This window comes from Schistocerca americana, chromosome 6 (assembly GCF_021461395.2).
Source record: "Schistocerca americana isolate TAMUIC-IGC-003095 chromosome 6, iqSchAmer2.1, whole genome shotgun sequence".
NCBI classification, from domain to species: domain Eukaryota; kingdom Metazoa; phylum Arthropoda; class Insecta; order Orthoptera; family Acrididae; genus Schistocerca; species Schistocerca americana.
The window spans coordinates 452539506-452683684 of record NC_060124.1 but is presented as its reverse complement, the minus strand read 5'-3'; positions in this window follow the sequence as shown (position 1 = coordinate 452683684).

The following is a 144179-nucleotide window of genomic DNA, read 5'->3' as shown; positions in this document are numbered from 1 at the left end:
CAGAGATAGAAAGCTCCACACAAGATCATGCGAATTAAAAGAAAACAAGGCCGCACAACAGGTAACGGGTTACCTACTGAAATTAGTAGCGGTGGCCCCTGTTGAGCACGAAAGTGTGTATATGTCAACTACCAAGGGACTATTATTAATGAGATCCATCAAACTATAGAAGGAAACTAAGGGTCACTATAACAATCTAATTCACTGCTAATAGACATGAAAAATAGTTTATCCACTGAATCAATGATACACTACTCAACAAAAGTTTTGAATACTATTGTTATTTATCTACACTCGTGCTCATAAATTAAGGATAATTGCAGAATGTGGTGCAACACAACGTGGCACTACACAAAACTGGTGCTAATAGCATAGGCACATAGAGAACACACACGACACAGATCTGTAAGTTCACGGTATTGGTGAAGTTGAGAAAACAGTCCCAAAACACCTGTTCAACAAAACGCCACTGTTTCCTGCACATGTACCCCGACATCAATATGGGATATGATCACCATGCACATGTACACAGGCCGCACAACGGGTTGGCATACTCTGGATCAGGCGGTCAAACAGCTGCTGGGGTATAGCCTCCCATTCTTGCACCAATGCCTGTCGGAGCTCCTGAAGTGTCGTAGGGGTTTGAAGACGTGCAGCGATACGTCGACCAAGAGTATCCCAGACGTGCTCGATGGGGTTTAGGTCTGGAGAACAGGCAGGCCACTCCATTCGTCTTATATATTCTGTTTCAAGGTACTCCTCCATGATGGCAGCTCGATGGGGCAGTGCGTTATCATCCATCAGGAGAAAGGTGCTACCCGCTGCACCCCTGAAAAGGCGGACATACTGGTGCAAAATGACGTTCCGATACACCTGATCTGTTACAGTTTCTCTGTCAAAGACGTGCACGGGTGTACGTGCACCAATCATAATCCCACCCCACACCATCAAACCACGACCTCCATACAGGTCACTTTCAAGGATATTAGGGGGTTGGTATCAGTTCCTGGTTCATGCCAGATGAAAACCCGACGAGAATCACTGTTCTCACTGATCAGACTATACCTGGACTAGTCCGTGAACATAACCTGGGACCACTGTTCCAATGACCATGTACTGTCTTCTTGACAGCAAGCTTTACGGGCTCTCCTCGACCAGGGGTCAGTGGAATGCACCTTGCAGGTCTCCAGGCGAATAAACCATGTCTGCTCAGTCGTCTGTAGACTGTGTGTCTGGAGAAAACTGTTCCAGTGGCTGCAGTAAGGTCCCGAGCAAGGCTCCCTGCAGTACTCCGTGGCCGTCTGCAGGCATTGATGGTGAGATATCGATCCTCTTGTGGTGTACACAGAGTATGGTGCAGCGAGTAAGTGTGCGGACGTTTTCGACGTGCTAATGGTGACTGTGTGTTGAAAATGGCTCAAAGAACACATATCGATACATTATGAGGGGTAGAAAACTAGGACGACTGTAGGCTGCTCAAACACAGCAGGTCGTAGCATGGGCCCTCTGTGTGCCACAAAGTGTGATCTCAAGATTACAGCAACGATACCAGCAGACAGGAAACGTGTCCAGGCACTACAGTACGGAATGGCTGAGCGAAAACAATATCGTTCCGCTTTTACTCGGAAAGTTTGCACGTACATACAGTCTTTTTTTTCGTAGTCTGTTATCTATAGCAGTGGGGAATTGGTAACCTATAAAATTATATTTTTTATAAGTACTATTCATCTACGACCAGAGCTGTGGGACATCGAAAGCAGTGTCTACAAAGATCGCAATGTGGAAACGGACACTTGGGAAAGTGTGGGCGATCAGTTAGAAATCGCGGTTGACGAAACAGACAAAAAACGTTTCCAAGTCTTCGACCCCGGGCCAAATGCGGGGCAAAAAAGTTGCGTAAGACGAACGGAAGCGCAAGTACTTCTACAAGATTTGCACTTGATTCCATGAGTTTCGTACTGTCTCGAGAAGTATCTGAAGCAGGAACTGATAATGTAAACAGTGACTGTGCTGATGAACAAAAATAAATTAAAAATTGAATTCCTATTTCAAATAGGAAAAAAAAGTACATCAGACTTGTATCTAATCACCAGTAGCTAAACACCGAAGTGTGATCGCGCGTCGTGTTGTAACTCGTATACAGTCTCTTAGGTTTGTATTTATTGGTTTTAGTGATTCTCAGATCAATTCCTTCTGTCATTTGAAAGCAGTCGAATTCACTTCTGCTAGCTCGCTTTCGTCTATTTCGTGGCCCCGTTCAAACAATTCTGGCCTTGAAACGTACTGCCGCAAACATTGTTATGTGACAGTTGCTGTTGTGTTATCGTACATGTGCAATTCGTGTGGTCATAATGTTGTCCGGTATAAACTGACGGCAATGTGCAACTTTTATGGCTCATCTAAATGTTCCTTAAGATCAATCATATTGCCTCAATGATTTCCTTCCGGGAAGTGTGTTCCCGCTCTCTTCTATTAAATTTAGCTAGTTCTGCCTGCGTTGGAATCTCGACTGTCAGTTGCAACACACCTTGTGAGTTCTGACCGATAATTTAATACGCAGGTTAACAAATTTTCCTCTCTTTTGGATTTTGCGTTAGTCAACAAACGAAAAATATTTCTGCATTGGCATATGTAAGACGGCAGAAAATCTGCTTCCTTACGTAGCATATTTATAGTTAAGGCCAACAAAAAGACTTAAACATTCACACACACAGGAATTCCCCACTACCAAAATAATTAGTGTGAGCCAATCATAGAACTCTTTACTAAATTTTGAATAAACATTCCAGCTGGCCTCCTCTGGACCTAAAGGCTGTTTCCATGCTTGTGGGCCGCGAGGGATTAGACGGGCGGTCTAAGGCGCTGCAGTCATGGATTGTGCGGCTGGTCCCGGCGGAGGTTCGAGTCCTCCCTCGGGCATGGGTGTGTGTGTTCATACTTAGGATAATTTAGGTTAAGTGGTGTGTAAGCTTAGGGACTGGTTACCTCAGCAGTTAAGTCCCATAATATTTCACACACATTTGAACATTTGAACATGCTTGTGGCGACATGTTTTTTTTCTGTCCTTCACATTCGTATCTCTGTTAAATGAGATTCCTTTAGCGTCAGAATGAAGCGTTTATATGAGCTGCCCCGCCTCGCTGGGCACCCCTGCTGCGCTCTGTCGGCAGACCATTCTCCTCTGCATTTTACCTGCACACGACTCTGGCTTTCAGCAGGAACATCTTTACATCTCATGTAGTTCCCCCCCTAGTAACTCTTTCATTTTACTATCCAGCTAAAAGCTCCAAAAAACAGTCCATTCGAATTGTATTACTGACAGTAGTTATTATTGCTTGGAGTCTGTATGTACTTATAAGGAGTCCTACTGACTTGTGGAATCCTTGGTACTCTACATTAGCTGCATTTTCTTTGTTCAATTATGCTGCTACCATGGTCGCAAAATTTGTCTAGAAGGTCCTGTTCAAGACTGCGTTTAGGAGATCCAGCAAGGCCATGTTTGTGCATACCACATTAGCTTTTTAAACCTGTTGTATTTCAACCACTAAGCGCTGCTAACGGTTATTTATTCACAACCAGTTTAGACCATTAGATAAGATTCTTAAAGTCATCTATTACGTAGCAATATGAGAACTCAGGCATCAAATACCACAATTTCCAGCCTAAGACAATATTATTTTATTTGACATTATGGTTTTAATATTCGCACGTAAGCTATTAGAAATAATTATAAGTAGCTCTTGTCGTTGAAATATGACGTTTTTCATATTTTTACAAACTGTGGAGCACTATTTCCACAAAAAATGTTATATTATTTTCTTTTTGTTTCTACGCTTATTACAGCCAATTATGCAAGAGAACTTTCTTTTTAAAAATGATACTTAAAATATAATTTTTTTTTGAATTCTAGCTTCCAATGTCGTCTATGTTCGCAACCTTCCGACAGCAAGTTAGTCCCTGACATAGCTCTTCTGACTCTCTCCTCCCATGTTATTTTCGGGCGTCCTCTTCTTCTTTATTAGCTGAATCGATCCAATCACCTTCTTAGGCCATTTATTTTTAACCAAAACGGCATTCATTCCCATGCCTTCTCAATCGTTTTGCTTCGATTGTATATATTACAGTGGTGCTCAGGTTCATTCTCTTGCTTATGTCTTCAGTATTCAGAAACACCTCCACAATCCCTTCCCCACTAAGTTCCTGTTAATACACACATCAAAAAAAGGTTTGCATCACCCCGGTTCCCAGAACTCCTGAAGATAGACATTGACTGTGGATATTGTATCACAGACACAGTCCCTTTGACTGCTCAGACATGTCACTAAACCCGCCCAAAGATGTAAACAACCATGCATGAGCAGCGCCTATTAGAGCGATCGGGTCCGCCAGTGGATCAGTTCCAGTCATTCCACCAGGAAGGAGGTACACAGCTCGTGTTGCCCGTAGTTCAACCATGCCTAGACGGTCAATACCGCGGTTGGATGGCGTCCGCATAGTTACTTTGTGCCAGGAAGGGCTCTCAACAAAAGAAGTGCCCAGGCGTCTCGGAGTGAACCAAAGCGATGTTGTTCGGACATGGAGGAGATACAGAGAGATAGGCCTCCCAAGGGCTACTACTGAAGTGGATGACCGCTACCTACGGATTGTGGCTCGGAGGAACCCTGACAGCAACGCCACCAGGTTGAATAATGCTTTTCGTGCAGCCACAGGACGTCGTGTTACGACTCAAACTGTGCGCTATAGGCTGCATGACGCGTAACTTCACTCCCGACGGCCGTGGCGAGATCCATCTTTGCAACCACATCATGCAGCGCGGTACAGATGAGCCCAACAGCATGCCAAATGGAACGCTCAGGATTGGCATCACGTTCTCTTCTCCGATGAGTGTCGCAAATGCCTTCAACCAGACAATCGTCGGAGACGTGTTTGGAGTCAACCCGGTCAGGCTGAACGCCTTAGACACACTGTCCAGCGAGTACAGCAAAGTGGAGGTTCCCTGCTGTTTTCGGGGGCATTATGTGGGGCGGACGTACGCCGCTGGTGGTCATGGAAGGCGCCGTAACGGGTGTACGATATGTGAATGCCATCCTCCGACCGATAGTGCAACCATATCGACAGCATATTGGCGAAGCATTCGTCTTCATGGACGACAATTCGCGCCCCCATCGTGCGCATCTTGTGAATGACTTCTTTCCGGACATCGACATCGCTCGACTAGAGTGGCCAGCATGTTCTACAGACATGAACCCTATCGAACATGACTGGGAGAGATTGAAAAGGGCTGTTTATGGACGGCGTGACCCACCAACCAGTATGAGGGATCTACGCGGAATCGCCGTTGAGGAATGGGACCAACAGTGCCTTGATGAACTTGTGGATAGTATTCCACGACGAATACAGGCGTGCATAAATGCAAGAGGCCATGCTACTGGGTATCAGAGGGTCCGGTGTGTACAGAAATCTGGACCACCACATCTAATGGTCTCGCTGCATGGTGGTACAACATACAATGTGTGGTTTTCATGAGCAACAAAAAGAGTGGAAGTCATGTTTATGTCGATCTCTGCTCCAATCATCTGTACAGGTTCCGGAATTCTCGGAACCGACGTGATGCAAAACGTTTTTTGATGTGTGTACTTTTAGTTATTTTCCATGTGTCTGCTTTACAAGTTGCTGTACTTGCTACAATACTTTTAAACATCCAAATCTTCGTTTCTGCTCTAACATGTATGCTCCATTCAACTCCATTTGTTTGATTGCTTCTCTACCTTGGACAATGCGGATTTGAATTCAACTTTTACTGAAGCTGTCTTTGGTGACAACTCAGAAACATTTCTAAGAGCCTGCAAACCATACTACACCGAAATCTAGTCAGGTCTTCACCCACTCCTCCAGCAACCAAATTCTCCATTTTCTGTAAATTAGCAGTTAAGCCCCTTGTCGAAACTGGACAACGGTGCCGCGGTGGCAGGGGAGGGGAAGAGGATGCAGGTTGACAGGTGATGCAGGACAGTCTCCCCCTTCTCCCCTCCCCCCCCCAAACCCTCAACTCACGGCAAACGCCGCCTGGTGGCCTCAATTTATCTTTGCGATTAGGCCATGTCCATCCTGGACAATTCAAAGGCTATTGTTCGGTACATTACACCAACAACCGTGTAGCTTCGATCAGCCTTCTGAAGTGGTATTGCATAAAATATTACAACATGGAGTGATATGCAAATTTCACACAAATGTTATGAGTGGTATTTTTTTAGTACCAGTATCACGATATTATTTGAGTACTCAGCTGGACTAATGAACAGGCGTTACCAAAATATTGCTACTGGTGATGGGTTTGTTGAATTTTAATTGTTCACTCTGGAAGCTTGTCATCAGGAATTTTTAATGTTTACGGATGTTCATGTTTCTCTTTACTGATAGTTGATTTTGTTTTCTATAAATGTGTTTGGAAACCATATTTGGAAGATCTTATCTTTCTGTTACGCAAATTATGTAATTTGTTTAGTTATGGACTTGATTGTCTAATTGTGTATGTACCTGCATAACTAAATAAAAGAATCTGTGGTTTGGCTGTACATTACGAGCTGTGTAATAATGTAAATCAGAGCCCGCTCCAGTAGTAAGTACTTATAATACTATTAGAGTCTTGCAAATTGTTGTTTGGGAGTGTTCTGTGTGTTCTCATTTTTAATTTAATTTAATTCTTCAGGTTGCATAGCGTCGTAGGACCCAAAGCTGTGTGATTATAGAGCAAGCAACTGTGTATGTCACAGAACGGTAACGTAAGTAAATTTCAAATAAAGAACAGAGGACTATGAAAATAACAAAATAACCAAAGAAAAGATTTGCAACATTACAAACAATAAAGAATATGTTGGAGTGCATAGTAGGTCCCTGTAGACATGTGGCCCACCTGGTTGGTCAGCATGCAGTTGCGCTATGTGTGAGAGCGAGCCAGAATACACCTCACTCACCATTGTGGAAGTTGTCGAAGATGACCGATACTACCTCGCCTAATGATGCAACTGGAGCTCGATGAATGGATTCCTAACCGTTTCATTTTCATAGTTAAAAATAAATGAGGTATAAGTCACTTTCTGACTATATGTTTTACTAGAAGTAAAAGCACTGCCAAACGATCCCACTTATACACTTAAACCTATGATACTAAATCAGAAAGCAATTCAGTCGTAATTAAGTTGTAATACTACTCTATAGATAACTGCTTCTTCGCAGGCGTTTGCCCCTGTCGCGAATGTGAAATTTATATGTGTATTTTATTTATATCAGTTCCATGCAGATGAGAAAGTAACTCGGCTCCGTCCTGCTAGTACACGGCTAATATCGTTTGGTGTACGCTGCATTTGCCAGCAGTCATCACTGACACAGTGGCAGAATTCGCTCTCATCATTAAATACAGTTCTAGAGTATTAGTCTCTCAGCCTGCGTCTGAGCTGCACGTCGGTCAGTTGTGATAGGAAGCCCGATGTCGCCACCGTCCTGATCCTGATGATCCTAGATAAAACTCGGTATAATCTAATTACTAGAGTTACGCTCTACCTAAACTACCCTTCGGAAGTTTTGGTATAGTGCATAAATGGCGTAGTAAGTAGTAGGATTACTGTATTATTGGTAACATTGTTACAGAAGGAAACAAGAATTGAAGTGGACTGACAAGGCAGCCAGTCCACAGTGACGGGTAGCCGAAAGAAAGGAAGGCACGCGTACACACTCACGCCGACGGGCGTCAATTCTGGAACAGGATAACTATTGAATGGTAGCAAGAAAAGTACGTAGCTGCTTTATACTTAACTTTATTAGTTGATGACTACAGCATTCTTCTTGAGACATTTATACTATCTCTCAAAGTAGGTAAGGCTAATGGCGCCTTGCTAGGTCGTAGCCATGGACTTAGCAGAAGGCTATTCTAACTGGCTCTCGGCAAATGAGAGGAAGGCTTCGTCCGTATGGTCGCTAGCAATCTCCTCGTACAACTGGGGCGAGTGCTATATCGTCTCTCGAGACCTGCCTTGTGGTGGCGCTAGGTCTGCGATCACACAGTGGCGACACGCGGGTCCGACATGTACTAAATGGACCGCGGCCGATTTAAGCTACCACCTAGCAAGTGTGGTGTCTGGCGGTGACACCACATTCCTCCCCCGCAAATCGGCGAACGGTCGTGAGATAAGGCTTCCGCCCGCCGTGGGGAGGACCCCATGTTGACGTATGCGATGAGGTGGGGAGCCTAACAACAGGCGCGGCTGTGCCACCCGCACCCGGCCATTCGGTCCGAGGGGAGCTAGGAAACGCCTGAAAAGCTAGTCCAGGGTGCACGTCAACATGCGGTGTATGCGCCCGTAAAGAAACATGAGGGGCCGAAGTGTCGACCTCCATTGCGTCGGGGTAGCCGACGCGCGATGACGTCACGTGGTCCGGAGCGGTCGGGAGTTCCATGGCGGAGGACAGCTGGTCACGGGAAGCGATCGGCGGCGCGTGACCCTGGGAGGCGCTTGGCGGCTGCAGCGAAGCGTCGAATGCGGGCGGCGCCGGCGGAAGAACAGGCGGCGGCGGCGGCGGCGGCGGCGGCGGCTGCGGCTGCGGCTGCGGCGGCGCGTCGCCATGGGGCAAAATGGAAGGCATCGTCGGTAACACCTGGGGATGAGGCGAGCCAGTAGATGGGTCCCCAGGGCGCTGACCGGACGGCACCGTCGCTGAAAGCAGACGGGGAGCGGCAGAACCCGTGCGACGACAGAGGCGCAGCTGATTGAGATGCCGACGCACCTCACCAGAGGCCCCCAAAACCAAATACATCGCGCGGCCGAGGCAGCGAAGAATGCGCCCTGCGAGCCAACGCCGTGAACCGCGATAGTTGCGATAAAATACAACGTCGCCTGGAGCAAAAGCAGGAGTCTGCCGCTGCAAAGGAACCTGATGCGGCGGATGCAGCAAAGACATCAAGGTGCGATGAGGACGACCGTGGAGCAACTCAGCCGGCGAGCGACCATCTCGGGGCTGAGAGCGACAATGCGCCCTCCCGAGAATGCGACTCTTTCAATTTCAACATCTGTGACTTGAAAGTCCGGACCAATCGTTCAGCGGCACCGTTTGACTGAGGCGAAAACGGCGCGGATGTCAGATGTTGAATACCATTGGCCTGGCAGAATGACTGAAATTCTGCGGACATGAATTGTGGGCCATTGTCGGAAACAATAGTCTGCGGAAGACCTTCAATGCAAAAGATAGCAGACAACGCTTGGATGGTGGCGGAGGCCGTCGTGGAAGACATCCGGACAACAAAAGGAAAATTACTGAAGGCATCGACCAGAACCAACCATCGAGCATTCCAGAATGGACCAGCAAAATCAATGTGCAAGCGTTGCCAAGGGGAAGTGGCTTTTGGCCATGCAAAGACTTTCCGCGGCGGTGCGGATTGTTGTTCGGCACACGCCATGCAAGAAGAACACATATTCGTAATCGCAGCATCGATTCCGAACCAAGTACAGTGCTGACGAGCAAGTTGTTTCGTTCGCACTATACCCCAATGTCCTTGGTGAAGAAGCCGTAAAACAGAGGACTGTAACGAACCTGGGACCACGACCCTGGACTGATCATTATCAGAACGCAACAACAAAACACCACGTCGAACAAAAAGGCTCTCCTTGGGAGCAAAAAATCGGCGAACCAACGGATCCTCGATCCGAGACTTTGACAAAGGCCATTGCGTAGCAACAAAACGCAAAACAGTAGCAAGGACAGGATCAGCAGCTGTGGCTGTAGCTACACGACGAAAATCAATCGGAAACGATTCGACCACTTCATCGGTTTCCGAATCAATGAACATGCAAGCAAGTTCGGAAGAATCGAATGCTTTATCCTCAGCAAAAGGCAAACGGGACAACGCATCGGCGTTTCCGTGCTTAGCAGTGGACCGATACAATACATCGTAGCGGTACTGCGAGAGGAAAATAGACCAGCGAATAAATTTCTGCGCTGTACGTGGAGGTACAGGCTTGGTCGGATGAAAAAGCGATGTCAAAGGTTTGTGGTCTGTGATGATGGTAAAATGACGACCATACAAGAAATCATGGAACTTAGTAACACCAAACACGAGAGCCAAAGCTTCTTTCTCTATCTGCGAGTAATTTCTTTGTGCAGACGAGAGCAATTTGGACGCAAAGGCAATAGGGCGATCATGGGAGCCAACTTTGTGCGCAAGCACTGCACCGATCCCGAAATCCGATGCATCTACCATCAACAAAAGGGGTTTCTGGGGATCGAAAGGCGTGAGACAAGTATTAGAAAGCAACGCCGATTTCAACTGGCGAAAGGCGCGTTCGCATTCCGTCGTCCAGACGAACGGAACACCTTTACGGCGTAAGCGATGAAGCGGAGCTGAAATGGAAGAGGCATTGCGCACATATTTATTGTAATAGTTAATTTTACCCAACACACTCTGTAGCTGTTTCACATTGCAAGGGGAAGGTAAATCTTGTATGGCACGGAGGTGCTCTGGACTCGGATGTATGCCTTGGGCATTGATGACATGGCCCAGGTATGGTAAGTCACGAGCAAAAAACACACATTTGTCCTTCCTCAAGCGAAGACCATTTTGTCGCAAGACCTGAAATAATGTTCATAAGTTCGCAAGATGATCTTCTTCTGTCTGTCCGGAGATCACTATATCGTCCAGATAGTTTGCTGCAGTAGGGACCGACGCACAAATAGTTTGTAAATATTGCTGAAACAATGCAGGGGCGGATGCACACCCGAATGGCAGTCTTTTGAACCTGTACAATCCAAGATGCGTGTTAACCACCAATACGCGCTGGGATTCGTCGTCCACCGGTATTTGCAAGTACGCATCGGCTAGGTCCAACTTTGAAAAATATTTTCCCGGGCACAGTTTAGCAAAAAGATCTTCCGGGCGGGGCAAAGGAAAAGTAGCAGTCACTAGTTGTGGATTGACTGTGGCCTTGAAGTCCATGCAAAGTCTCAATGTGCCGGAAGGTTTTGGCAAAATTACTAAGGGTGAGGCCCAGAGAGAAGCTTGCACACGTTCAATTACACCCTGTGATTCTAGATCGTTTAATGTTCTTGCGACCTCATCACGCAAGGCGTGGGGAACATTGCGCGCTCTGAAAAATTTCGGTTGCGCGTTTACTTTCAGTTCCAAATGTGCTTCATAGTTTTTAGCGCAACCTAAGCCAGGTGCAAAAATGTCTGCAAATTCGTCACATAAGCGAGAAACACTGTCTGAAGGCATAGTCTGATTCACTGAGAGGACCTGATTTACAATAGACATGTTAAACAACTGAAATAAATCTAAGCCAAACAAGTTCACTGCCGTAGAAGAACGAAGAACGTAAAATGACACCAGTTTTGTTTGTCCCTTGTATGTGGCAAGAAGGCTGCACTGTCCTAACACAGGTATTGTCTGTCCTGAATATGTGGTTAGCTTAACATTTGCGGAACGCAACGGAGGTTTGCCCAGTTGTTTGTACGTGTCCTGATTGAGCAATGAAACTGCAGCTCCGGTATCGAGCTGGAATGGTATCACTTTGCCTTCAAAGTCTAAGTCCACAAAAAGTTTATTGTCCTGCTGACGACAAGAGCGACTGTTTTGTGCAATTGGAACAGACACATGTACAGAATCACTTGCTAATTGACGTGATTTCCGGCGACGTCGACGCACAGTTTTTGTGGGACGAACACAGTCACTGTTAGAGAAAGTGTCACTGGACGAAGTGGAATTAACGACATGAATGTCCATGGGCGAAGGTCCACAAGCCTGAGTGTCCTTGGTTCGATTCCGGCGCGAAGCAAAGGGCCTGGAATGGTTGTGATTGTCTGAACGGAGCTTTTTCTGGCAAACACTTTGAACATGTCCTTTCTTATTGCAGAAAAAGCAAATAGCTTGGCGTGACGGGCAATGTGCACGCGAATGTCTAGTAGCACACCGCGGGCATGATTTCACTGCATTTGTGTGCTGGCGCGGCACACCTGGCTTAGCGCGCGGCGGCAGCTGTGCGGACGTATGCGAGGGCAGTTGACTGGGCCGCGCAGCTCGAGAGCGCCCGGCGGGCCGGTTAATGTTACACACAGCTGGCGAAGTTTCAAAAGATTCCTGAGCACAGTCAAGTGTGTCCTGTCTATCCAATATGTCTATCACTTGTTGAAGGGAGGGATTAACTAGTTTCAAAATTTGCTCCCGTATGCGAACATCAGAAACGTTCTGTGCAATTGAATCACACACCATTGTATCTGAATAAGAAAGACCACAGTCACAGTCAAAGGCACAGTCCCTAGTAAGTCCTTGCAATGTTGCTACCCACTCCCTATTAGTTTGACCGGCCGTACGTTTTGTACGAAAAAACGTATACCGTTTTGCAACCACATTAACTGTTTCTTTGAAATAGACATCTAATGCAGACAAAATTTCCTCGTACGACAGAGTTGCTACGTCTCGTCGGGGAAACAATTTCACTATCACACGGTAGGTGGACACACCGACACAAGAAAGCAAAAACGGCTGCCGCTCATTACCTTGAATTCTGTAGGCGGCGAGGTGGAAGGCGAACTGTCGGGACCATTCCTGCCACGTCTCTTGGTGCGGGTCATAGTGCCTAAAAGGCGGTGCAACGGCAGGTTGTGGCTGCGGTAGCGGTGAAGCGGCGGCGGCCGCATCGGTGTGCAGCGCACGTTGACCCTGGACGAGCTGTCCAAGGGCATCCAATAACGCCTGCGTCTGCTGACTCTGCAAGCGATAAAATTCGGACAGTACATCTGGCGAAGCCATGACACAAATAAATTAGGGCAAAGCAAAACACAAGATCCTTTGTAGACTCGTCGCCAATGAAGTGGACTGACAAGGCAGCCAGTCCACAGTGATGGGTAGCCGATAGAAAGGCACGCGTACACACTCACGCCGACGGGCGTCAATTCTGGAAGAGGATAACTATTGAATGGTAGCAAGAAAAGTACGTAGCTGCTTTATACTTAACTTTATTAGTTGATGACTACAGCATTCTTCTTGAGACATTTATACTATCTCTCAAAGTAGGTAAGGCTAATGGCGCCTTGCTAGGTCGTAGCCATGGTCTTAGCAGAAGGCTATTCTAACTGGCTCTCGGCAAATGAGAGGAAGGCTTCGTCCGTATGGTCGCTAGCAATCTCCTCGTACAACTGGGGCGAGTGCTATATCGTCTCTCGAGACCTGCCTTGTGGTGGCGCTAGGTCTGCGATCACACAGTGGCGACACGCGGGTCTGACATGTACTAAATGGACCGCGGCCGATTTAAGCTACCACCTAGCAAGTGTGGTGTCTGGCGGTGACACCACAAGAATGAATGTCTGAGAGATAAACTGGGATCCGAAGATTTCTCTTTGTTTTTTGTTTCTTTGTTTGCTTGTTTCGCACGTAATTAGAAATGCAGACCGTTCAGTATTAGTCCACTGTGTGTTTCAGTGCTTTTATGCAATCAAAGCAGTTACTTTTGGCACGAGTACAGTTTACATGCACGATCATAAAGAAATCAATTTAATTATTTTTTTATTTTTGCTCAATAGAAAGTTGTTTATAGTGATCAGACGCAAGAGTGTCCTGTTTTTATTAATAAGTGCGAAAGATGTTTATGAATAACAGAAACATGTTTTATATATGTCTGATTTTTTTTCAATTTTTCTTTTTTTCGAGTAAATTGCGTTATCTAGGCTAGATGATAAATCTCTAAATTTATTTTTATTTATTTTTTTTATTTTCACTAAAAAATCCCTCCGTTTCACGTTACAAATTAACAATTTTCGAATAAAATTTGACTTAAATAGACGATTTCAGTCTTGCTATAAATATTGTACATTTTTAAGTGACTGACAAAAATATGCCGGCCGGGGTGACCGTGCGGTTCTAGGCGCTACAGTCTAGAACAGCAGGTTCGAATCCTGCCCCGGGACTGGATGTGTGTGATGTCCTTAGGTTAGTTAGGTTTAAGTAGTTCTAAGTCCTAGGTGACTGATGACCTTAGAAATGAAGTCCCATAGTGCTCAGAGCCATTTGAACCATTTTTTTTACAAAAATGTTACGTAGGTTACGCAGCCCTTTATATAACCTCACACAGTTTTCAGACGGATCACATAACATTTTGCGTTCAATGTGAAGTGTAATTCTCCAGTAGGAGCGTTCTACCACAGATATTTCCACGGTTTAATCTTCAGTAACTCAGTAAATTCCACAATTTATTCTTGCTGTTGACCTCCTGACCCGCATACAATCAGTAAAATCACAACACACGGACGGTGATCAAAACAACAGACCACCAAATTAGTACGTGAGATGCATTGGTTAAGCACTGGCTGTTTTTGACGTGAAAACTTCTATCCGCTCGTCCATCGAACCTTCTTACGTTAGAAAATAACAACAAATTTGAGCTCACGGATAGATCATATCTGTGCATGTTGATAACACATTATTCATTTTGGTTGTGACGTCATCGTACCAGCGTACGAGCATGCGCGAGTGTTACGTATTAGCTTTGTGTATAGTTGTTAAGTTGGTGTACCATGGCAAACCATTTAGCTGATTGGGGTGTTACTGTGAAGAGCTAGCGGAGCACTGCTAGGGCCCAAAATGGGACACAAAAATATTCGCCTGAATACATGCGAAAATCGTTGTTATACTGAAAATTACAAAACAATGAAGGACGTCGTCTCACACGACTAGTAAATATGCTCGGAATTATAAAGAGCGCAAGTCAGAGGAAAATTCCTGTCCAGAGGAATCCAAAGAGCCTGGAAGGTGAGTTTCCAAGAGTATGGCAGCTGCGGCAGCGTCGAAAAGGAAACGACGACACGGCGAAAAATGATTACACTGCTGCCCACAGGTTGTTCAAACATGGCTCTGAGTACTATGCGACTTAACTTCTGAGGTCAACAGTCACCTAGAACTTAGAACTACTTAAACCTAACTAACCTAAGGACATCACACACATCCATGCCCGAGCAGGATTCGAACCTGCGACCGTAGCAACAGCGCGTTTCCGGACTGAAGCGCCTAGAACCGCTCGGCCACAGCGGCCGGCTCTGTGTTAGGAGTAAAATTTTCTAACCGCCGACTGGTTCTTAGGGAAGTAACTTTATTTTACGAAATTTATAAATCAGCTTTACAGTAAGTTAAATGTACACTGGAGCTCCAAAATAACTGGTATAGCCATGAACATTCAAATACGGAGATAAGGAAACAGGCAGAATACGGCCCTGCGGTCGGCAACGCCTATATAAGACAAGTGTCTGGTGCGTTTGTTACAGCGCTTGCTGCTGCTGCAATGACAGGTTACCAAGATTTAAGTGAGTCTGAATGTGGTGTTATAGTCGGCGCAAGAGCGATGCGACACAGCATCTCCGAGGTAGCGATGAAGTGGGGATTTTCCCGTACGACCGTTTCACGAGTGTACCGTGAATATCAGGAATCCGGCAAAACATCAAATCTCCGACATCGCTGGGGGCGGAAAACGATCCTGCAAGAACGGGACCAACGATGCCTGAGGAGAATCGTTCAACGTGACAAAAGTGCAGCCCCTCAGCAAATTGCTGTAGATTTCAGTGCTGGGCCATCAACAAGAGTCAGCGTGCGAAATGTTTAACGAGACATCATCGACATGGGCTTTCGGAGCCCACTAGTGTAGTCTTGATGACTGCACGACACAAAGCCTTCCACCTCGCCTGGTCCAGTGAGTACCGACATTGGGCTGTTGATGACTGGAAATATGTTTGTCTGGTCGGACGAGTCTCGTTTCAGATTTTATCGAGCGGATGGACGTGTACGGGAATGGTGACAACCTCGTCAATCCATGGACGCTGCATGTCAGCAGGGTACTGTTCAAGCTGGTGGAGGCTCTGTAACGGGCGCGTGCCGTTGGAGTGAAATGTGACCCCTGATACGTCTAGATACGACTCTGTCAGGTGACTCGTACTTAAGCGTCTTGTCTGATCACCTGCATCCATTCATGTCCATTGCGCATTCCGACGAAATTGAGCAATTCCAGCAGGATAATGCGACACCCCACACGTCCAGAATTGTTATAGAACAGCTCCAGGAACGCTTTTCTGAGTTAAACACTTCCATTGGCCACCAAACTCCCCAGACATGAACGTTATTGAGCGTATCTGGGATGCCTTGCAACCTGCTGATCAAAAGAGACCTCCACCCCCTCATACTCTTCACGGATTTATGGACAGACCTACAGGATTCGTGGTGTCAGTTCCCTCCAGAACTGAGATTAATCGAGTCCATGGCACGTCGTGCTGCGGCACTTCTGAGTACTCGTGAGGACCCTACACGATATTAGACAGGTGTATCAATTTTTTTGGCTCTTTAGTGCATATTATAATAATTACCATACATTTTACGTCAAAATACTACGAAAAACTAATGAAAATGTTTTTAAGATTCCTATTGCCTTCCGCTCACCATGAAAGTTGGAACGCTTACTAGTGGGTAGTAGGGACAAGGCTGACTGCCACTGCCTTGTAGCATCACTTTGAGGCCTGCTTTCCCTTGAGAATGTGAAAAATTTAGGCTTATAAGTCAACGGAATCAAAAGATAACGGCCATTTACGTCACATATTTCGATACTTGGAAACTCACTCATCAAATTTCCTTCCCTTTGACATACAATCCTGAAATTTGACAAGAAGCAATGTTTCACCAGTAAAAGTAAAGTAAAAAATCTGAAAATTGTTAATTTGCCATTGTCTCACATAAAAAAATCCTTTTTTTTTTCAATTTGTTGTCTTGCTGTCTGTCCGTCTGTTGAGACACCCTTCTCTCAGAAACAAGTAGAAGTATCAAGATGAAATCTATGTCAAATACACTTGGCGGTGCAAATATTTACGCTTCTAAGTCAATGCAGGTAAAAGATACGACCATATATGTCACGTACCTTAATAGTTACACACTTATTCATCAAAACCTCACGTGTCGGTCTAGTGGACTTGCGATAAAACGCATGCTTTGCAATCGAGAGTGCTCTGGATCCAACACTGGGCAACCCAAGGACTTCGTTTTTAACCTAGCCTTCACCTGTCAACGATGTGAGTAGTCGTTAGAAAGAACTCGTAATACGGATTCGACGTTACACTGTATGTCCCCGGTTGGGTAACTGGAGCAGGTTAGGAACACAAAACTCGTCTAAAGTGCGTCCAATAGAAATTACTATCGTTATCTATATGTACATAATTAAGTTTGTAGGGAATCCTGAGGGCTAGCACTTGCACGATTTTTTAAAATTGTATACTATCTTGAAGGTATTCTCAAGTTTGACTGCCGGTGATGCAGCAGTTAAGTTCTGGTCCTGCTTTTTACTTCGTATATATTCGGTCCTTTATGGTAACTGGTCACCCAGTACATGTAGCGATGAGGTAAAAGGAAAGGACTGCTTGCAGACTACAGCTGCGGTTATTGCAACGTGTCCTTGGAAACGCCGCCCAAGTAATATACACCTCCACGCTGGAGTAGTAATTTCACGTGCTTCTTATAGACATTACATTACATCGACCGAAATAACAGACGACCTCTCCACGCAAGAGACTTCGAATTACGACTGCTGTTAATATTTCTTGCTCAGCCTGGAATCATTGTTGCACACACAGCCTTGTGACATATTCTACGCCTGTAAAGGTACAAATGCGTTTCAGTTCGTTAGAAAAAATTTAGTTTTATTTAGTTCTAAGGACCATCAGGACGGTTTTAACACACGTCTTAAAGGCAGATGCTGTGTTTAGTGGCAGAGTGGTTTAGAAATTGGACATTGACAATCGTTAGGTCACGATATCGTAGAGAAGCCGCCAAAAGTCATTGGAATGTGACGTTTTCCTGTTGGAGAAAAAAGGCACGTTCTACAGTCAAACTAAAATAGGGACATGGAGCGACCAGCTCTGAACAATATGAGAACTTAATAGACGCGACAAAATTCGGGAAAGTGTTTTTGAGTGGTTGTCTGTCGATGTTTTGATTCTGAACGATAAATATGTCATTTCACTGCGACATTAGTTTATGACAGTGGTAACTTATAGTTTTGTGAATAAAATGAACGGTGGCAACCCCATGTCTCTTGAACGTGATACTCATTATCCTCATCTGAGCTCCAGCACCGTAACCATGCAACGGAGTCTACCTACTACGGACACTTCACATGATCGCCACCTGAAGAGCCTGCTTTTTGTACGCGTTACTCCTGCGGCATTTCATAAACCAAAATCAAATTCAGTCCCCTCCCCTATTCTTCTCCATCGGAGCAACTGTTGAGCTTCTAGTGGCATCGACGTCGAACTATAACACTCAGACCTTTAAGAAGGTAAAAGCTTACCACTCCATCTACATCTACATCTACATGATAACTCTGCAATTCACATAAGTGCTCGGCAGAGGGTTCATCGAACCACAATCATACTATCTTCTACCATCCCACTCCCGAACAGCGGGCGGGAAAAACGAACACCTAAACCTTTCTGTTCGAGCTCGGATTCCTCTTATTTTATTTTGATGATCATTCCTACCTCTGTAGGTTGGGCTCAACAAAATGTTTTCGCATTCGGAAGAGAAAGTTGGTGACTGAAATTTCGTAAATAGATCTCGCCGCGACGAAAAACGTCTTTGCTTTAATGACTTCCATCCCAACTCGCGTATCATATCTGCCACACTCTCTCCCCTATTACGTGATAATACAAATTTCAATATAATTTATTCGCAATCCATAATAGAAAATCTGAATTTAATGCTGTGAGTCAAAACGACTTGCTTTTAACCAGCACAGCCACTCGTAAGTTCAGTTTTCAGTTACATTTCAGAGCTATGATCGAAGGTCTCGATGAAACTGAGTAGCATCGTCGAGCTCTGCATAAGGAAATGTGCTAATCCTTCATTTCTTACCCAAATCACTATGCAAATGTCAGTAAAGCACAAATAATCCTCAAAAGCAACTTGTGGATTTGACCAGCGTAACGAAATGGATTTAACGGCTGCAGTCGATTTTAGGTTTCGAAGCTCACTGTGCTGTCAGGTTCCGTAACTATGTGCAATGCAAATGTTGATCAATAACACGTCTTCATAGCGCAACATTTATTGTGTAAGTAACAGACAGAAGTCGCTCATGACTGACATCGGACACATTTATACACTGTTGCTAACTTATGTTTCGGTGGCGTTCATTAAAACTGAAAGTGATGGAGGTGTACATGACCTTCTCGACATCGTATCTCACTTTAAATTCAAGTTTGGTATCTACCCAAAGCGTAATTAAAGACGTCCTTCTACCCACAATTTAAAGGATGAATTGCCACTAGACCAATGCTTGCCAACCTTTCTTATCCCAGAGTGCAATCAGTTTGGCGTGTAACTATAGAATGAAGCACAATTCTTTTGAAGACTTTTATTTTTAAAATGAAGGAGGATAATTGATATTCAGCTTTTGTAGTGATCTATTAAGCCATGAACTGATAAGTCAACGAGACAAATGATTCTGCTAATGTCTAACAACCTTTATCAGATTTGAGTGGTTCTCAGTCAGAGCGTATCATAAATCATGCTCAAAATCTATTCAGTTCCTTGTTTTTTTTTATTTTCATTGCTATCATAGTCAAAGATCTACTTTCACATCTATAAATATTGAATGCCACACTTCTTTCCAGTTGTTGTATTCGGTTAGTGTGCGGGTGTGTGTGCGGCCACAGTGAGGGTAGCCACTTGCTACAAAACATGCTTCCGCTGTACTTCTCGTCTCCCTAGCGGCACCTGCTTCAACTGCATCCCATTTCAAGTGAACCTTGTTAAAATATGTGCCCTATACTTGCTGTCTGTAAGTTACTTGATTGCTGTATTCCTTATTTCTGAACTGAAAGAACTGAGAGACTTGAGGCTGCCCTTTATGCTTTTTGACTGACCACTCTAGTAGCAACAACAGCAATAGTGACAATACTGTGTGCAGCACAATACGAGCCCCTATGTAATTACTTTTGTGGTGTGCAGTCAATTAGTTCATTAATGTGTTTCGAAGTGAGTAGTGAACCAACTTGTCCCCTATTACCGAAACTACTTACAAACTGGAGAAGACATTTTCACGAGACATGTAGTGTTTGTTATGTATACAATGAGGTGACAGAAGTCATGGAATAATGATAAAGACGTACACAGATAGTGGTAGTAAAAATAAGGTGTAAAAGGGCAGTGCACTGACGGAGCAGTTATTTCTACTGGATGATTCATGTGAAAAGGTTTCCGACGTGATTATAGCCGCACAGTGGGAATTAACAGACTTTGTGCCTTGTGGTAGTTGCAGCTAGACGAATGGCACATTCAATTTCGGATATCGTTAGGGAACTCAATATTCCGAGTTCCACAGTGTCAAGAGTGTGCCGAGAATCCCAGATTGCAAGCATGACCTCTCACAACGGACAACACAGTGGCCGACATCATTCACTTAACGACCGAGAGGAGTGGCGTTTCTGTAGAGCAATCAGTGCTAACGGACAAGGAACACTGCGTGAAATAACCACAGAAATCAATGTGGGGTGCACGACAATCGTATCCGTTAGGACAGCGCTGCGAAATTCGGCGTCAATGGGCTACGGCAACAGAAGACCGAGCGAGTGTCTGCTAACAGCACAACCTCGTGTAATGACACATTACGACGCATAATAAAATGCTGCAACTAAGAATAAAGTAAGAGGAATGTAAAAATTAATCTCTGTAATGTTAATATCTGATTCACTTTTGTTTTCATACTCCAAGGAGTTAAGATAACCTCTCGCTTGTTACCTTGTATGGGATGGACGCAATTTTTGGTGCGTCCTGAAAGGCAGCCATCTTATGGCTTGTTAGTATTTATGATTTGTGCAACGACCATGGCAAGTCTTATTGTCTTGTGAATAAAAAATAGTGAAAAGTATCAAAGTTTTACGAGAATTATTTACATCGACGTAGCATTCTATTCCTTTGTTTCCACCTTCTTCGTGAAGGAAACCGGTGGCGACTTAGGAAGATACGCACAGTCAACAAATAGAAGAACATCGATGGTGACTAATGAATTAATATTGTGTCAGAAGGACTAATTCTACGTTTAAGGTGAGAACTCTGAATAAATCAACAATGACGTAAAATTCAAAAATTTATTAATCGGAATTGTAAATTATACTACAGGCAAATTTCACGCAGCAGCCGGCCGCGGTGGCCGTGCGGTTCTGGCGCTGCAGTCCGGAACCGCCGGACTGCTACGGTCGCAGGTTAGAATCCTGCCTCGGGCATGGGTGTGTGTGATGTCCTTAGGTTAGTTAGGTTTAAGTAGTTCTAAGTTCTAGGGGACTTATGACCTAAGATGTTGAGTCCCATAGTGCTCAGAGCCATTTGAACCATTTGAGCCATTTCACGCAGCACTGAATTTGTCCACATTCAAGCCGGTCAATACAGTCCGTAAAAAAGACTTTCAAAAAACCAGTTATTTTATCTCAACAACAAAAAGTCCCAAAATTAAAATATTATTATTAGGCTATTAATATTTTTTACTATTTTATTTCGCCACAATCGCCTGCAGCGCCTCTCCTGCCCTCATGACCATATCTGTTGGAAAACGGTGTCCTGGTCAGAAGAGTTCCGAGTTTAGTTAAGAAGAACTAATGGTAGGATTAGAGTTTGGCCCAGACCCCACGAAGCCTTGGATCCAGGTTGTCAACATCTGAGCAAGCTGTTGGTGGCTCGATAATTGTACGGGCTGCTTTTATATGGAATGGACTGTGTCCTCTGTCCAACTGCACCGATCATTGACTGGAAATGGTAGTGTTCGGCTTCTTGGAGATCATTTGCAACCATTCATGTAATTCATGTTCCCAAACAACGATGGAATACTTATGGATGACAATGCGCCATATCACCAGGCCACAAATGTTCGCGACTGGATTGAAGAACATTCTGGAAATTCGAGCTAACGATTTGGCCATCCTCATCACCCAACATGAATCACATCGGACATTTATGGGACGTGATCGAGAGTTCAGTTCATGAATGAAATCCAGCGTCGGCAACACTTTCGCAATTGTGGACGCTATAGAGGCAGCATGGCTCAATATTTCTGGAGGGGATTGCCATGTCTTGTTGAATCCATGCGAAGTCAAGCTGCTGCACTACACCGGGCAAAAGGCATCACGACTTTTGTTCAAAATGGTTCAAATGGCTCTGAGCACTATGGGATTTAACATCTGAGGTCAGCAGTACCCTAGACTTAGAACTGCTTAAACCCAACTAACCTATGGACATCACACACACCCATGCCCAAGGCAGGATTCGAACCTGCGACCATAGCAGCAGCAGCACGGTTCCAGACTGAAATGCCTAGAACTGCTCGGCCACAACGGCCGGCAAGACTTTTGTCACCCGGGTGTGTGTCTCACTTTCACCATTTATGTATGGCACAAAGCACAAAGTATTTGTGTAGTGGATGGACAATGTGAGAAACGTGTAACTTCCACTACATAGTGTCATTAATGCTAGTACTATGAGAAAAAAGTAAATATTGATAACTTATTTAGTCAATGTTACTAATAACATAAACGATCCTTTAAAAATAATTTAGTTTCAGAACTGTAGCACAGTCAAATCTTTTTAGCTGTTACTGTTCAGAAAATCTTATTTTATCCCTCAGGGGGTAATTACCGCCAGACTGGGAACCACTGTACTAGCCAAAAGATAAAATTGTGTTTAGTAATAAATTGAACTGTGCTGTGGCCTTCTCCACCAGACATCACGGCGCCTAGAGTATCAGCAACCAAACTGACAGCCTGCAGCCGCGGGTTGCCCGCCTCGCAGGCACACCGATGCACTACACAACCGACAGGCAATATTGATGAACGGCCACAACAACAACAACAACAACAACAACACAGCAAAGGCAGCAGCGGCCACCAGAGGCCACTACCGGCCCACATAAACATAAGGAAGAGGTCACTGCAGATCCCGGAACTATTTTCACAAGTCAAACCATGTGAAGGAAAATAATTCTTCTGTTTACGCAGACATAACAACTGCCTGACGGCTACCTCTACTTTCTTTTATTTGGCATTAATTTTAAAATGAACAAACTGGATATCAAGTTGGCCAGGTTGAGAACTTATTTTGCAAAAAATACGTAATTGCTTGAAAGGAAGCAGAATAACTGAGGAAAAAACTTAAGGATGAATATAATTTTGAAACAAATACGGTCAAATGGTTTGTTAAATGATTTGCCTAAAAGTAACAAAATAGAGATCAGATTACGTACCTCTCAGTGACGCTCGAAATTATGTGGAACAAAACGAGGTGGCGATTGCGAATGTAAAGACAATACGTCAGGGCCACGCAACAATAGACAACACGGTCTACATAATCCATCAGAAAAATATCCTCTAATACTCTTTAAAATTGTAAGTGAAACGTTGAATTTTGAAATCTCAATCGGCACCTTATTCGCCGTTCATAGTTTCCAGCATAATTGAAAGGCACGTAAAATGTTTCTTAACCTATTTTATTGCTTCATTTTAGTCAAATAATTTGAAAAATCATTTTACCGTTTTTTTCTCAAAAAACTGTCTTTATGCTTGATAGTGGGTTGTAACTTAGACATAAGCCGTATCTCTGGTGTTCATTAGGAGTTAGTTTCATTACGAGCAACGTCCACTGCCGTATATAGGGCTCCTAATTTTCAGCTACACGCATCCACGTTTTCTATTGTCATACGCCTCCTGTTATCGTCTCTGCCTTTCCTTCTTGATTCCTGCGAATGCGCGGCACAGATAGTATGTATCAGTCCGTCTGGCACATGACATCGATGGCTATGGAGGGTGATCACAGAAGAAAGTTATCCGTTGAGTTCTTTATGTTAAACTTGTTATCGTAGTTTGGATCTCTCTGAAAACTGGCGTTGATCGTTTACTTTTCTGCTTGCCATGGTTAATACCTTACCGGTCTGTATATGACTACCATTTAAATTTTATTGTTAGTGATAACATTTTACCGATATTTTCTGTATAACGCTTATTTTCCTCTGGTCGGTGCTAACAGTTGAGTACCTTGTTTACTGGTGTTAACTTACTATCTTAGGTTCTGCCTGTAATAACCACTGCCTTTTTTTTACCTTGCGTTATTGTGATAATTCAGAGGGTGCCAAAACTCGACATCGTTCTAGCGTCACTTAGCCACAACTACTTTTTATTCATAATCGGATATAACCTTTTAAATGTTTTCAACCTGTATCTGGCATGTTAAGCCCTATGTTGTTTAAGAAAATAGTTTTTGATGCTTCTGAGCAACGGTCATAGAATAATTTTTAAATGAACACGATGCCATTTGACTCTATTGTTATTTATTTAATTACGACCCTGATCCCGGGCCGGCCGGAGTGGCCAAGCGGTTCTAGGCGCTACAGTCTGGAATCGCGCGACCGCTACGGTCGCAGGTTCGAATCCTGCCTTGGGCATGGATGTGTGTGATGTCCTTAGGTTAGTTAGGTTTAAGTAGTTCTAAGTTCTAGGGGACTGATGACCACAGCAGTTAAGTCCCATAGTGATCAGAGCCATTTGATCCCGGCCTTTTATACGATTTTCAAGTGATGGAGTTGTGAGTGTGTGGGTGCTATCCTGTCATTCTGCGCAACGGATTAATCTGAGATGTGCCCTTTTCCCTGTGGCTCCTGCAACACGCAATTTCCACCCCCACACTACTACAGAAGTCAGACAGACGCTCCTAACGTTCTAAAGAGAAATGCCTGAGAAACTTTCAGCAATAAATATCTTCTTGAGTCGTCCGCTGTAAAGAAATGACACAAAAATTCACAAAATTTCTCACGTAGCTAGTGGGATACTTGGGTACTGGAGTAGTGCTAGTTAGTGTAAGAAAAACATGAAACTAACGAAAATTATTATTTATTTTTGCAAAAATTCTGAGAAATCACAATGGCACTTTTGGTTATGAACTGAGCATGTTATTTCCAGGTTCTTTTCGGAATGTGAAGTTACCACTTAAGGATAGGATTCGCTAATGAAATTTCTATACAAAGTTTAAGATTGTTATTGACTTAGCAGAATGGCTGAGAGCTGCGCCTACTCAACTTGAATAATTATCTGTTAAAATGTTGCTAGGTGCGGTCGAGGTTGTCGCGTGTGAAATGCAGTGATGTGTACTGTTGTGGAGGAAGTATGGGGCTCGCAAGAGCTGTAGCCCACAATACCATAAGCTGCGATGACTGCTGTCTGCGCCGCTCGCTGCTGACAAATAAGATAACTGGTTCAAATGGCTCTGAGCACTATGGGACTTAACATCTGAGGTCATCAGTCCCCTAGAACTTAGAACTACTTAAAGCTAACTAACCTAAGGACATCACACAACACCCAGAATAAGATAACTCTCGTTCTATCTGGATTGACCTTCGCCAATCAAACTCTCCATACACCTTGATGAAGTCAAGGACTCCTATTCGCCCCTAGTCTAACTATTGGCGTGGTACACCGGTCAGATAACCAGTCCACAGCGATGTCACTCAAAAATTCGCTTGCAAGCGTTTAACTATCACTCTGTCCGTTCACACCGCGCAATAATTGTCGCGGCCAACACAGTGAACAACGCTTAATCGCAAGAACTCAATATAGAGTCACACTCTGATTCGCTCTCGACAGAGGTGCTCTCCAGTGAAGTACTGAGGAGAGACTTGTTCCTTGCTCTTTGAGTACACGTACGAGCGCGCACGCTCTTGTTACGTATTCTCGCTCCAAGAGAGACAATGGAACGGCCCCTCTCCACGCCAGACGTGAAGGAGTATATCTTTCACTCTCTTCCATTACTCTTTCAGCTCAAGACGTCAGAAATATCGTCTGCCAATCAGCATTGCTCTTCTAAAATGAGAGGATGACATTTCGTTTAATGCGAGCAATCCAGAAATCTGCAGCATCGGCGTTTGGCGTTTGCTGTCTCCCTGTGAAAATCTCTGAAACTGCATGCTATGTTGTAAAGAGTGCGCAGGTTGGGCGCTCCCACAAAATGTAGCAGAATTTGCTTTTAAGCCGAACACGGGGTCATTCCCCCTTTCACTCGGGCACATGCTGTCCGCTCCACGGTCGGCCGCCGGCCGACGTAGATAGCTCCCTGTGAAAACCTCTGAAGGGACCGGCGTCCTGGCGTGAGGTGTTTGCCTCTCCCTAACTAAAAGCTCCTGTGATCGTCGTGTCTTGAATGTGTGTGTGTACGCCAGCCTCGAGTATTTCAACCATGGTGCGCACTTGCAATTTATTAGTTATTTGCATATCGTTTACATGAATTCATACAACATTGATTTTATCTTATCGAGTTTTGGTTCGAATGAAGTGTCTTGATGTGCGGAATATGATTGTGAGGGCAGAATATGTAAGCAATGAAGGTGAGGAGACCACGATGTCTTACAGGGTGTATGTCACTAATATATACTGCAGGACATTAAGCTCAAAACTGGCCATAAATTAAGAAAAATATTCGCTCCACACGAAATTCCAGATGTAAAATCATCATTTTGTAAATATATCAATAAATAGTAGTGGGAGCACGTCATATATGCCGGCCGAAGTGGCCGTGCGGTTAAAGGCGCTGCAGTCTGGAACCGCAAGACCGCTACGGTCGCAGGTTCGAATCCTGCCTCGGGCATGGATGTTTGTGATGTCCTTAGGTTAGTTAGGTTTAACTAGTTCTAAGTTCTCGGGGACTAATGACCTCAGCGGTTGAGTCCCATAGTGCTCAGAGCCATTTGAACGTCATATATGACAAATGACGTCATGTATGACAAATGACGTACAGACATGCTGAAAGGATTTGAAATGGTGTATTCCATTCTTCATATAAACAAATACTTATAATGTTCAAATGTATGTGAATTCCTAAGGGACGAAACTGCTGAGGTCATTGGTCCCTAGACTTACACACTACTTAAATTAACTTACGCTAAGAGCAACACACACACTCATGCCTGAGGGAGGACTCAAAACCTCTGGCGGGAGGGGCCGCGCAGTCCGTGACATAATGCCTCAAACCGCGCGGCCATTCCGTGTGGCACTTATAATGCTATTGTTATATTTCTTCAGCTAACAAATGACCCTTCAGAATAATAGAAGATTAATTCATACTTAAAATTATCACGTTACAAATATCTCATAAACCTGCTTCATCCAAACGAAGCACGTTGGTCGCAAGATGCATGACAAGTTACAGTAGTACCACTCGAAGGAGGATCGTACTCTTGGGTAACAACGTACTGGCTCTAAGCTTGGCTGGCACCGCTTCCTGTCAAATGCCGTAGGGCATGTGTGGCTTACTTCACACATTATGTATGACCTGCATGACATCAACACGAAACGTAAAGGCTGTCGGTCGACTGTTTCTGCCACAACTGATTTCTTGAGCGGACTGATGACCATAGATGTTAAGTCCCATAGTGCTCAGAGCCATTTTTTTGTAAACTATCTATCGTTAGGCATATAATACACAGACGTTGCTTACCTACTGAATAAACTTATTATTTATGGGCTACAAGACATATTCTTTCACAAAGTTAGCTGTATGATTTATCGTCATATGGCCAACGAAGTGAATACTCTATAACAGAATATGTGTACCTATACTCCGTCATACCTTCTTCTGTCGTAACGAATTGTCAGGGACGAATTTTGCCATTAGAGGGTTTTTTTTAGTGTAGTACTGATAACACCAAGTCTTGTCACCCGTGATGATATTTTCCGGAAATTGTCCGTGTTTTCCTTTTCTTGGCAGGCGTCCACGTGCCGGTGGTTTTCTTCGGGGGCAAGATGTGTAGGATATCTTTGCACACCTTTTTCTCTTCCTCAAAACATTCTGGCAAATTTCTTAAACTCTTGATTTAGAGATGTTCCGTTTCTTGCTCCACTGCGACTTGTGACACAACGACGTTGACACAAAGGTTGCACGTCCATGTGCTCACAACTGGCTGGTCGAATGTACATCTACAGGTGATTGTTGTTTGTTCAAGCTGCTGTTGTACTTGGCTCCCCGACTTTTTTTTGTATGCCAGGAAATAAATCAGTCTCCCTACTTTTATATCGGTGATGTATACCTTAGAATCAATTTGAGACAAAAAAAAAGGCCACTAGAAAAAATTTAGGTCACATAACTCAATCACTTTATGTGTTACTAATTGCATGGCCATTAGAATATATTTTTCTATATTACACAAATCATGCATAAAGGATTTTGTGGCAGAGCTAACTACTTAAATATTCTTACCCAAAATAGGAGCAGGATGCATGCTGGTACGATTCTGATACTGCACTAAAATATGTGTGACAGTTTGAATAAGGGCGTAATGGCCCGGAACGGGACACGGCAATAAAAGAAAAAAGACAAATCTTCTGAAAAATGTCTATTGTTAGCAGCGTTTCTCCTGCGACAATACTTAAATATATTTCACTGTTTACAATACCGTTTGCCGTGAATACATTAAGCATGCATATCTCATGCATATTGTTCACAGAGTCTCTTCGTGGAATTTATGAATCTCGTCAGATCACAGAGAATTAATGAAATAATCCAAACCAGATGTAAACAACATGTTTTATTTCCTGATACAGACCTAGCCTGAGCACTGGTAGGACAATGAAATTATTTTAATACAGCCAAGAGGTGTTTAGTAAGTCCTGAGATCTTCAGGTGATGGAGACAAACGATCTCATGTATTTCTAAAACTTTTTAAAAAATTTCGTATAAAATCTCGCAATTGTCTTGATCGCATTAATACGTTACTTCATAATGGATTGCTAGTTTTGCCTGCTAAACAGCCAGTTTTAGATCAGTAAAAGTAACAAGACACAATTTTCTTCAGATTAAAATGACATCTGAACACTTCAAGAACATATATTATTTCAAAATAATGACTTTTACGTAGCGAAAACATATCACTCAGGATAGAGACGGCGTCTATGTACACTGTAGGCCAGAATACTGTCATCTGGCAGTGTACGTCGGAACTATGTACACAAATGGAAAATATATATCATGTCAATGTCAACAGTTAACAACTTTTACGACATGCTTTATTTAAATAGGTGTCAGAACGCAAACAGAATTAATAAATAACATAACACGCACGTTAAGGGAGCAAGATTCCAATACACTTTTGGCTGCACCAAGGAAGTTAACAAGTGCAGTTCAGAAGCCTCATGACAAAAAAAAAAAAAAAAAATTCTGTCGACATATCCTCGTTACGAATTCTAATACGTCAATGACAAAAATTTAAAATAAAAAAAAATGTAAAACTAACACAGAGCATGTTGACAACCCATTGAAATCATCAGAACACGAACTGTCGAGTGTGCTTGCGGTGCATCCCAAAATTGGCCTGTGACTACTGACAGGTGGTACGGAAGTAAGTACAGTTACAGTTCCTAGAATAAGTAGAATAATTATTAATAATATGATAATAAATACAAATTCTGAAATAAGTACGAAAACGTACGCTACGTCATTAAAAGTATACGGACATCCCCAAAAAAAAACGTTTTTCATATTAGGTGCATCGTGTTGGCATCTACTCCATTTCAGCGATCTTAGTAGTCGATAGACATCATGAGGGAGCAGAATGGGGCGCTCCGCGGAACTCACATACTTCGAACGCGGTCAGGTGACTGGGTGTCACTTGTGTCACACGTCTGAAGGCGAGATTTCCACACTCCTAAACATCCCTAGGTCCACTGCTTCCGATGTGATAGTGAAGTGGAAACGTGAGGGGACACGTGGAGCACAAAACCGTACAGGCCGACCTCGCCTGTTGACTGCCAGAGACCGCAGACAGTTTAAGAGGGTCGTAATATGTAGATCTCTACACCCGTGGTCTAGGGGTAGCGTCTTTGATTCATAATCAAAACGTCTTCGGCCTTCTGGTTCGATTCCCGCCACTGCCTATATTTTGATAAATAATCAGCATTGGCGGCCGAAGACTTCCGGCATAAGAAGTCAGCCTCATTCTGCCAATGGCCTTGTCAAAGAGGGCGGAGGAGCGGATAGAGGTTCAGGGCACTCTCTTGTCCTAGGGGTGGGAAATTGCCCCTAAAGGCGGAAGAATCAGCAATGATCAACGACATGAGGATGCAGAAGGCAATGGAAACCATTGCATTAAACATACGTAACGTGTATCCACAGGACATGTGGCCTGTAATTAAAGAAGTGTCATGATGATCTCTCTATCGGCAAAAGATTCCGGAATAGTCCCCCATTCGGATCTCCGGTAGGGGACTGCCAAGGGGGAGGTTACCGTGAGAAAAATATTGAATAATCAACCAAAGGATAACGTTCTACAAGTCGGGGTGTGGAATGTCAGAAGCTTAACGTGGTAGGGAAACTAGAAAATCTGAAAAGGGAAATGCAAAGGCTCAATCTAGATATAGTAGGAGTCAGTGAAGTGCAGTGGAAGAAAGACAAGAATTTCTGGTCAGATGAGTATCGGGTAATATCAACAGCAGCAGAAAATGGTATAACAGTTGTAGGATTCGTTATGAATAGCAAGGTAGGGCAGAGGGTGTGTTACTGTGAACAGTTCAGTGACAGGGTTGTTTTAATCAGAATCGACAGCAGACCAACACCGACAACGATAGTTCAGGTATACATGCCGACGTCGCAAGCTGAAGATGAACAGATAGAGAAAGTGTATGAGGATATTGAAAGGGTAATGCAGTATGTAAAGGGGGACGAAAATCTCATAGTCATGGGCGACTGGAATGCAGTTGTAGGGGAAGGAGTAGAAGAAAAGGTTACAGGAGAATATGGGCTTGGGACGAGGAATGAAAGAGGAGAAAGATTAATTGAGTTCTGCAACAAGTTTCAGCTAGTATTAGCGAATACCCTGTTCAAGAATCACAAGAGGAGGAGGTATACATGGAAAAGGCCGGGAGATACGGGAAGATTTCAGTTAGATTACATCATGATCAGACAGAGATTCCGAAATCAGATACTGGATTGTAAGGCGTACCCAGGAGCAGATATAGACTCAGATCACAATATAGTAGTGATGAAGAGTAGGCTGAAGTTCAAGACATTAGTCAGGAAGAATCAATACGCAAAGAAGTGGGATACGGAAGTACTAAGGAATGACGAGATACGTTTGAAGTTCTCTAACGCTATAGATACAGCAATAAGGAATAGCGCAGTAGGCAGTACAGTTGAAGAGGAATGGACAACTCTAAAAAGGGCCATCACAGAAGTTGGGAAGGAAAACATAGGTACAAAGAAGGTAGCTGCGAAGATACCATGGGTAACAGAAGAAATACTTCAGTTGATTGATGAAAGGAGGAAGTACAAACATGTTCCGGGAAAATAAGGAATACAGAAATACAAGTCGCTGAGGAATGAAATAAATAGGAAGTGCAGGGAAGCTAAGACGAAATGGCTGCAGGAAAAATGTGAAGACATCGAAAAAGATATGATTGCCGGAAGGACAGACTCAGCATACAGGAAAGTCAAAACAGCCTTTGGTGACATTAAAAGCAACGGTGGTAACATTAAGAGTGCAACGGGAAATCCACTGTTAAACGCAGAGAAGAGAGCAGATAGGTGGAAAGAATACATTGAAAGCCTCTATGAGGGTGAAGATTTGTCTGATGTGATAGAAGAAGAAACAGGAGTCGATTTAGAAGAGATACGGGATCCAGTATTAGAATCGGAATTTAAAAGAGCTTTGGAGGACTTACGGTCAAATCAGGCAGAAGGGATACATAACATTCCATCAGAATTTCTAAAATCATTGGGGGGAAGTGGCAACAAAACGACTATTCACGTTGGTGTGTAGAATATATGAGTCTGGCGACATACCATCTGACCTTCGGAAAAGCATCATCCACACAATTCCGAAGACGGCAAGAGCTGACAAGTGCGAGAATTATCGCACAATCAGCTTAACAGCTGCTTACAAGAATAATATACAGAAGAATGGAAAAGAAAATTGAGAATGCGCTAGCTGACGATCAGTTTGGCTTTAGGAAAAGTAAAGCGACGAGAGAGGCAATTCTGACGTTACGGCTAATAATGGAAGCAAGGCTAAAGAAAATTCAAGACACTTTTATAGGATCTGTCGACCTGGAAAAAGCGTTCGAGAATATAAAATGGTGCAAGCTGTTCGAGATTCTGAAAAAAGTAGGGGTAAGCTATAGGGAGAGACGGGTCATATACAATACGTACAACAACCAAGAGGGAATAATAAGAGTGGACGATCAAGAACGAAGTGCTCGTATTAAGAAGGGTGCAAGACAAGGCTGTAGCCTTTTGCCCCTACTCTTCAACCTGTACATCGAGGAAGCAATGATGGAAATAAAAGAATGGTTCAGGAGTGGAATTAAAATACAAGGTGAAAGGATATCAATGATACGATTGGCTGATGACATTGCTATCCTGAGTGAAAGTGAAGAAGAATTAAATGATCTGCTGAACGGAATGGTCTAATGAGTACACAGTATGGTTTTAGAGTAAATCGGAGAAAGACGAAGGTAATGAGAAGTAGTAGAAATGAGAACAGCGAGAAACTTAACATCACGATTGATGGTCACGAAGTCAGTGAAGTTAAGAAATTCTGCTACCTAGGCAGTAAAATAACAAATGACGGACGGAGCAAGGAGGACATCAAAAGCAGACTCGCTATGGCAAAAAAAGCATTCCTGGCCAAGAGAAGTCTACTAATATCAAATACCGGCCTTAATTTGAGGAAGAAATTTCTGAGGATGTACGTCTGGAGTACAGCATTGTATGGTAGTGAAACATGGACTGTGGGAAAACCGGAACAGAAGAGAATCGAAGCATTTGAGACGTGGTGCTATAGACGAATGTTGAAAATTAGGTGGACTGATAAGGTGAGGAATGAGGAGGTTCTACGCAGAATCGGAGAGGAAAGGAATATGTGGAAAACACTGATAAGGAGAAGGGACAGGATGATAGGACATCTGCTAAGACATGAGGGAGTGACTTCCATGGTACTAGAGGGAGCTGTAGAGGGCAAAACCTGTAGAGGAAGACAGGTATTGGAATACGTCAAGCAAATAATTGAGGACGTAGGTTGCAAGTGCTACTCTGAGATGAAGAGGTTAGCACAGGAAAGGAATTCGTGGCGGGCCGCATCAAACCAGTCAGTAGACTGATGACAAAAAAAAAAAAATCTACCAGCATTTCACATTTGCAGTGGCTTCATTTCATGCTTGCATTACACTGTGATCTTGTAGTGGCTATCACTTACATATTATGTTATCTAGCCAAAAGCATTTCCGAAATTTCATTACTCTACATTACTTTTTTTTTGGTGTTGTGATTTCTTTCTGTCAGTGTAGATATTCTGCAAGTCTTCAGGCTCTCGTGAACGTCGTGATTGAAAGTAAAACCTCCTACATTGTTAGGCCGCATCATGTTCCTCTTCAATTTGTTCTACACGATCAATATTTCAACCCCTCTTCTGGAAACTTCTTCAGGATATAACGCTTTTGTCCTGGTTAACTGACCATGCCATGTGTAACACGCAACACATTCTTGCAGGCAAAATAATAAAAGACGTTTTTCCTACTGGTCGCCCTTCTAGAATCACTCAGTAACCGTTTAAACCTCATGATCTTCCGTTTTACGTATCAAATTAATACTTATGGTAGCAACAAAGTAAACATACAGAACAGCGTTGTTACATCACTGATATAACGTCATGCGCTATAAATGAATGTCCCGTCTTCTGCAGATTAATGAAAAATAAAAGCCGGCCGCGGTGGTCTCGCGGTTCTAGGCGCGCAGTCCGGAACCGTGCGACTGCTACGGTCACAGGCTCGAATCCTGCCTCGGGCATGGATGTGTGTGATGTCCTTAGGTTAGTTAGGTTTAAGTAGTTCTAAGTTCTAGGGGACTGATGACCACAGCAGTTTAGTCCCATAGTGCTCAGAGCCATTTTTGAAAAATAAAAATAGTGATTGTATTTAAATGGTTGGTACTATGTCATCAATAGCAACTAATCGCTTGTGACAGAAAATCGTTACAACTGAATTTAAATAATAGTGTTCGGGCAAATCGACTATAAATCATGACAGACGGCACTAGTTCAACCAGTGGCTTACAAACTGTAAAACTTCTATAAAAATTGAGGCAAAGGGTGATTCTTCTATATATCTCTGAGAATTTTTTATTGTCTAATTTTATTATCACGTTCTCTACTACAGCAAGACGTATGAGAGGCAGGAAAGGGGGACAGGGGGGGGGGGGGGTGATGAATATTTGTAGACTTGTAGATTCTACCCTGAAAGCTATCTCTTGGGAAATTATTGGTAGTTTTAGCCAGGTACACTTGTCGATCTTCGAGTGTCGTCTTGTTGGAACGCTTTGACATTTCAGTTGCAGTTCCTCGCGAATAAAAATAGCTTGTGAACATTTGCACCCCCGTTCTTTCTGCGTAAACGATGTCTCCTGTTACTTGAGATTAGTATGGATCCCACACGCATAGATATTTCTCCAATTGGACCATACAAGTCTAGTGTAAGCAATATCTACCGCAGACAAATTACGGTCTGCCAGTATCCTAGTATATATCAAAGGCTGCATTGCCTTCACCTACTACTGGGCCTATGTGATCGTTCCACTTCATATTTCTAAACATTTTCATTTTCAGTTATTTGACGCCATTTGATATTAATTAATTATTTAGTCAAACCGTATCACATTCAGTCTTTCCATATGAGATACTACTGCAAAAAGATAGCTGCAATCTATGAACACGGTCGATATTTTGTCCACGGTTCATTGATGTAATATCGGCGAGCACTTCCTCTAAAACTGGATCGAGTATTATTTGATGAATCAATAGTTTGGACCAAAACCATTTCCCTGGATATAGGTTGAACAACTATGTTATTGTTAGATAGAGATCCACGATAAACTGCTACGTTCTGTTTATCAAAAATTAAATAAAGTTTATACATCTAAGTGTCCAGATTCCATACTAACAAAATTTACCAGGAGCAGCCATTATTGAGATTCTTCTATAAGCTCCAGCACGCGTAAATAACGGCCCGCTAGTTTGCGTACCCTGTGATGGCATCCTATGGGTTCCATAGGATATACGTCAGGCGAATTTGGTCGTCGAGACGTCATCGTGAGTTTATTATTATTATTATTTACTTTTTATGGCCTTCATTGGACCACTCCAGCCAACTTTATACAAAGAATTATTCAATTTCCTGACAGCCAAATACTTCTTCATTCTCTCGGATCTCATCCTTCTTTCTTCATCGGAAATCACTCTTCCTATTGTCTGTTTGTTGATTCTCGTTTGCAGTCTGGTTTGTGTGTCTGTGAGTTTCCTGATTCTGTCAGTTTTGTTTCTTAGGTCTTCCAGTGTAATCTGAAGCTCATCCATATCTTCCTTGATTTCTGTAATCCACTTAATGTCGCACTTACTATTCCACAGTTTTTCTATTACTCTCCTGATAATTCTATTCTCCGGTGTTCTGATTAGAAGTCCGAAAAATGAAATGCGTTTCTTCCTGATTGTACTCATTACCGGTTCTATTTCCTTGTAGACTGTTTCATTAGTAGCTACTCTCCAGTGTGCCTCTTTCTGGTACGATTTGTTGATGCACGTTCTGATGATTCTTCTCTCTATTTTGGTTATTTTGTCTATTTGTGCACTTTTAGTTGTTTTGAAGAAGATTTCACTTGCGTGTGTTATTTCTGGTTGAGTAGCTGTGTCTTCATTTTGTTGCTATTGACAGGCCCTTTTTGTTGTTGGTGTTCTTGGTGATATATTGTGCTCTAGTCAGTTTGTTTATTCTGTTATGCTATGTTGGCTTTTCATTGAGGTTAAATGCTATGATTTCTCCCAGATATTTAAATTTATTTACAATTTTAATTTCTTGGTTTCCTATGGCAATTTTGTTTATGATTGGTGGGTCAGTTAACATGATGACTGTCTTTTTCAAAGAATATCCCAAGACCAATTTTCTGGGCCATATCCTGTAGTGAGATAAATTGTTGTTTGGTTTCCTGAATACTGTTGGACAAGAAAGCAAGGTCATGAGCAAATCCTAGACAATTTAAACTTATGTTGTCTTTGGGTCTTCCAATTTGGATGTTCTTTGGATTAGTCTTGTACCATTCCCTCATTATGTATTCTAAAGCACAGTTGACCAGCAGGGGTGTCAAGCAATCTCCTTGTCTTAAACCTGTTTTTATGATGAACGGCTCAGAGAGTTCCCCTCTGAACTTGACTTTTGATACAGTGTTGGTTAAGGTGAGTTCTATCAATTTGATTAATTTTGTTTGGAGCCCGAAATTTCTTAAGATTTTTTACGTTGAAGGCCTATGGATACAATCATACGCTTTTTTAAAGTTCACGAAGGTTATTACAAGAGGTTTATATCGTTTTTTGTAATATGCTGTTGAAGTGTTGGCAGAAGAGCCACCACTGTGTTGCTAGAGGAGGCCGAAATGCACGCGTTTAATTACACGCTGACTGGCGCGAGGCCTGGAACAGTTAAGGGAATTAATAGTAGCAAATAAAGTACGTAGTTGATATAATAGTTAACTTTAATCCACAATTGGTGTGTATCGCTCTTGTTTAGACATTAATATCAAATGCTATGGCGCCTTGCTAGGTCGTAGCAAATGACGTAGCTGAAGGCTATGCTAACTATCGTCTCGGCAAGTGAGAGCGTAATTGTCAGTGATCCATCTCTGGCAAAGTCAGCTGTACAACTGGGGCGAGTGCTAGGAAGGCTCTCTAGACCTGCCGTGTGGTGGCGCTCGGTCTGCAATCACTGACAGTGGCGACACGCGGGTCCGACGTATACTAGCGGACCGCGACCGATTTAAAGGCTACCACCTAGCAAGTGTGGTGTCTCGCGGTGACATCACAGCTGTGACTAATTTTAAAGTGATGATCTATTCTGCACAGCTCCTCCGAAGTCTGTAGCCTCCTTGGTATTCACCTAATTCTTCCTCTAGTTGTTCTGTGATCCTATTATAGCCAGCCGTTGTGATCGAGCGGTTCTAGACGCTTCAGTCTGGAACCGCGCGATCGCTACGGTCGCAGGTTAGAATCCTGACTCGGGCATGGATGTGTGTGATGTCCTTAGGTTAGTTAGGTTTAAGTAGTTCTAAGTTCTAGGAGACTGATGACCTCAGATGTTAAGTCCCATAGTGCTCACAGCCTTTGCTACTATTATATAAGATTCTGGAGAAAATCTTGTATGGGCAGTCTGAGAGAGAGATACCTCTGTTATTATCGCGGTTGCTTTTATCTCCTTTTTAGAGGAGTGGGTGGATTATGGCTGTGGTCCAATGTTCGGGGAACTTTTCTGTTATCCAGATTTTTGTTAGGGTTATGTGTAAAAATGTTCGAATTGTATCACTGGCATTTTTCCACATTCCTGCAAAAACTTGTTCTTCTCCACATACTTTATAAATTTTCATCCTTCTTAGTGCCGTTTCCACCCCTTGAATTGTTGGAGGATTTATGAGATCAGGTGGAGTCTTGATGGGTGTGACTGTATTAATTGCTAAAGTTTCCTGGGGTTCTTCACAAAAAAAATGGTTCAAATGGCTCTGAGCACTATGGGACTTAACTGCTGAGATCATCAGTCCCCTAGAACCTAGAGCTACTTAAACCTAACTAACATAAGGACATCACACACATCCATGCCCGAGGCATGATTCGAACCTGCGACCGTAGTGGTCGCGCGGATCCACACTGTAGCGCCTAGAACCGCTCGGCCACCCCGGCGGGTGGTTCTTCACAATTCAAAAGTTTACTAAACGCTTTCGCCACGATTTCGGCATTTTCCTTGTCATTATGTGCCATTTTTCCATCTTCCCCTTTCAGCATTAACGTAGGAGGGGCGAATTTTTGTCATGGTCTTCCAAATATTTTGTAAAAGTCTGCGGAATTGCTTTTGTGGTAATTTTCTTCTATTGAGTCGATTAGATCTTTATGTGATTGTCTCTTGATTTGCCTGATAATTTGTGTGAACTTTTTCCTGATATTTTTGAGGTTGGTTGCATTTTCTTCTGTTCTGTGTGTTTGAAATTTTAACCCAGCACGATGTCTTTCTTCATGAATTTCGTCACATTCTGAGTTCCACCAGACATGTCTGTAGCACAGTTCTGGCTGCGGGACACGAACAACTATACTACTGAAAGATGACATCACCGTCAGCAAGGACATCAAGCATGAAGGGATGCAGGGAGTTCGCAGCTGCTAGCGTGACTTCGATTACTGCCACAGGTCCCATGCAGGCGCAGGAGAACGTCTCCCATAGTATAATACTTCTCCCACTAGGTATCGTCCGTGGCGCACTGCACTTTTCGAGCCACCTTTCACATCGATGACGGTGTTTGTGTAGACGACCAGCGACCCAGTGTAGCAAAAATGTGGTTCACCTGAAGAGCCGACACTTTTCCATTGATTGACGGTGGAATCCCGATGATCCCCTTATAACGGTACTTTCCGGGCAGACGTGTCAATTAGCATCATATTAATTATAATCGGGGATAAATAGACTTTATTTTGGAAGAATTAAAAAGGGGAAAGTAATACGAAACTTTAATAACTGCACAGTATTACTAAGACGCACTATAATGAAAAGTAATAAAAAAGTAAGTAGCAAAGACCAAGCGGGGCAGAAAGATATACACGCGCGTTAGTTTTTTAATACATGTAAAAGTACATGTAAAACATTATTGAGCTCTCTACCTTCAGTTATCGCGATCGGGCTAGTCGATGAAAAAGTGGTACGCGACTGCGAAATTCGTTAAGGAGATTATTTGAAGACTTTTCAAGCACGTTTAAAATTCATTACGTGTGACTAAATGATCAGAGACGTTTATTGTCGGGTGAAGTGAAAATGATTCCGACAACATAATTCGAACTTCGTGTTAGCTGGGAAAAATATTCTTGGGAAACTATTATGGTTTTGGAACCCACGAAAGTTGTACGCAACGGAAAGCTATAGTTTACGTAATTCTGCATTTTATAAAATTGTGAAACGCGTATTCGCGGAACATTAAGAGAATCTTATCCTTGGACGGTTGCGGGGGTAACTGATACAAACAACGCGCCAGCATAAAAATAGTTCGCTTATTAACTACCACATATTAATTTACGGGGAACTAAAAACAGTGCATACAACGTTAAATTGAACCCTGCGTGTGAGAGACAAGCACACCGAACATTTCGAGAGCGAAGAATAGACATTTAAGGGCAGAATTGAGAGCCTGGGTCGTGTCGATATTTGGACATTATATGACACGCGTTATTCAGAACACGATATCGACCATTCTAATACTGAAAAGAAGGATAGGATCATAACCTCCAATCCCGATTCATATTTCATATTTAGTTAGTGAAAAGAAAAGTGATAATAAACAAACTACATTTCAATTTTATCCACGATTTTGGCTTCATTATGTAGTCTTGACTACATGATAAAGAATATCTGCGGAAGCTGTATACAACGTATCGTCATAATATTTAGCCAACCAATATTACGGGAAACCAAAAAATATAAATGCATGAAATTGTTCTTACAGCGGATGTATAATGTGTGAGTGCGACGAACTATATTGAGATACTGAACATCCATTACGTACTTGCATGTTTATCTGCGAAAATGGTCCTTATCGATACATCAGCATAGAGTTCGAATAGAATCGCTGGAATATTGCAAACCATTCAGATTAGTCGAATCTAAATACGCATAATGCTGGTATCACTAGGATGTGTTCTTTCTCCTCACCCCCGTGCCAGTAATTGAATTAAGAGTCAGCCGGGAATAACATTTAAATCAATTGACGACCATTGAGCTAGAGTCACGAATTTTCGAACATCCACTGCCATGTATGAAGGCGAGTGACACCACGAGTGCTAACGTCGATCGAGGGGTGTCGTCGTGGTCGTATTGAATGACATTGAGCGCTCACACCTTGCAGTGGCAACCGTATTGATGATGTCGTTGGGTCAACATGTGAACACGTAGCAGTGGTCTGCTGCAGAGCTCCGTGTTCGACAGTATTTGATGAATGGTGCGCTCCGAAAAACGTGTACCAGCATTGCGCTCTTTCGGCAGAGATGCCACAAATCGCCATCTATCCTACTATATAGCGCCACATTATATGGAGAGTGCATATAAGTTATCTTAGCTAATGGGCCTAATAAGGACAATATTCCATGGCTCGGAAGGTCATGCCTAAGGATGGAATGCCTTGCCCTTTAAGCCTACTAGATTTAGCGACACATGGAAGGAGACTAATTGGCATGCCAAGACAGAGACAGATCGAAGGAATGCAGGGTTTTGACTGACGACACCTGAGCCTAGTCACGGAATACTGATGACGGTGATGCAGAGCTATTGTACACATTAGGTCGATTCTTCATCGTCAAGTAACGTATAATTAATTTTTACTTACAAAAGCGTGGTTCTTTTCACAAAAAGCGGCGGTTTTTTATTTATTCAATTCGACGGACAAACACTGCAACAAATATTACGCAGCACAACATAGCAGAGCTCTAACCACGCTCCTGACCTTCGTTTCTTGTGGAAATTTTTTTGAAACGAAACTAGATTCTAAGAGAAGGTGCCCTTGGAAGAGACGGACTCTCTTAAACTTGCCCTCCCAGTCGGGTGGTTAAAACGTAGCTCTAGGAAGTGGAACCGGTCTGTAGCAAAGACTAGCGCAAAGATTAGAGACTGTCACCTGACTGCTTCCTTCTCTTCTTTCCCAAGAGGTCAGCGGCAGAACAACACTCCTGGCAAATGAAACTGACCTCAGAGAAAATCGACGAAGCGCCATTATTGTTATATTGGATCGAGAACAGCCAAACTGTCTAGTTGTTACATAACCAAACAACCAAAATGTTAAAAGTATTTTTGATACTGAAATGTAGAACAAGGCTCTCTAACCAACCAACAGTATTTTGTTTAATAACAGTTCTAACAATTATGTACATTTTTCCTTCGGATGCTCTTCTAGCTGTCATAAGAATATTTGATTTGATGCTAGTGCTATAATAATTGCGTTTGTCTGGTGGACTACGGCAAAATTCCGCAACTTGTAGCAGTGAAAAAAAAAACACTAATGAAGCTGCAATTATCTGCTTTGAGAATAGTATATAACTGCAACTCCTATGAACTTTTCACTGTATGAAATTATAAATGATTACTACCAATGTCACTGATATAAAATATCAGTATCTCCTTCCAAGAATTAGGTGTTACAGTATCAATTCCTATCTCTATCATTCACCCACCGCTTATGAGGTCCACCTGGTTCCCGTTTCCAGTCGACAGAATGAGTAACACGTTTTCCATCAACATGGTCCTTTAGTTTAATTCTGTTCTCTTCTACTTCTCATTAACTGAAAATATTTTTATATCTGATCTCACTGTTGTCTTTCTTATTTTACTAAATCAATTACAGCGCTTGAATAGTAAAAAAATCGTTGTTCGTCCCTCCTTAAATGGTTCTTGATTGGATCGTTTTCTGTCTTGACTCTATCAAAAATGTAGGAAGATAGTATGTTTCCAAAGACAATCGCGATATATGGTATATATATTAACATACAATGATGTAGGGTTGCGCCGTCCGGACCTAAAAACTACAATTCTCACCTATGTAGGTGGTCGTGAAGTTATCAAGCGTTGTTCAAATACCTTAGAACACACAATAATAATAATCCTAATTGGCCGATACTCACTCCGTATTCCTTTAAACCCACTATTATATCAGTTGTGTCACCCCCTATGGTGCACGCGATCAATACTCCAAATACCCAAAATATTGTATGGTTAACTGATGAGTTTTCCAACATTCACATAAAACCCTAACCATAGAAAAGAAACCTCCACAACATCTAATTGCCGGTACGACCAACTACTCGTCAAAATTCATCAACAGATCTGCCATATAATCGCGTACGGTACTTCCGTACTGATTATCCACAGTGCGTAGCGTTGCACCACCTAGCTATCTTCCGAATCTAAATTCCCATGCGCTTGTATAGCAATCACGCTGAGCTGCCACGTAGACACCAACACTTCTCAGTACTAAACCAATCGATTAAACTCCCGACATCAGTACTGGCTGCCGAATCTTGAACAAATTAATTTCAATTAACTTGTCGGAGTATATCATTACTGATGACGAACGAGAATTGAGAATCAAACTATGACACGTCCGTGTCTTGTTATACATCACTACGACCGACCGTTACCCGTCCGCGTCATGACAGCGACTACTGACTCTACGTTCATTCTTAGTGGCCTTCGGTAACGTTTCTGGTGGCCAGCTGCAGTAGTTGTAGCGTCGCTGACTCGCGCAGCTACCCACTCGCTCTGGTGATGGAGCATCTCTGACTGCTCCCTCCTTTTCGTTAGCTTTTCCTCTCGGGCTTTAGATACAACATACCAAAGGAATACAAATTAAAAAAATATATCTTTTACAAAGATAAAACATGTATTTTTCTTGTGAGACCAAGTTGAATCGGCTCTTACGTAATGCAAAACGAAAGAATCGTAACAAAAATTTTGGTGCATTACATTGTCCATCTGATAGGAAAACACGAGCAGTGACCCAAGGGGACAAAATACTCTGGATAGGGTGTGAACCAAACTCACATGTACCACAGTGGCGGCTTCAACTGTAGCAGATCAGCGCTCATGAAGCACCTTCCAAAGCAGTGGGTGGGTAACCCACCATACTCCCAGTCACTGGCCTGTGCTCAGGGCCTCTGAATGCGTCAGAGTCAATTCAGCTTACGAAGCCAGCAGTCGCTGCAGAAGACACGGGGACAAAATGTATTTGAGGGAATAAAACAAGTCGTATTTAATGTTGTTTTATAGCCACACAAGTTTCTCAGGTTCCATCCTGACGAAACTTAAGGGGTTTACAGCACGGGAGTGGGGACCGTACATTCACAAGAACGTATGATAAAATTTGTAGATGACTAGGAAAGTGTGCATGGCGAAAAATTTATTTCAATGAGCTTCAACCTCTGGCTGCAAGAAAGGCACAGAATCGGTTGGGCATGAAGTCAAACTGAGGCTTTATGCGCTTGGGGACAGGGTGTTGTATCGTCCACATCACAATTCCATCATCACTGACATGCAACTCACCGAAGTGGTGCTAAACAACAATAAATGAACTTGGAGGCCAAACAACCCCAATTGAGGTTCCCCATTTAATAATGCCATATGAACAAAATTTAATTTCCATTTCGAAGGCAGGTGAAAGCAAGTCGCTCCATGCTGCTTCAAATCTGGGCCAAGAAGTTCACCAATCGAAGTGGCTGGCGTGCGGTGATCTGCCAGTGTTCCGGCAACACACGAGCAGATGTTTTCAGTGGCGGAGAGATTTGTAGAACACGCTAGCAAGAGCTTCAGGCGAACTCTCTACGTATCGAGATAGGGCAGGACAGCACAGGCAACATGCGAGTGGCACATTCTTTGTCCGTTTTGGAGAGCTATCACAAGGATGGTGATGAGTTCTTGAGACACATTGAGGCCGGTGACGTAACGTGGATTGTGCATTACATTCCAAAGAACAAACGTCAATCCAGTGAGTGGCATCATTCAAACGCCACGACGAAACCAGGAAAATTTAAACAAGAATGTTCAACACGGACAATCATGCCCACAGTTTTCTGTGACCAGAAAGGCATTGTTCTGTTAGACATTTTGCCAAGAGGAATGATGATAAATGCTGCGGCGCGGAATTCAAAGTCGCCGGCGGGGACTGCTCTCTAGAGGCGTCGTTCAGCTTCACGACAATGTTCGGCCTCACGCTGCGGCAAGAACAGAGACGCAACTGGACAAGTTCCATTGGGAATTACTGGATCATCCACCATTCGGCCCTGAGTTGGCACCATCAGACTACCATCTGTTTGCAAAACGGAAGGAAATTCTTGGGAAAAGTGCTTGGAAAATAGTGACATGCTGAAAGAGACTAATTGGTTTAAAAGGCCAGGCGGCAGAGTTGTTTGATGCTGGGATCCAAAAGCTGGTACCACGACTTGAAAATATTTAAATATTCATGGCGACTATGCTGAAAACTGAAAAAATGTGCACATTGTATTTTGTGATATAATAAAGTTTCATAAACAAAGTTTCTTTTACTCCATTACAAATCAGTTCTTACTTTAAAAATAACCTACGTACAATTCCGTGCAGTTACAGACAAGTGTATATTCGAACCACGAAAAGAAGTGTCAACACCTGTGTAGCTAAACATACAAGGAACTGTCGTCTGGGAAATACAGGAAAATCATCCGGTAGCAGAATATGTCTTTCGAGATAGGAACCACGAATTAAAATTCAGTGAGACAAGTGTTTTAGTGAAAACATAGCATTATCTTGCATGAATATATAGAGAAGCGACAGAGATTTTCTTTTCAGTCATCATTCTTCTGACTGGTTTGATGCGGCCTCCCACAGATTCCTCTTCTGTGCCAACCTCTTCATATCAGAGTAGCACTTGTACCTAACGTCTTCAGTTACTTGCTGGATGTATTCCAATACCTGTCTTCCTCTACAGTTTTTGTACTCTACAGCTACCTCCAGTATCATGGTAGTTATTGCCTGATGCCTCAACAGATGTCCTATCATCCTGTTCCTTCTTCTTGTCGGTGTTTTCCATATATACTTCTCCTCGCCGATCCTATGCAGAACCTCATCATTCCTTATCTTAGCAATCAACTGGATATTTAACATTCGTCTGTAAAACCACATCTCAAATGCCTCGATTCTCTTCTGTTACGGTTTCCCCACAATCCTCGTTTCACTACATCTCAGTGCTGTGTTCCAAACGAACACTCTCAGAAATTTCTTCCTCAAATTTTGGACTATTTTTTATACTAGTAGACCTATCGCGGACAGGAATGCCGTTTATGGCAATGCTAGACCGCTTTTGATGTCATCCTTGCTCGATCCGTCATGTGATATTTTATTGCCTAGCTAGCAGAATTCCTTAACTTCGTCTGCTTCGTGACCATCAATCATGATGTTAAGTTTCTTCCTATTCCCATTTCAGCTACTTTCGTCTTTCTTAGATTTACTCTCTGTCCGTAATCTGTACTCATTCCACTGTTATTCCATTCAGCAGATCGTATAAATCTTCTTCACTTTCAATGAGGACAGCAGTGTCATCTGCGAATCTTGTCTTTGATATCCTTTCCCTTGACTTTTGAATACACTCTTGAATCTTTGTTTTATTTCCATCATTGCTTCTTCGATGTATAGATGGAACTGTAGGGGTGAAACAATACGTCCCCGTCTTACATCCTTTTTAATCCGAGCACTTCGTTCTTGGTGGCTCTACTGTTGTTATATATTAGCCGTCTCTCCCTATTGCTTACCTCTATTTTTCTAACATTTTTCAACATCTTGAACCATTTGACACTGTAGAACGCTTTTTGAAGGTCGATGATAAATCCTGTGAACGCGTCTCGATTTCCCTTTAGTCTTTTTTCCATTATCAACGACAACGTAAGAACTGCCTTTGTGGCGGCTTTACCTTTCCTTAAGCCAAATTATCGTCATATAACAGACTCTCAATTTTGTTTTCCACTCTTCTGTATATTATTCTTCTCAGCAACTTACATGCATGAGCTGTTAAGCTGATTCTCCAGTAATTGTCGCACTTGTCTGCTATTGCAGTCTCGGAGTTGTGTGGATGGTATTTTTCCAAAAGTCGATGGTATAGCGCCATTCTCAAACATTCTACACACCAACTAAACAATCGTTTTGTTGCCACTTTCCACCATGATTGCAGAAATTCTGATGGAATGTTGTTCATCCCTTCTCCCTTACTTGATCTTCAGTCTTCCAAAGCTCTTTTATATTATAGTTCTAATACTGAATCCCCTATCTCTTGCATGTCGACTCCTGTTTCTTCTTCTACCACGTCATCAAGTAAGTCCTCTCATTTAAAGAGGCCCTTAATGCACTCTTTCCACCTACCCACTCTCACCTCTGTATCTATAACAGAGGACTACCCACCCACTCTTAATGTTAGCATCCATGCTTTACAGTATATTCCTTATTATGTTTGTGTACATTATTTCATTATTTTATGTATGTGCAGTTAATCGTGAAAGAAAAGTTAAACTTGAGTTAATCGTAACCTAAAGGTAATAGATATTAATCAGTGTTTGAATCTGTTGCTACTGCTATATGCCAAGAAAGTTTGTAAATTTTAGCTTTTAATACCATCGAATATCGTTATGACTTCTCTATATGTTGAGTGGTACCTTTCGGCAACCATTTTTATTTCGATTCCTTCCCATTTTTTGTGCAACCATTTCACCCTTACTTGGCTGCACTTTTTCTATTGATTTCATCCCTAATTGATTTGTATCTCTGTATTCTTGAATCTCCCTGAACACCGTTGTACTTACTTCTTTTACATGTCAGCTGAAGTTTTTCTTCTGTTACCTTTGGTTTCTTCGCAGTTAAATTCCTTATACAAATATTTTTTTCAACTTCTGTGCCCTTTTTAGATATGTCCATTGCTATTCAGTTGAACTGCCTACTGAGTTATTCATCACCGCAGTATCTATAGCCTTCGCGAACTTTAAGCGTATCTCTTCGTTCCGCAGCACTTCCGTATCCCACTTCTTAGTGGACTGCTTCTTCTTGAATAGTCTCTTGAACTTCAGGCTATTCTACATAAATAGTAAATTGTGATCGGAGCCTATATCTGCTCCTGGATACGTCTTACAATCCAATATCTGATTTTCGAAACTCATTTTGACGTTGATGAAATCTAACTGAAATTATCCCGTGTCTCCCGGCCTTTTCGAAGTATACCTTTCTAAACAGAACATTCACTGTTAATAGCTGAAATATATTGCAGAACTCAATCAGTCTTTCTCCTCTCTCATCTCTACCGCCAATCCAATATTCTCCCGTAACTATTTCTTCTACACGCTCTCCTTTACACGCATTCCAGTCCTCTGTAACTATTAGATGTTCATTTTCCCTTACTTACTGAATTACCCTTTCAGTATCCTCGTACACTTTGTCTCTCCATCTTCTCATTCCGACGACGGGATGTATAGTTCAGTTATCGTTGTCGGTGTTCGTTTGGTGTCAATTTTGATGAGAACAGCCCTATCACTGAGCAGGTCACAGTAACACTCTCTCCGTCGTACCTTCCTATTCATAACGGATCGTGCTCCTGTCATTCCATTTTATATTGCTGTTGATATTACCCAGTACTCATTTCACCAGAAATAGTTGTCTTCTTTGCATTTCACTTCACTGGCCCGCACTATCTCTAAATTGAGCCTTTACACTTCCCTTTTCAGATTTTCTATCTTCCCTACCACGTTCAAAGTTTTGAAATTCCAAGCCGCGACTCGTAGAACGTTAGCCTGTCGTTGGTTATTCAATCTTTTTCTCATAATCGCCTCCCTCTTCCCAATCCCCTCCCGGAGATCCGAATCCAGAACTATTCCTGGATCTGTTGCCACTGAGACCATCATGACACTTTTTCAATGACAGCCCACATTTCCTATGGACACACATCATTTGTCTTTAATGCAGTGGTTTCCCTTGCCTTCTGCATCCTCATACCGCTGATCATTGCTGATTCTACCGCCTTCAGGGGCAGTTTCCCAACCCGGACAAGAGCGTGCCTTGAACCTCTGTCCGGTCCTCCATCTCTTTGAAAAAGCCTCTGGAAAAATGAGAATGACTTCTTATGTCGGAAGTCTTCAGCTGACACTGCTAATGATTCTAATTCAAAATTTAAAAGGTGGTCGGGTAGAACCGAGGACGTTTTGAATGGTAATCAAAGACATTACCCCTAGACCAAGGGTACTGTAAAATTGTGAGTCATAAACACCATAATAACTTTTCTAAAAAAGAATGCGCTCTATATGCGAGAGCTCCTCAGCCATTAGTGGCAGTAGCCATTTTACCTCTGAAGTTGTCTCTCACGGTTAGCGACGAAACGGAAGGTAGCAGTTTTATACATCGACCACGGCCTTTGAGTTCGGAAGTTTTAACTGAACATGCAAATGGATTTGCGATTAAAAAACCACCTGCGTAATCTGTTGCCACATATAGAGAAGACAGGTGGCGTTACTGCCACATAATTTGTACAGGTGCCCTGCAATGCCACTCATTTGCATATCCAAGCATCTAGTTCAGTTCATGCAATTTTGACGTTTGTTGCATATCACCCTCATTTCGTTGCAGTTTTAATGATCACCACTGTACTACCAAGTTCACGTTAGTTTATTAGAACGAAGGTTTCCATTTAAGACGAGATACTGATGCTGTAGCTAATCTACTTTGGCCACATTATGAGAATTTTCCACAAAGAGAACGTCACTCGAATTGAGAACGGGAAGACCACTAGGTACGAATGATCGCTTTGAATAGACAGAAGCAAAATAGGTATTCACATGGAATTTCCTGAACTGATACGTACGTGAAATAAGTATGTTGATTCGGAAGCCAGAGAATGACTGAAAGCAGTTTTCTACTATTCTTTTTTTAATCATGGGTCCCACGGATCGTGAAATTTTTCTGTCCCCGAGACAGTTTACATGACCATTACGTAATTTATTTTCATTTATATCTAAGTAGTGTCTAATCTGTTGTTCAACTGACTACTGGAAACAGTGCATATCGCATTAGCAGAGCAACGGAAAGGTATGAGAGAAAGCGGAATATCTTCAAAGAATCTGTGGGCTGAGGGAAAGTCTTTGACACTTTGACAACGTGAAGTGAAGCACTGAGCATGGAATTTCGGAAAGAGTTGCGATCAAGGGCGAAGACAGAGGAGTATATTAGAATATCAGCGAAAACAGTAACGTTACAGAAGTTCAACTTAAAGACAGGATGCTCCCATTGTTTGAGACATTAATGCAATTAATCAGAACTGGCGTACGGGGTGTAGCATAAAAAATGTCGTAAATACATACAGTCGGATGTACACGACTCTAATAGCGAAATATGTCTCACCAAACATGTGCTCTAAGTCACATACCTTAAGAGCTGTGATGACTTGTTCATCTTCGATAGCATGAACCAAATCTCTTCTGCTGCAAAATCCCTTATTTCCATATTTTTATAGGTGGTAGCATGGACCAAAAATAGAAGAAAAGTCCAGTAAATGTGGGCTCTAAGTGCATGATGAGCTCTTCATCTACGCTGCTTGACCCGCATCTCTTCTACCAAACAAGTGCTCACAGCTCTTAAGCTATGCAGATTAGAGCCCATATTTACCGGACATATTTTTCTTGTTTTGATCCGCGCTTCCTCCTCTCTACTTATGGAAAGCAAAAATATTACAGTGAAAGAGATTTGTTTCACAGTACAGAAGCTGAACAAGTGCTAATAGTTCTTAAAGTATGCGTTTTAGATCGTATGTTTATTGGCACTTTTTTGCTTCTAGTGTCGTGTATTTTCTACTTGATGCGCTTGCTCTTTAGTTATTATGCACCGCCTTTGAACTTAACCTTGGCGTGATAATACTATGGAAGAAGTCAATAATAAGCACGAAGATGTACACTGAGGTGAAAAATGTCATGGGATACGCCCCAGCATAGTGTCGGATCTCCGTTTGTCCGGAGAAGTGTAGTAAGTCAATGTGGCATAGACTCACCATGTCCTTGGGTGCTGCAACTATAGCCTTCCATAATTGCAAAAATGTTGTCGGCGCAGGAATTTGTGCACGAACAAATCTCTCGACTGTGTCCCATAAATGTTCGATGGCACTCACGTCTGGTGATATGGGTGGTCGAATCACTCGCTCGAATTGTCCATAATGTTCTTCAAACCAATCGCAGGCAACTGTAACATGCCGCATTGTCATCCATAAAAAGTCCATCGTTGTTTGGAAACATGAAGTCCATGAATGGCTGCAAATGATCTCCAAGTAGCAGAACATAAACATTTCTAGTTGCACCAGACGACCCAGTCCATTCCATGTAGACACAGCCGACACCTGGAACCCCACCAGCTTGCACAGTGCCTTGTTGGCAACTTGGGTAGACAGCTTCGTGGGGTCTGCGCGATTCTCGAACCCTATCCTCAGCTCTTACCAACTGAAATCGGGACTCGTCTCACCAGGCCACTGTTTGCCAGTCGTCTTGGGTCCAACCGACATGATCGCGTGCCTAGGAGGGACGCTGCAGGAGATGTGCTGTTAGCAAAGGCACTCGCGTCGGTCGTCTCCTGCCGTAACATATCAACGCCAAATTTCGCCGCACTGTACTAACGTGTACGTCTGGCCCACGCCACACATTGGTTTCTGCGGTTCTTTATCGCAATGTTGCCTATCTGTTAGCACTGACAACTTCGCACAGAAGTCGCTGTTCTCGATGGCTAAGTGAGGGTCGTCGGCCACTGCGTTGTCCGTGATGAGAAGTAATGCCTGAAATCTGGTATTCTCGGCACACTCTTGACACTGGGTCTCGGAATACTGAATCCCCTGATGAATCATAAGTGGAAACTCGCATGTGTCTAGCTCCAACTACCATTCCACGTTCAAAGTCTCTTAACTGCTGTCGTGCGGCCACAATCACGCCGGAAATCTTTTCACATAAATCGCCTGAGTACAAAAGACAGCACCACCAGTGCACAGCCATTTTATATCTTGTGTACGCCATACTACCGCCTTCTATATACATGCAAATCGCTATCCAATGACTTACATCAAGTCAGAGTAAAGTGAAGAGAAACGTATAGCAATTATAATGTTTTCAAATGAAATTATTGCTGAAGGACAACTGTATCATGACAACTATTGAAATTACGAACTTGTCATTTGTAACTAAAATCAATTAAAACATAGAAGCGTAGCATATTAAAACAGTAACTATGATATCAGCACTAGAAAATGTAAGTGAAAGAATTCAGCTGTGGAGAAAGCAACCTTGTGTTACGTGTCAGACTTTGAGAAGAAGTGTGTACACGATTAGCACAGGTGAAGTTTTGTTTTTCAAGGATGAAGAAAAGAGGTAGAGAAACATTTACGAAACTGGGTGCCGGGAGCAAAGTAGACAGTGGGTAATCCTGAAACAGAACAGGGAACTGAATATATCAGAAGTGTACAACAAACTGAAGCTAAAATTTAAATGCGCAGATGAAAACTGAATGGAGAGATATTAGAATAAATGTTATGGGAAATAGCTATACAGCAAAATATTCACCAGATGAGAGTATAAAAAGGAATGTTCATTTGTGTTTAAAGTACCGTTGAAGAGAAAATTGTTAAAGATGGAGCACAATCTTGGACTGGTTTAGGATAATGTAGAAAATAAGCCGAGGGATTTTCAAGGTAAGCTTTCGGGCATTTACCTGCCCACGAGGTTAGCGTACTTTTCCGGCGGTGTCGTGTTGATGCTGTCTGACACGGCGTGTATTACGACTGCCTCTGGTATTGCACTGTGCATATTTTTGGGAGGTCTACCTTGGTTCTAGTGTTTCCTTCGGCATTGGGTATTTTCTGAAGACGCAGTGCTGTCTGTCTCTTCACCCTTGCCTAAAAATATTCCATCATTGTACCGGTGATCGGACGTTAAGCGGACTGGTTAGTCGGTGGGTCGGCGCTTAAGCTGCCCCTAGTTTGAGTTGTCATCCTGTTAAGTGACTACAACTCTTGGGTGCCTGTCTCACCTTACCTTATGTTTGAGTTACCTTCCCAGGCCGACCCTTGGAACACTTGCTGAGAACCGCTTGTCGTGATGCCTTAGATTGTGATGTTTGCTTTAAGGATATTTGTAATTTTCTAATTATTGTTGGTGTGGCCATCAGACGAGCAATAACCTCACTTCTTTGGTGACAAGGCCTTCAGCCGTGTTACAGTTTGTTTTAATACGAAGTATTTATCTTAATACGTGCTATTTGGAATTGTTTTTCTGGCTTCTAATTCAGCCCCTCAGCCATTTGTTGTTTAAGATTATTGTTGGTGGCCTACGGCCCTAAAATTGTGGATTTTTTTTGTGATAAGGCCTTCAGCCGTTTAAAACAAACTGGGAAATCATGGTTGGATGGCTAGACAAGGGTTAGAACGGCAGTCCTCCCAAGTCCGAGTCCACGCTATACCGTAGCGCCAACTTCCTCGGTTTGAGGGCACAGCATTGTGGGATAGGGGCTTGTAGAAAATCGATACGTTGTATATCAACACGATTAACGAAAGCTGTTATTCATCATAATTATTATTTAGTGACTCGTGAGCAACGAAATACACTATAAGACGAAGAAAGGAATGATGCATCTCGAAAGAATTATTCGAAAAGGGCGGAAATCAGTAGATGTTATGTACATGAACAGACAAACAAATGGTTGCAGTTTCAGAAAAATTGGACTACGTATTGAAAACAAGAGTTTCAGAAATTGAGCAAGTCAACGACGCGTTGGTCCACCTCTGGCCTTTATGAAAGCAGTTATTCGACATGGCATTGACTGATGTTATTGGACGTCTTCCTGAGGGACTTTGTATCAGATTCTGTCCAGCGGGCGAGTTAGATCATCAAAATCCCCAGCTACTGAGGTCCCGGTCAATGGTGCTCCAAACACTATCAATTGAGGAGAGACCAATGTAATGTAATGTTTGGCAAGCGCGAAGACAAGCGGTAGATACTCTCGCAGTGTACGGGCGGGCCTTACCTTCCTCAAATGTAACCCCACTTTGACTTCCTATGAAGAGAAAAAAAAAAGTGGTTCTGCTTTGAAATGAAATCGCCCTCCAGACAGTCAGGTATGTCCCAGCACTGTCTGGGAATCTCCAAAGGCATTTTCGCTAGGCATCGGGGCTCAGTTCGGAGCGTGATTCATCGCTGTAGAGCTGGAGACAATGCTACACCAGTCAGTGAGATTCCAGGCCAAACGTGCCTGACACCGCTGCAAACGGGCTGGTTGGTGTACAGAAGTCAATGGTAGTCAGGGCAAGGGGCGCCATGAACTCGGCGCCCTTACTGTGAGTCACCTGTTAATTGTCCTGGTGGTCATTGAAGCGTCAGTTGCACGTCGGAGCCATGACAATGATGAATTACTACCGTACCTTCCTCTGTGGAGTACTACCGGAAATGTTGCCGAATGTCCCTCTAGCAGTCGGGCAACGAGTATGGTTTCAGCACTACATAGCCCCATCATGGTTTGCCGTTGATGTCAAAAAAATTTTAGACAGGGTTTTTCCCAATTTCAGGATTGAGAGGAATGGTCCATAATTTTCTCCTGAGCATACTGCTATGGATTTCATTTCAATGAGGGGCATGAAGCCCTTTTCGTATGAAACACCTATATACAGCTTAGGAGAGCTGGTTGTCCATTTGGATGAAGCCGCAGGTATTCTTCGTGAAACACCTCATTGTTTTGAGCGTGTTATACAATGATTACCGATCAGATGCCAGTTGTACTTTAATGTAAACGGACGATATTTTCAGTAACGTCTCTAAAATGCAGTTTTAACATCGTCTCTGAACATCACAAGCGTCAAAACCATCACCGGCCACATGCGGGGACGGTGCACATGTTGATATTTTCGTAATTTTAAACAGAATTTCTTTTTATCCCCTCTAAACACTCTAAAATTGTCCGTAAGTAGTTAATCAGACGACACTAATCAAAGTTCAGGTTTATGATTTATTTTACCACTTTGTGTCCTTCTCTCACAAGAGTGTCATGCCATATTGTGAAAATAATGTTTTTCATCCGTATCTTAGCAATTGTCAGGAAATATACGCAACTGTCATTATAATACAGAATCGTCCTGGGAAGGACAGTGAAAACAGACACTCGGTACGTCTTATGAGGATTTGTGTGTCGGATATCTTACATATATTGTAAGGACAGTACTACGGAACATCTCTCAGCAACACAAGGACGCGGTGGGGAAGGCAGCAAACAGACGTTACTTGTTTGCTATGTCTATTCTGACACTTTCCGAAAAAAAAATGATGAGGTATGGAAGAAGGACTTGTACGACTGGAAAATAAATGCTAACTGAAATAGTTCAAACAGATATGCACACGCTATTCCATCAAAGCATAGATGTGAAAAGGTGGTACAGAACATTTTGCACCTTGACTTTTACTGGTTGTGACCTGTTGTGAAGGCCGCCATTCAAGTCCCACAGGATGCATGCCTGTGGAACAAACATGCAAGTCTTGTCGATCGTGCGTCACAGGCTTGCTTTGTGTTACAAGGACAACTATTTGTAAGTGGCCACCTCTGCAAACAGATTGTTTGCGTCTCATTAACGTATGAACCTTGTCTGCACTTTCCCGTTTATCTGTGACACGTTGCAGCACGGTCTCGAGCGGCTTGAGTACATATAACTGACTTGTGAAAGATAGTATTTGAGTCAGATTTAACTCTGCTCAGTATAGTAGTACTAGAGAAAAAAAGACCTGAAGCAGATGGGTAAAATTTATCTTTTCTCTCAGCTGGTTTATCGTTGGTATCTTCACTACACCACCGACGGAGTAATCTAAAATAAATAGGCATGTACACTTGTAAGGTGGTCACGACATTTTTATTTTTGTATGTTATCGATGTGCTCGTCAGAAAGAGAGAGAGAGAGTGAGAGAGAGAGAGAGCGAGAGCAAGTTACGTTACGGTTAAACAATCTTTGGTTTTGTTGTGGCACAGTCTTTGCCTCTGTGTTGTCTGATACATTCTTAGTCGAAGTGTGGTAGGTGATGGCTATATACGGTAGTGATGTGTTGACTTGTGATTGTATCTATTAGATGAAAATAGATTTATTGTAAAGAACAGAAAGGACGAGTGGGAAGCAAAAATAATGTAAATTTTGAATGATGTTATTATTTTTTTAAGCGAAGAAGTTGTAGGTAAGATTGCAGCACTGAGCAGCTAGGAATGATTATTGTCAACTAGTTAACTACCCAGAGCTCGGAGGCAGAACACCCCGCTTCCCTGAGTCATGTCTTTAGATATCAAGCTGTTCGGTTTTTACAGAAATTCTCTATTAACATTGTACCCTTTTCAAATCATTTCTCACTTTGTTAAGCATGGTATTGTTCAGACCAATGTTATGTGTGAAAATCATGCGAAGTTTTACTCTGTCGTTTTGAATACATACTTCATTCTAAAGTCGTTGTCTCGGGATATCATTTCATAGGAATAGTTACTCTCCCCATCCCGCTGTTTAAAGATTTATTATATGCATTACTACATTTCAGCATGTGGTATGCACCAGTCTGAATATAGTTTGGAAGTTTTATTTGGAAATAGAAATCTAGCTTAGCCACTGCCTGCTTGCTGTTTGCTGTTGTGCTATCGAGAAATCCACGACAACGTTGTCAAGACGCGCTGTAAGTGGAAATTTTGATTAGGGCCAGATATCTGTTTTACTTCAATTGCGGATTTAATATAAAGACAAGTTGTATTCAGACCAATTACAGTTCAGTTCAAATTAGGTTCTGTATAGCCAAAGGTTAGCATACAAGTGTAAGTTGGATAACGGATTGTGGGTACATGTTTTGATAATAGGTTGATTTTTTTAATGAATTTGAAGGTAAAGTTGGACTAAATTACATATAGAAACACATATATTGGGGAGATTAAACGTTATCTAATGGAAAGTAGCCGGACACCCATTAGCGGACGTGGGGATGGGTTCACCCTACACTTTTACGAAGGCATGAACTCTGTTGGGGACACTTTCCAAGAATTTGCTGAATGCCTGTGGAGGAATGGCAGCCCATTCTTCCCCTAGAGTCGTATCCGGAAGAGGTAGCGATGTTGGACGCTGGGGCTGGAGCGAAGTCAAAGGTGTTACGTAGAGTTCAGGTGAGGGAATCTGGGTATGCCAGCTCAATCCAAGAGTGTTGTTGTTCACAAACGAGTGACTGACTTGACAATTACTTTGGCCGCTATGGACGCACACAAATTCCTGGAGAACTCATCATCCATGTCCGTCTTTGCCGTTTCCAGTTCCGCCCAGTTCTCGCCAACCCTCCTTGCTTCGCCTTCCACCATCCTCTTACACATACACCCAGGCCTGCCTCTCCTTGTTATATCTACAGGCTAGTTTATTCCATTATTTTTCATTCCTGATGTAAGCTAGTAGGGAGAAGCTTTATTTTCGAACAGAAACGCAACACTGGAGTCACGAAACAAGCGAGATAATTTGTTTTGCGCATGTGCCACGAGCGAAAACGGACCAGTCGATCACCTCGGAGACATTTGAGCATTCCCACGACCGAACATATAAAATAACAGTAGTTCAAAAGATACTAACATATAACATCAATTATGATGTGGGCAGTGTGCAAGGATTGAAATACCGTATTTTATTTTAAGATCAAAATTGTATATTACATTTTTTGCGCCTCTAGGACTCAGATACTGTGAACTGTGTATATCACGTTGCACTCAGATTTTATTTTTACATGTTCACTTTAGCAGAAGGTGGGACATTAGCTTAAATTTTTCTGTTCGCATTCGAAAACCATCACTGTGTTTAGTGGCCGGAAATATACAAGTAACAGAATTAAAAATAGTAGTTTCTCAGTTGATATCACGCCATTCTGTTGTTGCTACATGCCAGTCCCTCGGAGCACTAACATCGCTGCAGCTGTCGAATGGTTGCACTCTTTTTCCCTATAGAGTTTCGCGACTCTTTGTTGTGAAATTAAAAATTTTCCCGGTGAATTAAATCTTCGAAGAGATTTCGGGATTGCAGCCGGTCATCGTAAACTTCGCTCCATGATATTTCGACTGCACGCCTGCCTATCATCTACAGGTGAACCATCGAAGACCGACGAAGACGTTCTCCGCTCCGCCCTATACAGGGCGAGTCACTAACTATTGCCACTAAGAATAACTCCGAAAGTATGATAGGAGCTGAAAAGTTTGTGCCACAAAAGTTGCATTTGGGGGGGGGGGGGGGGGGGGGAGAGGGGGGGGTATAATATGACGTTGCTTTTTTGTTGCTACTTGGGATCGCTTCAGAGATATGAAGGTCAACTTTGTTTCTTTAAATGGGATGCTGTAGTTTGGTACTTATTTCTGATAGCGGCTATCGAGATGAATCCAATGATGTATAACAGTAAGGTCTTTGAAAGTCAAAGGAGGTCACAAAGGTGGCATGAACTCCATTTACAGAAGGAGTTCGAAGTGATGACCACTGGTATCAGTGCAGTGCTGCAATCTTCTTATCGTGGATTGAGTGATATTCCTTATCACATCGGCACTTACCGATGCACATGCTTTGACAATTCTCTCTTGCATATCTTCAGGTGTAGTTGGAACGTCTTTATAAAAAATGACATTTACGAATCCCCACAAGAAAAAAATCCAGAGGCGTCATGTCTCGCGAAGGAGTCGGCCACGACACATCTCCTCCGCGTTCAATCCAACGATATGAGAATTGTCTCTGAAACTCATTCTAGTCATCAGCGAAAAATGTGCCGGACACCCATCGTGTGGATACCACATTCTGTTCTTTGCTCCTAAATGTATTTCTTCCAATAACAGAACTAATGTTTCTTGGAGGAATGTGGTGTACTTCCTACCATTAAGATCGGTGAAATAGGGGTCTATTATTCTGTCCTCCAGAATCCCACACCATGCATTCACCGACCACGGTTTTTGGTGTGAAACTTGCCACAGCCAACATGGATTTTCAGTTGGCCAATAATGCATATTATGCAAATTAACATTTCCATGGTTCGTGAATGTAGCCTCGTCAGTAAATAAAATCAAATTAATGAATGTGTCATTCCTCTGAATCTGAAGTTGAGCCCATCGGCAGAATTCAGTGCGACGCATACAACCCGTAGATCTCGAACCACAGTGGCAAGAGTACCAATTTCCGTTCCCTCGTTAGTAATTTTCCTTTCCCGGGTACGTTTCCGATGCGTTAAAGATCCAGTTGTTCTCAATTTATCATACACATATTTAAATGTTCGACGTGAAGGGTGAGTAGGTTGAGGATATCTTTTAGCGTACAAGACTCTATCTCTCACCGAATTTCGTTGTCACTTTCCGTAAACGAGGAGCATATCGACTTGTTCTTCGAAGAAATACATCATTCACATTCGCTTGAATCGACGATACTCGTCTCACCGTTCCTGTTAGTGTTGTATTACGAAATCGTCGAATGCTGTTTACATGTAAATGGTACTTTAGATGGATATGCCGTATTCGGCGAATATTTACTATATTATGATATATGTGAGGGAATAGTCAGAGCATGTGCTTCGATAAGTGCCGAAGTGATAAGGAATACCACTAAATCCATGATAAGAAGATTGCAGCACTGCAATGATATCAATGGTCATCACTTCTAACACCTTATGTAAATGGACGTCGTGCCTCCTTTTTGACCTTCGTTGACCTTCAAAGATCTTACTGTTACACATCACTGGATTCGCTTCGATAGCCGCTAGCAGAAAATAAGTACCAAACTATAGCTTCCAATCCAAAAAAAAGTTAACCTTCATATCTCTGACGCGACTCCAACTAGCAACAAAAAACCAACGACATATTATGGCCCCCCGTTGGGCCATACAACATTTGTCCCACAAACTTTTCAGCTACTAACACACTTTCTGAGTTATTATAGGTGGCAGTAATTAGTGACCCACCCCGTATAGCCGCTCAGAATATTGCCGCGTATGCGTCAGAGCCACAGTGACAGGTGGAGCACACCACCCGAGAGCGCCCTCGCTGATGAACTGCAAGGCTCAGCTGTCATCGGCGCTGCCGTTCGTCGCAGCATCAGAGCATTCTGGCTTCTTCGTCAGGAGCAAATCTCGCAGATGACGACATTCCAAGCATTACACAGCTGGTAGCGGCTGTCACGGTTCATTAGATTTTCGGCAGTGCATATTTCAAGGGACTCTTTTATAATGGAGTCCCAAACAGATGTTGCTGTTGCCAAAATTAATGTTTTGTAGCACTCCATCGAATGTCAGTTGGAGATACAATGTTCCGCAATTGAATACTAGCTGGTTCTTTGTCCTATGTAGCCCATACCACACTGGCAAAGTATTTTGAAAATTCCCGCCTACCGCAATAACATGTTATCTTTCACTGATCCCAGCAGATCCAAAATATCTGTAGATGGTTGCCGGAAAATCACTTTTACCTCAAAATTACTAAGGTTTCTTGCTGTTTTGAAGGAAAAATTTCCAACGAAGAGAAGAAAAGCTAGGGACTTTACTGACGCGTACTCCTCTTTATCCACCTTCCGGTTCTTTGTTTTAGGTGAGAATGCCCTGTTAATTTGCAGGGCACACTATCCATTGTCGCTGAACACTGTCTTTAAATTTACAAGCTCTGTAGACAAACTGTCTGCATCCGACAGTGTATGGTTTTTAAGCCACTCATGGTTTGGAATGGGTGATGACAACTTGAAAAGCGTAGGTACAACTCAAATTGAGTTGGCTTACAATAAACAGTGTCCCAAGAGCCGTCACTCTTTCGTCTAACCGAAACATCCAGGAATGGGAGATAACCATCTTTCCTTAATTCCGTAGTAAACCGAATGTACTCATGTAGATTTGGTGCAGATTGTGACACCACTACGAAATAAGTTACCTTGTTTGTTTGTTTATCAACGCGTACTTTCCAACACGTCTGCAAGGAGTGGTGTAATACTCGCGTCCACGACATGAGAACACTGGTCGTGGTAAGACGCTCACCGATATGCATCAGAGACAACTTTTACGAGTTGTCGATAGTGGGTTTAAGAATTCGACAGAAGTTACTGCTGTTAGTGAATTCTGGTCAATTCAGAGTGAACATTGTGGAGGTAACTTTGCAGTGGACATTCGGAGACCGATAACCCGCAAAATGCCATTGCTCACAGTGGCACATGAAGCTTCACGTATTCAGTGGAAGAAACAACACAGAAACAGTACAGCAGCTGACAGGAGGCGTACAGTGTGGCCCAACGAGTTATCGTTTTACCTATTTTCGAATGATGGAAGGCATCGAGTACATAAGGAGACGTTTAGCTTTCAGCGTGTGGAGAGTATATTTCAGGATGGCGGTGGTATTGTGATGTTTCCTGTATGTTTTCTGTGCCATGAGTATGGACCACCTTTTCATGTTGGAGTTAACATGAACCAATATATTTATTTGAACATTCTCGGTCGCCAAGAGTAGCCCGTTCTTCTCTGTTTCCATGATAAGCGTGCTGTGGGTACTCCCGTCTTACAAGAAGACAAAAGCCGTGTTCATAGGCTTTATTTACAGGCCACGAAATTGTCAGATCTGTACATATTGTTTTAAGACGCAGTTCCTGACTGGAATCAGGATCATCTGAGGACAGCAACAAGTTAGAACGCCGAAACATCGCACCATCTGGGTGACACCACCCAGCTGAATACCTGAGAACACTTCAAAATAATAATATACTGGTAATATCTGAGCTGGAGGTATTATTCAAGTTCCACACATCGAAATAATTTTATGAAAGATATCGTTTTGTACTGCTAACATAAATTATATTATAAAGTTTGATATTAATTTTAGGAGTGTCTACGAACATTTGAATAGAAGGAGCTGCTTAATTGAAGTGCTTCAACTCATTTTTAAACTCCACTACACATCAACGAGGTATTTAATGTACTCTGGCAGGTTGTTAAATTCGTGTGACGAGATGAAGGACGAAAGATTAGGGTTTACCATTCCTTCAATGATGGGATTATTAAAGACAGAAAACATCACAGAATGGGAGAAGAACTGGGAAGGAAATTCGCAGTGTATTTTTCACATGAACTATCCTGGTATTTTCCTTGAGTGATTAAAATGTAGCCGCACGGGATTAGCCGAGCGGTCTTGGGCGCTGCAGTCATGGACTGTGAGGCAGGTCCCGGCGGAGGTTCGAGTCCTCCCTCGGGCATGGGTGTGTGTGTTTGTCTTAAGGATAATTTAGGTTAAGTAGTGTGTAAGCTTAGGGACTGATGACCTTATCATTTATGTCCCATAAGATTTCACACACATTTGAACATTTGATTAAAACGTAAATCCTATTGACTGAATGGAAATTTGCACCACCTTTCTCCAGAATATCTGTCCATAACTGATGAAAGAATAGGACCCCTCCCCAAGTGGTCCCCATACTCCCTAATGGTGATAATACGGGGTAGTGCGTAACCATTATTTGTCGCTGAACAGAACGCGACGCCATTGATCGCCAGTCCATGCTTTCGCTCACGGCACCCTCCAAAAGCAGCTGTTTGTGTTGCAATGTTGACGGCGGTCGGTAATTTCCTAGTTCGGTAGCTGCAATGGTGCGATATGGCACTGAATGCCGCAAGGAGTCCATTACTTTTTCTCGTATGGCAGGCGTAAATGTGAAGGTTACGATGAGCGTGGTGCACAATACGGTGATCCTCCCTTCCGTGCTCAGACGTGGTCGACGAAAATCTTTATGACGAGTAGGGCTGCCTTCATGTTCACATGGAGTCGAACAACGTGCCAATGTCACATCCGAATGTTCCAAAAATCTGGATATTGCATGATTCGGCCAGCTGGCCAAATGGAGACTTACGATGAGGCCTCTTTCGAACAATGGCAGGTGCTGAAAATGCTGTGTCACACGAGTATGCGACGTCTCCGTGTCTTTCACAGTGATCAGCCATCATCCGAAGCCTCCACGCCACTTATATATTCTGCAACACTAAACACGACGAACACTAACGCACTCTGGTGGCCGTTCTACACTGTGCGACAGAATTACAGAATCACTTTTTCGAAACGCTGCAATCGTCGCGCATTCCAACGTATAAACTTGGAATTTGGCTCAAAGGTGGCCCTGCAATGTCATCCTCGTGATAGACGACACTTCAAACAACAAGGTGTCGACAGATACGGAAGAAAAGGCCAGAGCCCAGAAGTTAATCTGACACATAAAGTGGGTCACTAATGTCATATTGGCACCAAATTTCGCCACTATTCTGCTCAACGCTACCGTAAGCTTGTCACACTATCAGAACATCGCCACAGCCCCTTTTACCCTAATCATCATCATCTCATCCCCATCGACGCGTAAGTCGCCGAAGTGGCGCCAAATCGAAAGACTTGCACCCAGCGAAAGGTCTACCCGACGGGAGGCCATAGTCACACGACATTTAGCCGGACGTGGTGGCCGAGTGGTTCTAGGCGCTTCAGTACGGAAACACGCGACTCCTGCGGTCGCAGGTTCGAATGCTGCCTCGGGCCTGGATGTGTGTGATGTCCTTAGTTAGGTTTAAGTAGTTCTAAGTTCTAGGGGACTGATGACCTCAGATGTTAAGTCATACAGTGTCCAGAGCCATTTGAACCATTTGAACCCCTCACCCATATTACACTCTGCTTTTGACGCCTTAGCTGTGGAGGCCAAAGAAGCATTGACATCACGCGGTTTTCTTGTGGATGCCCTTGGAAAACATTTCAGACGCACTGCCGCTCAGAATCAAACCAAAAAGCCTCAAGGGGTGACATAAAGGGCGTCAGTCATGCAACCCCTTACTTTGGGATATTGATTCACACACATTTCGCGGACGAAACCAACAGTTCGCAGTGCTATGAGGAAAAGGACGATGTTCTTGACAACTTTTGGCACTGTTCATACACTCTGGACGATTGTATCCTTCTCCACTAAAAGGGATCTCATCTCTTTGCAGTGCATTGCTATGGCAACTTTAGTTCTCGTGTGCAGGGTTGAACTAGTAGAGACCTTTCAAAATTATTCGACGAAATTTGAACGTGATCTGAAGCAGCAAATGATACTTACGCTGTTTCATTGCTCCTGTTACACGCCTTCCTGTGACGTGATCGTGGAGGTATGGGACATTGACATATCTGAAAATAAAAAGGTAAAGCGTCCCTTATGACACCCAGTTCGGCAAAACTCTCGTTGGCATCCGCTTCGTTGACTGAGGATTTTAAAACTGTACTTCTATACAGAAAATCTGCAAACTAGTCAGAGGTGACCGAATGTAGGCGACCACATAACGCACATCTGAAATCGGTCGCCAACATGCAGGCGCCTTGGGCTATTTCGCCAGTTTTCTCTGTAAAGGAACACGTATAAAATAATAAACATGGTAGGCTCTACCAAAGTAGGGGTCTTATAGGTGCCCTTCGCAGTTTTATTCGCACATGTTTCCGTGTCACTCCCTTTCATGGTCACGAAACAAGAGGGCGTGAAACAGGCGCACTGAAAAAACACATGGACCATCTTCTGCTACATACAACGCTCCTATTTGGTCGAGAAGGTTCAAAGATTCCTTATGGTTCCACTCTGCACTCCAGAGCAAAAATTGCGGTAGCGCTCCATTCCAAAGGGCGAGATCAGGTTCAGTGGTGTTTGCAGCTCCGTAATGTCAGTCGAGAAGGACAAATCGCTCAGTGGTTACTAACAGTGCCAAAAGTTGTCAAGAACATCGCAGCGTTCTGTGGCTCGTCGTACAGAGAACTGTCGTTTTCGACTCCCAAATATACTATTGGCCATTAAAATTGCCGCACCACGAACATGACGTGCTATAGACGCGAAATTTAAAGTACAGGAACAAGATGCTGTGATATGCAAATGATTAGCTTTTCAGAGCATTCACACAATGTTGGCGCCGGTAGTGACACCTACAACGTGCTGAGATGAGGAAAGTTTCCAACAGATTTCTCATACACAAACAGCAGTTGACCGGCGTTGCCAGGTGAAACGTTGTTGTGATGCCTCGTGTAAGGAGGAGAAATGCGTACCATCACGTTTCCGACTTTGATAAAGGTCGGATTGTAGTCTATCGCGATTGCAGTTTATCGCATCGCGACATTGCTGCTCGCGTTGGTCGAGATCCAATGACTGTTAGCAGAATATGGAATCGCTGGGTTCAGGAGGTTAATACGGAACGCCGTGCTGGATCCCAACGGCCTCGTATCACTAGCAGTAGAGATGATAGGCATCTTATCCGCATGGCTGAAACGGATCGTGCAGGTACGTCTCGGTCCCTGAGTCAACCTATGGGGACGTTTGTAAGACAACAACCATCTGCACGAACAGTTCGACGACGTTTGCAGCAGCATGGACTATCAGCTCGGAGACCATGGCTGCGATTACCCTTGAGGCTGCATCACGGACAGGAGCGCCTGCGATGGTGTACTCAACGACGAACCTGGGTACACGAATGGCAAAAGGTCGTTTTTTTGGATGAATCCAGGTTCTGTTTACAGCATCACGATGGTCGCATCCGTGTTTGGCTACATCGAGTTGAACGCACGTTCGAAGCGTATATTCGTCATCGCCATACTGGCGTATCACCCGGCGTGATGGTATGGGGTGTCATTGGTTACACGTCTCGGTCACCTCTTGTTCGCACTGACAGCACTTTGAACAGTGGGCGTTACATTTCAGATGTGTTACGATCCGTGACGCTACCCTTCATTCGATCCCTGCGAAACCCTACATTTAAGCAGGATAATGCACAACCGCTTGTTGTAGGTCCTGTACGGGCCTTTCTGGATACAGAAAATGTTCGACTGCTGCCCTGGTCAGCACATTCTCCAAATCTGTCAGCAACTGAAAACGTCTGGTCAATGGTGGCCGAGCAACTGGCTCGTCACAATACGCCAGTCACTACTCTTGATGAACTGTGGTATCGTGTTGAAGCTGCATGGGCAGCTGTACCTGTACACGCCATCCAAGCTCTGTTTGACATGCCCAGGCGTAACAAGGCCGTTATTACGGCCAGAGGTGGTTGTTCTGGGTACTGATTTCTCAGGATCTATGCCCCCAAATTGCGTGAAAATGTAATCACATGTCAGTTCTAGTATAATATATTTGTCCAATGAATACCGCTTTATCATCTGCATTTCTTCTTGGTGTAGCAATTTTAATGTCCAGTAGTGTCTGTGGGAATCAACGTCCCAGGAAAGGGGTGGTTTCATTAAGTCCCTTTGTGCCACCAATTGAAGCTCTCTCGTTTAGATTCTCAGCGGCAGTGGTGTGGCCGTGCGTTTCTAGGCGCTTCAGTCTGGAACCGCGTGACCGCTACGGTCGCAGGTTCGAATCCTGCCTCGGGCATGGATGTGTGTGATGTCCTTAGGTTAGTTAGGTTTACGTAGTTCTAAGTTCTAGGGGACTGATGACCTCCGAAGTTAAGTCCCATAGTGCTCAGAGCCATTTGAACCATTTTTTCTCAGCGGCAGAGTCTGAAATGTTTTCTCCGCCACACATAAGAAAAGCACGTGATTTCAACGGTGGGCGTCGCTGTTCTGACCTCCACAGCAGAGACAAGAGAAGTATGAAACGTGGGTAAGAGGGGCTGTGACGAACTTCCTATTGTGTGACACGTCTACCGTGGCGTCGGGGAAAAATTGCGGTTTAATTTGGTGCCAATATGACATCAGTAACCCATTTTACACGTCTCATGAACTACTGAGTTGTAACCTTTTTTCCGCTTGTGTCGGCACCTTGTTGTTTAAAGCATCGTCGAAAGCGAGGGTAGCGACGTAGGTTAGTTAGGTTTAAGTAGTTCTAAGTCGAGGGGACTGATGACCTCCGATGTTAAGTCCAATAGTGCTTAAAGCCATTTTTTGAACCCTGGCATAAGAGGCTGTCCGAGAAATCTAAGTTCTGCCGAAAAAGTTCGACTAAGTCGCTAGATCGTCCGACTCTGATGAAGATCAGATCCCGAATCCCTGCGTACGCACAATGCTACAGTGAAGCCAGCATCGCTCAATTCCCTACTAACCTCGAAAACCGTGAATCAGCATTCAGTGCTGATTCCAAAATTCCTCCACACTGGCTGAGAATATCATTCGCGCCAATAGCGATCGTTCCCTCTCATTTAGAGCAGGGCTTTATGACGTCAACTAACCTCAGTTTAAGTTGACCAATTATGCTTCTGCTATTCAGCTGAGGGCCACTGAACTTGCCATTTGACCGGATATGAAAACAATATGCCTAGACCACCGGTCATCCGGCGCCAGACAGTGGTACCCAGCAGCGCACAGTCCGTAAGTATTCTCGGAATCATGAGGACAATGCACTTCAGTCGCTGCCAGCAGTCTTCGTTCCGGACGCGCCGGAACGGTAATCACATAAACTGTGGCGACACTCAGACGTCTCGCAGGTCGGTTCGCCCTCCATACAACAGGCGAAAGTCGACTGACGTCAGTCGTCCCGCCAGGCGCTTAAGTTCATTGATAAACGACCCTCTCAGTACTCAGGAAAGTGCAGCCCCCAACTGGAAACGCAGTGTGCTGTGTCCTCCAGTGCACGCCTCGCACAGACCACCTAGAGAAGTAACCCAACATGCATAGGAATCAATTGAATGGTATTTTGAGCTCTCAGTACAGATACTCTCATTACAATAACCTTATTCGGCCTGTTACCACCGTGCAATGACATAAAACATGAATAAAATTGATGGAAACGAGAGATTACATGCAAAAGAGGGCATGGAGCCTCTCAAGGTACGAGCACTTGTTCGGTAGGAGAGATGTGTTTCACAACAGCGAAGATGAACAAGAGCGCATAGCTCTTAGGCATGCATTTTAGAGTCCATACCTGCTACAAAATTTTTTTCTTGTTCTGGCACATACTAAATTCTCCCAAAATATGAAAAGCAAAGAGCCTATGTTTACAGACTTTTTTTGTCCTTGCTTTGACATAAAGAACCTCTCCTCAAAGTGTGTAAGGGAAAATTAGTTACGCACTGTGTGACTGGAAACATATCTTTACCAAAGAGATTCTCCTTGGCAACGACCTGAATTTAGAACATAATTGGGTGTCATTTAACCTTTTAATTGTGATTAATTCCTTCTTTTAAGAACGCTTTGGCAATTCCCTTGTCCAGTTATAAAGTTGTATTTTTTCTCTCCTGAAAATACGTCGCTGGTTGCAATTTGAAGTGGTTAACCTAGAATCCATATCGCTATGGTTCAGCATTGTCACAGAGTGATGTACTTCTCGCAAGTGAGAGACTGTTTGTTTACTCTTAGGACAATGTATCTTTGACTTGTATATTGTATGTTCTGTGACTATGGAATAAAGTGTTGTTGGACTGCTAATCGCTGCTCTATTGTGATTCACGACGTAACAATTTGGTGCCGAAACCCGGGAAAGACTTTGCCCGAGACAATTCCACGATTGTTGTAGTGCACGGAATTCTGGACGCACGTCACGCGGCAATACTACGACGGGGTTTACTGCAGCGATTTGTTACACCACGCAACAAGCTCTTCGACGACAACCGCCATCATACACAGCTAAGTTCAATTGAATTATCACGCAACATGTTTTGTAATGCCATTTGTAAAGGCCACTGATTACATTAATGCCGCTGTGTACTGCTATTGTAGCTGTTCGATTAGCGATTTAACGAATTATCAGATCCTACGCTACGCCTGTAGATTGTTTATGACTAGTGCTGCCATCTAGCGACCATCAATTGAACTACTTCGACTAGCGATCCAAAGATAACGCCTTACTAGGACCAGCTGATCGCTAGCCGACACTGCTTTAAACTTTCGAGTAATCGGACGGAATGGACGTGCCAGACCACAAACCAGAAGCGCAATTACACTCTCTAAAGAGAAAACGTATGAGAGAAAGAGCAAACATTACGCGACTCGTGGCGGAAGTTGCAAGGTTGCCCGACACATCGGAAATCGCGGATTATAAATATTACAATGACAGACTGGGAAGCGTTCTGGACCGCCTCGTTAAATTAGATGAGGATATTCACGAGTTGTTAGACGATGGCGAATACGAAGAAGATGTTCCTAAATGCGAAGATTATATAGACACCGCGAAACTCACAATTTCCCGATTGTCTCACGAAATAGAGAAACAGCTTGCGAAATCGGTAGCAGACATAAAGATTCCCGACAATCCGCCGGCACAATCTGTAACAATGAGTGTTCCCACAGCTTCAGTAAAACTTCCGCCGATCAAACTTGAGCCTTTTTCAGGCGATATTGAGACATGGGCGCGATTCTGGGAGCAGTTTGAGCAGTCGGTTGACAAAGATCCGACGGTAACTACAATCAATAAACACATTTTTCTTCGCGGCTATCTCTCGGGAGAACCAAAGCATTTAGTGGACGGTATTGCGGTGACGGCCGAGACGTACGCAGAAACGAAGAGGATTCTCCGAGCGCGTTATGGCAACAAGGATCGAATAATTCAAGCCCACTTAGATTATCTCGAAGCCATAAAACCAATTAAGCTGTCCACCCCAGAGGAACTTAATTCAACATTCATTGAATGCCAGCGACGTATTCAAGCTCTCCGGGCACTTGGGGAAGACGTGAACGGATACGGCCGTGTCCTTGCGCCGAAAATTTTACGCGCTTTTCCGGATGATATATGCCGCCGCTGGATAATTCACGCCAAGCGTACAGGAATATCCGAAGGGGACATTTTGCAACTGATGGAGTTTCTGAACGAGGAAGTCGACGGGGCGCTTACCACGCAGAAGATACGCGGTGAATTTTCAAGCACTTCTAATAACCTTCCCACAGCGTCCACACTTCACGTACACGCGAAATCTAAAAGATCGACTCCGAAGGATACCAGCGTAAAGGAACCATTCTGCGTCTTTTGTGAATCTGACGGTCATTGGGCGCAAGACTGTAAGAAGATCGTACGCGTTAATGATCGAATAGATAAATTGAAACTAGCAAACAGATGCTTTCTTTGTCTTCAACGTGGGCACAAAGTGTCAAATTGCAAAAAGAAAGAAAAGGCTCGGTGTGTTAACTGTAAAAGACTGCATCATAAGTCCATTTGTGAGGAACGAAAGGATATTAGGAGCCCTGCGGGTCAGACAAACGTTACTTCCGTTGGAAAGGTATCTGTCGCTCCCCACGGTTACACGTACCTTCAGACAGCCCAAGTATGCGTCTCAGGACCTACAGGATTGAGCAGGACAACGCGATGTCTACTGGATGCAGGCAGTCAGTCCAGCTTCATAGCAAAATCGCTGATTGATGATCTCAAACTGGAAACGATAGATCGACAAGAACTAACTGTTTGTTCCTTTGAATCAAACCCTACACGCTCACGCCACCGCAGGCTTGTTCAGTTTAGTATGAAGGGGCTTTGGCAGAATTCTTCAGTGCCACTTACTGCCTTCGAAAGTACTCACGTTATTTCTCACCAGCCTTCAGTTCCACAACATATAAAGAGTTTACCAGATGCCCGTAAGATTACGCTAGCAGATCCGAAAACCGATTCAACAGAAGATCTTCCCGTGGAGATTCTTGTAGGAGGCGATTTTTATTGGAAGATAGTGAAGCACAATTCGCCCATACGCATCTCTGAAACCTTAGTGTTAGTTCCTTCTCTGTTTGGCTGGATACTTAGTGGTAACAAGTCACAAGCCTGTGTGCATGCAACCGTGGTAAATTTTGCTCAGACTGACCGATCTCCTCTGCACTCTGACAATGATTTCAGACGCTTTTGGGACTTGGAAACTATAGGGATTACTGCCGATCAGGATCTACCTGTGAACAACAAGGATACGAGACTTCTTGAAGAGTTTAGAGCATCTTTCTCTATAAAGGATCATCGAGCAGTCGTTACACTTCCCAAAATGCAACATAAAGTGCTTTCGAGTAACAGACCTATCGCGGAAAAACGATTCAAGCACCTCAGGGAAAGATTTCAACGTCAAGAGAATTTAAGCAATTGTATTTCGATCTTATGCTAGACTACATTACGAAGGGGCAAGTAGAGGTCGCTCCCACCCTACTCTCAGGAAAGGAGCTATTTTATCTCCCTCATCATGCAGTGAGGAAGGAGAAATACGGAACCACTAAGTGGAGAATAGTCTTTGACGCCTCATCTCACGAAAACAATGCACCTTCTCTGAATGAGGTATTGGAAGCAGGACCGAGCCTATTACCAGAGATTCTGGAAATTTTACTGCGTTTCAGATTATATTCTACGGCTATCGTCGCGGACATCACACAAGCTTTCCTTCAATTAACCTTGAACGAAAAGGACAAAGACTTGACCAGATTTTTCTGGTTCAAGATTAGCCAGGATCAAACAGGAAATCTTCAAACGACGGACGAACTAACAGAATACCGTTTTAACAGACTCCCATTCGGCCTGACCTGCAGCCCATTTTTACTTTCTGCAACACTAAGAGAACTTGCCGACAAGTGTATGACAGCATTTCCCACCGTAGCGCCACTTATAAACAAGACTGCATACATGGACGACTTTGTGATCTCAGTAGAAGGTGATAATTTGGTGATAACTATATACTATGAACTTGTAACCCTAATGAAATTGATCAGTCTACCCTTATCAAAATGGGCTACCAACTGTGAACAACTCCACACTATCTGGAGGGCAGAAGGGCGAGAACTCCACACCCAGACTCAAGTTTTAGGTGTAGACTGGAACACCGCAGGTGACTACTTCTGCATCGATCCTAGCGAAATCATTAGAAGGTCGTCAGAAGAGCCAGCCACCAAACGACTTCTCTTACAATGTACGGCTAAATTCTATGACCCACTCGGACTGTTTTCCCCAGTTTCTCTTGTTGGGAAATTGCTATTCCAGGACACATGGTGCCGAGGAATTGGCTGGGATGAACTTATGCCCTGGGACTTAGGGGCACGATGGCGCGCTTGGATATCTAGCTTACCTTCATTGTCACATATACGTGTCCCTAGATGGATTGCTACAGCTCATGGAAGAGACTCTCAGCTGCACGTATTCTGTGACGCCTCGGAAAAGGCATATGGAGCAGCCTTGTACATTCGTACTGTCTTAGATGATGACGTCGTAACCCATTTAGTCTGTAGCAAGAACAGACTTGCTCCTATTAAGAAGGTGACATTGCCTCGACTCGAACTTTTAGCGGCAGTAGTTGGGACCAGACTATTGTGTTACTTTTGCCGTGCAACAGACTTTAAAATTGCCCATGCGATATTGTGGACGGATTCTACAATAACACTAAGTTGGATTCGCTGTGATCCTAACAGATGGAAGACCTTCGTTTGTAATCGTGTAACTGAGGTACAAACACACACGACTCCCACGCAATGGAAACACTGCCCAGGACCAGACAATCCTGCTGACCACCTCTCACGTGGACTCCTCGGCTACCAAATGAATTCTCTGGATATTTGGTGGCATGGGCCGCCTTGGCTTACACGCCCTCCTGAATGCTGGCCAAACAACGATACTCCAACGATGGTACGACTTCCTCCCGAAGAAAAGAGGAAGAAAACCCAGAGCCAAGTTTTGTCGATATCTACGCCAACCGGCCTTTTGAACTTACTTAAATTCAGCTCGTACTGGAAGCTCATTCGTATCACAGTATGGACTCTCCGTTTCCTACACAACATTCGTCAGAAGAATAAATCTTCAGGAGAACTTACAGCCACCGAATTATCAGCTGCCAAAATGTATTGGATTCGAGTGGGCCAGAGAGATTCCTTCCCCAACGAATTACATGCACTTCAGAATAACTTACCACTGCCAAGAGAGTCAAAAATCGCACGATACAATCCTTTCCTAGAAGATGGACTGATACGTCTAGGAGGTCGACTGCAGTGCACTAGCCTAAATAGGGAACAAAAACATCCTGTACTCCTTGACGGTTCCCACCACTTCACACAATTGGTTATTCGAGAGACACACATCCGCCTTCATCACTTTGGTGTTCGTTCTGTACTATCCGAGCTGCGAACCGAATTTTGGATCCTTAGAGCTCGTCAGGCCATCAAAAGAATCCTATACTCATGCCTCGCATGCAAGATCTTGAAGAATCCACGAGGGCAACAGATCGAAGCACCGCTGCCACCTGAACGAGTTTCACCTGCCAAACCATTTGCTGTAACCGGAATAGACTTTGCTGGCCCACTATTCATCAAAGTGGGGAAGGAAACGCACAAGTCATATATCACTCTTTTCACATGTGCTACCACACGAGCTGTCCACCTCGAACTCTGTACAGACTTGTCAACGGACAAGTTTCTTATGGCACTTCAGCGATTCGCCGGAAGACGCGGACTACCCCACACGATATATACAGATAACGCGAAAACATTCCACGCCACGAATATGGAACTAGCCCAACTTTGGAAGGCATTAACCACCACAAAATCTTATCAGTTCCTCGCCCACCACGGTATTACTTGGAAATTCATTGTCTCCCGTGCGGCTTGGTGGGGAGGATGGTGGGAAAGAATGGTGGGCACTATAAAGCGTTGCCTACGGAAGGTATTGGGACTCGCAAAGCTCACTGAGGAACAACTGAACACCACCTTGATCAGTATTGAAGCCGCGGTGAACTCCAGGCCCATCACACCAGGAGATGATTGTGATGCACTCACACCATCCCATTTTCTGACGGGAGAAAAACTTACGACAATTCCGACGGGACCAGAGCCTTCAGCGAGCACGAATTTAACAAAGGAATTCCGACTGAGACAGCAACTCTGTGACAGTTTTTGGAACCGTTGGGTTAAAGAATACCTATTGGAGCTCCGGAACTACCATGAAGTTAAACGCCCATCGGGACGAGTCATCCCCTTTCGCCCTGGCGACATCGTGCTGATCCAAGAGGACCTTCGTCCGCGACATATGTGGAAGAAGGCCAGGATAGAAAAGGTACTACCAGGAAGAGACGGCAGGGTAAGGACGATAATACTCCGGACACCAGAAGGTCACATCATTAGTCGTCCTGTGCAGCTGGCCGTACCTTTGGAGGTCGACCAGGGTGGGGAGGATGTCACAGAGTGATGTACTTCTCGCAAGTGAGAGACTGTTTGTTTACTCTTAGGACAATGTATCTTTGACTTGTATATTGTATGTTCTGTGACTATGGAATAAAGTGTTGTTGGACTGCTAATCGCTGCTCTATTGTGATTCACGACGTAACAAGCATAAACGTAAATTTGTTATTACAGTATGGATCTGGTGAACCATCCTATTACGTTGCCTAATTAAAAATACCATAAGAAAAGTATTTTCCTAATCATTATAACTGGGGACCTAGATTAGTATCTGACTGTATGTATCAAAATGTTATGCCCCTCTGGCGCCGCGAACAGAACAAATGATTTAAGAAAAATATTTACATGGAATAAATATTCATTGAATCTCCATGCAGTGATTTAAAAACTGCACACCATGCAAATGGATGGAAAATAAAATGTACACATTTTCATTTCAGTTCTCTCTGTAATCGAACCACCGATCCCTGAATGAAAAATATGTGTAAATAAACCCACAAAAAAAATCGCAAAACAAATAAGGAGTTGTTCGACATAATCGAAAATTAGTAGGCGTGTTTCTACGTCTGGAACATTCTATCTATTAATATTTCCCGCTAATCTCATAAGACAGGCGCTAGAATCACCACTATGACGATACAACTTAGCAGATTTGACTTAAATACGCGCCGTAACGGTCTTGAACGTTGGTAACCTTTACTATGGGACGTGATGAGTTGATGTTAGTCAAGAATGCCTTCAAGGCGACAGAGACGCCATTTTCAAAACCCCACTGATTTTGAACGAGGTCGTGTAATAGGGGTACGAAAAGCTGAATGTCCCTCATGCGATATTCTAGGTAGATATGGCAAGAATGTACACTCAAGCTCATAAATTAAGGATAATTGCAGAATGTTGTGCCACACAACGTGCCTCTACACAAAACTGGCTCTAATAGCACAGGCACATAGGGAACACACACGACACAGATCTGTAAGTCCCGAAACACATGTGCTACAAAACGCCACTGCGCATGTACCCGGACATCAATATGGGATATGATCACCTTGCACACGTACACAGGCCGCACAACGGGTTGGCATCATGTGGATCAGGTGGTGTAGCAGCTGCTGTGGTATAGCCTCTCACTCTTGCACCAGTGCCCTAGGGGTTTGAAGACGTGCAGCGATAGGTCGACCAAGAGCATTCCAGACCTCCTCGATGGGGCTTAGGTCTGGAGAACAGGCAGGCCACTTCATTCGCCTGATGTCTTCTGTTTCAGGGTACTCCTCCATGATGGCAGCTCGGTGGGGCCGTGCGTTATCATCCATCAGGAGGAAGGTGGGACCCACTGCACCCCTGAAAAGGCGGACCTGTTACAGCTCCTCTGTCAAAGACACGCAGTGGTGTACGTGCACCACTCATGACCCAACACACACCATCAAACCACGACCTCCATACAGGTCCCTTTCAAGGACATTAAGGGTTTGGTATCAGGTTCCTGGTTCACGCCAAATGAAAACCCGGCGAGAAACACTGTTCAGACTACACCTGGACTCACCCGAGAACATAACCTGGGACCACTGTTCCAATGACCATGTACTGTGTTCTTGACACCAGGCTTTACGGGCTCTCCTGTGACCAGGGGTCAGTGGAATGCACCTTGCAGGTCTCCGGGCGAATAAAGTATGTCTGTTCATTCGTCTGTAGACTGTGTGTCTGGAGACAACTGTTCCAGTGGCTGCAGTAAGGTCCCAAGCAAGGCTACCTGCAGTACTCCGTGGCCGTCTGCGGGCACTGATGGTGAGGTATTGGTCTACTTGTGGTGTTGTACACTGTGGACGTCCCGTGCTGTAGCGCCTGGACACGTTTCCTCTCTGCTGGAATCGTTGCCTTAATCTTGAGATCACACTTTGTGGTACACAAAGTTTGACCAGCCTCCAGTCGCCCTAGTATTCTAGCCCTCATAACGTCATCAATATGCGTTCTTTGAGCCATTTTCAACACAGTCACCATCAGCAAGTCTGAAAACGTCTGCACACTTACTCGCAGCACCGTACTCTGACATGTACCAACACACCTCTGCATAAGTGGACTGCTGCCAGCACCCTGTGTGTTGCGACCGCAGGTCAAATGCACCGCATGGTCAAACCCCGAGGTGATTTAAACCCGCAAACCGCCCGCCAGAGCGTTGTTTCACCATGTATCATCATTATCCTTAATTTATGAGCATGAGTGTAGTTACCGTATATGATTGCTGGCACCGATGCTCAAGAGAATATGCAATCGCAAGAAGACCGGCCGCCAGACAGTAACTCGGCACCACTGAGAGGGAATACTACCGTGTTCGGCATATGGCCCTGGCGCATCGTAATGCATCGGAAGCAACAGTTTTAGCAGCAGTTGGCATCACAGTGCCATAGCGAACTGTTACCAGTCGGCTAATTCAAAGACAGCTCCGAGCCAAACGCACTTCAGCGTTACGGTATATTGATAATTTTTACTTATGGACCGTCTGACAGCAACTGAATAAAACACTAATGCCATAAGCGTTTCGCCTTTATTTTCTGCAAGACATCATCAGTGGCCTGGAATATATACATATGTTAGCTATTTAATTTACTTTTTTGTCACTGTGCCTATAGGTGTTAAGCAGTTCTGGCGATTGGTATTTCCTATTAAGTATTAATGTTTTGAACTGTACTTACAGGTTGCGTGGACAATTTCTTACATATTACGCTCATGTTGCATTTTTGGTGTTGTTCTTCTTATGAATGCCAATTCGCGGTTTTTTTCCCACATTCCACAGCACTATGTACTGAACGCTTGTTTCAATGCAATGTTTTGGTTTCTGTTGCCCACTGTCAAATGTTTTTGCCAAAGATCGAATGTTATTGCCAAACTTTCCAGTGTAATTATTGAAGTATCTGTGATCTATTCGTGTACGCATTTGTATGTGCGTTTGTGTATGTGTATGTGTGTGTGTGTGTGTGTGTGTGAGTGTGTGTGTGTGTGTGTGTGTATGTGTTTTGATGTTTTTTTTCTTATTTGTGTGTGTGTATGGGTATTTTGGTGTGGTATTTTCTTTTTTTTGTGGTCTGTGTGTGTATATGTGTGTGTGTGTGTGTGTCCAGATGGTGTGGGGAAGAGATTTTTTTGTTTTATGTCATCATTTCATTTATTAAGTGTAGTAGGGAGCCTGTGCTGATGTGTGTTTGTTCATTTATCACATGTTTGTTTTCTGCTATGGCTTTCTGGATGTGGAAGTTTTCTTGCGTTTGTATACGACGTTTGTCATGGTTGCTTATTCTCGTTATTTTCATTTCTTGTTCCACTTCAGCGTGCTTTCCACCGACCCCAAACCGCCATTTGCGAGTTCAGTACAGTCAAGCAAGGGCTCATTGGAGGTCAGGGTGGATATCCGTTACGTTTTTTGATGAAAGCTGGTTCTGCCTCGGTGCCAGTGACGGCCGTGTGTTGGTTGGAAGGCGGCCAACTGAAGGCCTGAACCCAACCTGTCTGCACACTAGACACACTTGACCTACACCTGGAGTTATGATTTGGGATGCGATGTCGTATGACAGCAGGAGCAATGTGGTGGTTATTCCACGCACCCTGACTGCAAATTTGTACGTCAGTGTCGTGCGTCAACCTGTTATGCTGCCATTCATGAACAGCATTCCAGTGGATGCTTCCAACAGGATAACGCCCGCCCTCATACCGCTGTTGTAACCCAACATGATTTGCAGAGTGTTGACAAGTTGCCTTGGCTTGCTCTGTCACTTATGTGCCTCCAGTCGAGCACATATGGGGCATCATCGGACGACATCTTCAGCGTCATCCAGAAACAGAATTAACCATTCCTGTTTTGACCGACCAAGCGCAACACGATGAAACTCTATCCAACAAACTGACATCTGGCAGCTCTACAACACAATGCTGCACGTATGGATGCATACATTCAACATTCTGGCGGTTATACCGGTTATTAATCTACCCGTGGTCTACAGTCCGCCTTTAGCCGCGGAGCTCCTCGGACTTGTTTACGTCCCGGCTGCGAACGTTCGCGGAAGAAGCGGTGTTTACACCGTCGTCACTCGCGTGTGTTACTGTTTGAATCGAACGCAATGGCACACAATTTTCGAAAAACCGCGATACAGTTCACGTTCTGTAACGAGTATGCAAGACCGAAGGCTTTCGAAATCGAACGTTTCTTGAGGGACGAAGTGCAACTTAATTACACGGAGATTATTGGAATTCATTTATCAATCGTGAGCGGCACTCTTTACGTGAAGATGATTGACGACGCAGCATGCGATAGGATCATTGAAGCCGCCAAACGAGGATTCCAGTTCCGACACTCCGATGGTCATATTGGCGATGTTTTAGTCGCTCATTCGGGCCTTGGCGTGCATACGATTCGAGTCTTCGAGCTGCCTTTCGAGGTACCAGAATCATTGGTCACTGAATCGCTCCAGCCATATTGCAATCAGTCATACGGCCGAACGTTGGGCAAGTTTTAGCACGTATCCAGTGCTCAATGGTGTTCGACAGGTGCGAATTCCCCTTACGAAACATGTGCCATCGTACATCAACATCGGCGGCTGTCGAGCTATTGTCATCTATGATGGACAGCCCGGGACATGCTCCGGGTGTGGTGGTGAAGGACATCTTCGATCTGCGTGTATGCAGAGGAGACTCATGCAACTCCCCAGTGGAGACCTCCAGAATCCGACTACACCAACGTCACTGCCGATGACTTACGTGGCGGCGCTTCGCGGGGAGGTGACGCCGAGGTCGGAGCGCACTATCGAACCGACGCCGCAGTTGATTGAGGCGCCTTCGGACCCCACTGAAGAAGGAATGGCTCCGACCAACCTCCAATCCCAGACATTACAGGTGGTACAGAAAGAGGATGACAGCATCACAACAGGCATGGCAGCTGAAGTGGAACGGCCCCAGGGCGTTGTGGCGGCGGCGAGAACGCAGGTGATGCAAGATTCGCCAACACCAGAGGCCGAGGTTAGGGCCCGCAAACAACGCTCGCCAAAGCGCCGCAAGAAGCGCCGACTAAACTCTGCGGAGACGCTCCCTTCTCTTCTTGGGAGCCCAGATGAGTCTAACACTATGGATCTGTCTGACTTGGAACTACAAGCTTCGGATGTCGCAGACCATATGAATTCGGACAGTGAAAAGATGTCATGTCGTTCAGACGACGCATCCGCTCAGGGGCCTGCTACCCCTTCGGCGGTGGAGTCTACAGCTGCGAAAGAACAGTTGTCACACATCAATGCCGCACAGGAAAATTTGGAGCACCCCAATAATATCAGCTGGTATGAGCAGGTCGACGAAATCACCGATGCGGACCACTCTACTGGTGGGGACTCGCATCCGTCCGCATCTCAACAAACCTAATGCCGCAGGGACACGTCCGTCGGGCGACCCTCTGCGGATGTGCAAAGGGACTATCGATACGGTGAAACTTTGTCATTTTAACATCATGTGGAGATGACAGCTACTCGACCCCAGGCATACAGAATAGGGGCTGTGAATGTAAATACCATTAGATCGCCCGTGAAACAGCAGTTGTTTAGGGACATGATATACGCGTCGGATGTGGATATACTGATAGTACAGGAAACTTACATTCCTGCGTTCCAGGAAGTCAATGGATACAGCTCCTACACCTCGCCGCACTCTTAACAACGACAGTGGAACGGCAATATTGGTCCGGGACGGGATTCCGGTTCGCGACCTGGCTTATCTACTTTCGGCACGAGGACTGGCGATAACTGTTAATGGAATTCGCATTCTCAATGTTTACGCCCCTTCCGGCACAGACAACAGACGGGCGCGTGCGAGATATTATTCGGAAGAGATTGTGCCCTTATTTACCGGCAGATTCGATCATTTCATTATAGGTGGTGACTTCAATTGTGTTTAAGCCCAAAAAGACCAGACTCCACATTACAATACCTGTCGTGAATTGCACGTGCTATGCCGGGGTCTGGAGTTAAGCGACACCTGGGACATGATTCATAGGAACCGTTAGGGATATACTTTTTATACCAGTCACTCGGCGAGCAGACTCGATCGAATATATGTTTCGGTTGGCCTACAGGATAAGGTGGTCGACGCGGAACGATGGCCTGCGGCATTTACTGATCATCTGGCTTACATTTTTACCATATCACTCCCTAGGCAAAGTGTGTGGAGAAGCCGCGGGACATGGAAGCTCAATTCGTCACTTTTGGCGGACCCTGAATGTCGTCAGAGAGTCGAGGAGGTATGGGCCACATGTCAACGCCGTCTACCAACATATACCTCCGTGCTTCAATGGTGGCTCGAGTGTACTAAGCCGGTAATAAGAAGAGGTCTCATACAGTATGGTCGGGATAAGACGAGATGGCAAAGAGACACTCTTGATTATTATTACACCATGCTTCGTGAGCTGTCCTTCCAGGTGCCGTCTGCAGAACATCATGCGGAAGTTCATCGTGTCAAGGCACAAATCCTATCGGTCACGCGGCGACGACTGGGTGGCATCCCAATACGGGCAAGATGTCTCGACACCATCACTGGGGAACGTACCTCGATGCACCATATGTCGCGGGAACATAAACGTTACCGCCGGGCATTGGTGACAGTGCTCCACGGTTTAGATGGCCGTCTACTGACAACACAACAGGACATTGCAAATGAATTTTTAGAGCATTTCCGCCACCTCTATGCCGGTACACCGACGGACCGTCTGGTGGGGGAAGAGATACTGCAACATCTGCAAACGACACTGACAGAGACGGAAAAGGCAGCGCTCATGGAGCCCCTCACAGAAGACGATATAAAGGTGGCACTCACAAAAGGAGCGGCCCATAAATCACTAGGGCCAGATGGGATTACGCTAGAGTTTTATCGAGAATTCGTGGACATGATGATGCCACAGTTGGTGTCGATGTACGATGAAGCGATGCGTCCGGACATGCGCCTACCGTCGGGTTTTGTGACGGGCTTTCTTCTTCCCATCCCGAAGATGGCGGGGAGTCGCAGTGTTAATCAATATCGGCCTCTCACTATGCTAAATACCGACTATAAAATCTTTGCACGACTACTAACGTCTCGTCTCAAGCTGGCGATATCCAGGACAATATCCCCTGATCAGGCTTGCCTAGGGGTGCGAAGCAACATCTCCTCGACGTTAAGTGAATACCGTGACGTTATCGCCCTTGCGGAAACGTGTAAAATGCGAGCAGCGATGATATCTGTGGACTTCGATCGTGCGTTCGACAGGATAAACCATGACTTGTTGGCGTCAGTCATGAGCCGAATGGCGATTCCACCAGTTTTCATCTCCATCGTTATGAGGCTAATACGAGGGGCTACATCGAAGGTGATTGTAAACGGTCGGGAAGCAGGCTCGATTCCTATTAACAGCTCAGTCCGACAAGGGTGCCCACTCTCCATGATGCTGTTTGCGATAGCGCTTGAGCCGCTGATGGGTGTTATGAGGCGCTCACTTACTGGGATAGCACTTAATGAGAACTTTTTCGTTTGTCGCGCATATGCGGACGACATGATCCTTCTTGTCAGATCAAGACATGAAGTGCGTCAGGCTGTTGAACATCTAGACTCTTACGGGACGGTGGCAGGCAGTGTCGTTAACATGACGAAATCCAAAATTATGCACATTGGACGGGGTCTGGAAGACGTACCGGGACCGTTTCAGATAGTGGAATCGCTGAGATGTCTGGGGATTACATTTACCCGTTCACTACGGTGGTCAGCGGCGGCGAGTTCCCGGCGAGTTCTGCAGAATGTTCGTCTGACGATACGCAACAACTCACTGAGAGCCTTTGACTTGATCCAACGTGTGGCATACACCAACGTTCACATAGCGTCACGACTGCCCCATTTAGCGCAGATCCTACCAATACCGAAGGGTATTGCAGACCGCCTCATGGCTGCCTTTGGTTACTATGTTAGTACTTGGATGTTATTTAAGATCAAATATGATACGTTAACGCTACAGATCGGGAACGGTGGCCTCAACGTCACAAACGTGCGAAACAAAGCTCTGGCGCTTTACATGCGAGCGATGATACGAAATTGGCGACAAAGAAAGCATACCATAACGTCAGCTCTGATAGAAGTACTTGTTCCGCCTTCGTACGAGCCCCCTATTGCGGTGGGCAATATTTCGCCTTCTCTTGCACACATTGCCTCATTTCTTGTTGATTACAGTTATGTTCGTCTGAAAGTACCTTCGACGAGAATACCCACGACTCGGGAGATCTATAGATGCTTGATGGCTCACCATGGCCGCAACATAATGGAATTCAAATGCCCGTCGAGAACGTGTAACCACATTTGGTGTGCAGTGCATACTCCATTACTGTCAACAGCAGCGAGATCGATGTGATATATTCTTATAAACCGTAAACTTGTGACCAGGAGTCGGTTACATACAATTCATATGGTCGATTCTCCTCTTTGCACAAACTGTGGGCTGGTAGCAACGGAAGAACATGGTTTAGAGTGTGGCGCAGCGAGGGACGTCTGGACGCTGACGCGTCGAATACTGGCCTTCCTTCGGTGCACCAACTACACAGAAATCACATCGAATGTACTTTTTCTACCGGACAAGACCTTTTTTCCCCAAACAAAAGACGTATGCGGTCAACTGGATCGCTGGACATGCGACGAAATATTTGTATTCGTACGATATTAAGTCCGTGATGGATTATTCGATGTATTTACAAGAACAACACGAGCTCATACGGAGTCATACGAAATACAGGATTTACTTTTCGAATTTTTTAGGAAGTGTTTTTCACAATCCGCCCGACAGCTGGGGTGTCCCAGAACTGAGAAGACTCCTGCAGCAGAACGACTAGAGACATTACTGCGCGGTTCAATTATATTGGCATATAGCACACTGAGAAGAAAACTGGCCCCTACCTGTTGGCGCCAGTTATGACTGGATTATGCTAACATGAAAAAAAAAAAAAACACAACGATGGTAAACACCGAAACCGCCTCAGATAATGGTCCTTCGAATGGTCGACGCAGGAGAAATACATATCGCCCACACTGGCAGAAATGGTTAAGATTATATGGCTTTCTGCCAGGTTTATAATGCGACACAGCGTGCTGCAGGGATTGTGCTGCAGATGATAACTTCATTTTCACTCCCGCCCGTGACTAGGATTGTCATTTACTTTATTCCTGTTACAAAAACAAAAAAAGAATAAAAAAGAGGGCGGCCTTTGCGTTGATTTTGTGGTTTCCAAATTGTTTTTGCTGTCTCGATACTTTTCATATCTCTAGGACAGCACAATTGTACGAATAAAGATTGTTTGTTTACCGTGCCTTCCTGTTCCCAAAAAGCAGAAGTGGTCACGTTGATGGACCGTAAAGCGGAGGAACCGCGATGTTATTTTTATTTATTTTTTCTTACACAAAAAGAAAAAAAGGACAAAAAAAAGTTAGTAGAGCACTTGCCCGCGTAAGGCAAAGGTCCCGAGTCAAAAAAAAAAAAAAAAGTAGCACAATGGTAAGTGTCGTGACCCGTAGATAAAATGTCGTGAGTTCGAGTACGTACATTGCTACATTTTTTTAAAATGCAGTTCTTCTGTCTGATGAAGTTATCACTGTAATGGAACTTGCAACATAATTCCCTTCACTTCTCAACCCAAAATAGTCGCATGTGGAAAAAGGGCTAACTTCTGCGACATTTTGTTCTTTTCAGGTTTAATAGACAGCCAGGCAGCAGATGCATCTCGAAAAAAAAATAGAAAAAAGGGTAGCGTCTTTGATTCATAATCAAAAAACGTCTTCGGTCCCGGGTTCGATCCCCGCCACTGCCTAAATTTTGATAAATAATCAGCATTGGCGGCCGAAGACTTCCGGCATAAGAAGTCACCTTCATTCTGCCAACGGCCTTGTCAAAGAGGGCGGAGGAGCAGATACAGGTTCAGGGCACTCTCTTGTCCTAGGGGTGGGAAATTGCCCCTAAAGGCGAAAGAATCAGCAATGTTCAATGACATGAGGATGCAGAAGGCAATGGAAACCACTACATTAAAGACATGTAACGTGTATCCACAGGACATGTGGCCTGTATTTGAAGAAGTGTCATGATGATCTCTCCATTGGCAAAGGATTCCGGAATAGTCCCCCATTCGGATCTCCGGGAGGGGACTGCCAAGGGGGACGTTACCATGAGAAAAAGATTGAATAATCAACCAAAGGATAACGTTCTACGAGTCGGGGTGTGGAATGTCAGAAGCTTAACGTGGTAGGGAAACTAGAAAATCTGAAAAGGGAAATGCAAAGGCTCAATCTAGATATAGTAGGAGTCAGTGAAGTGAAGTGGAAGAAAGACAAGGATTTCTGGTCAGATGAGTATCGGGTAATATCAACAGCAGCAGAAAATGGTATAACAGGTGTAGGATTCGTTATGAACAGGAAGGTAGGGCAGAGGGTGTGTTACTGTGAACAGTTCAGTGACTGGGTTGTTCTTATCAGAATCGACAGCAGACCAACACCGACAACGATAGTTCAGGTATACATGCCGACGTCGCAAGCTGAAGATGAACAGATAGAGAAAGTGTATGAGGATATTGAAACGGTAATGCAGTATGTAGAGGGGGACGAAAATTTAATAGTCATTGGCGACTGGAATGCAGTTGTAGGGGAAGGAGTAAAAGAAAAGGTTACAGGAGAATATGGGCTTGGGACAAGGAATGAAAGAGGAGAAAGACTAATTGAGTTCTGTAACAAGTTTCAGCTAGTAATAGCGAATACCCTGTTCAAGAATCACAAGAGGAGGAGGTATATTTGGAAAAGGCAGGGAGATACGGGAAGATTTCAATTAGATTACATCATGGTCAGACAGAGATTCCGAAATCAGATACTGGATTGTAAGGCGTACCCAGGAGCAGATATAGACTCAGATCACAATATACACTCCTGGAAATTGAAATAAGAACACCGTGAATTCATTGTCCCAGGAAGGGGAAACTTTATTGACACATTCCTGGGGTCACATACATCACATGATCACACTGACAGAACCACAGGCACATAGACACAGGCAACAGAGCATGCACAATGTCGGCACTAGTACAGTGTATATCCACCTTTCGCAACAATGCAGGCTGCTATTCTCCCATGGAGACGATCGTAGAGATGCTGGATGTAGTCCTGTGGAACGGCTTGCCATGCCATTTCCACCTGGCGCCTCAGTTGGACCAGCGTTCGTGCTGGACGTGCAGACCGCGTGAGACGACGCTTCATCCAGTCCCAAACATGATCAATGGGGGACAGATCCGGAGATCTTGCTGGCCAGGGTAGTTGACTTACACCTTCTAGAGCACGTTGGGTGGCACGGGATACATGCGGACGTGCATTGTCCTGTTGGAACAGCAAGTTCCCTTGCCGGTCTAGGAATGGTAGAACGATGGGTTCGATGACGGTTTGGATGTACCGTGCACTATTCAGTGTCCCCTCGACGATCACCAGTGGTGTACGGCCAGTGTAGGAGATCGCTCCCCACACCATGATGCCGGGTGTTGGTCCTGTGTGCCTCGGTCGTATGCAGTCCTGATTGTGGCGCTCACCTGCACGGCGCCAAACATGCATACGACCATCATTGGCACCAAGGCAGAAGCGACTCTCATCGCTGAAGACGACACGTCTCCATTCGTCCCTCCATTCACGCCTGTCGCGACACCACTGGAGGCGGGCTGCACGATGTTGGGGCGTGAGCGGAAGACGGCCTAATGGTGTGCGGGACCGTAGCCCAGCTTCATGGAGACGGTTGCGAATGGTCTTCGCCGATACCCCAGGAGCAACAGTGTCCCTAATTTGCTGGGAAGTGGCGGTGCGGTCCCCTACGGCACTGCGTAGGATCCTACGGTCTTGGCGTGCATCCGTGCGTCGCTGCGGTCCGGTCCCAGGTCGACGGGCACGTGCACCTTCCGCCGACCACTGGCGACAACATCGATGTACTGTGGAGACTTCACGCCCCACGTGTTGAGCAATTCGGCGGTACGTCCACCCGGCCTCCCGCATGCCCACTATACGCCCTCGCTCAAAGTCCGTCAGCTGCACATACGGTTCACGTCCACGCTGTCGCGGCATGCTACCAGTGTTAAAGACTGCGATGGAGCTCCGTATGCCACGGCAAACTGGCTGACACTGACGGCGGCGGTGCACAAATGCTGCGCAGCTAGCGCCATTCGACGGCCAACACCGCGGTTCCTGGTGTGTCCGCTGTGCCGTGCGTGTGATCATTGCTTGTACAGCCCTCTCGCAGTGTCCGGAGCAAGTATGATGGGTCTGACACACCGCTGTCAATGTGTTCTTTTTTCCATTTCCAGGAGTGTAGTAGTGATGAAGAGTAGGCTGAAGTTCAAGACATTAGTCAGGAAGAATCAATACGCAAAGAAGTGGGATACGGAAGTACTAAGGAATGACGAGATACGTTTGAAGTTCTCTAACGCTATAGATAGTGCAATAAGTAATAGCGCAGTAGGCAGTACAGTTGAAGAGGAATGGACAACTCTACAAAGGGCCATCACAGAACTTGGGAAGGAAAACATAGGCACAAAGAAGGTAGCTGCGAAGAAACCGTGGGTAACAGAAGAAATACTTCAGTTGATTGATGAAAGGAGGAAGTACAAACATGTTCCGGGAAAATCAGGAATACAGAAATACAAGTTGCTGAGGAATGAAATAAATAGGAAGTGCAGGGAAGCTAAGACGAAATGGCTGCAGGAAAAATGTGAAGACATCGAAAAAGATATGATTGTCGGAAGGACAGACTCAGCATACAAGAAAGTCAAAACAACCTTTGGTGACATTAAAAGCAACGGTGGTAACATCAAGAATGCGACGGGAATTCCACTGCTAAATGCAGAGGAGAGAGCAGATAGATGGAAAGAATACACTGAAAGCCTCTATGAGGGTGAAGATTTGTCTGATGTGATAGAAGAAGAAACAGGAGTCGATTTAGAAGAGATAGGGGATCCAGTATTAGAATCGGAATTTAAAAGAGCTTTGGAGGACTTACAGTCAAATAAGGCAGAAGGGATACACAACATTCCATCAGAATTTCTAAAATCATTGGGGCAAGTGGCAACAAAACGACTATTCACGTTGGTGTGTAGAATATATGAGACTGGTGATATACCATCTGACTTTCGGAAAAGCATCGTCCACACAATTCCGAAGACGGCAAGAGCTGACAAGTGCGAGAATTATCGCACAATCAGCTTAACAGCTCATGCATCGAAGCTGCTTACAAGAATAATATACAGAAGAATGGAGAAGAAAATTGAGAATGCGCTAGGAGACGATCAGTTTGGCTTTAGGAAAAGTAAAGGGACGAGAGAGGCAATTCTGACGTTACGGCTAAGAATGGAAGCAAGGCTAAAGAAAAATCAAGACACTTTCATAGGATTTGTCGACCTGGAAAAAGCGTTCGAGTATATAAAATGGTGCAAGCTGTTCGAGATTCTGAAAATAGTAGGGGTAAGCTATAGGGAGAGACGGGTCATATACAATTTGTACAACAACCAAGAGGGAATAATAAGAGTGGACGATCAAGAACGAAGTGCTCGTATTAAGAAGGGTGTAAGACAACGCTGTAGCCTTTCGCCCCTACTCTTCAACCTGTACATCGAGGAAGCAATGATGGAAATAAAAGAAAGGTTCAGGAGTGGAATTAAAATACAAGGTGAAAGGATATCAGAGAAACGATTCACTGATGACATTGCTATCCTGAGTGAAAGTGAAGAAGAATTAAATGATCTGCTGAACGGAATGGTCTAATGAGTACACAGTATGGTTTGAGAGTAAATCGGAGAAAGACAAAGGTAATGAGAAGTAGTAGAAATGAGAACAGCGAGAAACTTAACATCAAGATTGATGGTCACGAAGTCAATGAAGTTAAGAAATTCCGCTACCTAGGCAGTAAAATAACTAATGACGGACGGAGCAAGGAGGACATCAAAAGCAGACTCGCTATGGCAAAAAAAGCATTCCTGGCCAAGAGAAGTCTACTAATATCAAATACCGGCCTTAATTTGAGGAAGAAATTTCTGAGGATGTACGTCTGGAGTACAGCATTGTATGGTAGTGAAACATGGACTGTGGGAAAACCGGAACAGAAGAGAATCGAAGCATTTGAGATGTGGTGCTGTAGACGAATGTTGAAAAGTAGGTGGACTGATAAGGTAAGGAATGGGGAGGTTCTACGCAGAATCGGAGAGGAAAGGAATATGTGGAAAACACTGATAAGGAGAAGGGACAGGATGATAGGACATCTGCTAAGACATGAGGGAGTGACTTCCATGGTACTAGAGGGAGCTGTAGAGGGAAAAACGTGTAGAAGAAGACAGAGATTGGAATACGTCAAGCAAATAATTGAGGACGTAGGTTGCAAGTGCTACTCTGAGATGAAGAGGTTAGCACAGGAAAGGAATTCGTGGCGGACCGCATCAAACCAATCAGTAGACTGATGACAAAAAAAAAAAGTGTAATAGGCAGACATCTATCCAGACCCTCACACAGGAATTCCATACTGCATCAGAATCCACTGCAAGTACTATGACAGTTAGGCGGGAGGTGAGAAAACTTGGATTTCATGGTCGAGCGGCTGATCATAAGCCACGCATGACACCGATAAATGCCAAACGACGCCTCTCTTGGTGTAATGAGGGCAAACATTGGACGATTGAACAGTAGAAGAACGTTGTGTGGAGTGACGGTACACAATGTGGCGATCCTATGGCAGGCTGTGGGTATGGTGAATGCCCGATGAACGTCATCGAGCAGCACGTGTAGTGCCAACAGTAAAATTCGGAGGCGGTGGTGTTATGGTGTGCTCGTGTTTTTCAAGAAGGGGGTTTTCATCCCTCGTCGTTTTGCTTGGCACTAACAGAGCACGGGTCTACATTGATGTTTTAAGCACCTTCTTGCTTCCCACTGTTGAAGAGCAATTCGGGGAGGGCGATTGCATCTTTCAATACGATCGAGCACCTGTTCATAATGCACGGCCTGTGGCGGAGTGGTTACACGTCAATAACATCCCTGTAATGGATTAACTTGCACAGAGTCCTGAACTGAATCCTATAGAACACCTTTGGGATGTTTCGGTACGCCGTCTTCTTGCCAGGCCTCACCGACCGACATCGATACCTATCCTCAGCGTAGCACTCCGAGAAGAATGGGCTGCCATTCACCAAGTAACCTTCCAGCACCTGACTGAACGTATCCTTGCGAGAGTGAAAGCTGCGCCAAGGCTAAGGGTGGGCGAACACCATATTGAATTCCAGCATTACCAATGGAAGGCGCCACGAACATGTAAGTCATTTTCATCCAGGTGTCCGGATACTTTTTATCACATGTTATTATTTTTGTGGTCTTCAGTCCTGAGACTGGTTTGATGCAGCTCTCCATGCTACTCTATCCTGTGCAAGCTTCTTCATCTCCCAGTACCTACTGCAACCTACATCCTTCTGAATCTGCTTAGTGTATTCATCTCTTGGTCTCCCTCTACGATTTTTACCCTCCACGCCGCCCTCCAATACCAAATTGGTGATCCCTTTGAGCCTCAGAACATGTCCTACCAACCGATCCCTTCTTCTAGTCAAGTTATGCCACAAACTTCTCTTCTCCCCAATCCTATTCAATACCGCCTCATTAGTTATGTAATCTACCCATCTAATCTTCAGCATTCTTCTGTAGCACCACATTTCGAAAGCTTCTATTCTCTTTTTGTCCAAACTATTTATCGTCCATGTTTCACTTCCATACATGGCTACACTCCATACAAATACTTTCAGAAACGACTTCCTGACACTTAAATCTATACTCGATGTTAACAAATTTCTCTTCTTCAGAAAGGCCTTCCTTGCCATTGCCAGTCTACATTTTATACCCTCTCTACTTCGACCATTATCAGTTACTTTGCTCCCCAAATACCAAAACTCCTTTACTACTTTAAATGTCTCATTTCCTAATCTAATTCCCTCAGCATCACCCGACTTAATTCGACTACATTCCATTATCCTCGATTTGCTTTTGTTGATGTTCATCTTATATCCTCCTTTCAAGACACTGTCCATTCCGTTCAACTGCTCTCCCAAGTCCTCAAAGTTTTTATTTCTTCTCCATGGATTTTAATTCCTACTCCGAATTTTTCTTTTGTTTCCTTCACTGCTTGCTCAATATACAGATTGAATAACATCGGGGAGAGGCTACAACCCTGTCTCACTCCCTTCCCAACCACTGCTTCCCTTTCATGTCCCTCGACTGTTATAACTGCCATCTGATTTCTGTACAAATTGTAAATAGCCTTTCGCTCCCTGTATTTTACCCCTGCCACCTTCAGAATTTGAAAGAGAGTATTCCAGTCAACATTGTCAAAAGCTTTCTCTAAGTCTACAAATGCTATAACCCTGTATTCACCTGACCAAAACTCCTGTTCCTCCCGCCACCGAACTTCACTAATTCCCACTATATCTAACTTTAACCTATCCATTTCCCTTTTTAAATTTTCTAACCTACCTGCCCGATTAAGGGATCTGACATTCCACGCTCCGATCCGTTGAACGCCAGTTTTCTTTCTCCTGATAACGACGTCCCCTTGAGTAGTCCCCGCCCGGAGATCCGAATCGGGGACTATTTTACCTCCGGAATATTTTACCCAAGAGGCCGCCATCATCATTTAACCGTACAGTAAAGCTGCATGCCCTCGGGAAAAATTACGGCTGTAGTTTCCCCTTGCTTTCAACCGTTCGCAGTACCAGCACAGCAAGGCCGTTTTGGTTTGTGTTACAAGGCCAGATCAGTCAATCATCCAGACTGTTGCCCCTGCAACAACTGAAAAGGCTGCTGCCCCTCTTCAGGAACAACACGTTTGTCTGGCCTCTCAACAGATACCCCTCCCTTGTGGTTGCACCTACGGTACGGCTATCTGCGTCGCTGAGACACGCAAGCCTCCCCACCAACGGCAAGGTCCATGGTTCATGGATCACATAGTGTGCATGAAAGTTGGGACTCACAATAGAAGTTTCAAATTCGACTAGCTGTGCCAAGAACACTTAAGAGCAATCGAAAGACATGCATTTAAACAAGAGATGAAACGTAAAATGAATTTTTGAACCAAATGAGTACAGAAAAATTGTATGTACATACAAAATCGACTATCCCGGAGCACAGTATCAGTTGCAGGTTGCCTATCTTACGGATTCCAGGGGCATCAAAAATTTGATTTTCAGTGTCTCGGATAGTTGTTGGCCACTTTATAAAAATTAAATTATATCGTAAATTACTCATTGAGAGGCATAATCTTATATTAGAAGTTTAAAATTAGATAAGTATTACATTTAGAAACTGTGTATTTCTCTTGAGACAGCGTAACTGACAGGCTTTATTCATCCAGTATTTGAGAATGAGAGCACTTAACGATCAAACATACACATAATTTCAAACATTTTCGAAAGTTTTTCTCGCTGATACTCCCCTCAAACCCTCCCATCCTCACCCACCTCCCCCCCCTCCCCCCCCCCCCCCCAGTCCAACACAGACAAAACCATGAAAGGAAAAATGTTTACCGCTCACTAGATTTTCGCTGTTCATCAGCAGGATCAGTGAGTGGACAGCCAACAAGGACTACGAAGCCAGCTGAGAAGCGGTGCATTGAGTTGCCAGGACTGGGACTCCTCGCTTTCCTATTACAAGCGGTGCACTAACATTGTCCGTTAGTTACCAACAACCGGTTGAATGATTCAAGCTGTGTTCAACGTACAGTGAAGGGTGGAAGCGGTGCACACTGGGCGTAACGGTTTCTCAGTCATCTTATACACGAGAGGTGCCGTGTGATGTGTTGTAGTTACTGTGTTTGCTTGGTTGCTGGGCGTGCGTTTGTTTTCTCGAGACGAGAGCCGTTAATCTCGCCTGTTATTATACACTGTGAGTCTAACCAGAAACATATCTGCAGAGAACTGTAGTTGCTAATTTAGTGGATGTAGTATTTTAGTTGATTGCTAGTAATGTTGCTCGTACACTGAGGTGATAAAAGTCGTGGGACTTCCCAGCGAAGTGCAACAACTACTTTTAAGTCGCCTGCAGAAATACTGAGTCATGTTGCCTCTATAGCAGACTATAATTGTGGAAGTGGTGCAGGGTTTTGTACCCCAACTGACCACTCGATCATATCCCATAAATGTTCGATGGGATTCTTGCTGGGTACCCTTGGGTGCCAAATGATTCTCTAGAATTGTCCACAATGTTCTTCGAACCAGTCGCGAACAATTGTGGCGCCGTGACGCCGTGCATTGTCATCTACAAAACTTCCCCTATTGTTTGGGAACATCGAGTGCATTAATGGCGGCAGATGGTCACCAGGTAGCTGAAAGTAACCATTTCCAGTCAATGATCGGTTTAGTTGGACCGAAGGACCCAGTCCATCCCACACCATTATGGATCCACCACCAGGTTGCACAGTGCCTAGTTGACAACTTGGGTAGATGGTTGCGAAACACTCGAACGCAACCATCAGCTCTTACCAACAGAAGTCGGGACTCATATCACGAGGCCACGCTTTTCAAGCGTCTAATGTTCAACGGTTGTGGTCACGAGCACAGGAGAACCGCTCCAGACAATAGCTTCCTGTTAGCAAAGCCATTCGCTTCAGTCGTCTGCTACCATAGCCCATTGACTCCACATTCGCCACACTGTCCAAACGGATAAATGGTTCAAATGGCTCTGAGCACTATGGGACTTAACATCTGAGGTCATCAGTCCCCTAGAACTTAGAACTACTTAAATCTAACTAACCTATGGACATCACACACATCCATGCCCAAGGCAGAATTCGAACCTGCGACCGTGGCGTCCAAACGGATACATTTCTCGTTAAGTCCTATAGTGGTTTCTGCGGTTATTTCATGCGATGTTGCTTGTATGTTATCGCTGCTCTGGGTCATTACGTAAAGGCCATAGGCCGCTGCATTGTCGGTGTGAGAGGTTGTGCAAGAAATTATGTATTCCCGGCACACTGTTGACACTGTGGATTCCGCAATATTGAATTCCCTAACGATTTGCGAAATGGAATTTCCAATGCGTCTAGCTCTAACTACCAATCCGCTTTCAGAATGACTTAAGGGGCTCCGGAACGCCCTATACTTGCAATGTTAAAATAACGCTTATAAATTACATCTTTCCTCACAAAGTATTTGAGGTAGGAAGTTGAACTTTTTACAGATTATTTTTTGGAATATGGGCTACAACTTAACACAGGGATTTTACAAAATTTTAGTTCAGTTATTAAAGATGATTTTTTTTCAATTGTAATGAAAATTCACAACATTTTTTTGCAATTTTTTATTTATATATTCAAAAATATACAGTTTTTTGGAAAAAGGCTGTGTTAAATTATGCAGAAGGTACTGTGTAACATTTACTGAAAGTTTGAAACAAATATGTTTGGAAGATCCTTAGAAAACATGTAATTAGTATGAGAAAATAAAAGTTTTGGGAATCGAGCGACAACGATTGGATTAACTTTTTAGTGCATTCCCGGTCCATAGGATGGATTATCTTCATCCTCTGCAAACTCCTGCTCCAGCTTCCTCTTGTTCCTCCTCCTGTTTACTCTTGCTTGTATTTCTAGACTCTTTACAGCCCTGTCTGCAGCCCGAAGGCGTTCCTTGTCTAAAGCAAGCATCGCTCGTTGTTGTGTTCGTAGATTTTGCTTCCATTTTCTTCAGTTGCAGTTACTGCAACACTGTTCCAAAAGGTGGTCATGTATGAACACTTATCACATTTCAGTTGCATTTCACTAGCAAGTCCTACGTGCTTTATTATGGAGAGTTCCAGACCAACTTCACTACAATGAATACAACTTACACAGTTTGAAAAAATTCCTTTGAGAACCGACATATCAAATATTTCATTCACATCCGATTCGCCCATAAAACATTCATAGTTTTCACTCATTGAACCAAGCTTCTTCTGTGAAGTATTTTCTTTCCCACTTTGACTACTATGGGCAGGTGTACTTGAGAGGTTAGGTTCACTCACTTGGTTATCGTCTTTATTGTTTACAGTAATAACACATACCTTTGGCTTTCCAACATTTCTCCTTTTCTTAAAAGTCTTCAGAGGATTTCTAATAACTTTACTTTTACTCATTATTATACTTCAACAAAACAGAGACTCAAGAAACAGAATTAATTACGAATATTTTCGAGATAACGACAGAGTAAATAAACATGAAACAATCGACAATCACACCAGCGATATATATTGAACCATCACAGGTTAGCCACAACACATACTTTATCTCACATCACTAAAATTTACCTGATGAACACGGACGTTAATAATAACACCATTTGACAGCAGTTTAACAGCGCCACAGTGGGTCACGCCCATGTAGAACACGTTTCAAAAAAAATTTAAAAATAGTTGTAGTCTTCGGAATTGAATAAATTATATATCTATTAAAAGGTAATAGTTTGCAGATTCAGAAAACGCAAAAAAGTAAAAATTGAACTTTTCATGATTTTGAGCCTTTCCGGAGCCCCTTAATTCCCACCGTACGGCAATGAACACATCGGAAACCCTTTCACGTGAATCACCTCATTACTAATGACAGCTCCACAAATGCATTCCCCTTTTATACCTTGTATACGCGATACTACCGCCAGCTGTACATGTGCTTATAAGTATTTAGTGTATTTAGTGTAAATGTATGAAGGCCCAATTAAATCTGAAGGCTGCTTTTCCGATACATTGTTTGTATTACTTGTTCCATGTGGAAGCTATTTTCGTTTTCTGAATAATGTAATTTTTTGTTCAAGAGGCCAAGTATTATGTAGTGTTTGTGTTTTTTTCGTGTCCTCCAATTTTAGTGCTACTGTGACGGTGTTAATTTCAAACTGTTTTATTACTGGACTGAACAAATTTCAATTCGGTTATTGTGTTGTTATATTGCCCATGCTTAAGGAACTTTAACTGGGACACATGCTTAAATACAGTTTCTGAAATTGCTGTTCTGTTAAGAGTCGAGAAAGATATTTTTGGTTTGTTACAGTAAGTCCATACCAGCCGGGCGCGGTGGCCGAGCGGTTCTAGTCGCTTCAGTCCGGAACCGCGCGACTGCTACGGTCGCAGGTTCGAATACTGCCACGGGCATGGGTGTGGGTGATGTCCTTAGGTTAGTTAGGTTTAAGTAGTTCTAAGTTCTCGTGGACTGATGACTTCAGATGTCAAGTCCAATAGTGCTCAGAGCCATTCGAACCATTTAGGTCCATACCTCAACACCCCCAGCCCGGATCCCACTCCTTTCAAATCCTGCGCTAGAACTAGTTTAAAGAACAATAAGTTAAGAAAGGAGAACTACATTATCGCAGATTCTCGGGGATTTCACGTGCAGCATTTATGTAGATAGAAAAACATAATTACAATATAAAGACTAAACACGGCGTCAGACTAGTTTAAACAGTGACAACAAATGTCTGGTGCAGTTGTTAGATCGGTTACTGCTGCTACAATGGCAGGTTATCAAAATTTAAGTGAGTTTAAACATGGTGTTAGCGTCGGCGCACTTGCGATGGAACACAGCATCTCCGAGGTAGCGATGAAGTAGGAAATTTCCCGTGTGACCATTTCGCGAGTATACCGTGAATATCGGGAATCCGGTAAAATATCATGTCTCCGACATCACTGCGGCTGGAAAAAAATCCTGTAAGAACGGAAACAACGATGCCTGAAGAGAATCGTTCAACGTGACAGAAGTGCAACGCTAGCGCAAATTGCTGCAGATTTCTATGCTGGGCCAACAACAAGAGTCAGCGTGCGAACCATTCAACGAAATATCATCGATATGGGCTTCCGGAGCCAAAGTCCCACTCGTGTACCCTTGATGACTCCACCACACAAAGTTTTACACCTCGCCTGGGACCGTCAACACCGACAATGGACAGCTGATGGCTGGAAACATGTTGCCTGCTCTGACGAATCTCGTTTCAAATTGTATCGAGCGGATGGACGTGTACGGGTACGGAGACATCCTCATGAATCCGCAGACCCTGCATGTCAGCAAGGGACTGTTCAAGCTGGTGGAGGCCTTCTAACGGTGTTGGGTTCAAAATGGTTCAAATGGCTCTGAGCACTATGGGACTTAACATCGGAGGTCATCACTCCCCTAGACTTAGAACTACTTAAACCTACCTGGCAGATTAAAACTGTGTGTCGGACCGAGACTCGAACTCGGGACCTATGCCTTTCGCGGGCAAGTGCTCTACCAACTGAGCTACCCAAGCACGACTCACGCCCCGTCCTCAGAGCTTTACCTCTGCCAGGACCTCGTCTCCTGCCTTCCAAGCTTGGGTAGCCCAGTTGGTAGAGCACTTGCCCGCGAAAGGCAAAGGTCCCGAGTTTGAGTCTCGGTCCGGCACACAGTTTTAATCTGCCACAAAGTTTCATCACAGCGCACACTCCGCTTCAGAGCGAAAATCTCAGTCTGGAAACACCCCCCATGCTGTGGCTAAGCCATGTCTCCGCAATATCCTTTCTTTCAGGAGTGCTAGTTCTGCAAGGTTCGCAGAAGAGCTTCTGTTAAGTTTGGAAGGTAGGGGACGAGGTACTGGCAGAGGTAAAGCTGTGAGGACGGGGCGTGAGTCGTGCTTGGGTAGCTCAGTTGGTAGAGCACTTGCCCGCGAAAGGCAAAGGTCCCGAGTTCGAGTCTCTGCCGGCACACAGTTTTAATCTGCCAGGAAGTTTCATATCAGCGCACACTCCGCTGCAGAGTGAAAATCTCATTCCACTTAAACCTAACTAACCTAAGGACATCACACACATCCATACCCGAGACAGGATTCGAACCTGCGATCGTAGCAGCAGCGCGGTTTCGGACTGAAGCGCCTAGAACCGTTCGGTCACAACAGCCGGCTAACGGTGTTGAGCGACTGCAGTTGGAGTGATATGGGACCCCTGATACGTCTGCGTACGATTCTGACGGGTGACACGTGCGTAAGCATCCTGTCTGATCATCTGCATTCATTCATGTCCATTGTGCATTCCGTCGGACTTGGACAATTGCAGCAGGGCAGTGCGACACACCACGCGTTCAGAATTGCTGCAGAGTGGCTCCAGGAACACTCTTCTGTGTTTAAATACTTCCTCTTGCTACCAAACTCGCCAGACATGAACATTATTTAGCATACCTTGAAACGTGCTGTTCAGAAGATATCTCCACCCTTTCGAATTCTTACGGATTTATGGACAGCCATGCGGGATTCATTGTGTCAATTTCATCCTGCACTACTTCAGACATTAGTCCAGTCCACGCCACGTTGTGCTGCCGGCACTTCTGCGTGCTCGCGGGGCCCTGCTCGGTATGAAGCAGGTGTACTAGTTTCTTTGGCTCTTCAGTGTATTTGGACGTGGCCTAGTTGTTGTTAACAAACTGCAAGCTATTTGTCTTTCAATTGCTCGTGCCGACACGGTCATTAAACTCGGGGACTTTCTCTCGAAGAGGTAGCGTCCTTGTGTGATCACGTGCGTGTGTACGTTGACTGGTGAAACAACTGCGGCCTTCGGAATACTGTGCGTCACGTAGGCAGTCATTTAGCCGACAAATGGGGACGTAATGACGTCACGTCGTGCACTCATTGCTAACCTGCCACACCAGATACTCGGGCCGGTTTTTGGTTAACTGACTGCTTGCATGCACATGTCGTAGCCAAGTTTCTGATACTAGTTTTTGAAAAGTTGGTTCTCATCACATAAAAGAATACGCAAAATGTCAACAGGTTCGGAAGTCGTGTTGTAACTTGGCGTTCGTTCACGTCATTCTTTATTTTTGAAAGGAAATGGACACGGGTAGAATATTAACAACGTGTTGCTTCACGTAGTCACAAACAGAAGTAGAGTGGCTGATAATGCATTCAGCTTCCTTTGTTGTAAATTTTAGACAGATTTAAAGGTAGAGATATTGAAGCCGTGCGAAAGTAGCTCAGTATCTTTTTTAACACCAGCAATGCCAACACATTCTCCACAACGCGTAATACCAAGGGGTGTACTTTGTGCCTACCACAAAAAAGGTGTAAATAAATACGAACTTTGTTTAATGTTTTTAACTTTTATTAGCAACATACTTTATAAATAAGAAGTGATGAATAATTAAGGTACAGAATCTGAAAACACCTTTTGGCGTGATCTCGGCACCGCCAACGCATTTTCCGTAATGTTCCGTATTGCTTACACCAAGTGGAGGCGCACTTTATAACAACGACAAAAAATTTTGAAAAATACAAATATTGTTAACTGTCGTAGAGTTTCATTCACAAGATAGATTTTAAAGTTATATATATATGTTGGTCCTGAACCTGAAAATGTGAATGACATTTGTTGCCAAATGACACGTTCAAAGCTAAGAGTTAAATTTTTGCGTAAATTTTTATTGAAAAATTTGAGACAGGTATGGAACCTGATATTCAAAACAATACTTTTTTCAAAATCATAAAATATGGTGTACCACACTGGACTACGATATTTGAAATGGTGGACACAAAGTAGTCCTGCCCCCCCGCCTCCTTGGTGTTGCTAGTGTTAAAATAAGTTTTATTCGCTTCCCAGAAGGGCAGAACTGCCCACTGAAGATCTAAGCGAATGTCGAGTCAGGTCTTTTTCTGGTACCGCGCGCCGCGGAATTTGAATCCGCGCCAGACGTCATGGACGTCCAAGACCCCGAGAGGTCCCTGCACCATCGCGCCGTAAGCTGTGACGGCGCGCACCTCCTGGCCCGTTTTTAGTGTGAGGGCGCCACCGTGGAACACGTGTTTGCAGCGGCCAATAGCGGCGTTTCCGATAGTGTACTTACGCACCTGCCTCTCGCTCAGCCGGCCAGTCTAATCTTGCGTACGTCTTTGGACCAATCGCCTCGCGTTAGACAGCTTACTTACTTTCTTGTTCAGTGGTTGTTAGCTTTCCTTGTTACTCCGTTGTGTCGATCTTGTTGTTGTTGTTCGTTTTGTCCTTCATTGGTCGTGTCCGTCCTCTCGTGTTGTGTTGTTATTCGCGGGCCGCTCCGCAGGCCCCGCCGCGCTTTACTTAACTTCAACCCCGCGATCGTTCCGGTTGCAGTTAAAACACTTCTCACGCAAATACCAGGTTCACTAGTAATGGAGTCCGAATTAGGGATCTTCTGAAGCCGTTTTAGTTATTTCCTTATTCTTCATTCGCTAGCTACAAAAATGTTCAAATGTGTGTGAAATCTTATGGGACTTGACTGCTAAGGTCATCAGTCCGTAAGCTTACATACTACTTAACCTACATCGACATCTACATCTACATGACTACTCTGCAATTCACATTTAAGTGCTTGGCAGAGGGTTCATCGAACCACAACCATACTATCTCTCAACCATTCCAGTCCCGAACGGCGCGCGGGAAATATGAACACCTAAACCTTTCTGTTCGACCTCTGATTTCTCTTATTTCATTTTGATGATCATTCCTACGTATGTAGGTTGGGCTCAACAAAATATTTTCGCATTCGGAAGAGGAAGTTGGTGACTGAAATTTTGTAAATAGATCTCGCCGCGACGAAAAGCGTCTTTGCTTTAATGACTTCCATCCCAATTCGCGTATCATATCTGCCACACTCTCTCCTCTATCACGTGATAATACAAAACGAGCTGCCCTTTTTTGCATCCTTTCGATGTCCTCCGTCAATCCCACCTGGTAAGGATCCCACACCGCGCAGCAATATTCTAACAGAGGACGAACGAGTGTAGTGTAAGCTGTCTCTTTAATGGACTTGTTGCATCTTCTAAGTGTCCTGCCAATGAAACGCAACCTTTGGCTCGCCTTCCCCACAATATTATCTATGTGGTCTTTCCAACTGAAGTTGTTCGTAATTTTAACACCCAGGTACATAGTTGAATTGACAGCCTTGAGAATTGTACTATTTATCGAGTAATCGAATTCCAACGGATTTCTTTTGGAACTCATGTGGATCACCTCACACTTTTCGTTATTTAGCGTCAACTGCCACCTGCCACATCATACAGCAATTTTTTCTAAATCGCTTTGCAATTGATACTGGTCTTCGGATGACCTTACTAGACGGTAAATTACAGCATCATCTGCGAACAACCTAAGAGAACTGCTCAGATTGTCACCCAAATCATTTATATAGATCAGGAACAGCAGAGGTCCCAGGACGCTTCCCTGGGGAGCACCTGATATCACTTCAGTTTTACTCGATGATTTGCCGTCTATTACTACGAACTGCGACCTTCCTGACAGGAAATCACGAATCCAGTCGCACAACTGAGACGATACCCCATAGGCCCGCAGCTTGATTAGAAGTCGCTTGTGAGGAGCGGTGTCAAAAGCTTTCCGGAAATCTAGAAATAAGGAATCAGCTTGAGATCCCCTGTCGATAGCGGCCATTACTTCGTGCGAATAAAGAGCTAGCTGCGTTGCACAAGAACGATGTTTTCTGAAACCATGCTGATTACGTATCAATAGATAGTTCCCTTCGAGGTGATTCATAATGTTTGAATACAGTATATGCTCCAAAACCCTACTGCAAACCGACGTCAAGGATATAGGTTTGTAGTTCGATGGATTACTCCTACTATCCTTCTTAAAGAATGGTGCGACCTGCGCAATTTTCCAATCTGTAGGTACAGATCTATCGGTGAGCGAGCGATTGTATATGATTGCTAAGTAGGGAGCTATTGTATCAGCGTAATCTGAAAGGAACCTAATCGGTATACAATCTGGACCTGAAGACTTGCCCGTATCAAGCGATTTCAGTTGCTTCGCAACTCCTAAGGTATCTACTTCTAAGAAACTCATGCTAGCAGCTGTTCGTGTTTCAAATTCCGAAATATTCCATTCGTCTTCCCTGGTGAAGGAATTTCGGAAAACTGCGTTCAATAACTCCGCTTTAGCGGCACAGTCGTCGGTAACAGTAGCATCGGCACTGCGCAGCGAAGGCACTGACTGCGTCGTGCCGCTTGTGTACTTTACATACGACCAGAATTTCTTCGGATTTTCTACCAAATTTCGAGACAATGTTTCGTTGTGGAACCTATTAAAGATATCTCGCATTGAAGTCCGTGCCAAATTTCGCGCGTCTGTAAATTTTAGCCAATCTTCTGGTTTTTGCGTTCTTCTGAACTTCGCATGCTTTTTCCGTTGCCTCTGCAACAGCATCCGGACCTGTTTTGTGTACCATGGGGGATCAGTTCCATCTCTTACCAATTTATGGGGTATGAATCTCTCAATTGCTGTTGCTGCTATATCTTTGAATTTGAGCCACATCTCGTCTACATTTGCATAGTCAGTTCGGAAGGAATGGAGATTGTCTCTTAGGAAGGCTTCTAGTGACACTTTATCCGCATTTTTAAACAAAATTATTTTACGTTTGTTTCTGGTGGATTTGGAAGAAACGGTACTGAGCCTAGCTACAACGACCTTGTGATCACTAATCGCTGTATCAGTCATGAAGCTATCAGCTCAGGATTGTTTGTGGCTAAGAGGTCAAGTGTGTTTTCGCAACCATTTACAATTCACGTGGGTTTGAGGACTAACTGCTCGAAATAATTTTCGGAGAAAGCATTTAGGACAATCTCGGAAGATGTTTTCTGCCTACCACCGGTCTTGAACAAGTATTTTTGCCAACATATCGAGGGAAGGTTGAAGTGCCCACCAACTATAACCGTATGAGTGGGTATTTATTTGTTACGAGACTCAAATTTTCTCTGAACTGTTCCGCAACTATATCATCGGAGTCTAGGGGTCGGTAGAAGGAGCCAATTATTATCTTACTTCGGCTGTTAAGTATAACCTCCACCCATACCAATTCGCACGGAGTATCTACTTCGACTTGACTACAAGATAAACCACTACTGACAGAAACAAACACTCCACCACCAATTCTGCCTAATCTATCTTTCCTGAAAACCGCCTCAGACTTCGTAAAAATTTCTGCACGACTTATTTCAGGCTTTAGCCAGCTTTCTGTACCTATAACGATTTCAGCTTCTGTGCTTTCTATTAGCGCTTGAAGCTCAGGGACTTTCCCAGCACAACTACAACAATTTACAACTACAATTCCGACTGTTCCTTGATCCAAGCACGTCCTGTATTTGCCATGCACCCTTTGAGATTGCAGCTCACCCCGTACTTTCCTGAGGCCTTCTAACCTGAAAAACCGCCCAGTCCACGCCACACAGCCTCCGCTATCCGTGTAGCCGCCAGCTGAGTGTAGTGAACACCTGACCTATTCAGCGAAACCCGAAACCCCACCACCCTATGGTGCAAGTCAAGGACTCTGCACCCAACACGGTCGCAAAACAGTCTGAGCCTCTGATTCAGACCCTCCACCCGGCTCTGTACCAAAGGTCCGCAGTCGGTTTTGTCAACGATGCTGCAGATGGTGAGCTCTGCCTTCATCTCGTAAGCAAGACCGGCAGCCTTCACCAAATCAGATAGCCGCTGGAATCCAGAGATTATCAAGCTCTTCAGTGCAGCCTTAATTTCTCCCTACAATTTTTGTTGTCCTCCCCGCACAAGCACACACACTTCGCTCCATTACCAAATTAGCTATTCTTTTCATACCTCACCTTATATTCTGTCAACCGATCATTTCTTCTAGTCGTGTTCTGCCAGACATTTCTTTTTGCCCTCATTAGGTTCAGTATCTCTTTGCTACCGATCTGATCTTCAGTGTTCGTCTACATTACCACATTACAGAATATTATATTCTCTCCTTGTACGACGGGCGTTCAGTAAGTTTCTTTTCCTCGGCCAATTTCTGCTGAAAAAGTGCGAACCAGAAACAAAAGAGCAATCCATGGTGTGGCGACACACCACCTCTCCTGCGAAGAAAACGATACAACATAGTGACGGTCTTCTGGGACTCTGCAGGGGTTATTCTGTTTGACGTACCCTCTCACGGCGCAACGATCAAATCTGAAGTGTACAAAGTCTTAAATCTCTGAAGTGTATTGTACTACCGTGGGTAAGTTGAAGAAATGACTTCAGCTTGTTCGCTGCCACAAAAATTCAAACGAAATTCTCCTTCTCCATGACAACCTAAGACCGGACAGAAGACTGTGCACCCGAGACTAGCTCACAAATCTTCTTTGGATTGTTCTTCATCATCCATTTTACATCCCGGATCTCGCTGCTTCTGCCGTCCACGTGTTCGGCCCAATGAAGGATCATGCCACGGTAAGCAATATGTTATTGACGTGGAGGTTATGGAAGCAACAAAGCGTTTGATCCGACGTCGACAAGTAGAGTGGTGCCTTCTGAGCACAGAGGCCCTCCCACTAAGGTGGCGTAAGGCTGTCGCGTTGATCGGAGTTAATGTTGAAGAATATGCTTTTTTAGTCCGAATAGCGGGAAGTAATATCGTGTACTGGACTTCTGAACAAAATCACAAAAAAATATGTTGCATTTCCTATTGAACGTCCCTCGTAAGTACTGTTTATCGTCGACTTCTAATTTCCATTTAAGACTAGAATGCAGACAAAGACTTCCAGAAACGCCTTTCTAACACTACAATTTATTTTAGATGCTAAAAAATTTCTCTTCTTGTCTCTGCAGTCTGATTTCTAGATCTTCTTTGCTTCAGCAATCACCAACAATTTTACTGGGAAAATAGAAAAACTCATCTACTACTTTTAGCATTTCTTTTCTTAATCATTCCTTCAGCGTCACCTGATTGAAATCGAGTAGAAACCATTTGCTTTGCTTTAGTGTCACTGATATCGTTGCAGCGGGTCGGGGTTTAATTTCTCGTGTCTATCCGTCGTTGTCACTGTGCAGGCTGCATATTAAAATTCACCTACCTCAGAACGGCGACTGCTCAATGTCCTTTCACTCAGCAATGTAGACACTTGCAAGATGATGTAAAAGCAGTGTTGATAAAAAACAACACCTAGTATCTACAATTACTGAGGCCGCGGAACTCTGGTTATGAAAGAAAGTTCTGTGGAAATACTGTCTTCCAGTTATATCAGGCAGTAAGAAAATGGATTGGGGGCTGGAAAATAATGTCCGAAATTTCCACACAATAATGTTTATTTTGTCCTTTATAACCAAAGAAAACGTACTATTCCGCCCAAATTTAAACTATTGGCTATTTTCTTCCAGTTGACGACTCATAAACACATTTCACACGCACAGCAGGCAGAAATCTGTCCAAACCCGACCCAAATCAAACAACGTTTTCACAGTCATTAATTTCACCACTAACATGAGTTACTACATTCGGTCCTTCTTGTGGATTTCTGCTCGCCAAAAAAGCTCTGTAGTTGAATACTGAAACATGGCAATCAGATTCTATGAAGGCCAATATTTCACACGCGAATATCTGTCCAACAGATTTAGCCATAATCTCCGAAATTTCGCCAATCAGTCCTCAACAACAACTACTATCGAATTAGCTCATCAATAAATCAAACACTAACTAAGTCTTCATCTTACACATTATTTTTACTGGCACTAGTAACATGACCGCCCAGTTCAAAGCTAGCGAGCGACTCCCTTCTTCCAGCCTCACTCCCTGTATAACTATCAGGTAACGAGTGGGAACTGTCTCAATTCTGACTGGCTGACGATACTGATTGCCAATTAGAATACTCACTCGTGATCATACTCGCACCAAAACTGGTCTGCAATTATCCTTACATTCAGACGCATTAGCGTCAGTCTGATATACAAATACTATAGTAATGTTTAATAAACGAAAACGAAAAGACAATAATTCTGGAAATATTCTTTAGATACAGATTTTACTCCAGCTGAATTTCTGGCTGCTCTGTTACAATAGCAGCCACACCTAGACACACGTCATCAGCAAAGTGGATAAGTCCCCTAGGATCATTTTCCCACGACAGGCTTGTCTAACTCTTGCACGTTACTTAAGACGGTATATAATGCAATATTGGAATTTGACGAATGTCCCACATACACATTCTCATTTACTCACAAGCTCACACAACAAATAATAAAATAAATATAGATTTTAATAGTTCTTTTAGAAGTTATTCTAGATTTCATACTATGAAAATTGTAAGGTATTTGAAATTTTTAAATTAAATTTCAATTAAGTAATTCTATACCCTGATACTTCAGGTGAGTATTTCAATTGACAACCAGAAACAAGTCATAAGTGTTCCCACGTGAATTTCCCTTTCTTAAGTGTAGTTTTTCTAACTTTAAAGTAAATTTTTCTATCACCGAAAATATGCCCGCTAGAAAGCTGAGATTTTCACAGCACCTTTCTATTAATAACAAAGTACAGTATACAAATTTTGAAAGCGATAGAGCAAGCTATATTAAAACAAACGTTCGATCGGAACAACTTGTGTCTTGTAACCTCTTTTCTGTGCATGTCTTATGCAGAGTTTTAATTCTTTTTTTTCTCTCTCTCTTCTTTTTTTATTTTTTTTATTTTTTTTTGTTTCTCCTTGTTCACTGCACTGGACTCGCATTCGGGAGGGCGACGGTTCAATCCCGCGTCCGGCCATCCTGATTTAGGTTTTCCATGATTTCCCTAAATCGCTCCAGGCAAATGCCGGGATGAGTCCTCTGAAAGGGCACTGCCGACTTCCTTCCCCGTCCCTCCATAATCTGATGAGACCGATGACCTCGCTGTCTGGTCTCCTCCCCCAAACAATTCAATCCAATCTCCTCGTTTTCGTTTACTAAGTGCTCTACGTCCAGACTGAGTAATGTAGGGAATATGCTTCAGCTCTCACTTTTTTCTCAATTACTGCCTCCACTTAACATCCTTCGACTCTTTATCTGCGGTCTTACTTCTCTACAAGCTGTGAGAATCCTGTTTTCTCCCCGTATTTTCTTTAGCAAATTTTGAATGCTTAACTATTTGAAATGTTTCATGTTCGTATGATGTTTGCAGTCAGGCCACTCAGAGTCATGAGATGCTTCTTCTGTTATTTTTATCATGATGAATATTTTCTTGGTTCTTTCTTTGACTATATGTCTTTTTACAAAAATCTGGAAAACACGGTAGCATTATGCTGTTCAGCATGCTGTTGTAATGTATCACCAACTGTATCACAAAACACCATTAATTTGTTGTATCTCATGATGCCGCGCAAATGGTACGCAACTCTTCTGGAATAAATGTTCCACACTGAGCTCAACAGCCATTTACTTAAATTAATGGAAAACATTTTCAGTTTCGTACAAGACTTTCAAGGTACTCGATTCTGTACCTCAATCTCTGCCGACCAGCTGTGTTTGTGGGTAATGATTAACTGACATTAGCTACTGGTGTAACGATGGCAGTATTGCACTATGAATGGAATACGTAGCAGGAGTGAGTTGGTGAAAGTGTGTTAAATACGCTGCATTATTACGGAAAGTATTATGAATCACGAGTGGCGGTTAACGATTATCGACAGTTATTGATGTCAAGGAAAGTGTCTGGTAATGAAGTCTCTGTTGTAATTTTCTGAGAACAGTACAGGTTAGTATATTGCGACGAGAACGAAAAATTTCACGTTTTCGACGAAGTTCGTGATAGATTCTCCGATAACGAGAACTTTATGTATGTGCACATCCACTGCATTCCTCGATTTTTCGATGTCAAATAATAAAATAAGTAACGCAGAAGCAACTGAGAACATTGCAACTACGACGAGCGATGACCGGGCCCAATCGGCTTATATTACACAATACAAGCTAACTGGGCGATGATGGAAGTCTCTTTGCGTTTCACTCAGCACCAAAAAAGTTAAAAACAAGCGATAGAAAGGGCCGACAGCGTCAAACGATAGGCCCTAATAAGCTGTAGTTCGGTAAGATGAAGCATTGACTCCAAGCCAGTTTTGATGCAGCCATCGACCAGGCAGTGTTTATGGGCAAACGATAATGACTAGACAGTTGAAACCACAATAGCCAGTTGATAATTTTGCTAACGTTGGCCGAATGAAACTCTATGGCGAAAAGTAAAGTGCTCGCTGATACTGCCAGTTAGTACCATGGCAAATATGTTGCTAAGAATACACCCACTAGGAACTGAATTGCACCCACATAGTACCATCTCCGTTTCGCAGCCTCTCGTCTCGTGGACCTCACAAAACATTGACAACATTTGCAAGCCATCGTGATGTACAGTCACTCAACCGGAGCTTGTAAGTCAAGCAGATTTTTCAGAACTGGGTCCGAGGAATGGTGCACATGTTCACTGATGGCGTTTTTGGGGTCAGGTGACGAGGGGCATACAGACATTTTTATGTCTGTCCGATGTTCAGACTACTTTCATGCGTTGTGGGTGCTAGGTAAGGTTGGTTGGTTTGTGGGATTAAAGGGACCAGACTGGGTGCTAGGTAAATGTGCATTACCTTACTGAAGTTACACTTAGCTTGTTTGTTGCCAGCTGAGTAATGGATGCAAACGACTGAACTTGAGCTTACTGTAGGGATCGACGCGACAGCAGGTGGTAGACTTATCAGTGACCCAATTATGTGAAATTTAAACATCCCACAAACACGGATACTGTCGAAAATCACGCTGCCTGCAGTCAGCAGCTACATTTAGTTGCTATTAGTGCTGGTAGTGTTGACTGTTAATAACCATCATCAGACAAAGAAGATTCGTACACAGAGATACCGTAACAGAAAATCTTTTTTTTTTTTTTTTTTTTTTTTGCATTGTCATTAGACCCAGCTAAAAATGCTAGCAGTAATGAAGATCTTCATAGCAGCTACAGCGGTACATGAGTTCGGCAAGTATCAGAGGCTGCGGTTCTCCAACTGCAGAAAATATTTCACCGTTTCGATACCTACAAGTTCTGACTGAAAAGCGTTAGGCTGGTAGGCGTCACTACCTTTCTATTTCGACAAACTCACACTCTGCTGTCTACAAGTACCGCTGACATTAGACCACGTGAGCTATTTCCATCCTTAGAGTGTTCAACAACAGCGTTTCTCCTCCTTTGTTACCGTCTGTGGCCTTAGACGTGCAGTGACTTCTTTATCCTGCAGCGAGGAAGTTATTCTGAACAACAGACTTTGACATCGGACTGAGGTTCATTGTCATATACTAATAGCGTTAGTTAATGGCAGCTTTTGTAATAAACACTTTATTGTTTATTCGAGTCGAGGCAAACATGGCACGATGGCAGGTGAAACGTTAGAGTCTGCATTATTTAACGTATTCCTTTTAGCACTCATGTGGATGGCCTCACACTTTTCATTATTTAGCGTCAATTGCTGATTTTCGCACCATACAGATATCTTTTCTAAATTGCTTTGCAATTTGTTTTATCTTCTGATGACTTTGCTACACGATAAACGACAGCATCGTCTGCAAACAACCTAAGGTGTCTGCTCAGATTTTCTCCTAACTCGTTTATATAGCTAAGGAACAATATAGAGCCTATAACACTACCCCGTGGAACTTCAGAAACCACTTCTGTCTTACTCGATGACTTTCCGTCAATTACTACGAACTGTGACCAGTGACTCCAGTCGCGCAATTGAGACGAGTGTAGCAAAATGGTTCAAATGGCTCTGAGCACTATGGGACTTAACATCTCAGGTCATCAGTCCCCTAGAAGTTAGAACTACTTAAACCTAACTAACCTAAGGACATCACACACATCCATGCTCGAGGCAGGATTCGAAGCTGCGACCGTAGCGGTCGCGCGGTTCCAGACTGAAGCGCCTACAACCGCTCGGCCACCAGCGGCCGGCACGAGTGTAGCCCCAATGTTTTGGGTGGTAGAGTAATTATGGCGTACGCGTACGTGGAGACAGCAATCGCCGACATAGTGTAACTGAGGCGGAATAAGGGGAACCAGTCAGCATTCGCCGAGGCAGATGGAAAACCGCCTTAAAAACCATCTACAGACTGGCCGGCACACCGGACCTCGACACTAATCCTCTGGGCGGATTCGTGCCGCAGACCGGCACGCCTTCCCGCCCGGAAGCAGTGCATTAGACCGCACGGCTAGTTTAAATTTCGCATTTTTCGTTATTTCTCCAATAGTCTTCTGACTCGTTTCGTGTACCAACGAGGATCAGCTCCATCGTTTGTTTATTTATTTGGTATAAATCTCTCAATTTCTATCGATACTATTTCTTTGAATTTAAGCCACATATGGGCTATGCTTACGTTGTTAATTTAGGAATGGAGATTCTTTCTCAGGAAGACTTAAGAGAATTTTTATCTCCTTCTTTGAATAGGTATTCTTTTCGTTTATTTTAGAGTATTTGGGAGTTACGATGTTCAGTCTTGCTACGACAGCCCTAAGTTCACTAACCCTCAGTGAACGCGTTCAGCACAATTTCAGATGATGTTTTATGTGTACTTCCGGATTTGAACACATTGAGGGTAAAGTGAAGTCACCACAAACTGTAATTGTATGATTCGTGTTCGTGTTTGGAAACAGACTCAAGATTTCTTTGAACCTTTCTACAAGGGCATCATCTGAGCTGGGAGGTCGATAAAAGGATCCAATCGTTACTTCATTCATGTTAAGAATAGTCTCTACCCATACTAACTCACAGCAGTTATCTTTTTCAATTTCGCTACAAGATGAACTACTTCTAATAGCGACAAACACGCCACCGGCAACTGTATTTAGCCTGTTCTTTCTGAACACCGTTAAGTCTCCGGCCTTACCCAGCATTTAGTACTGCAACGATTTGAGAATCAGTGTTTTCTATTAGCGCTTGGAACTCTGGTACTTTCCCAACACAGCTATGACAATTTATATCTGTTGTACCGATGATTCCTACATTCTTCATGTGTTCGACCAGCACTCTTTGTGTTTCCCCGTGACTCTCTAACCTAAAATACCACCCAGTCCATGCCAAACAGCCCCAGGTACCGGTGTAACCGCCTCCTGCGTGTAATGGTCGCCTATTTAGCGGAACCCGAAACCCCATCACCCTATGGCGAAAGTGGAATCTGCAGCCTGCACGGTCGCAGACCCGTCTGAACTTCTGATTTAGACCCTCCACTCAGCTCTGTACCAGAAGTCTGCAATAGAGTATACTGCAAATGGTGAGCTCTGCATTCCTAACGGATAGAGGGAATCGAATATGAATTTCTTAAGGGTGGTAATTAGTAGAAATCAGAAAGACTGTAATTTTGAAAATAATCAAAGTACACAAAATTTACGTCAATGAAAAAAAAAAGGTCGCCAGAATAGTTAGGCATAATAATGTGCGAACATTATTCTCAATGGGTTTCTGTATACTCTTGCAAAAGTAACTTCCGTAAATTCTTTCTTAGTAAAGTGCAATGAACACCTACAACAACCAGACGAACTACCCTATGGGTGACAGTAATTGTCAACAGCATAGGTTAGTAGTCACAGAAATGTAAACTAGACTTTACCCCTGTTAATTACAATCATCACTTTAAGTAATTCAGCACAGAAATTGTTCCCAAGGAAACACGAGACATAGTGGCACCTGACAAGAGTTCAAGTTTGAATTACGCCCATATACACACCACAAATGCAATAACATAACACTGAAATAAAACATTTCATATTCATTCGACAGTGATAATGTTTCAGATTCATGAGAAAAAAAAAAAAAAAAAAGATTCAAATTAACTTTCTTCTGCTGGCATAAATTAAAGTGGGGCCCTTAAACTGTTTCTTCCTTTATCATCAACTAAGCACACCTTACAGAAACACTTTTCATTACAATCAAGTTAGAGGTAAATTTCAAATAGGATCAAAATGAAGTGCCTTATAATACCACCTGTGAAGCAAGTGATTTTAACTAGCCACATTTATGTTCATTAGTACTAAAACTTTAGCACTTTCAAAGTAAAAGCAGTTCATAGCAAATTAAAACTTTTCGTAAGTTTAATATTATGTGCCTCTTTTACTACTTGGGAAGCAATTGTACCTCTTTTACTACTTGTGAGGCAAGCAGTTTTAACTAACGACATTTATTATCTTTAGCACTAAAACTTAGACACATTTAAATTAAAAACAAATTATTAGTTCCTTACAAACAGGATACTCGGTCTTTAGCACTTTTACGATAGGGTCCTACTTGGTATCATGAAGTGGACAATTTCAATGGTCAAACACAAATTTTGCAACACTTGAATTATTATTGCAACAAACACACACAAGCACACTGGTTCATACTGGTACACATATCTGTTCTACAAAGTTGTTGAAACAGTTGTGCAATAGTGGTGGCAAGCACGTGGTGGTTATTTCGTCTCAACCCTGGCGGTTTAATACTCTGTTTCATTTCTTTTTGACGGCGAGTTAATCATTTTCAGAGCAATTCCAAATACGAGAGCACCAGTTTACTGCCCGACCACATCCGAGGCCATTCCATCATAGAGTTGGATTCAGAATGCCTCACTTAGCACCTGTGGTGTTGATTGCACAACTGCTGGCCACTGGCTACCTAACGTGCTCTCTTTCTTGCCTCCCAGATTGACCGCCACTTCCGCCTTTTCTTCCACACCAAGCCCCTTCCGCGATGGAGGAGGTTGCCTAACGCCTTTTAAGTTACAACATATAATTTCCCTAAGTAAGAACCAGTTTTGTGTGGCTGTGTGTGTGTGTGTGTGTGTGTGTGTGTGTGTGTGTGTGTGAAATTTTATGGGACTTAACCGCTAAGGTCATCAGTCCCTAAGCTTACACACTACTTATCCTAAATTATCCTAAGGACACACACACACCCATGGCCGAGGGAGGACTCGAACCTCCACCGGGACCAGCCGCACAGTTCATGACTTCAGCGCCTAAGACCGCTCGGCTAATCCCGCGCGGCTAAGAACCAGTTATTTACATACAATTGTGTTTTGACAAACAGGCGTATTTAATACAGTTTCATTATTTAAGCACACTGGTAAGTTAAAAAAATTATACATCATAAAGTTCCATTTCCCTCCAACAATTCAAAGATCTTAACTCGTAAAGAATAAATACTCCATAATTACATACAATTAATTACACTGTACCAATTATTCACAGTCGAAAATGGTGTTACACATGCCCCATGTTTCATTGAGGTTTCCCAACAGGGATACATCAATGAAACATCAATAACACCTATGCGGTGACGAGCGATTCAAAAAGAAAAAGTATATCCATTCAGTAATAAAAGTTTTACTACATAAAACAGTGAAACTGATCAGAAATAAAATCTGAATTTTATTACTTTGGTCTATATACAAGAAACTCACAATAGAAATAAACCAAATACAGCTGACATATACACACATTAGACATCAACCCCTACAAACCACACGTTCAACACAATGAACACGCCCACTGCAGCGGCTTATTACGCAGTACTGCGCTTTAAGTCATTACTGCCCAGACACAACTCGAGCACATCGTGCAGCAGTATTTGATGGCTAATCAAAGATTAAAGTAAAGGTATTCTAAAGGATTCTTGCCTAACAGCCTTGCTTCTGATTTAAATTATCGGAAATAAAAAAAAAAAACATAAATTAACGTGGTGCACCACTTCTTTAAGTAGGTGGCCCTTTGATGCACTAGTGTTTATAACTTTTATATATTGACCAGCAGCGAAATAACACTCAGGCAAACCATTGCTTAACGCCTCTGTTTTAGTTAGAACGATACGGAACCCCTCCACCATACTCTTAATGTTTAATTGCTATAATCCTTACGGAATGTAACAGTTTAACCAATGTCATGACTACAAAGAAAACTTTCACTGCACCGCCCATGTGGGGACAGAAGAAAACTCTTCAATAATGTAGCAAAATTGGATAGCGCATTGCACAGATAACACACACTGGGAAGATATGATATGAGCAACCCCGTTCCCATGTAAGGGCACAGCAACACTGCCAGTCCTTACCGTACTGAGCAAAATAGAAAAAATTAAACAAACCACAACTTTCCGTAACTTTGGCAAAGCAGACCAGTAGCAGCAAGTGACACGACAACGACGGGACAGCTAAAAGGGCCACACTTCGAGATATCACTTCGCACCAGACTCCACACTAACCTTGTTCCGCGCCGATTGGTGCTGCACAGGAAACCAGTAGCAGCCAGCAGTATTTGTTCTGGAGTGCTGACTGTCCAGCAGCTCACGCAGTTCCCGACGTTGACTGTCGGTAATACAATCAGACCATCGTGCACAACCGATCCAGGTTCTACATCAAAAGTGAATCGTCGGAGACATAGTGAAATTAAGAGCTTCAGTAACGGATCCTATTTAGTAAATACATCCGTATGTATCACCCAGTATCACCTTAGAAGGCGTGCCTGGACAAATCCGACCGATTGCTACAACTACGTAGAGAACTCTCGCTAACAAACAATATAAATCACCAGTCAACTACAACATTAAAAAACAACCTTTTTTCGACACGTAATGTCCGCTTTTGCATTATCGGTACCATAGGCATAATAAAACAATTCCTTCAGCTGGATAGTTCAAACACTAGGTGGAATCCGCAGTTCATTATTGCCGTCCAACTCTGTGTTCCCAAAAGAGAAACATATAAAACTCCGTACTACCGTACACCACGTCAGCGGCTCAGAAACAGGAGACGTTTCTGTAAGTAATAGCCACACCAAATTGCCGCTATTGGTTGCCCGAAGTAATCCAGGCTTCTCACAGAGGACGCTTCGCTGACAACGTAGAGGCAAATTGCAGGCCAGAGTCACCCAAGTTAGCCGAAGGGCTGACGGGTGAAAGAATCCAAACCGCCGGAACGATTAACATCCGATACAGTAGAACTGAACTTACTTTAACCCTGAATGCAAAATGAATTACACAAAACGGGCACAAGTAATAATGGTAATGTTCATAAATTACCAACAGGGCTCAAACCCAATAGATAGCAATAACTGTGCCATAAACTACGTAAGCTACCCAAGTGGGAACCGGTAAATCTGGAAATAAAATCTGGCTTAAGTCAAACTTGAAACAATACTGCACACATAGTACGAAGGACTCTGTGGCACAGGAGATTGCTCCGAATAACTGTTCTACAGTCTACACACCAAGGTGCTCACCAGCAAGTACAACAAGTGCCGATAACTACAGCTCAGTAACCCCACAGTGAACATGAATTCTGTAGACACAAAGAGCAGACGAAGCTCTAAGCTCGCCTTCCATCAGCTCCATGTGACATGTAAGTTGGTAGAATAGTGATTATAGAGCCACTCAAAAGTGAAATTCAGTATTGACAAATGCTCATAGCGTCCATGTCCCACATTTAAAGCACTCCGTCTTCAGGCCACGAGTGGCCTACCGGGACCATCCGACCGCCGTGTCATCCTCGGTGTAGGATGCGGGCAAGGAGGGGCGTGGGGTCAACACACCGCTCTCCCGGTCGTAAGATGGTATTCTTGACCGAAGCCGCTACTATTCGGTCAAGTAGCTCCTCAATTGGCATCACGAGGCTGAATGCACCCCGAAAATGTCCCACATTACTCACAGCAATTGTCTTTGGATGACCAACCTGCAGAAACTGGTGGAAAATAATCGAGAGCGGGCTCGTGCAAGTCGCCATTGAGTCGGCATGGTCGAGAGCGCACGTGCCCCCCTACACAGACAAAAGACATTACATCAAGCAAGCATTCGATTACGTATCGAAGCACTTTCCCGGCCAGTTCTCCCTACCCCCACCCCACCCTCACACTCCCCCAACCCCAAAAAGACAATCCTGGAGGAGGGACTTGAGTGGTTTCCTCTTCTTTTTGATTTAGCTCTGTTGGTCTCATAATCATTAGAAGGAAAACAACCAACCCGACGAAGATGAACCCAATGGTGTTTACCAATACCCAAATTTGTAAATATGGGACTGACTGGCTACTTGCTTCCCACTGTAGAGCTGACCCTTAATACTCCAGACTGTTTCGTCCTGATCTTGCTGCTACTTCAGATTCTTGAAAAGAACAGAATCCCTGTTAGTATTGCTGCATCACACTGAAGATTATCACCTTGATTGCATGGTGTCAGCAGACTCCTGATTCCCACTAAACTCACGACGCAGCACATCGCCCAGCTGGTTGCCAGGACCATTTACGTCTTTTTTCTTTCTTTTTTTTTACGGAAAACTAGAAAGCCGAAATTCCAACTGCATGGTCTGCTACCCTACCAATCTTAAGTGGCCTTGACAGTACCCAGCTTAGCGCCTGGTTGACTGCTTCTCATAAGAATTGTCTGTCATATAAGCAGTAAATTCAGGAAAAATGAGACTACTAATGCTCCCAACTCTCCTGCCGAGAGAGTCCTCTATGCATACGTGACCAGTTAATGATCTCGTTCTAGTTCTTGTAACAGGACTACAGTGACTCCAGAATTAGAGGCATCTTCTGGGGACTAAATTGACGCTATAAATTTGCAACGGCTAGCATGGAATATTGCTGACAGCCTGCCTCGGACATGTAAAGCCGACTGCTGGGTATTCTATCAATGAAGTGGATCCCCCTTACGACAAAGTTGGTTTAAGGGAATAAATATTTGCGTGAAGTTCAGAATGAACTTAGTAAAAAAGTTTACCAATCTGATAACCAGTGCAACACCCTTTTTATCACAGAGGGGTGATAGGGCAGAAAATTACATATGATCTTTGTGTGTCCGTTATCAGTTTCAGGGGCACTGTTTGAAACTAGATGATCCAAAAACAACAGTCAGCACATGCCAAATTAATCTTAGTATGTTTCACCGTTAATCCACGTCCCTATAATTGGTCAACATTGAATTTGCTCTCGAAAGGACTTGCTATAAACAATCTCATCATTGAGGTAATTATACAGACAATGAAACTTCGAAACTTCAGCTCACTCGAAACGTAAAGTAGTAGATGTGATAGAAGTGCTGCATAAGTTTACAATCCAAAGGGATCTACTGAACTCAAGCAGTCAGAGGCTTAGACTGTTCATCTAGAGTTATTCGATAGTAGGCTTGGTTCAGGCCCAAAACCATGAAGCAGCAGGATTCAGAAAAGTAAGTAAAGCACATGTAAAGATCAGGCACTGACTTGAAAACTACCTTCTGGTCTACGATGGGCCTCCAACCTTCACCATTGCCTTTGGAAATCAAAGACATTGGTGAGGTATACGGAAAAGTAACGAGGCCATTCGTGAACAATTTACCATTAATCCGCCTAACTATTGCATTTTTAATGGAAATAATAAGGAGAGTTGCAAACAGGGATCTTGTCGTTGAATTGGACCTGATATTTGTCTTTGTTGGTTACACACTGTAAAACATTCGGAAATTCACTTCATAAACTTAATAGCATTTCAGGTTCACCATTCCCAAAACGTCAGACATCAAACTGGAAATCACTCGAATCAGGAGTTTTAACTGAAGGAAGTTGACCATGACTACATAACTGATAGCACTTACCCCTGGAAGAAGTTTATAGTGAAACCTGTTTCCAAAGCAGTCTCAGAAATGACCTGTTTGGTTTATGAAATAGCACCCTATAGCAAACCAGCAGACAATTATTCCGCAACGAAAATTGTAACAGGTCACGAGATTAGTTTCCAAATTAACTCGTATCTCTCCCAACAAAGGTAATGACAGACCATTAGTAGTCTAATTGTTGAGTTACCAAGCACAATTAAACAAGGAATTATTGATGTTGGAATACAACAATTCACAGACCAGTTCACGGTTAAGGGCAGTACTGACAAAGGGTAGGGAGGACTTGCTGATTACGCTTAATTGGTGACACCCTTCACCTCCTGGATGGCCACCTTGTTCGTCTCCGCCAGTCCCATTTACGCAAAGGTTGGGTGTCACTTCATTTTCAGGTCTGTCCTTACAATCCCTATCGAAATGTCCCGGATTATTATACCTAAAATAATTTCCACTATCTCCTCCGCGTTGGTTACTCTCGTGGTATCATGGGGAAGAGATTCCGGGCAAATTAGTCTCTTGCTCGACGCTTGTGGTTTTCTGGTGAGCAAAATTTATGCTCACTATATTCCGCGAAACTTGATCAAAGTCAAGGAAACTACACGGCCCATTAGCAAAAACCACCCATAAATGGTTTTCCGATTTCACGCATTCGAGTATGTTACAAACGATCTTATTTTCGCTGATCTCAACAAATAATGATAATTCGGCCCGTTACTCTCAATATGATTAACAAAGATTGCTCATTGCCCTTCCTCTAGGAGATGACGTTTGTTACTAATTTGTTCCTCAGTCTATCTGACAAACCTTGGCGAACAATCCTACCACGCAAGTAACTGAGGGTAGACATCGAATAACCTGACCCATAATACTAACCAACCGACCATCAATCAGTGGGTAAATGATCTGAAAACGATAAAATTGGAAGTCTGCACAGCATTAGACTGTAGCTGTAATTCAACTCGCGATTGCAAAAATTACACACTTTGTTCACTAGTTTCCATTGTAACTTTAGTAATGTCTTGTGCACTGGCGGAAAAAAATCGCAGCAGCAAAAAATAATTACAGAGTAATGAAATTTCGGGAATACGTTTTTCTACGTAACATACACTAATGGCCATTAAAATTGCTACACCACGAAGATGTGCTACAGACGCGAAATTTAACCGACAGGAAAAAGATGCTGTGATATGCAAATGATTAGCTTCTCAGAGCATTCACACAATGTTGGCGCCGGTGGCGACACCTACAACGTGCTGACATGAGGAAAGTTTCCAACCGATTTCTCATACACAAACAGCACTTGACCGGCGTTGCCTGGTGAAACGTTGTTGTGATGCCTCGTGTAAGGAGGAGAAATGCGTATCATCACGTTTCCGACTTTGATAAAGGTCGGATTGTAGCCTATCGCGATTGCGGTTTATCGTATCGCGACGTTGCTACTCGCGTTGGTCGAGACCCAATGACTGTTAGCAGGATATGGAACCGGTGTCTTCAGGAGGGTAATACGGAACGTCGTGCTGGATCCCAACGGCCTCGTATCACTAGCAGTCGAGATGACAGGCATCTCATCCGGATGGCTGTAACGGATCGTGCAGCCACGTATCGATCCCTGAGTCAACAGATGGGGACGTTTGCAAGACAACAACCATCTGCACGAACAGGTCGACGACGTTTGCAGCAGCATGGACTACCAGCTCAGAGACCAAAGCTGCGGTTACCCTTGGCGCTGCATCACAGACAGGAGCGCCTGCGACGAACCTGGGTGCACGAATGGCAAACCGTCATTTCTTCGGATGAGTCCAGGTTCTGTTCACAGCATTATGATGGTCGCATCCGTGTTTGGCGACATCGCGGTGAACGCACATTGGGAGCGTGTATTCGTCATCGCCATACTGGCGTATCACCTGGCGTGATGGTATGGGGTGCCATTGGTTACACGTCTCGGTCACCTCTTGTTCGCATTGACGGCACTCTGTACAGTGGACGTTACATTTCAGATGTATTACGGCCCGTGGCTCTACCCTTCATTCGATCCCTGCGAAACCCTACATTTCAGCAGGACAATGCAGTACCGCATGTTGCAGGTCCTGCACGAGCCTTTCTGGATACACAAAATGTTCGACTGCTGCCCTGGCCAGCACATTCTCCAGATCTTTCACAAACTGAAAACGTCTGGTCAATGGTGGTCGAGCAACTGGCTCGTCACAATGCGCCAGTCACTACTCTTGAACTGTGGTATCGTGTTGAAGCTGCATGGGCACGCAAATTTCGTGAAAATGTAATCACATGTCAGTTCTAGTATAATATATTTCTCCAATGAATATCCGTTTATCATCTGCATTTCTTCTTGGTGTAGCAATTTTCATGGCCAGTAACGTATTTAAGTGATTAACACTGCAAGATCACAGGTTAATGTTAGGACGAGGTAAGCCATTCCAAATGTAATTTCGTATGCGATTACGTATGACAGCAGGAGTACTGTTGTGGTTATCTTGCGGACATTGACTGCAAATTTGTACGTTTGTACGTCAGTCTGGTGGTTCGACCTGTTGTGTTGACATTCCTTATCAGCATCCCAGGGGGTGCTTTCCAACAGAATATCGGTCGTCCACATACGACTGTTGCAACCCAACATGCACTACAGGGTGTCGACATGTTGCCTTGGCCTGTTCGGTCAGCAGATCTGTCTCCAGTCGAGCTCATATGGGACTTCATCGGAGAAAAACTCCAGCGTCATCCGCTAACAACCTTAACTCTCCCTGTATTGACCAATCGCAACAATAATGGAACTCCATCCCACAAACTGTTATCCGGCACCTGTACAAGACAATGAATACACGTTTCCATGCTTGCATTCAACTTTCTGGCGGTTACAAAGGTTATTAATGTACCAGCATTTCCCACTGCAACGGCTTTTCTCGCTCTTGCGTTAATCTTTGATATTGCAACGTAAATCACTGAAATACGTTATCTAGATAAATTTATTCCCGAAAATTCATTACTCTACATTAATTAGTTTTTGGTGTTGCGATTTTCTTCCGCCAGTGTATAAAGTACCTCAGCGCACAGCAGACTGCTTTGAATAAACTTTCCGTGCACTCTACACACCAAGGTGTTAGCTAAACAAGTCCAACAAGCACCATGGCTCAGTAGCCCCACCTTGTACCTGAATGCTGTAGATACCAATAGCAGACGTATTTCCAAGGCCCTCTTCCATCAAATCGGAGCGAAGTGCTTCTTGGGCCTGTAAGGTGGTAGAATAGAGAATCATACAGCCGATCAAAAGTGATACTCAGCTTTGTCAAATGTTCATAGCGTCTATGTTCCATATGACTCGCAGCGCTTGTCCTTGGATGGCAATGCTGCAGTTGACAGTAAAAAACGACTGTGGGACAGACCAAGGAGATCGCCGTTATGTCAGCGTGGGATGCGAAGGAGGGCTTACCTATCTACAAAGAGGTTGTATCACGCTTCTCATTTCATATCGAAGCACTGCAGGGTCAGCAACATTCTCCAATGGCGCCGGCGGTACTCCACCTGCTAATCTGTTTCGTAAAGTGTATGACAATATACTTCCGTCACCGACAATCCCTGCTCTTTCCATCAATATTGAAGCCAGCCTGTTGCCTGACCTCCATGATTGCTCAAGGATTTGCGCCTGCACACATGTGCATTTTGTAGTAATTCACTATGCCATCACTTATGAATCCTGCCTCATCTGTAAATAGCACGAGGGACGTTCAATAAGTAATGCAAAACATTTCTTTCTGAAAACAGTTGGTTTTATTCAGGATTACAACACACAGTATTAGTCCCCACTCTTCTGGCTCAATAACCCCATATTTGTACACAATCCTCTTTTAGTACGGTGGCCTTCCGCCACCTTAATGACAGGGCGTGTATGCCAGCATTGTACCGCTCTACCGGTCAACGTGGGAGCCAAGTTCTTGCTGCATCGAGAGTGTTTGAGGAAGAGTATTTCAATGAGGTTTTGTGAGTTCCTCTCTGGTGCGCATATCTGTGTGAGACCTTGTGTTTTCATGGAGAAGGAGAAATTCGTTCGCATTTTTATGGCGAAGAATACGCTGAAGTCTTTTGTTCAGTTTCCTGAGAGTAAAGTTGATCGTTGCACCACGAGGGAGGACATCAAAAAGAAATAACACTTTCGGAGCCCTTGCCTCAGGGTGTGACTTTGAACTTTTCGGAGGTGAGGTGTGCCGCCACTCCATGGATTGCCGTTTTGCTATCGGTTAGAAGTGATAAAACCATGTTTCATCGCTTGTGACGGTGTTCGACAAACAGTTGTCACAATCAGCCTCGTGACGTGCAAGCAACTCTGCACAGATGGTCCTTCGTCGCTCTTTATTGTATTCTCCTAGGCTGCGAGGAAACCAGGGGACACGAAACCAGGGGGAACACATCTTTGAGTAATCTGACTGGTGGACAGCTGTTCCTGATTTACATAAATGATCTAGGTGATAATCTGAGCAGCCCCCCTTAGACTGTTTGCAGAGGACGCTGTAATTTACCGTCTAGTAAAATCATCAGACGATCAATTCCAATTAAATGATACAGAGATAATTTCTGTATGGTGCGAAAAGCGGAAATTGGCACTATACAAAGGAAAGTCCGAGGTCATCCACATGGGTACTAAAAGAAATCCGATAAATTTTGGGTACACGATAAATCGCACAAATCTAAGGGCTGTCAGTTCGACTAAATACCTAGGAATTACAATTACGAGCAACTTAAATTGGAAAGACCACGTAGATAATATTGTGGGGAAGGCGAAACAATGACTGCGCTTTGTTGGCAGAACACTTAGAAGGTGCGACAAACCCACTAAAGACACAGCCTACATTACACTTGTCCATCCTCTACTGGAATACTGCTGTAGGGTGTGGGATCCTTACCAGGTAGGATTGACGGAGGACTTCGAAAAAGTGAAAAACAGGCAGCTCGTTTCGTGTTAACGCGCAATAGGGGTGAGAGTGTCACTGATATAATACGCGAGTTGGGGTGGCAGTCACTGAAACAAAGGCGGTTTTGTTTGCGGCGAGATCTATTTACGAAATTTCAATCACTAACTTTCTCTTCCGAATGCGAAAATATTTTGTTGACACCCACCTACGTAGGGAGAAATGATCATCTTAATAAAACAAGAGAAATCAGAGCTCGAACGGAAAGATTTAGGTGTTCCTTTTCGCCACGCGCCTTTCGAGAGCGGAAAGGTAGAGAAGTAGTGTGAAAATAGTTCGATGAACAATGTGCGAGGCACTTGAGTGTGACTCGCAGAGTAACCATGTAGATGTAGATGTAAAGTAGTGGACAAAACGAGCGAGACCCCCCGCCCCGCCCCCCCCCCCCCGTCTTTTCGTTATGCTGATCCGCACAGCTTTAAAGTCTGCTACACAACATAACAGGCAAGGCGACGAAGTGCTACCAACATACTATGCACAGGCGTGAAATCGGAAATCTATCCAAACTTGTCAGACTGTTTTCTATCATGTGTAATACTATATTAATGCTGATTAATGTGTTAAACACAACACGTAAATATAACATATAAATGAAAGAAGATACGCTAATTAGTATGAACTGTACTAATAAAAATGAATTTCAGCTTATCGAGATAACATAACTGTTTTAGTAAGACAAAGTACTCCAGATCGTTAGGAATTAGCAAAATATTACTCGTATTCGGTTGCGAAACGATCTGTGTCAACGTTCAGACGAGTTATACTGGATTACCCTTGCTGATCTACCATGAAAGTGTGCAAATTTGACAATTCATAGCGAAATTCAGTTAAAAATCATTCAGTGCCACACTTAAGTCAATTAAATTATTGACAGAAGCAGAAAAGTAGGCAGTAACAAGTATGGAATTGTACAAGAGTTTCATATTGACAGCCACAATGCGCCGGTACAGAATAAAGGTAGCAATAAAAGGTATTGGGGGCGCGAGAATTTCTTAAAATTGCTTTACTGAAAGTCTATCAGACTCCATCGAGATTAGAACCGAAAACAAACCAGACCTCCCTGGCAGTAGCGAACACCTTTCACTACGCTAGCAGATAACCCAGGCAAACAGCCCTCTATTATTACCCCAGACATGAATAAGCCGGCAATTTCGCAATGAAAGTGGCAAAATGATCTGCAGTTTCTGTTGCATAGTGTTTCTGGACTCAAAAACATGAATTTTTTACCTTTATGTCACCGCTTATGTGACAATCATTCGGGATGTTTATCGAAATAACAAAATACTTTTATAAGCGAGTAAATTTAGTAGGATAATTCTGCACCACCGCAGGAAATAAAGGGGGACATAGCAGCCAAACGTATTCTAAAATGTTTCGAATTCTCCATTAGACTCGCCACAGCCAGAAAACGTTCATTAGCCGAACTGTTTCATAAGGTAGCTAGCAATGAGAATGCTCGCACTTCTAAAACGCAGTGGCATTAATACTGGTATCTGAATTACCACGTGTGTGGGCAAATGGATTTTATTTGTATTCCTGTAAACGTGATTTGGATCGAGAGCGTAGCTACGATTAATATGCTGATGTATCGACTGCAAGTAAAACATTTCGAATAGAGAGTAGGGGGAATTATTTATGCGTCCCTCATCGTCAGTAACTGTCGCAGCTATTTTCGTTGTTAGGATTTCGTCACCTAAATCTGTAAAAATGGAACCCTACTAGTCTCACTTTCTTAACCGTCTGTCTGTCTACCCAACCATTAAAACCCGTTCACCTCGTGTACGGGTAGACATAATAAGCGGAAATGTATCGCAGTTACTACGGTATACGGTCCCTTGGTGGTGTAAAAAAGTGAGCTTCTATGTCAACGCAAAGAAAATTTATGCGAAAGGGAAAAAAATGACTCTACGAGCTATGTGACGAAACTGCTTAGGTCATCAGTCCCCTAGACCTAGAACTACTTAAACCTGCCTAACCTAAGGACATCACACACATCCATGTTCGGGGAAGAATTCGAACTGACAGCGCAAGCAGCCGCGTGGTCCGTGATATGACGGCGTTGAACGCACGGCTAAGCAGCGCCGCAAGCTGTTAATATCATCTGGTGTTGGTAAAAAGTTATTCACTTCAGTTCATTTAAGATAGAATAATAAAATAATAAAATGTGGCGATTTTGGAGCGCGAGCTTCGCTCAGAACATCTGCTGAGCGAACGTTTTCTTCCTGCTGCTAATCTAATGGACAATGGCAACACCGTAGAAAACGTTTGACAACTATGTGACCATCGATTTACATATTGATTGGTTCATAATTATGTTAGTTAATCCACTCGATATTTTTATGTCCTTTAAATTACATTTGCTACATGATACGCACTGAAGATGTAGGAAATGTATGTTATTTGATCCAGGAAGCACGTTCCAACAGAAATTGCTGCTTACATTGACATTTATGTTGCGAATTATTCGTCTTATCCATCACATGGACAACGAGGATGCTCTATTTTGCTACAGTTGTTTCATAGCTTAGTGGTATTGTGAGTTGATGGCGTTTCTTCTTTCATTTATGTGTTATATTTACGTGTTGTGTTTAACACTATAATCACCATTAGTATAGTCTTACACATGATTGAAAACAGTCTGACAAATTTCGGATAGTTTTTCAATTTCACGCCTGTGCATAGTATGTTGGTAGCACTTCGTTGCCTTGCCTGTTATGCTGTGTAGCAGACTTTAAAGCTGTGCGGATAAGCATAACGAAAAGGCGAGGGATCTCGCTAGTTTTGTCCACGACTGTACATGTGGACGAGTGTGTCAGCACTACCAACAGAGACGTCCAGTTGTACAGTGAGGTGTTTGATTGTGATCCGTCGATCACCGTACGTTCAGCATTCGGTAGGCACAGCTGGATCACTTCATCCGCGTGGCGAATCTACGTGTGTAGCGTTCGCCTACATCACTCGCTGTGCACGCGCTCGTGGAAGCACGCGGCTGGCAGTTCACTCACTTGGATTTACCCTGCACTCATTCACGGTGTGACGAGCAACAGCCGCGTGTCCTTGTCACGCTGCTAAGGAAACATGTACTCTACCTATACAGCTTCGAAACAACGTAGCGGCAGTAATGGGCCCGGAAAGCGTTCAATTGCGTTCGGAATTATAATTTATTTTCAGCTGTCGATTTTTCATATTTTCTATGGAACAGATTTCTCAAGTACTACCACAGTATAACGAAAATTAAAGTGATAACCGAATATTGAAATGAAATGTTCATGAAGGTCATTCTCTCAGTTACGGAAATGTACAGTTCCACAAAATAATATCTGATGAATTAATGCCCGTTTTTAGCCAGCTGGAAAAATCGCACTGGCATTTAGACATATTTTGAACAGAACAAATTAAAAAGATTTACATTGAGGAGTGTGATAACAGACTATATTGCTAACTTTGTTTATAACAACAACAAAAATTCATCCCAGGAACACCGTTGGCTTTCACGAGCAAATCAAGCAAATGATCTGGTAGGACTCGTTCCATATCTACTAAAGAGAAAGGAAGTGTAAGATGTAGTGGTGAAAAGAGATGAGTGTTCTTGGAATAGATAGCTACACTGTAATCAAAAGTACCCAGATACTTGGCTGAAAATGACTTACTAGTTCGTGACGCCGTCCATCGGTAATGCTATAATTCAGTATGGTGTTGGCTCACCCTAAGCCTTCCACTCTCGCAGGCGCTGGAAAGTTTCTTTGAGAATGGCAGCCCATTCTTCTCGGAGTGCTGCACTGAGGAGAGGCAGTGATGTCGGTCGGTGAGGCCTGGCACGAAGTCAGCGTTCCAAATCATCCAAAGGTGTTCTATAGGATTCAGGTCGGGACTCTGTGCAGGCCAGCCCATTACAGGGATGTTATTGACGTGTAACCACTCCGTTACAGGCCGTGCATTATGAACAGGTGCTCGATCATGTTGAAAGATGCAATCGCCATCCCCAAATCGCTCTTCCACATTGGGAAGCAAGAAGGTGCTTAAAACATCAGTGTAGGCCTGTGCTGAGATAGTGCCACGCAAAACAACGAGGTGTGCAAGCCCCCTCCTTGAAAAACACGACCACACCATAACACCACCGCCTCCGAATTTTACTGTTGGCACCACACACGCTGGCAGATGACGTTTTCCGGGCATTCGCCATACTCGCATCCTGCCATCGGATCACCACATTGTGTACCGTGATTCGTCACTTCACACAACGTTCTTCCATTGTTCAATCGTCCAATGTTTACGCTCCTGACACAAAGCGAGGCGTCGTTTGGCATTTACCTGCGTGATATTTGGCTTACGAGCACCCGCTCTACTATGAAATCCAAGTTTTCTCACCTCCTGCCTAACTGACATAGTACTTGCTGTGGATTCTGATGCAGTCTGGAATTCCTGTGTGATCGTCTGGATAGATGTCTGCCTATTATACATTGCGACCCTCTTCAACTTTCGGCGGTCTCTGTCAGTCAACAGGCGAGGTCGGCCTGTACGCTTTTGTGCTGTACGTGTCCGTTCACGTTTCCGCTTCACTATCATATCGGAAACAGTAGACCTAGAGATGTTTAGGAGTGCGGAAATGTCACGTACAGACGCATGACATAAGTGACACCCAGTCAGCTGACCACGTTCGAAGTCCGTGAGTTCCGCGGAGCGCCACATTCTGCTATCTCACGATGTCTAATGACTACTGAGGTCGTTTATATGGAGTACCTGGCAGTAGGTGGCACCATAATGCACCGAATATGAAAAAGTATGTTTTTGGGGGTGTCCGGATACCTTTGATCACATAGTGTATGTGGATAATTATTAGAATAAGTAGATCATTCAGACAAAGTCATCCCTCTATAAATTATCTGTAAATTAAATAATGAATAAGATGTAATGCTACCATATTTTCTTTGTTCACTCCTTGTACAGATTAGTTTTTTTTCTCTTGGCTCAGTGCAGTTTCTGTTTGATAAATAACTTATTAACAAGTTGTCCAGAAATGTGCGTTTGTGGATCAGTGGCTTCAGTTCCAGACTAAAAAACTTAGGGTTAGGGTTCGATCACCACTTGGTCATACGTTTTATCTGTTCTTATCGCTTCTTTCACCTATGCTGTTGACAATAGCGCCACGTCAAGTTGCACCGTATTTTGGGGTCCGTGTTGAAATGTAGATCACACTCTAACTGGCTGTGTAGATCTATTCGGAGGTGGGAGGAAGTCAAGGGCACACCGGCAATGCCTAGTAAAGCACTTCAGTGCTGAAAACAATCCTTTGAGTTGAGCACAGCTTTATTTGATTTACAATGTAACGAATGAAACATAAAAATGCTTACAGGAAGTCCGCTTCAGCAGTTTCTGCTATAACGCAGTGGAACGTTGAGCAGCCAATTTCGTCAGGCAGCTGGCGGTAAGTCGTGACCGATCGGCCGAGGGAGATGGATTTTTAATATGTGACCACAATCTATTGGTTATGAACTGTAGATTAAAACTGAAGAAACTGCAAAAAGGTGGGAATTTAAGGAGATAGGATCTGGACATCGAGTATAGATTTAAGTGTCAGGAAGTCGTTTCTGAAAGTATTTGTATGGAGTGTAGCCACGTATGGAAGTGAAACATGGACGATAACTAGTATGGACAAGAAGAGAATAGAAGCTTTCGAAATGTGGTGCTACAGAAGAATGCTGAAGATAAGGTGGATAGATCACGTAACTAATGAGGAGGTATTGAATAGGATTGGGGAGAAGAGAAGTTTGTGGCACAACTTGACTAGAAGAAGGGATCGGTTGGTAGGACATGTTTTGAGGCATCAAGGGATCACAAATTTAGCATTGGAGGGCAGTGTGGAGGGTAAAAATCGTAGAGGGAGAGCAAGAGATGAATACACTAAGCAGATTCAGAAGGATATAGGTTGCAGTAGGTACTGGGAGATGAAGAAGCTTGCACAGGATAGAGTAGCATGGAGAGCTGCATTAAACCAGTCTCAGGACTGAAGACCACAACAACAACAACAACAACAACAGGATCTGGACAAACTGATTAAACCAGAGGTTGTACAGAGTTTCAGGGAGAGCATAATGGAACAATTGACGGCAGTGGGGGAAAGAAGTACAGTAGAAGAAGAATGGGTAGCTCTGAGGGATAAAGTGGTGAAGGCAGCAGAGGATCAAGTAGGTAAAAAGACGAGGACTAGTAGAAATCCTTGGGTAACAGAATAAATATTGAATTTAATTGATGAAAGGAGAAAAATATAGTAAATGAAGCAGGCAAAAAGGAATACAAACGTCTCAAAAATGAGATCGACAGGAAGTGCAAAATGGCTAAGCAAGAATGGCTAGAAAACAAATGTAAGGATGTAGAGGCTTATCTCACTAGGGGTAAGACAGATACTGCCTACAGCAAAATTAAAGACACCTTTGGAGAAAAGAGAACCAGTTGTATGAATATCAAGAGCTCAGATGGAAACCCAGTTCTAAGCCAAGAAGGGAAAGCAGAAAGGTGGAAGGAGTATATAGAGGGTCTATAGAGGGGCGACGTACTTGAGGACAATATTATGGAAATAGAAGAGGATGTAGATGAATATGAAATGGGAGATATAATACTGCATGAAGAGTTTGACAGAGCACTGAAAGACCTGAGTCGAAACAAGGCCCCGGGAGCAGACAACATTCCATTAGAACTTCTGACAGCCTCGGGAAAGCCAGTCCTGACAGAACTCTACCATCTGGTGAGCAAGATGTATGAGACAGGCGAAATACCCTCAGATTTCAAGAAGAATATAATAATTCCAATCCCAAAGAAAGCAGGTGTTGACACATGTGAAAATCACCGAACAATCAATTTAATAAGCCACAGCTGCAAAATACTAACGCGAATTCTTTACAAACGAATGGAAAAACTAGTAGAAGCCAACCTTGGGGAAGATCAGTTTGGATTCCGTAGAAATATTGGAACACGTGAGGCAATACTGACCTTACGACTTCTCTTAGAAGAAAGATTACGGAAAGGCAAACCCACGTTTCTAGCATTTGTAGACTTAGAGAAAGCTTTTGACAATGTTAACTGGAATACTCTCTTTCAAATTCTGAAGGTGGCAGGGCTAAAATACAGGGAGCGAAAGGATATTTACAATTTGCATAGAAACCAGATGGCAGTTATAAGAGTCGAGGGACATGAAAGGGAAGCAGCGGTTGGGAAGGGAGTGAGACAGGGTTGTAGCCTCTCCCCAATGTTATTCAATCTGTATATTGAGCAAGCAGTAAAGGAAACAAAAGAAAAATTCGGAGTAGGTATTAAAATCCATGGAGAACAAATAAAAACTTGGAGGTTCGCCGATGACATTGTAATTCTGTCAGATACAGCAAAGGACTTGGAAGAGCAGTTGAATGGAATGGGCAGTGTCTTGAAGGGAGGATATAAGATGAACATCAACAAAAGCAATACGAGGATAATGGAATGTAGTCGAATTAAGTCGGGTGATGCTGAGGGAATTAGATTAGGAAATGAGGCACTTAAAGTAGTAAAGGAGTTTTGCTATTTGGGGAGCAAAATAACTGATGATGGTCGAAGTAGAGAGGATATAAAATTTAGACTGGCAATGGCAAGAAAAGCGATTCTGAAGAAGAGAAATTTGTTAACACCGTGTATAGATTTAAGTGTCAGGAAGTCGTTTCTGAAAGTATTTGTATGGAGTGTAGCCATGTATGGAAGTGAAGCATGGACGATAAATAGTTTAGACAAGAAGAGAATAGAAGCTTTCGAAATGTGGTGCTACAGAAGAATGCTGAAGATTAGATGGGTAGCTCACATAACTAATGAGGAGGTATTGAATAGAATTGGGGAGAAGAGGAGTTTGTGGCACAACTTGACAAGAAGAAGGGACCGGTTGGTAGGACATGTTTTGAGGCATTAAGGGATCACAAATTTAGCATTGGAGGGCAGTGTGGAGAGTAAAAATCATAGAGGGAGACCAAGAGATGAATACACTAAGCAGATTCAGAAGGACGTAGGTTGCAGTAAGTACTGGGAGATGAAGAAGCTTGCACAGGATAGAGTAGCATGGAGAGCTGCATCAAACGAGTCTCAAGACTGAAGGCCACAAGAACAACAACATGCCTTTTTTTGTAACAAATCTACTTTACTATAATTATAAAATTTATTTCGCCGTCGTTTTACTTGCTTTATTCCCTGTATATTATAAGTTCACTTGCGTACATGTAGGAGCATACGGAAAGTATAGTGACGTCTGTTTTTATGCAATCAATTTACTGTAAATCTTGTCAGTAAAAATTTACGAATATGGGAGAAAAGCCCCATAACAAATAGGGGGAGGACCGATGACAGTTGTCATTTTCAGAGACTAAACATTCGGTATATCTGAAAATTTAATGCGTCCGCAGGGGGGAAGGAGTTTACAAACAACAGGAGAAGCTTTAAAAGCCGACTATCTCGGACTACGCAGTTTATAGAATGCACTTTTGGCACTTTAGCAAATAAACGGAGAACGGAGAATTTTTCATTCCTCCACGAATGTTCGAGAAGAATTTGCAATTGTCATAATAAAGGTATGTTGTGTTTTACAAAATTATGCGCCAGAAAGACATAGATACAAATTTGATGACATATTGTTCATCCCTTCAGAACTGGAAATACTCCCAGGATCTACCTGTCAAAAGTCATCTTGAAATTTGTTCCAGGATGCAAGCAACGTCTGGCTGCTTCGACAAGTGCACGGAGACTGAAGACGGCCACTTCTGTTTCGAGACAACCTGCTCACAACTGGCAACGCGGAACCACGAAATCACAGCGACCCAGGGTGGGGGCTACAGTGTATGTCATTCTTTTATTGGCTACCGTACACAGCCTACCAAACGCCTTACAGCCCTTACGCTACTCACTGAACCCCCTCCAACTGTCTCTGCACCGCCGGCCTCGGTGACCGAGTGGTTCTAGGCGCTTCAGTCCGGAACCGCGCGACTGCTACGGTCGCAAGTTCGAATCCTCCTTCGGGCATGGATGTGTGTGTTGTCGTTAGGTTAGTTAGGTTTAAGTAGTTCTAAGTTCTAGGGGACTGATGACCTCAGATGTTAAATCCCATGGTGCTCAGGACCATTTGTCTCTGCACCTGCCAATATGTTTCCCCTCCCATTGCTAACATGGCGCAAGAACTCTACGTAAGCAGCCTACGAAGAGAAAGCAGCTGACAAAAACTCACTCTTCAACACATTTTTTAGATTGCTAACAATATGGGATATGTGTTTCTCCTTTATATAAATACACTTTTCGTGGCTGTTGTGCTACAAAACGAGTAAACCAAGTAAGAATTCAGTGTTTCATAACGATTAACATCACCAGATTGTTTATCTAAAGTTTCCTAAATCCTTAGTGGAACGCTGCTGAACGTCCAAAATCATTCAAAGTGTTTTAGGTTTAACTCTGAGTAATTTTACCATTAGAATATCGAATAATTTCTCGATTAGACTTCCGCCTACGACATTACATAGACCTTTGCGATTCAAAAATTTCGGAGGAGACATTCGGGTCGAGTACATAAAAGAGTTCGTAATATTGCAGCGCACTTGCAACTCTCGTATCATGAAAGGGTCAAGAGACGCTTGGAAGACGTTTCTCCAGTTTCTTTACAAATTGCAGTTGTTGCAGCAAAGTCTTACACACTATTTCAAAACAGGTAATCCACCTGTATTGCTCACCATGATCAGGAGAGGCTTACAACAAACTTCAGATATATAATAGCCAAAGAAATGTCAATGAAATCACGTCACGGGTTTCGGATTACGTTATGACGTAAACAGAAGATTTGATTTGCAGTGTGATTTGAGAATTGAAGTCAGTGGAATTACAACGAATTATTAACCAAAAACTACAGTGGAATTGATGATTTCTCAATTTTTTTTCTGTAGAAGGTTGTGAGCTGAAAGTCATACTTTGAAATCATGATTGAAGACGAATTAGGAGTGCATTGCATGTGTAGAAAGCAATTTCCTTAGCACCACCACGGTAAATCTCCGTAAACCAAAGTTTCTGACTAGACGTTTCAGAATAAGAGTTGTTCTGAAAACCAATTTAAAATGGTTCAAATGGCTCTCAGCACTATGAGACTTAACATCTATGGTCATCAGTCCCCTAGAACTTAGAACTACTTAAACCTAACTAACCTAAGGACAGCACATAACACCCAGCCATCACGAGGCAGAGAAAATCCCTGACCCCGCCGGGAATCGAACCCGGGAGCCCGGGCGTGGGAAGCGAGAACGCTACCGCACGACCACGAGATGCGGGCTGGGACTCAACATCTGAGGTCATCGGTCCCCTAGAACTTAGAACTACTTAAACCTAACTAACGTAAGGACATCACACAAATCCATGCCCGAGGCAGGATTCGAACCTGCGACCGTAGCGGTCGTGCGGTTCCACACTGAAGCGCCTAGAACCGCTCGGCCACTTCGGCCGGCCCCAATTTAAAAGAAAGGAAAAATACATTAGTTCAATAAATGACAAAGAATTGGAGCAATAAATTCAATTGGATTTGAAATTTATCTGTTATTCACAGATGACAAATAAATGATTTTATTCGAGTAAGTGAATAATGTTTCGAATGATATCTGCAATTCGCGAATAACAAATGTTAACTCTTATCTCTATTCGTCATTCGCATAAACTTCCCCCCAGGTCTGGTGCTGGCGAAGAGCATCGCGCATGTGCACTCTGCAGATTCGCAGCGACTAAAGGCGCGTGAAAGCAGTGTGACCGTGGATAAATCCCCAGGCGGCTGTGCTAGTCGCAAGGCCGGTGCACATGCTCTCACGCGGCTGTCATAAGCATCGGTAATCTTCGGCAACTTCCGCCAACGTTCGCGAAGTGTATTCGGGCTCTTACATATCGCAGGTGCTTGCGCGCCACGCGGACAGGAAGCACGTTTGCAAGGCAATGGTAAGAGCTGCGTGCAGCGGGCCGGCACGTGGGCGATCGGACAGGTTTTTCGTGACCTTGTGATAATGACAGACGCCTGGCAACAACTTCCCTTGCTTTTGTTCCCTGCCAGGTCACCGTGCGCATTGTGCAAGCGCTTATGAAAATCTGCGATGTTTTTCCGCCAAAAGAAAGTGAATGACAGCTTCCGCTTCCAACGCGCCTCAGTTGCAGACGCTATTTTGAAAGCTACGTTCAAAAAATGGCTCTGAGCACTATGGGACTTAACTTCTGTGGTCATCAGTCCCCTAGAACTTAGAACTACTTAAACCTAACTAACCTAAGGACATCACACACATCCATGCCCGAGGCAGGATTCGAACCTGCGACCGCAGCAGTCCCGCGGTTCCGGACTGCGCGCCTAGAATTGAAAGCTACGTATTGCGACCTATTGCGACTTCATAAAACTAAAGGGGCTGAAAGGTGAATATTCTTCGATGTTCACAACAACTTAAGCATTTTTCTCACCCGAAATTGCCCGAGGAAAAAAAACAAAAAAAAAAAAAGATGTGGCATTACTTACTGAACGCTCGTCAAACGCATTACTTAACTAAAATATCGCTTTATAACAACAGATGTTGGTTTCCAGACAGACCGAAGGATCATTTATTCTAGTTTTGACCGATAGTACCTCCTGAATGAAAATCTAAAACTCTCTTTCAAAACGCCCTGTATCTGTCTCACCAGTCGAACACGCTTTTCTAACTTTTTTGAGTGCAAATGGCTCAAATGGCTCTTAGCACTATGGGACTTAACATCTGGCCATCAGCCCACTAGAACTTAGAACTACTTAAACCTAAGGACATCACACACATCCATGCCCGAGGCAGGATTCGAATCTCCGACCGTAGCGGTCGCACGGTTCCAGACCTTTTCTGAGTAAATTATTACATAAATGACAATTTAGTCTTTCCACTCCCATTCTTTCATTGTACAATTAGCATACTCTAGTTTTCCTTGAGCTCTTATGAAGAGGCGCTGGAGTGCAGCGAGCTACTTCTTCCTCTTTCTTTGGAAGAGGGAACTCGTACGTGGCAGACATTTGTAGACAGATGCTGAGGTGATTTTCGACGTGGAACGTTACCGGACAGTCTAAACGCAATCTTCTACAAACAACATCTCCGCCATGTCATCCATCGTTGGGAACGTTGTCTCACATTGAAGAGCGAATGTGCAGAGGACGAATAATACTAGCATCATGGTTCATGGTCGCAAATGGATTTTTTCGTGGTGATAATTAAAACTTTATAAATAATCCACCGACATATACCTCCAGAGAAATCTGTGAAGATAAAACCGAACAGATTAGAGCTCACGCAGCAGCTCACCAAGAGATGTTATTCTGAACACCATTTTGTTTGTGACTGATGTATGCTGGTGGCTACTTTTCACATCCTGTTATTGTATTTCGTTCTTTTATAAAAACTATTGGTTAACAATATTTCTTGGTCTCAGTCTAGTTTTTACTGTCGATTGTCTCCTCGCCTTGATTATTCTGTGTTCATGTGCACCTCACTATATTGGGTTTTCCTCCTTAAATGTACTATCTCGGAAAATTCGGCATCTGAGCAAACATTTATTGTGTATTCTGTGTCTAACTCCCTCAAATTATCCCTAGCATTCTTGGTTATTTAGAGTACACCCTACTGATCACTGCTTATACAGGGTGAACTACATGAAACCTACACCACAAGTATTGCGGCAATGGAAAGCGCTATTGGCGTGCGGTTTTCACAGACTGTCAGCGGCTCGTATTGTTAGGCAATCAAAAGCTTGTAATATTACTTACAAAGTTATTTTTGTCCAAAGTACATCTTTTAAATCGAACAATACCTATTCAAGGCAACAAACTAAAAGCATGGTAAATTAGAATGTTAGTGATACTTACTGCAGGATTCTAGTGCGAGTCATTCAGGAAATATCGTATTTTGAAAAGTTCCCACACTGTCACCTGTACAACATCTAAAGAATAACAACACAAATGCCTACACTAGCTATGTAGATTCTGAAAAGTAACAAGGCAACTGATCATCAGAGATTACGTTCAAATTGGCCACCGGCAGCTGAAATACACGCTTCCAGTCTGGTATGGAACGACTTTTGCAGACTTGCTAGCATTTCAGCGGAGTTGTCACGGTAGGCTGCAGTAATGCGTCGTTGCATATCATCGGGTGTAGTTGTTATGTCTTCGTAGACAGCGTCTTTCAGCTTTCCCCAGAGAGAAAAAGTCTATGGACTTCAAATCCAACGAATTGGAAACAATTCATGAAGACATGCTATCGTGCTCTGTGGGCTGGACAGCAATCATATTGGTACCACAGGTTCCTCCTGGTATGCAGAGGAACATCTTCTGGAATCCATGGAAAATGGTCTGTTAGGAGGCTGCAGCACTTGTGCTCGTTCAGTGTTCCGTCTATGAAAAATGGGCCTTCGAGCTGATTATTCGCTATCCCACTCCACGCGTTAACAGTTCATGGACGCTAAAGTTCCGCCTGAAGAAGCCAACGGGGAGTAGTAGCAGACCAACAGCACACGTTTCGGCGGTGTGGCTTCATCACTGCACATGAAACATCAGGAGTATTCTGCCTCAATGCCAAGTTAACACGATTCTCGTAATTTTTTCCATGCAGCACTTGACAGAAGAGAAGCGACAGGGATGAAACCTATATCGATGGAGAATGCCTAGGACACTTGCCTGACACATACAATTTCCTCGTGCGACTGCACTAACATGCGGGTCAACTGAAACATCAGCAACCATTCTGTCGAGATGCTTGACGTCTGGTGGGATATCTTGCCGCATAAACCGTACAAGAACGAAGTGCCATTCCTCCTACACTCCTCATACACCATGAGCATGTCCGCTTTTTCTGCATAAGGAAATTCCATCGTTCACTCACGACATACTGTTTGGACTGTCACATACTAACTGAGAAGCAAGTCGTAATGAACTCCAGGAATATCCATCACATTGTAAGCAAACGTAACAACATCGTATCTAGCTACTACACAGGTTGAATGGCACAAACAAGTGTTGGTGTAGATTCAAATGGCTCTAAGCACTATGGGCCTTAACATCTGAGGTCTTTAGTCCCCTAGAACTTAGAGCTACTTAAACCTAACTAACCTAAGGACATCACACACGTCCATGCCCGAGCCAGGATTCGAACCTGCGACCGTAGCGGTCGCGCGGTTCCAGACTGAAGCGCCTAGCTAGAACCGCTTGGCCACACCAGCCACATCAAAATATGATATTCCGCAACCGACTCCCACTATAATCCTGCAAGAAACATCACTCTGCTTTTAGACTGTTAATGTCAATAGGCATTGTTCCATTTTAAAAAGTGTATGTTTGCACAAAAAATACACTAAGCATTATTACAATCTATTTATTGGCTGACAATACGAGACCCTGACCACCAATCCATTCTGTGAAAACTGCACATCAGTTTTCTATTCCGCAATATTTGCCGGGAAAGTCGTAAGTGATTCACCCAGTATAATTACAAGCAGCATGGTACACTTAGCAGTTCACAATAATGATTCAAATGCAGCCCCAATTTTGTTACATAATGCATGCATGTACTTGACAAAATTAATTCTGTATCATGCAGGAAATTTATATGTGCTGAGGGTATCAGAAAGATGCGTCAGGTGGAGACGGATCTCGTATTTTCTCCTTGTTTGAGTAATATTGTGACGGTACGTCGCATAAATGGACATTTGGAGAAAGGGAAAAGAAGTTTTTGTTATGCGACGTGCGAACCATACATTATCTAAAGACTAAGTACGTCTGCGCGATGTATAACAAATAGTAAAGACTGTAAATTATTATTATCGATGTAATTAACAAAACACAATTTTTTTGGTATAATCTCTGTGTAACATAGGCCATGAAGATCATAGACAATGCTTTGATTGAACTCTCTCTCCTCTTTTTGTTTCATCTAGCGCTAGGCCGCCATTCTAGCGTTGGACGATAATTAATGTAAGTTTTTTTCTGTATTTTTGCAAAATATAATAATTGTCATTAGAAAGTGTGTATTACTGACTTAGTTGTCCATGATCGCAATCATTAATTCTCATTAACCAAATTTTTACAGAACTTTTTAGTGCAGGGAACTCATCTCCCCTAACAGGATTTAGTCGGCCATTACGCTGACTGTATTATTTAATTAAAATTTCATGTCATAATATTAAATGTAAAGTTGAGAGGTTTCTCTACCTTGATCTTACAATAGTTTCAGAGTTACCAGAGTAAAAATAGATTTCGTTCATTAATATTTAGAATAATGAATGAGGTCAGTATGTTTCGAGTTTGGCCGCCTAACGGCAGATGAGATTCTCTCCAGTTTTGCCTTGCCAATAATGAACAAGAAATATTGAAAATCATTCCATTAAATAAGCTCCGCTATATCTCAGTTAATCTTTGTGGAATTTGGTACATAAATAACCAGTACCCCCTGAGAATCACATTAATGATTAGAGTTTGCGTAAGAATACGCATATTTCCTTTTCTCAATAGCAGCGCTCCCGCAAACTATTTATTAGAAGGCGGTGAGTCGTGCGTTGTGTTTAAAAAATATTATATCGTACGTATTCAGGGACAGCCGATGTCCATACGAGTGTTACCGCGGTATAAGTTGATTAAAAGTCTCACGCTAGCCCACAATATTAAAAGACACCCCAACCAAAACCATAAAATATAATTATAAAAATAAAAAATATTTAATTATCCCTTGATAAATGCACCCAAACATACACAGCTATACCGTGATAATATTACGTAATTTTTCCTATAAAAGGAAGCAGCAGTATGAAGGTAAGGCTTGGTGCCGATTTGGTAATAGTTAAATAAATCTTTAAATTTTTGAAAGTGTAACCAGGTACTGTGTCTTCTTGTCTTCATTTTACCCGCACATTTCGTAGTTTCATTTCTTGCTTTACACATAATTTTAAAATTATCGTATGCCATGAGGCCACGGTCAGGTGCTTTGAGCTTGCAGTACCTGTAAATGTCAACTTGGACGAGTGTGAGACATGTGAAGTAGATTTGTGGCCACTGACGAGGGCATCCGTTTTACAACCTGGCCTACAAGTGCCCTGTAATGCAGCCTTGAACCTGGCTCTCAGACGCTCAGGGAAAATCGAGCTGAACAAGTTGGCTCAGGGTCAGTTAAGGCCAGCAGGATTCGTTGCTAGCCTGCGTTTGTCAGCAGCTGAGCTACGAGGCGAAAAGAACAACTTTACCATTCCGATGGCAGATGAAAATTGACGCATGCGCTAGAACTTAGCTTCATAAACCCTAGGCGTTATGAGATATTAAAAGGTGAGTAAAGTGCTAGTGGCAGGTTTTTGGCGACAACAGTTTATTTCCCCATAAATGATATGAGATGGCATTTTGCTCTACATTATGGATGTGACTGTCGTCGCAATTCTCCCGACTATTAAGAAAGAATTATTAAGTTACTAAATAATTACACACAGACTTTTTCCATTTTGACCCAAGATATATTGCTTGGATAATGTGTCGTCGTCTGTGAGTAGAATGAAAGTTTAGAGGAGATAGCAAAGGGAATGAACAAAGTGTTATCCATGTACCAGTATAAAGAAGTCCAACATAAAGAAAAAGTATACTTATTGGGCATGGTGTGAGTTCTTTCGGAATGTAACAGACACCGTATCCATATAAGCATATAGTTCTAGCGATACCGGTCATTATCTTCTTCTTCTATGCAGATGCACACATATTACTCGAACTCTTACGGGACTTGGTAAGAATGCCTTCCACGCGTAATGAGTGTGTTGGGCAGGGACACTACGAACGTAGAGTGTGGACGTACAAGGTGAGTATGTGGGTCTCGCGGGAGGCATGCGCGAGATGGTCCCTGTAGTCGCACTCTCCTCTATGCCCTCGGTGGCTCAGTGGATCGTGTTCGGTCAGAGAGCCCGTAGGCTTTTGTAATAAAAAACTGAGTGGAGGGATTAACAAACGAACTTGAAAGGATGTCATGTGACGTTCGCAACGACCAAACACAACGATTAAAAAAAAGATCGATAGAGTGTCTGCCATGTAAGCAGGAGATCCCGGGTTCGAGTCCCGGTCGGAGCACACATTTTTACCTGTCCCCGTTGATATACATCAACGCCCGTCAGCAGCTGAAGATATTAATATACAATTCTAATTTCGTAAAGAAAAAGTGGTGAATAATACGAAATGAAAGTTCTCGATGGCAAAAATTTTATTATTTTTAATATGGTTAGTGTTATGTGTGCATATTTTGTTGGAGTGAGAATGGAATATGTATATGAATCTATTTCGTTGTTGCTCAGTGAAGGTATATAACATTTATTACGACGTATATACTAGCACTCGTAATCTTGGATGTAAATTTCACCATATTAAATGACGGAGTCAACACCAGGGTGACTTGAGTAAAGATCTTAAGCTTGGCCCAGTATTTCAAATAACAAGTAACTGAGGAATAATACTTTATTTCAACTGTCATCTAACCAGATGATCTATCTAGGCAGTTTTAAGAAATTACAGGGAAAAGTTAAGCTTAATACTATATTAGAGAATGATCATAAAGAATGACAAAGATGAAAGATTACAAAGTGATGGTGAGACTCACGGAACTAGGTGATTAAACCACAGATCCTAATTCTGTGACATGTGGTGCTAAATAATGACGATACAAATCTATTGATGTTACAATATCTGAGGAAAGGTTCTGAGGTTGAAACGTCCCCTTAGAAAAATTATGAATGACTGTGCTTCTACGTTATTTGATACAAAGACAGCTGAGTAACACTCAACGTGCTCAGTTTTCTCTTTACTTATTCTGATCATTACTAAACTGACACACAATATTTTTAGCGCAACGCAATCTGACTTTCAAAAATCACTACAAAGGAATGGCCCTGACTAACAATAACCTATACCTTTCATGAATCACTTACGTCACAAAAATCTTTGTTACTGGAACTACTGCAATACAGCGAGCGCCAATACTGCCAGGTAAATAAGAGATTCTAGCTACTGAAGGCACTAACTACGGATAGGCACAGTTAGCAAATGAAAGATTTTGATAGAGAACAAACAATGTATTTACCCTAATAGTGTTCAAAAGTCATCATATATATGTCTCTCAATTCATAACATCCATCTTTACAAATCTCCTTTTTCGGGCGGACACACGTCCAGATCGTCCGCTCATAGCACCCTCTCAAAACTCTGGCATCTCTCTCTACACATCCACCACTGCTGGCGGCTCACCTCCAACTGCCCAACGCTATGCGCTGTTCACACGAGATGTATGTAGGAGGAAGCTGTGGTGTCTAGGAATCCTGCATACTAGATTCGCTAGACAAACAATCAAACAAGTCGCATTAATGAGTTTTATTACAATAAGAAAGCTGGCCGGTGTGGCCGAGCGGTTCTAGGCGCTTCAGTTTGGAACTGCACGACCGCTACGGTAGCAGGTTCGAATCCTGCCTCAGGCATGGATGTGTGTGATGTCTTTAGGCTAGTTAGGTTTAAGTAGTTCTAAGTTGTAGTGGACGGATGACCTCAGATGTTAAGTCCCATAGCGCTCAGAGCCATTTGAACCATTTTTTACAATAAGAAAACTACAATAATTAACTTTGGCAATTACACAGATGTTTCGCAACCAAAGGGCGACATACGAAATAATCTGTCTTTGCGGTGACTTCTGATCTCTAAATGACAAAAGTCATTCCTGTACTGCTGTCGAAGTAGAGATGGATCGAACTCGTTCATTCCCGTGAACTACTTCATTCATTTCACTCTTTGCCATGAAGCGTTCAAATGAAGTAGTTCACTCATGAAGTAAGGAAGCCTGGTGAAGTTGCCCAGTTCGCCGCTCAGCCGCCTCTACGTTCGCTTCGCCTCGCTCGTACAAGAAAGCTTCGTAATAATAATAATTTTACCAACAGATGGCCGAACTATGCAGTACCGTGCACGCAACGTTTTATGCTCTTACAGCGTCTAACTTAAATAGAGCATGGTCGAAGGGGACAAAGGAAAGATAAACAGAGAAGCCTGTCACATATAAAGAAGGTATTACATTTAATCTTGCTCGACGTTTTCTCATGAAGCCCCCAAGATAGTCTTTACCTGCCAAATGAAACATTATTTGTTGTATTCATGGACTGAAAACTAGGGCTACCAACGAAATGCAGTCAAATTTTATGTTCCTTTTAAAATTTAATCCAAAATAGGATGAGTATGTTTACCACTGTCACAAAGTCTGTATACCTACGTTAAGTAATTATTCAGAAGTTTTCCTGTAGATTTTATTTTTGTTCAGAATAATAACCCTCCAGATTCAAAACGTAAACTGTCACCTGTAGTCACTGGTGTACGGTTTCAGGGAAAATCCCTCTTTAAGTGTTATTAAGAAACCTTTTATATTCATGTTGGCTGTGCGTGCTCACCCAGCCAGCCTCTTCATTTGTATCTTTAATATTCATTTGTCTGCAAGCGTTGCCAACGATAGGCTACCCGTGGGCGCGAAGCTTAACTGCACAAATAGTCACGGGTAATGATGTCAGCACGGCAGGAAGCAGCTGACGCTGCCTTCCCCTCGCCCCACACCGCCCAATCCCCTCGTAAACCTTTCGTTCCCCACAAACACCGCGCGATTTGTCGACAGGCAGTAGAGGGAGGAATGAAGTGAATGGAGGATGAGTGGCGTAGCGCCGGTGTAATGGGAGAGGGAGAGGGGAAGAGATTGAGTGAACTAGAAAAAAGTGTGAAGTGTGCTATCTGTGAAGAGTTTGAAGTACCAGTTCATTGAAATTGAGTGGTTAGTTCACACTTCACTGGAGTGAAGCGTTCATTTGAACGACTCATTCACGAGCTCCCCATCACTATGTCGAAGTGTCTAACATAGACGCTGCTATCCAAGTCGCTAACATAGAAGCTGCTATACAAGTGGCTAATCTCGAAGCTGCTGTTGACGTGGGGCCCACCAGTCGGGCGCGGCGCTTATGTCCTCTTCACGTAGGGGTCGCTGCTGTCGCGTTGTCGTCCTGGAAGGGAGATCGATCAGCATACGATTGGCTGACTTCTTCTCACAGCCATCTCTTTCTTGCCCTTCCCCACTGGCGTGCCGTAACAGAAGTAATAAACACTGACAGATAAAAAAATCACAACACAAAAAATAATTAATGCAGAGTAATGAAAATTTGTGAATACGTTGTCTAGGTAACTTATTTAAGTGATTAAGATTGCAAGACTATACACAACAGCGGTATGTGGGCCAGGGTTATCCTGTTGGAAACACCCCTGGAGTGCTGATAATTAATGGCAACAGAACGGATCGAATCACCAGACTGACGTCCAAATCTGCAGTCAATGTGCGTGGGATATCTACATCCATACTCCGCAAGCCACCTGTTGGTGTGTGGCGGAGGATACTTTGAGTACCTCTATTGGTTCTCCCTTCTATTCCAGTCTCGTATTGTTCGTGGAAAGAAAGATTGCCGGTATGCCTCTGTGTGAGTTTTAATCTCTCTGATTTTATCCTCATGGTCTCTTCGCGAGATATACGTAGGAGGGAGCAATATACTGCTTGACTCCTCGGTGAAGGTATGTTCTCGAAACTTCAACAAAAGCCTGTGCCGAGCTACTGAGCGTCTCTCTTGCAGAGTCTTCCACTGGAGTTTATCTATCATCTCCGTAACGCTTTCGCGATTACTAAATGATCCTGTAAAGAAGCGCGCTGCTCTCCATTGGATCTTCTCTCTCTCTTGTATCAACCCTATCTGGTACGGATCCCACACCGGTGAGCAGTGTTCATGCAGTGGGCGAACAAGTGTAGTGTAATCTACTTCCTTTGTTTTCGGATTGCATTTCCTTAGGATTCTTCCAATGAGTCTCAGTCTGGCAGTGCTCCTAAATCGTACGAAATCGTACCCCACGCCATAGTGCCAGATGTAAGCCCACTACGTCAAGCACGCAGAGAGATTGGTTGCAGCCCTTCAAAAAATGTTCAAATGTGTGTTAAATCTTATGGGACTTAACTGCTAAGGTCATCAGTCCCTAAGCTTACAGACTACTTAACCTAAATTATCCTAAGGACAAACACACACCCATGCCCGAGGGAGGACTCGAACCTCCGCCGGGGCCAGCCGCACAGTCCAGGACTGCAGCGCCTGAGACCACTCGGCTAATCCCGCGAGGCTTGCAGCCCTTCAGTGCCCTCCTTGTAAATAACACACGGTCCTCATTCGCACCGAGGCACAACTAGCTTCCATTAGAAAACACAACAGACCACCACTTGCCCTCGAAAGAGCTCTCGCCTAACACCACTGAAGTCACAAATGGCGGCGGTTTGGGATCAGTGGAATACACGCCACAGACCGTCCTAGCTCGGAGCAGTCCTCGACATAATCGATTTGTAACAGTTCGCCGTGTCACTGTGGCGCCAACTTCTGTGCGAATTGCTGCTGCAGACGATGCGGCAGAGCCATACCCCGAAAGCGATAGTCTTCTCTCTCGATAGTGCCACGTGGCCGACTGGAACCTGGTCTTCTTGCGACCGTAGTTTCTCGTGACCACCGCTGCCAGCAGTCATGCAGCAGCCTTACAGCCACTACATACAGTGGCTATATTCATGCTAAGTCTTCCTGCACTATAGCAGAAGGAAAATTCGGATTCTCATAGCCTTATTATTGGACCTCGTTCACATTCATTGAGGTGTTGATAATGACGTCTTTGTCGCCTTAAAGGCATTCTTGACTTACATCAACTCACCACGTCCAGTCTCAAAGGTCACTCACGCTCACGACCATTACAACGTGTCTTCAAAGCAAACCTGATTCGTATCTTCATAGTGCGCTACTAACGCCACTCTTCTGCGACTGGCGAGAAATTAGAATACATATCATCTTTCAAACGTAATAACAGACCTACCAACTTTCGTTTATGTCACACAACTCCTTCCTGGTGTTCTGAGAATTTTTCCGTCAGTGTATTAGTTGGTTTTTCTAGGAACGTACGCTGTCACAACTTTAACAGTAAACCACGCAACATCTCTTGCAACGTCCACTGCTATGGTTCTGTGAGCGTCTCTGTGACGTATTCGCTCTCGCTCGGGAATCCCGTGTAGAAAAACGCTGCTCCTCTCTCGATCTTCTATATTTCCTCTATCAATACTACTTCATCTGGGTCCTATATAGGAAAGCAATACTCCAATATCGGTCGAACGAAGGTTTTGCAAGCCACCTTCTGCTTGGATGGACTACACTTCCTGAGAATTCTCGGTCTGGAATCTGCCTTTTCTACGATTATTTGTACGTGGTCGTTCCACTTTGGATCATCTTTGCCCATACTCACATGTGTTTAACGAAAACGGCTATTTACAGTGACTGTTTAGCAACGGTGTAGTGAAACAATAGTAAGGCCTCCCACCCATTTATGATTAATGCGTTACATTTGTTTATCCTGACCGTCATCTGCCAATCCCGGCACCAAGCGTCGATCGTCTACCGGTCATTTTCGGTTATGTAGTGTTTCTTCCAGTTTTGTCCCATTTTTCCCACATAAAACCATATACTGGTTTTAATCACCTGTTGTAGCACAAAATTACCACATTATTATCCAGCTGTTGACCATCGCATTCAAATGATCGATAAAGCTGTACTTGACTACATAATATTAAGTGCTCGCATATTTTCAGATAATATTCTTCTATGTCCTGTGTGGGTCAGTTAATTAAAAAAAAAAAGAATGAAGCACTGTAGTGAAACTGTGGTGTCACCGCCAGACACCACACTTGCTAGGTGGTAGCCTTTAAATCGGCCGCGGTCCGTCAGTATACGTCCGACCCGCGTGTCGCCACTATCAGTTTGCAGACCGAGCGCCGCCACACGGCAGGTCTAGAGAGACTTCCTAGCACTCGCCCCAGTAGTACAACCGACTTTGCTAGCGATGGTTCACTGACAAAATACGCACTCATTTGCCGAGACGATAGTTAGCATAGCCTTCTGCTACGTCATTTGTTACGACCTAGCAAGGCGCCAGTACCAGTTACTATTGATACTGTAATAATGTACCGTCAAGACCGACGTTCAGCATTAATGGATTAAAGTTAAGTATTCCACCAGCTACGTCCGTTTTTTCTAAATTCTGATTTCCTTGTCCTGTTCCAGACCTCACGCCAGCCTGCGTGAGCTAAAACGCGTGCCTTTTGGCCTCCTCTAGTAACCCGGTGTTGGCTCTCCTGCCAACCAAAACAGAAACAAAAAATACGAATGTATACGCTAAAAAATGAGCGCGACTACAACTGGGAAAGTAAAGCCTTTGAAAAAGATGATGTCCCATACTCCTTGACAGAGCGTAGGGGAACGATGCGGGAGACCCGCACCGCCTTACTAGGCAAGGTCCTAGTGGAGGTAGTTTGCCATTGCCTTCCTCCGACCGTAATGAGGATGAAAGATGATGATGACACGACAAGAACAGTCATCTCCAGGCGGGTGAAAATCCCTGACCCCGCCTGGAATCGAACCCGGGACCCCGTGCTTTTTTTAAAATTCTCATTTTGTTCGTTTTTGATCATTGTATCTGCTCGGGGCGGACGTCGCAATACGCCCATTTCAGTTCGTCGTTGATCCATTAACTCAGTATTTTTATTACAGAGAGCAGCTAACCCTCCGACCGAACACGCTGAGTTACCGTGCCGGCTCGCTCGGGAAGCGAAAACGCTACCGCGAGACCACGAGCTGTGGGCTCGAAAAAGAAAGTGAAGGCAAAATACTTGCAAATGGTTGACTTTGATGCGTGAGTAAGTAAACGTTCCTTGCGAACAAAAAGATTTATGTCGAAATTATTGAGCTGCTAAAAAGTTAAAGTAATTTTGAAATGAGAAGAAGATAATGAATTGCCTCGAGAAACAGGAAATATCTCAGGACATATGTTTAACATATGTAATATCATTAAGAAATACATGGTGTTTCAAAAAGAATATACGTATTACAAAGTACTATTTTGTCCAATCTATCGATCGCTGCGCCTCGGCTCGGTTATTGGAGA